At 42.4% G+C, this 144,179-nt stretch overlaps 4 protein-coding genes across 7 annotated transcripts in view; all 4 read left to right on the forward strand.

Moving 5' to 3' along the window:
• The first annotated feature begins 4,022 nt into the window (after positions 1–4,022).
• Positions 4,023–51,282, forward strand: LOC132890794 (matrin-3-like). Of its 3 annotated transcripts, none has more exons than XM_060928032.1 (22): positions 4,023–4,104; positions 20,112–20,242; positions 20,331–21,207; positions 23,399–23,460; positions 24,427–24,465; positions 31,517–31,539; positions 32,445–32,551; positions 32,840–32,901; positions 33,545–33,583; positions 33,681–33,709; positions 33,792–33,850; positions 33,927–34,046; positions 34,400–34,524; positions 34,648–35,263; positions 42,092–42,173; positions 42,268–42,305; positions 42,604–42,738; positions 43,137–43,264; positions 48,851–49,133; positions 49,257–49,428; positions 50,226–50,341; positions 50,434–51,282. In XM_060928032.1, exons 3-22 carry the CDS (start codon positions 20,335–20,337, stop codon positions 50,470–50,472), a joined length of 3,147 nt encoding a protein of 1,048 aa, XP_060784015.1. In that variant the 5' UTR covers positions 4,023–4,104; positions 20,112–20,242; positions 20,331–20,334; the 3' UTR covers positions 50,473–51,282. The 3 variants fall into 3 exon arrangements, with proteins under 3 accessions (XP_060784015.1, XP_060784017.1, XP_060784018.1); XM_060928034.1 differs by having other exon boundaries at positions 33,795–33,850; XM_060928035.1 differs by lacking the exons at positions 48,851–49,133; positions 49,257–49,428; positions 50,226–50,341; positions 50,434–51,282 and adding an exon at positions 45,860–46,598.
• Positions 51,283–59,093: 7,811 nt separating this feature from the next.
• LOC132890795 (matrin-3-like) lies at positions 59,094–107,029 on the forward strand. Its single transcript, XM_060928036.1, has 22 exons — positions 59,094–59,215; positions 75,415–76,296; positions 77,196–77,257; positions 77,404–77,442; positions 77,751–77,767; positions 83,557–83,663; positions 84,824–84,885; positions 85,267–85,305; positions 85,397–85,428; positions 85,514–85,569; positions 85,646–85,765; positions 87,188–87,312; positions 87,432–88,140; positions 89,944–90,022; positions 90,129–90,166; positions 90,345–90,536; positions 90,629–90,760; positions 97,931–98,064; positions 99,650–99,707; positions 106,136–106,220; positions 106,324–106,445; positions 106,581–107,029. The coding sequence occupies exons 2-22, from the start codon at positions 75,529–75,531 to the stop codon at positions 106,620–106,622; spliced, it is 3,018 nt and encodes a 1,005-aa protein (XP_060784019.1). The 5' UTR covers positions 59,094–59,215; positions 75,415–75,528; the 3' UTR covers positions 106,623–107,029.
• Positions 107,030–109,684: 2,655 nt separating this feature from the next.
• Positions 109,685–115,830, forward strand: tmem216 (transmembrane protein 216). 2 transcript variants are annotated; one of them, XM_060928037.1, is made up of 6 exons: positions 109,685–110,703; positions 111,167–111,180; positions 111,306–111,399; positions 112,785–112,877; positions 113,001–113,202; positions 113,429–115,830. In XM_060928037.1, the coding sequence occupies exons 1-6, from the start codon at positions 110,574–110,576 to the stop codon at positions 113,442–113,444; spliced, it is 549 nt and encodes a 182-aa protein (XP_060784020.1). In that variant the 5' UTR covers positions 109,685–110,573; the 3' UTR covers positions 113,445–115,830. The 2 variants fall into 2 exon arrangements, with proteins under 2 accessions (XP_060784020.1, XP_060784021.1); XM_060928038.1 differs by lacking the exon at positions 112,785–112,877.
• A 6,111-nt stretch (positions 115,831–121,941) lies between these two features.
• Positions 121,942–144,179, forward strand: part of shtn3 (shootin 3) — a 62,245-nt gene continuing 40,007 nt past the window's right edge. Inside the window, exons 1-4 of the mRNA XM_060926996.1 lie at positions 121,942–121,969; positions 122,112–122,170; positions 129,128–129,188; positions 143,951–144,045. Coding sequence (XP_060782979.1) covers positions 121,942–121,969; positions 122,112–122,170; positions 129,128–129,188; positions 143,951–144,045 — 243 coding nt within the window. The remainder of the gene's footprint in view (positions 121,970–122,111; positions 122,171–129,127; positions 129,189–143,950; positions 144,046–144,179) is intronic.

Below are 144,179 nucleotides of genomic sequence, written 5' to 3' on the forward strand. Positions count from 1 at the left end.
CAAAACCGTTATTCCGAGACCTCGAGAAAACAAAACAATTATTTCATGATCTCAGCTGGATCACTGTATCTCCGTCAGTAGAGACGAAGCCGGGCCAGTCTTCTGCGGAGGTGCCGCGGACTAATTTTTGAAATTATCCCTTATTAAAAGACTTAATGCAATCTCTCCCTGTGTCAACCCCTCATCAAAATATTGCCTTATTAGGTGATCGATTATTCCAGACATTCTAATGACCAAAGTTGCGTCTATACAGAATGAGAAATAGAACCAAAGTCAGCATATCACAAGTCTCTTGGCGCACCTGAATGAACCATTTCTCAGCTGTTTACTCGAGATCATGAAATAATTGTTTTGTTTTCTCGAGATCTCGAAATAACGGTTTTGTTTTCTCGAGATCTCGAATTAGTTGTGTTGTTTTCTCGAGATCCTGAATTAATTATGTCGTTATCTCGGGATAACAAGGTGAATAAAAAAAAGGATTATATGAAGGGCCTCTCTCGGCTTCCGTAGTATATATTCTCAAATCACTTGTCTCTTTTTTGTTTCTGTTTAACATACCATTCTGACAGTTTGGCCGTATTGCTGTGTTGAACAGCTTGTTGCACCTTCCATTAAAGTGTTCACTTTTGTACACATCTTCTTGCTTTATTCATTCAGTTGTGGGGAATGGTTAGTAAGGTTGATTCTGACCTAGGCTATGTTGAGGTCACATATCTACTTTTTAAGTTCATGCTATAGTGCATACAATTTTAGAGATATAGCCTACATGTGCATATGCATTCTTCTTGGTGTTCTCACAAACAGGTGGAATAAATCAGTTTAAGTTTGGCCTATGGACATAGCCTGGCCTATTCTCAGCCATTACAAAATCTGTTGTCTGACCATAATTTAACTGATCTGTATACCACTGTGCTACTAGATAACAAAATGCCTGTTTGTTTTATTTCATGTGAGATGTTGATAAATGTGAGCTTCAACAAAATGATAAGAGCACCTCTCTGAGTGTCACGTTTACGTAAAAAAAAGGTGTGCGTGCATGAGCATGGTCTCGCGCAAAAGTGTCCCGGTTTCAGACTAGGGAAATCTGGTCAGTGGATGTTGAACTGCCAGAGGTGGAATACCCAGACGTGTATAATTACCTCATCAACTTTCCCTCGCTGTTCAGTGGTGAAGCACTGCGTGCTTATAAATCTCTGGACAGTTATCTTTACAGAAATTCAGGATTTGTCAGCCCCCCTAAGATGTGGCATCTTGTAAACAAGAAAATAATCCTCATTGGATGGGTAAGTCACTTAAGTATTACTAGTACTGCAGTGACCAGCCGATTATAGAATAGAATAGAATAGAATAGAATAGAATAGAATAGAATAGAATAGAATAAGGTAATTCCAGCTGTAATTCCAAATCGTCCGTCTTGTTTACCATGGATCTGGCGATGGAGAGGTAGAGGCTTAGCAGTGGAGATTTGAGTGGCTGTTTTCTGAGCTTAGTCAACAGGCCGGCTCTGCCTGCAGCCTCGCTTTTGCTTCCACTCCCGGCGCCGCCTCCTTCGCTTTGCTTCCGATAACAATCCATGGAGACCCCGCTGGTCTCGCTATCTCGTCCGGAATGTTTTTTTTTTTCTCGTCCGGAATGTTGTGCATGCGATGGAAATCGCTACAAACTGTCATTTTCTGCTGGAAACCAATGTCCAGTAAGTCCATACGGTTGTAGTGGATATTGAAGTTCGGTACAGACGAACAACACGCAAAAATACACACAAAAAACATAAAAAACGTGCACAGGTAGGGAGAGCTTGTAGCCGCAGCTGTTGTAGTAGAATTGTATATAGTAGGGTTTTCCAGAAGAAAAGGTAGAAGCAGAAGTCTCATCTCATCTCATTATCTCTAGCCGCTTTATCCTTCTACAGGGTCGCAGGCAAGCTGGAGCCTATCCCAGCTGACTACAGGCGAAAGGTAGGGCACACCCTGGACAAGTCGCCAGGTCATCACAGGGCTGACACATATGGCCCTTTTCCACTACCCTTTTTCAGCTCACTTCAGCTCGCTTCAGCTCACTTCAGCCCGACACGGCTCGCGTTTCGACTACCAAAAACCAGCACGACTCAGCTCGTTTCAGCCCCGCTTAGCCCCTAAAACTCGCACCGTTTTGGAGTGGGGCTGAAGCGAGCCAAACCGTGCCGAGTGAGGCTAGGGGCGTGAGCAGACACTCCCCTGTGCACTGATTGGTGAGGAGGAGTGTCCTCACATGCCCACACACGCCCCGCGAGCGCGCTGGGATCTGTAAACACCGCAAACCCGGAAGAAGAAGAATTACGAATTACGAGAATTTCTGAAGCCTTATGCGCCTCGCCTCATCTATACGCTCTTGCCAGTATCTGTTCGCGTTGTCGGTGACAACAAGCCACAGCACCAAGACCAGCAACACTAACGACTCCATGTCCTCCATGTTTATTGTTTACTATTCGGGTCGTGAGACTACCGCTTAAAAGATCACTGAATCAGTGACATACAGAGCATCGTGGACGAGTTCGCGGAGCGCAAGGCTCGTCGTATGCCCTTCAAATAATGCGCGCAGTAGGCTATTGATGTTTTATTATGAGCCATGTACAGTATGTCACCTAATGTTTTTTTGTTTCTGAGTTACATGTTCGTTTGAAGGACTTAATGTACAAAATAACATAGTTGCGCCCCGTAGTGTTGAAATTGGTAAACACAGTGCATTCAGTGAGGTTTGCACCGCCCTCCTTTTATTTCTGACTCTTCCTGTCACCGTTGCAACCTCTGAGCGCTCATTCGTATGCCCTTCAAATAATGTGCGCAGTATAGGCTATTGATGTTTTATTATGAGCCATGTACAGTATCCTAATGTTTTTTGTTTCTGAGTTACATGTTCGTTTGAAGGACTTGATGTACTAAATAATATAGTTGCACCCGGTAGTGTTGAAATTAGTAAACACCGCAGTTGCGGACATTTTGTAGCCTAAAATGATGTTATGATAAGCTTTAATAAAGGGCCCGGTCATTTGCCCCGCCCCGGCTCTGACTTGTTCCGCCACTGTCACTGATGTCACTGTTTGCGCTGCTTAACGACACCACGTGACGTCCACCCACTTTCGCTAACTCCACCCAATGTGTCCACCCACTTCCAGCCAGCACGGTTCAGCGCGGTTGTAGTCGAAATGCAACTCCAACAGCCCCGCTCAGCTCGACACAGCACGGCTCAGCCGCGTTTGTAGTGGAAAAGCGGCAATAGACACAGACAACCATTCACATTCACACCTACGGTCAATTTAGAGTCACCAGTTAACCTAACCTGCATGTCTTTGGACTGTGGGGGAAACCGGAGCACCCAGAGGAAACCCACGGGGAGAACATGCAAACTCCGCACAGAAAGGCCCTCGCTGGCCACGGGGCTTGAACCCAGGACCTTCTTGCTGTGAGGCAACAGTGCTAACCACTACACCACCGTGCCGCCCCTAGAAGCAGAAGTAGAAGGCGGAAATATGGCGTTTGACCGACAAGATGGCGTCTGTCACAATCTGGATTGGCTGTGACGTCACATGCAAGTGCTCCATAGGACCACACTGGAAATAAGCAGGGGGGTGTCGTGGCTCGGATGGCTGGGGCGCCTTGCCGTGGATCCAGGGACCCGGGTTCGGTTCCGGCCCGGGGTCGTTTCCCGGTCCCTCCCCTTCTCTCTCTCCCGCTTGTTTCCTGTCTCTCTACACTGTCCTATCCAAAAAAAAAAAACAGAAAAAAACAAAACAGTGGAAATAAGCAATTTTTGCTTTCATGTGTTATCCTGGTTTTTAATTGTCATATTTACATGTATAGTGTTTGCATGATTATTATTTACTGAATAAACAAATCAAATTAAAAAAAGATGGTTTGACACATAAGCCAAATATATGCGATGAGAGTGGTAAGATGGCGGCCCTATGAGAGTGGTAAGATGGCGGCCCTATGAGCACTTCAGATTTTATATAAAGCTCAGTGAACGGATGTTGAAAGAGTCCACCCAAGACTGGTTTCCGGTTTACTCCTGCGGGCTGAGTTTCTGTTAGCTGTGCTGCTATGTTACAGTCACTAAATTCAACAAGAGGTATGTTATATATATGTTTTTATTTTGCTCATCTTGATCTCTGTTCAGTTTTGGGGTTTAATCGTGAGGTACAGAGCTGCAGATTAAAACCAGTGGCTTTCAGTCAGAAGTGTAAAGTGGAGCTGGTTGTGTAGCTGACTTGCTCTGGAGTTCCCTGTGTGGCTGAAGGATACACCTCTTATAGTCTCAGAGAAAATGTCCAGACGTTTCCCTTTGATTAATGGCTTCCACACGTCTGTCTGCTTGTAGGCAAATATAAGATATGAAACATCTAAATCAGGCCAGTGCTGTAATTTTAATATAAACCATAATGATTCATTTTCCTGGTTTCTGTTGCTCTTTCTGATTGTTTACCTGTTAGAGCAACGTATCTCTGACATCTGTGCAAACTTTTCACTAAAGCCTAAATCCTTGTGTCAAATAAGCACTTATGAACGCTGCTGCCTTTTAAAATTGAATATTTTTATTTATAATCTCCAGCATCCATTGTGTCATGCAGCACCAATCATAAAATCCATAAATGTAAAGAATGACTGACTATATTTTGTCATTCTGGTAATATACTGTATAAGACAGGTAAAAAGAAAATACTTTCACTCTTTCCAATAATGTTTTTGACACGTTTTATTCCTACACATTGACGGTTCATCTTTTTTTTTTTTTTTTTGTTGGGAACAAGGTCCAAATTTTATATGATGTGATTTTGAGTCATAAAAACCATCTAAGCAAGTCTTGCCAGGCAAAACAAACCTCACCCGGTAGCACTTATGATGAATACGAAGGAAGATATCACACCAAAAAAAAAAAAAGGTACCCTATGGGTACATGTGGCTACTGCTTATAAATAAAATTGTTTTCTGATACCATGTTTATACAGGGCGGCACGGTGGTGTAGTGGTTAGCACTGTCGCCTCACAGCAAGAAGGTCCTGGGTTCGAGGGCCTTTCTGTGTGGAGTTTGCATGTTCTCCCCGTGTCTGCATGGGTTTCCTCCGGTTTGACATGCAGGTTAGGTTAACTGGTGACTCTAAATTGACCGTAGGTGTGAATGTGAGTGTGAATGGTTGTTTGTCTCTGTATCAGCCCTGTGATGACCTGGCGACTTGTCCAGGGTGTACCCCGCCTCTCGCCCGTAGTCCGCTGGGATAGGCTCCAGCTTGCCTGCGACCCTGTAGAACAGGATGGGTGGATGGATGTCCATACAGTAAATATAACACGCACCTGTATATTTACTCTATGGGGCAGTAGCTACAAAAATGAAGCGTAATCCAAAAATGAGCATTTTAAAAATCACAAAGTAAAATATACCAAGTGTCTGTACTTTATATTATTCTACTCTTACCTCTTACAGTTTTCGAAACTGAAACCTCCGAACCGAAGCTGACATACACACTCTGTCGCCATGATCCAAACTCTTATTTCCCAGAAATGGCCTGGCGCTAGAGCTCAGTGGAACGCACTTTCTGTCTGTAATAAGCATAAACATGTCTGAAAGCGATTTCTTTAGTCTAGTCCATTTATTTCGAATGGTGAACCGAATTGTATACACTCACCGGCCATTTTAATCGGAACACATGTATGCACATGTGTGATTGTTACATTCTTACAGCACGATGACATAGTGGCTATGAACTGAATTCTCTATATGAGGCAGTAGCCACAACAAAAACGATTTTGACCTTTTTGCTGCCCTTGAGGGCGGCACGGTGGTGTAGTGGTTAGCGCTGTCGCCTCACAGCAAGAAGGTCCTGGGTTCGAGCCACGGGGCTGGCGAGGGCCTTTCTGTGTGGAGTTTGCATGTTCTCCCCGTGTCCGCGTGGGTTTCCCCCACAGTCCAAAGACATGCAGGTTAGGTTAACTGGTGACTCTAAATTGACCGTAGGTGTGAATGTGAGTGTGAATGGTTGTCTGTGTCTATGTGTCAGCCCTGTGATGACCTGGCGACTTGTCCAGGGTGTACCCCGCCTTTCGCCCGTAGTCAGCTGGGATAGGCTCCAGCTTGCCTGCGACCCTGTAGAAGGATAAAGCGGCTAGAGATAATGAGATGAGATGAGAATGGTGCCCTTGACCAGATGGGCCTCAAAATGTTGGAGGTTCTATTTGAGACCAATGCCCATCTATCCTGAAAGTTTCATGAAGATTGATCCAGCCGTTTTCCCGTAACATCATTAACAAAAAAACAAAGAAACCCAACCGAAAACAGTACCTCACCCCACTTACTCCGTAGCGGGCGAGGTAATAATCTCAGTCTGTATTTTAATAATTTACATATGAAAGGGTTATATCCATATTTAAGCCACTTTATTTTTGATTAATGAAATCCTGCAAAGGGGCGGCACGGTGGTGTAGTGGTTAGCGCTGTCGCCTCACAGCAAGAAGGTCCGGGTTCGAGCCCCGTGGCCGGCGAGGGCCTTTCTGTGTGGAGTTTGCATGTTCTCCCCGTGTCCGCGTGGGTTTCCTCCGGGTGCTCCGGTTTCCCCCACAGTCCAAAGACATGCAGGTTAGGTTAACTGGCGACTCTAAATTGAGCGTAGGTGTGAATGTGAGTGTGAATGGTTGTCTGTGTCTATGTGTCAGCCCTGTGATGACCTGGCGACTTGTCCAGGGTGTACCCCGCCTTTCACCCGTAGTCAGCTGGGATAGGCTCCAGCTTGCCTGCGACCCTGTAGAACAGGATAAAGCGGCTAGAGATAATGAGATGAGATGAGAAATCCTGCAAAAGTCTCACCATTTTGTGTCATGTTTGAAAACGAGCAAATGTTGGCTTTGTTACCATCCGTCATTGCTGATGATGGCCTTCGGTAAGACTCTAAAATGTGAACAAAATAAGATTGGAATTGATTACATGAGACTGATTAGATACTTTGGTTCAAAGCAAACTGAGATACATCAACCACTTAAGATATACACTTAGTGGCCATTCAGTGCACTGATACTGGACCAACACACTCGCACACCTGCAGTATCGGCCACTTTATAGGCATATAATGACTGACTGGAGCCCAGCTGTTATGCAGCTGTGTCATCCCTCTCTATTTCGTTCATCAGTGAACAAGGACTACCAAAGGAGCACCAAAGAACTGAGTGGTGGACCACTCCAAGAACAGCTGTGTATGGATTACTAGGCACCTAAGTGCAAGGGTGTGCAGTAGTAGTAAAGATAGTAATAACACACAGCTGTTAAAGTGTTAGTCTAATGAAAATTACATCATAAAATCCCAGGTTTTCTGTGTGTGATGTGCCCAAATAGGTTGTAAAGTTATTATTCTTTAAATTCATTTCTTAAGACAAGGATTTTTTCAGATGTTACCTTGACAGTTTCGGCGATAAACTTCCGCCTTCTTCAAAACAGTCACCAGATGTCGAGTGGTGACGTGCCTTATCAGCTGATGTTTCTCTAAAATGTCAGTAATCAGAACACTATACGACCGAACACAGAACATCACGGAGGAGAAAGACAGACAGGAGGAGGAACAACACATTCAACAGGAATTAAAAAACTGCCAATATCCACCGTGGGCAATTCGAAAAGGGAAATTACAGACACAAACAAAGGAAAAAAAAACAAACAAACCGAGGCTTTGTCACACTAGCATACATAAAAGGAGTTACAGAACGCATCCAACGATCCATGAAGAAATACCACATCAACACCCCGGTCAAACCATACAAAAACCTCCGACAGCTGCTAGTTCACCCCAAAGATAAAATACAACTGGGCAATAAATGCAACGTCATATATGAAATCCCTTGCCGTTCATGTAATAAAGTTTATATTGGCGAAACGGGCAGATGCTTCCATACTCGCAAAAAAGAACACCAAATAGAATGTGAAAAAGAAACAGCAAAAAGACTCTCAAGATCCGAAAAGGAAAAAGCACACCAAGAAAACTTAAAATCAGCCATTTCAGACCACTGTAAACGGCAAAATCATATAATGAATTGGGAAGAGGCCAGAGTCATTCGCGCTGAAGAAAATAGATTCCAGCGTTGGATTTTAGAGGCAGTGGAGATACGAAAGCGTGCGCAGAGAACGATGAACCGGGATGAGGGAACGTACGCGCTGTCACACACCTGGAGCGCCGTCCTGGAGGAGCGACCTGACAGCAGGAGGCGTGAACTACCTGTCAAATTGGGCGGGACGTTCACGCCTCCTTAGAGTAACATCAGCTGATAAGGCACTCGACATCTGGTGACTGTTTTGAAGAAGGCGGAAGTTTATCGCCGAAACTGTCAAGGTAACATCTTAAAAAATCCGTGTCTTAAGAAACGAATTTAAAGAATAGTTTCAATAGGTAGACATAATGAACTTTCACTACATAGGTTGTAAAGTTCATCAATAAATAAAAAAAAAAAAAATTGGTTTGAATTTTTTTTTTTTTTTTGCATCTGAATTCTGTTCCAAAAATCACTAAAAGCTTGTCTGCCATTATTAGATCGCAGCGATTTACAGGTCTGCGGCGCTGACCTGTCCACACAGATGCTGTACTATTCTCTGCAATGGCGTGCGTTCTTGATACTAATTCTTTTGAAAAAGACGACAAAAGCTCTTTAAATTCGTCCTCAGTCTCTGGTTGGTTGTCTGAGGACGATTTAGAACCTATTGACCCCTTCGCATGTTTGTAAACAAACCGACCGTTGCCAGGATGCCCGCGCAGCCTGGACTCAGAAACAATGGCGCTGCCCATAGACCGGCATTATGAGCTGTCAGATTGCGCAAAACAATTGTTGTTACAAGATCGAGAATGCTACATAAATAAGTTAACTCTAACAAGTGGACATCGCCTACCGGATCCGCATTTAATTAAAGAGTGGACGGACGATGTTAGTAAGTTTTCCTCTGATACCTGGGCCCTGTACTACGAAGCGGGCTTTCTGGCTTACCAGGGTAACTTCGAGAGTAACTTGATCACGTGCAGCGTAACTTCCCGATTAACCCATACTACGAAAGTTGGCTATGTTCAAACCGAAGTATGCTGCCATGGCAACTTGCGCTGCATCTCAAACCTGCTCGTCTCAGGTTATGTTCTTGGTTAACCCGAGGTTTCCGATTAACCACACCCTTTTTAAACACCACCCCTCCACCGACATTTCCTCTAGAGACAATGCCAGCGTACCCGGATGACCCGTGCGATATCGGAGCGCAGATTAGAGATGGGATTTATGGCTCTTTGATGGGATCCGCATCTTTGTGATCCGTTCTTTGAAAAGAGCCGTTCAAAAGACTGGCTCATTTGGCTCTTTTTAAATATTTATTCAGTTTTAAGAAGACAGCGTCTAAAGAAGCCAGATCCCTCTGCTTAGACAGTGACATCAATATTTCTGGACATACCTTTTATATAAAGCAACCTAGACTTAAATTATTGTAACCCCTAAACGCTCATAAATAACCATTAAAAACAATGAGGGCTTCAATGAATGTCCATGCAGAACGGCTTTTCTGGAAAAAAAAAAAAAACACTCAAGAACATAGTTACCAAGAACGCAAGAATATTTTATAGAAAAACACTTGTTTTACAAAAATATTTAAGTCTGAGATACAAAATAGATACAACTACAATAAATATAACACAAGAACTAGTTATCACACAAGAACATTTTAATAGAAAAAAACAAACTTTCTATATTAAAAATATTGAAATTGTAACAAAAATAGATACAACTAAACAGTCAGATAAATAGATAGTTATAACAAGAACACAAGATTATTTTAATAGGAAAAAACAAACTATTAATGCAAAAAATATATTATTATTAGAAATATAGATACAACTAGACAGATAAATAAATAAAATACCCAAAAATAGAACAAACAAAATGACGATAGAATAAATTAAATGAACGTCCGTGCAAAGTAGTTTTCCCACAATATTATCATTAATATCACACAACAACATTATAAACTATATACAAAACAATTTGAACTATTAGGCAAACAGATAAAACTTGAATAAATAAAAGGCAAATGAATGCTTGCTTGCATGCGCGCGCACACACCCAGGGTTAGAGCTTAACGCTAGCCCGTGGCTAGTGCAAAATCTCTGCTACTAGCCCGTGTTGGCTAGTGCAATAATTTGACATGGGTGTGGCCATCTTGAATCACGCAAAATCTGATACAAAATCTTTTAGCTCATTCTATTTATTGTACATGGTGTAATGCATTGTTGCTGAACATTACTGTCACAGTTCATTGACACAGGTTGTAACTGTGTACCATGATGAGTGCCTTACGAGGACAGTGAGTCCGACTCCAGCCAGTCTGAGGATGAGCCATCAAGTGTTCTGCAGCTTGATTATGAGGCTACGTTTACATTACGTCGAATCAGCGGATCATCAGATTAACGTTCTTAAAACGATTCGCGTTTACACTAAAACCGTTAGCCGTGCACACAGCAACGCCAATACACGGATACGCTCGGCTCCGCAGGCATCCTGCGCTCCAAATCACTCCGCCCTGAACAGCGAGTGCCCTCTGGAGGGTGCGCACTCCGGCCCTGCGCAGCTCACAGAGCGCGCGACTGAAGTGCACAAGCCACGATTCGGGACTGAGCCGCTGTGTGTGAGATCCCAGCGCATATCACTTACTACTTGCAAGTGGAAGGATGGCAAGCCTAAAGACAATCATAACTACACAATGGGCAGTATTTGCATCAGTATTTGCAGTATTTTCATACTTTCATACTCTTTAATGAAAGGTGATACAAGCCGGAAGTCCGCGCCGTTTTTCAGCAGTCGCGTCACATGACCAACGCCAGCGAATCAGGAAGGTGGATGTCACAGTGACGTTGTCCAATGATGACGCCAGCTAGAGCTCAGCACAGCGTATTCGCGTATCTCAATGTTTACACAGCACCGGACCAGATACGATCTAGATTGAATACGTGGACGCTGGCGGATTCCCGTTTCCCGGCTTTTCCAGGTGGTTTAATGTAAACGGACAGTGCATCCACGAAGAAAACGAGACAGATACGGTCTAATGTAAACGTAGCCCGAGTCTGCAGATACCATTGTTCACATAGACTCTGTTAGTGTGACTGAAACAACCAGGGAATGAACTGGTGACTTACTTTCACTTAGTGAATAATCCCACCCTTAAAGGGAAAATAATTGTGATATTTCTTCAAGTGTTGTGGTTTGTACTTAACAAACAGAAATTAATTTTACTTGTAACTTTCAGTTGACTGCCAACATGTACTTGTATCTTCCTATGTTGCCATTAGATCTCATTTATGTTTGTTACCCTGACAGTATTGCTACATGCATGTGCACAATTAATGGATATTTTTTGTATGGAATGTTTACTTGTACAAGAATTAGTCATGTTCTTTTCTAGTCCAAGATAAGTTTATGATTTCAGTTCTAGTCCATTTCTATAAGAATTTGCTATGTTTTTTTCCAGTCTAAGGCAACTGAATGATTTCAGTTCTAGTCCATTTTGCGAGATTACTACATGTACTAGTCTACTTAACTGTAAGCAATGACTACCTCTTTTATACTTCAAAGTGACAATTATGGTTTGAAACACAAACGCTACGTTCACACTGCAAGGCTTAATGCTCAATTCCGATTTTTTTGTGAAATCCGATTTTTTTGTGAGGTCGTTCACATTAACAAATATATGCGACTTGTATGTGATCCTCAGTATGAACGAAAAGCGACCTAATGCCGCTTTTCCACTACAAACGCGGCTGAGCCGTGCCGTGCTGAGTCGAGCTGAGCGGGGCTATTGAAGTTGCATTTCGACTACAACCGCGCTGAACCGTGCTGGCTGGAAGTGGGTGGACACATTGGGTGGAGTTAGCGAAAGTGGGTGGACGTCACGTGATGTCGTTAAGCAGCGCAAACAGTGACATCAGTGACAGTGGCGGAACAAGTCAGAGCCGGGCCGGGGGCGGGGCAAATGACCGGGCCCTTTATTAAAGCTTATCATAACATCATTTTAGGCTACAAAATGTCCGCAACTGCGGTGTTTACCAATTTCAACACTACCGGGTGCAACTATGTTATTTAGTACATCAAGTCCTTCAAACGAACATGTAACTCAGAAACAAAAAACATTAGGATACTGTACATGGCTCATAATAAAACATCAATAGCCTATACTGCGCACATTATTTGAAGGGCATACGAATGAGCGCTCAGAGGTTGCAACGCTGACAGGAAGAGTCAGAAATAAAAGGAGGGCGGTGCAAACCTCACTGAATGCACTGTGTTTACCAATTTCAACACTACGGGGCGCAACTATGTTATTTTGTACATTAAGTCCTTCAAACGAACATGTAACTCAAACAAAAAACATTCGGCGACATACTGTACATGGCTCATAATAAAACATCAATAGCCTACTGCGCGCATTATTTGAAGGGCATACGACGAGCCTTGCGCTCCGCGAACTCGTCCACGATGCTCTGTATGTCACTGATTCAGTGAGCTTTTAAGCGGTAGTAAACAATAAACATGGAGGACATGGTGTCGTTAGTGTTGCTGGTCTTGGTGCTGTGGCTTGTTGTCACCGACAACGCGGACAGATACTGGCAAGAGCGTATAGATGAGGCGAGGCGCATAAGGCTTCAGAAATTCTCGTAATTCGTAATTATTCTTCTTCCGGGTTTGCGGTGTTTACAGATCCCAGCGTGCTCGCGGGGCGTGTGTGGGCATGTGAGGACACGCCTCCTCACCAATCAGTGCACAGGGGAGTGTCTGCTCACGCCCCCAACCTCAGTCGGCACGGTTTGGCTCGCTTCAGCCCCACTCCAAAACGGTGCGAGTTTTAGGGGCTAAGCAGGGCTGAAACGAGCTGAGTCGTGCTGGTTTTTGGTAGTCGAAACGCGAGCCGTGTCGGGCTGAAGCGAGCTGAAGTGAGCTGAAAAAGGGTAGTGGAAAAGGGCCATAAAAGTGTTCCGCATGCGCATTGCAGGATACGACGACGTCACACGCAGTGAGCATGGCCAGTGTTTACGGAAGTAAAACTGCCCGGTTGCGGTATGACCCATCCAATCTAGCTTGAATAGCTGTATCCCCCCAAATGGAAATCAGCTCCCTAACCTCTGCGTCCTTCCATTGAGAAGATTCAGAACCTTCACAGCCCGAAGCGTCCCTCGCATTGATGTCATGCGCAGGGGCCCAGATATGTTTTTTGAACTGGGGGGGACAAAAAACTGGGGGGGGACAAAGCTGCCAGCAAACCAACCCCAACCCCGATATGCCTGTCAAACTTGTTAGTAACCATAGCAACCAAGCTCGAGCTCGCAACCTGTGCAGTCTGCGCAGCTCAACCAACCGAATATCAGTCTTTGTTTTATGTGAGTTGTTGCAACTATGTATACACTGCTGTGCACCTCAATAAACCGAATGGTAATTAGTCTTTTGATTTTTCCATGAGGTTTGCCTTATACAAAGAAAGACAGCATAGACGTTTTTTCCTCCCTATAAGTGGGGGGGACCGAACGAGGTGAATTTAAATCTGGGTGGGACGACTCCCACCCTCTATCTGCGCCCGTGATTATGCGCCATGTTGTTGTAACTTTTTTTGAGAGACCCGCCGCCTACTTCAGCGCAGAATAGTGACGTTTGTGGCTTGTTGATGACGTGTAAGTCGGATGAATGCGACCTGGCGGTTCAGACTGAAGTCGCATATGAAAAGAGCGGCTAGGAATCGGAATTAGGACCACATATCCAAACGGCCTGGGTCGGATTTGAAAAAATCGGATCTGTGTCGTTCATATTGTCAATAAAAGATCGGATACAGGTCACATATGGGCGAAAAGATCGGATTTGAGTCACTTCAGCCTGCAGTGTGAACGTAGCCAAAGTCACATATGAGAACCATAATGGATTGAATAAAGTACTGGTTTTGTTACACTGAATTGGGAGCTTCTGTTGTTTCAACTTGTTCATTGTTTAGTATTTAAAATTCTTTCAATTGTCACAGGAATTGGGCTTAAAATAGCGGGCTAGTGCAACACTCTGCAGGCTAGTGCAATTTGCAAGCCACTAGCCCGGCTGGCTAGTGCAGAAAAACCTTAAGATCTAACCCTGCACACCATTATGAATGATGTTTTTATATTTCATTTTCACCTGTTGCCAGGTGCGTTTGGCACTGCTGTTGCCTCTGAAATGTTCACAGGACATACACCAACTTAGTCAAAGGGACTGAACAGTCAGTCATCCTAATTCATGTGACTCTGTGCACATATCAGCTTAAGTAGGCTACTCCATGAATTTACCATACCAAATTTTATTCAGGATTTTTCGGACATTAAACAAGCTACATATGACTGGGGCCACGTCGAAGGACCATTTTCTGTGACTTGTGATTGATCATGAAGCTTTCTCTCATCCTATACTTCTGTTCTGGAACCTGTAGAAGGGAGAATGTACTTACGCATTTACCCGATCGGCAATTCGTTGCCAACATGCTTGCCGCTCCTTATTGGCAGCCGCTGTGTTAGATTTTGCTCTTAATGTTGTTTTGAACTCCTCGTAGCTTTGCATTATGACAGCGCATTCTTCCTCCGTGAAGTACGGCAACCGTGCCATTGTGAACAATGGTGATTTGCGCTGATAACTTCCCCTTTAACGTGAACGCGCATTAACCCTGATTAGGTTAAACCAGGTTCAACAAATCAACTTCATAACTGGCGTCGTAGTACCGTTTAACCCCAAACAAGATAACCAGGTTTTGTCAACCCCGGTTTAGCGGGGGAACCCTGGGTTACTTCTGGGTAGGTTGACCTCCGTTCGTAGTACAGGGCCCTGAAGGCAGTCATACTATTTACAAAAAATGTCACTCAAAAAAAAACCCACCCTATTTACAAAAGTAGCCTGCCATCAACATTCTGGTTACAGCGAGACTACAACTTAACAGTGGGACATTCATATTCATTTTGTTTTAATCAAATTATGCCAGTGATGTGATGGCAATGTGGCTTTAGCTACAACAGCAAATACCAACACTAAACAGCAATTTGCAGGAGGGAATGGCATGAAAGGAATGACAGTGTAAAGAGTGCAGCTAAGAGAAATCAGAGCTGCGTAAAAAGCGAGAGGCAGAGAGCAGAAATGAAACTGAACGGGGCGGGAGCTAGGTTAGAGCAGTCAACGTAAGTTGGCATTTAGAGTGAGGGCACACAATTTTACCTTTCCATCCTTGCTTTAAAATTGTGATTTTCGGCATGCACAAATAATGATGGCACAAAATCTGGACTGCTTGAGTCAAGCGAGACCTCTCCTACAAACAAAATTGCATGCAAAGCTAAGTTAACATGCTAACAATATTCATTACATTGCGTAACTATGACCCAGCTAATCAGACAAACGTTACCAAAGTATTTTGCTACATCAATAAATGAAGCCGAGAAAGAATAAAAAAGAAAGATTTAATAAATAGCCTGATCTTACCTGTGATGAAGTGGGCGCTGCAAACTCGCGCATTTTTGATAGTGCTTTCATCCCAGTCTACACGTTTGATGGCTTGTAGCCATAGACGTCGGCGATTTTTTTGGAATGGGTGAGATCCTGCTGGAATTCTGTACATTTTAACCCCATCACTGCTACGATTCTGACACCCGACAACACAACAACTAGGCATTTCTTCCAAATATTTCTTCTCGTCTCTACCGTCGCTGAGTCTTTTTTGGGTCCAGGCTGCGCGCGCAATTTCCTCTTACGTATGAATGACGTTTAGTGCGAAGGGGTCTATAGCCACGGAGAAAGAGGCGGATGAATATGCAAGCCAAGTCGCTCGTGAGGAAGAAGAGCAACAACTGCTTGAGTGGTTTTCTGGAACCCAGGAAGTTAAGACATTGTACAAATCATAGTTTGCTTATTCACTTTTTTTTTTTTTTTTAATTGATTTGTTCAACTTTCACAGATGTGATAAAGCAGTGTCTCTTTGTAACTGTCATCTTTGTAACCTCACTTGGTAGGCACGAGGTGAAATAATGGCAGTAATTAGTCACTTTCGGTGCAGGAGTGGGTGGCGTGTTGTGCCATATGCATTGTGCGCAGCAGCCAGGAAATTGTTAGGGTTCACCTCCAAAACTACGTTGCTCATAAAAGTACAACCTTTTCTGGTTCTAACAGTACCAATTAGGACCGTGTATACCCTTTCTATTTTGTGCTACCTCTGCAACCATAATTTTTTCAAAATTCCAAAAACTACAGTATAACCTTCTTAAGGTGTGCCTTTACAGAGAGCTGATTTTAAGGTGAATTGAACTTGTTTGAAATTTTATGGTAAAGTCCCTACAATAATCACGGAATTGACGTGAAGGAAAGGCCGTTGCAAGATTAATTAATCACTCTGCGATAAACTTCCCTATGTATTTCTGAATCTTGTCATTGCCTTTTTGTCCACTGAAACGCATGGGACGTGTTATTGCATCTAAAAACATGATTTCGATATCAAATGAATGGACACGCCATCCTGTTATCTCTCTCAACTCGCTCATCGTCGCCCCCCGTATTTATAGGCTCTGAAAGAGATTCTCACAACATGAGCAAAATGCATGCTGTTTAGTTAATACTGTATCTTTAGGTACTAGCAGGGCTTTGAACCAGAATTTTTTTCCTATTGGTTCGTTCCGAACAGAAACGGAATTTTAACGTTTCCGGTTTTGGGTTCCACCATTAAATAGACGTTCCCGAACCGGTTAGAACAAAAAAAATTTCGTTCCCGGAACGGTTAATTACGTTCCCTGTCAGCTGTTTAACAAATGGCTATAAAATTATGCCTCTGTCTCATCCAGCTTAAGCCAAATGTAGGCTAATTCTATTACAACCTTCATTAAATAAGACAAGAAATAATTCAAAACAATTATTATTTCAAATGTTGTCGATTTGGATTCTCAGTATGTCTTCCCATCTACACAAACAGAAAAAGTGCCAAAAATGAAAGATAATTCGTTTAGCGTGTTACCAAAGGCTAGTCAGGCCCTATGCATTGATAGGCTAACAGAGGTTAACGTCATTTAATGTTCGCGAGCCTCTCATTAACGTGGACAAATATATTGATATCGTGTTTGAAATTGACGTTTTTGAATAACGATAGACTGCAATATTTACCTCTTATTTAAGATGTGGAGACGTGATAGTAGTCCACCCTCCCGCTCTCTCCATTCAGTCAGCAAACGTCACACAGGAAGTGAACCCCAGCGGGTCATAGAAACTTGCGCAGGAGAAGAATGACTTTTTTATTTGTAGGCTACGGAAACTTTGAGGAACGAAATAAAAACCGATATTAACCGGTTACCATTATTTTTAATAAGCGTTTCTGTTCCGGAACATAAAAAATAATAAAGTTTCTGGTTTTGTTTCTGTTCCATGTGAAATAGAAAAAGTTCCCGGTTTTCGTTTTCGTTCCTTGAACCGGTTCAAAGCCCTGCTGAAATGATAACAGGAGCTCTTCTTGCGGACGTTCCATAACGATAAATGTAAATATACAGTTGTGGTCAGAAGTTTACATACAGTGACATGAATGTCATCTTGGATATGAATGTCATGGCAATATTTGAGCTTTCAGTAATTTCTTTGAACTGTTCATTTTCTGTGGCAGAATGATTGTGCAGCATACAACTTTAAAAAACAAACACTAGAATTTGGTGCACAAGTTTTAATTTTCTTTGGGTTTTCTGAAATCAACACAGGGTCAAAATTATACATACAAGGTCAAAAATTTACATATGCTCACATAGTTTATTAATTCAGAGGTGCTGAAACTTCCAAAATGTCTCTTATCTTGCCAAGGCCGAGGTCTCTTAACTTCCTGTTAGTGATCACGATTGACTGCATCTGGTAGCTTCTCTGTGCCTTCATAAAAAGGGTTTGTTTACAGCACTCATTGGATTGACTAACACACAATACAATGAGAAAGTCCAAGGAGCTCAGTGCAGATCCAAGAAAGAGGATCGCAGATATACACAACTCTGGAATATCTCTCGGAGCCATTTCTAAATGACTGCAAATTCCAAGATCAGTTCAAACTGCAAGTTATTGTGAGGTGTAGTCACTTTGCCAAGCCACTTTGCTTGAAGAAAACCCAAACTGTCACCCTCAGCTGAAAGGAAATTGGTTTGGATGGTCAGGAACAACCTGGGAACCACCGTGGCACAGCCCTGCCATGAACTGGAAGCTGATGGATCACCGTCTACAGTTCAGATCACCATGGAATAAGAGGCTGCTATCCAAGAAGTAACCTCTTGCTCCAAAATTGACACCTTCAAGCTTAACTAAAGTTTGAAGCTGACCACATGGACAGAGAGAGAGCCTTTGGGAGGAAAGCTGTATGGTCAGATGAGACAAAGATTGAGTTGTTTGGCCACAATGACCACCATGTACAGAGGGACACTGTACCAGCTGCAGCTGGTGGTGGTGGTAGGATCATCATGCTCTGGGGCTGTTTTGCTGCCAGTGGAACTGGTTCATTGCACAAAGTACTTGTTTTGTTTGTTATTAATTATTTATATTTTTTGTGGGCTTTTTTAAGTTTCTTTTTATTAATGTTTTAGCTGTATTTTATTGTCTTACCTGTTATGTCTTTGTGTTTTAAATCGTACTCCTCATGTACAGCACTTTTTCAACTGTGGTTGTGTGAAAGCGCTTATAAGTAAAGATGGTCTGGTAAAGTGGGTGGAATAATGAAGAAGGAGGATTACCTCAGGGTTCTTCAGCATAAACCATCAGAAACTTGAACAGGACTTGGGAGTTACAACAGGACAATGAACCCAAACACGCATCAGAGCTGGTTGTGGAGGATAAAGCAGCTTAAAACAAGTCCTGACTTCAACCCTATTGGAAAATATATGAACTGTGCTTATAAGTCAAGTCCATGCCAAGAAAAAAAAAACAAATGTAATTGAACTCTACCAATTCTACCATGAATAGTTGTGAAATATCCAACCAGAACTCTGCCAGAAGCTTGTTCATGGTAAACAAAAATGTTTGGTCAAGGTGAATCTTGCGAAGAGACATTGTGCGGAGTTTGCACGTTCTCCCCGTGTCCGCGTGGGTTTCCTCCGGGTGCTCCGGTTTCCCCCACAGTCCAAAGACATGCAGGTTAGGTTAACTGGTGACTCTAAATTGACCGTAGGTGTGAATGTGAGTGTGAAAGGTTGTCTGTGTCTGTGTCAGCCCTGTGATGACCTGGCGACTTGTCCAGGGTGTACCCCGCCTTTCACCCGTAGCCAGCTGGGATAGGCTCCAGCTTGCCTGCGACCCTGTAGAAGGATAAAGCGGCTAGAGATAATGAGATGAGATTAGGTGTGTTGTATGTATAATTTTGACCTTGTGTTGATTTCAGAAAGCCCAAAGAAAATTAAAACTTGTGCACCAAATTCTAGGTTTTTTTTAAATAATAAAGATGTATACTGTACATTCTGCTACAGAAAAAGAACTGTTCAAAGAAATTACTGAAAGCCCAAATATTGCCATGACATGTCACTGTATGTAAGCGTCTGACCACAACTGTAACTGGTTAAAAAGTAAGAACTGAAGTCAAAATTGTAATTGTTGACAAATTGTGGTGGTATAACAGGAATAACACTTCGGAATGTAATTTAAGAAAATGATCAACTTCAGGGTGATTACACACTACCACTTTATTTGCTAGAACAGCACGCCTGTTGTTTTATTCCCGATTTAGTAATCACTACAGTGTCATTTAAGGTGTTTTGTCCCAGCAGTGGTGTGATTTGTGACCGTCTTATCACTGTGCGTAGAAACGGCATGACCTGTAGATTTATCAAGTGAATTAGCCAGGCAGTGAGGGTCTCTCAGATGTTTGCATGGCCTTGTAATGGCCTTTATTCTGATTCTAGCCACTATTTCTTTTTTTCAAGAAGAGAATGTGTTCCAGTTTGGTGGACTTCTTTGGGTGAGAGCAAGCGTCTAGTCTGCAACACATCACTTTATTGTGTGAACTCCATTAATCTTTAGACCAGACCAGTGAAGAGAAGACCTTGGTTTGCAGATCTTTACTAAATACATGCCTGCCTTGAAAATTTCTTCCAGAACGGGAAATGGCATCTAGCTAGCCTCGCAATTATCAACACGCCCATTTCAGAATCCCCATGTGATGGTGTGTCCGACATGATTGCATTTGCACCAGCATCTCAACGATTATGTCTCAGTGATGCCTGGAGGTAAGTCCGAGTTTGTTGACTCGTTACTTGGCTACGAGAAGGGCCTTGAGTACATGATTTTCTTCTTATCTACAACCTTTATCAACAGGTGAATGATAGTCTGCAACTCAACCAGTATCAACACCTCTTCCTTGAAAACTGCTCTTGCTGATCATCTGCTTCCTGTCCTGTTTTGTCCTCTGGAAATCTGCAGCATGTCTCAGAAATACCCCTATACTAACATGGGGGATGACTTTCGATCGCATCAAGACATGTATGCAGATTCGTATCAGAGACAGTCCAGTATGTACCGGCCCAGCGTTAGAGCCTCGTATCAGGATCAAAAATGCTCTACAACATCTTCCAACAGAACGGTAGACTCTCCTGTCCTCAGTTCTGGGACGGCTTTGACATTTCTTCACAGCTGTGGCCTGGATTCAAGCGACATTGCCCACCTTGCAGAACTTCCTGAGCATCTCTTCACGGTTGAAACACTTTCCAAACATCTATTACAAATCAAAGAACGTAAATTGTCTGTGGCTTCATCGACTAGGCCCAGCACAAGTCAGCCTCTTGACGATACTGTGACTCGTGCCTGGGAGGGTCGCAGCCACACCAAACCTGTTGAGTATCTGGTTGATCAACCTGCTCTTCCAGAGCAAGGTCAAACCTGGCAAGACCGCTGGGGAAACCCTCCACGAACGAGCTCTTTACCCACCAGTACCAGCGGTTCCAACAGTAGAAGAAGCAGTGTCCCAGGCTACAGCATCTCCAAGACCACTGACCCATATTGTGGTACCAGAAAATCACCAGAGACCTCGTCACGATCTTTTGTTGACCCCAGACCGAGGCCTTTGCTTTCTCTGAGATTAGAGCCACCTATTGTCATGCCTTCTAGGAAGGAGGCTGCAGACTTCAATTGCAAAATTCCCCCGACTTTTCCTTACACGTGTGGTCTCTGTGGCATTTCTGTCCATTCTACAAAGGTAAGTAGCTTCTTGAGTTTGCATACAGCTATCATTACCACCTCGTCACCAAACCAACAAAAGATGTAAATTAATATCAGCTTTGGACATTCCGGTAAGTTTATTGAGAAACACTGTTGCTCTAATATCTGTACTGCAGCTCATGAGTGTTTTTATACTTTTATTTAATATATAATTTCCATTTGCAATTTAAATTGGTTTAACTTTTTAGTATGGATGTATTCATTTCTTGTAGTTTTTTATTTATTTATTTTATTTCTCTTCCATTTTATGGATTTTGGTTCATAATTTTACTTCTATTGGCACAGTTCATTTTTGCCGGATCTATAGAGAATATAAATATTATTATTTTTTAAAAACATGACGCTAATGTTGCCTTTTAACATTTTTAACAGTTGTCAATTCATTTATTCTGGCAGTATGGGGTAGTCTGTTAAACCTGTGGTTAAGTTTTGGAAAACTGGTAACTTCTGTTGACGGTTTCTGCTGAAGTTATAAATCCAGCTAGAGTTCAAGCTTTTTTCAGTAGACTTTTTTTTTTTTTTATCGAGTAGGTGTGGCAAAAAGTGTTGCTAATAGGTGGGTTGCATCCGACATCACATCCGCCTCATTAGATATGCAAGACATGAAGTGGTGGTCAGCTAAGTTCACTGTTCACAGAGCATTACTATCACTGGTACGCCTTGCTAGTTGTTAAAATGCCCTACGCTTACGTTGTTTGAATCAATCAAACTGGTACAAACTGCTGTGAAACTGCTAAAAGTTTCTTCCGGGTTCCTCATGAAGTGATGCTAAAGGGTGAAAGAGCAAAGGATTTTACCAAAAGACAACAAGGAAGGTGGCTCTTGAACCTTTTGCTGCGATGGAAGGGAGCCGAATCGAACAACGTTCGAGTTTGCATTGATCACTTTGTGAAAGGTTTTTAAATTCCTCTGATTTATTTTGTTTGGATTCACAAATCACTTTTTTCTCGCCATTTTTCATTATTTCATGATGTTTTGAAGTTCAGCAGACACTTCAGTCCTCAGATGTGTTTTTGTTTGTTCGTGGTCACCATATTGTAAACTAATGCATATGTTTTCACTTTATTTATCAAGAGCAATCTTTACAAGGACGATGATGTAGATTGGGCTCCTGCATTGAACTAGATAGATAAGATAATCGAGACAGTCCATGTAAACACACAAGCAGAGTTCACGAGTTAATAGCATGAAATTGCTTCCATGGCCATGCAGTTACAGTGAGCTGTGATAACTTCTCCGTCCTGTTTCACCAATACCCAAGTCTTTAATGATTTACCTGGAAGAGAAGAGCAGGGAGGATTGAGAATCGAGCGGCTGTGGTTTGTTTACACCTGATAGTAAAACTTGTGTCCTAGCAGTCATCACAAAGGTGCATACAAAAAGCCCAAAAATGCCTACTTACCCAGGCATAAACGATACAGGATTTATCTTGTAGTGTCCTGATCCCCAGATCTTTAACCCAGCCACATATAGAAAGTTGTTCGCCTCCATGCTCGTCCAGGTTTTCATCTGTTTGTCCGTGTAGAATGATGTCTGCAACACCAGATAGTTTGAGATGTCCGGGAACTCAATGGATGGATAATTTTCTAACTTGTTGGAAAAATCCTTCTTTGTTAACGTGGAAGGATCTATCCCATTGCAAAAAGCAACCTTCTGAAGGTATCTTGACTGTGCATTGGCCTCTAAACTGCAAAAATAGTCGGAGACGGTTTCACTAGCTCTTCGCATAATGGCAGCCAAATTGGTTTGCCTGACCACCACTTCATTCATCGCAAGTAAACTCGCAAGCAAGAGTCACGTTACTGAACACAACCTATGTCACTATACTTCTGCATTTATTGCATAAAAATTCACAATCCTTTAAAGAACTAAAAAACAAAATCAAATGTATTTTATTTTCTTGATCTTCAGGAGCATTTCTAGTTTTGTTCCATTAACATTTTTCAGTTTAGTTTTTGCTCATTTTAGTTTACGAAATGGTTTGGCATTGTTTAACAAAAATAACCTTTGTGTATGACACAAGTGGGAAAAATCCTGCCAGTGTTGAGACTAATTATCTGGAACTTGATACGAGACGTAGTTATTGTACTGTATTTGTCAGAGCGTCATCTAATTCCATGCAATGTGGATGTATTTTTGTTTTTCTCCCTGTTTTTTTTTTTTTGTAGGACTGGTTTGTGCATGCTCGAGGTAGTGAGCATGCTAAAGGTCAGCATGAACTTGTGAAAAAGTAAGTGCGAGACTCAGCCATGAAAGCTGTGTGGATTATATAATATTATATGTAAATAATATTGAGTGGTATATCAGATATATTCCATTCAGCTAGCATGATACTGAACAAGTCGAAGATGAGTTCAGTCTCATGCTAGCTGAATAGAATATATTTGATATAGCATGAAAAAAGCCAGTGAATATTTATTATTATTATTATTATTATTATTATTATTATACATATTCAGTGGAACAAACCTGGCAGCCATGTTTGTTTACAAATTGTCAGTCGCTTGCTAGCGCTGAAGTTTTATGTGGAGTATGTATTTTATGGCGTGTTCAGTTCACTGTGACCGTTTACTGCGGGTGCCGCTGGCGAACAAAAACGCTTCTGCGCATGCACAGCAGAAAACTGTCCTTGAATATTCGCATCAGCTCCGACGTATGATGTCTTGACAACCATGCAATATCGTAAACCATATTCAACGTTCATTCTCCATTGGGTAGAGTGACATGATACACGTAGGATAAGCGATATGATAACAATATTGCATGCTATCCAACCAAATGAATGAAACCCCCTACAAAGAAACAGAACACACGTTTTTATTCCATCGAAAAGTGTCCTGTATGTATAATAATATATTATAATATATGTAAGGGATCCTTTCAGCAAGCCGATCGTTATCGTGAAATAAACAGAGGGATCATTACTCTGCCACAAAGCGAAAGGGTCTTGCATGACCCTGAAGGAATTTAGTTCATGATGACCGGCTCACTGTACATTATCCCGCTTGTTACATGCCTACTTACTAAAGAATTTAATAATTTGATTTTAAAAATTATTTTCTTGCTTATGGTAATGTGGTCCACAGCAACAGTCTGTTGTAAAGAAATAACAAACTGCTGAATGCTGAAATTGACTAGTCAGAATTGAGTATTCAAATTGGTGAATTTCTTTTTTTCTTTTTCTTTTCCTCTGTAGGTACCCAAAGTGGGCACAGACTGTTGAATCTGCAAGAAGGTAAATAAATCTTGTAAAAAGAAATTTAATCACAGTTCAGTTGTTGGCGAAGGTTATATTTTTGCCTCTTGTTTGTTTTTGTTCCCAACGAAACTCAAGAAGTAGTGAACAGAGTTTTTAATTAAATTTTGAGGAAAGGTGGGCCATGGGCTGAAGAATTTATTTAGATTTTGATGCAAACCTGAATTTGTCTGTAAACATCTGGATATTCTAATATATGGCTTGCCGGAGGTGTGCACTCGACAGAGTGCCCTTCTAGTTTTTTACTGATTCGAACAAAATCAGAACGTTTCACTATTTACAATAAAATCACACGAATTTAAAGTGCATATCAGGAGCAAGATCAATGCAATTCTCCTATTTTATATTAAACTTTGGTCAAATATCTGTAACGTTCTGCATTCTCTGCAATTTTTTTTTTTTTTTTACCTTGCATAATACCAGAAAAATTCAGTTGAAATCGAGCCATTTGAGGCGAATTGGTCCACCTCTGAAAAAACTTGGCATTTGGATTTCCCGGGAAACATTGATTTTCATGATGTCACATGCGGGATGCCTCCTTCTGAATCCTACATCAGCGCTGGTTTGTTTATGAGAAAACGACCTGGTGGTTTTCTGCAAATTTCTTCAACGTTATCGCGTAATTATTAAAATGGTTAACAGATGTATCGTAGGAGGGTGTAGCAACACCAATCTTGATGGGATTAGTACTCGGCTTTTTCCAAAAGACCGGACAATGAGAGAGAAATGGGAGCGCTTGGTCTACACAGGCTGTGCACTGAAACCATGCAAAGCTTGTGCAGCCTGCTGGCGCTTCCACAGGTAACATCACGATTCTGGCTCCAGACTCCCTTGGGATTTTTCCAGATGGGTTTTGTTATTTTATTTTTTTTCTGCTGTAGACAGATGGCCTTGTGCAAAATTACCCTTCTATTTCCTTCACTCCAGACCGCCAGGGCGGTGGTGAAAGCACTAGTGGAAGGATCTTTGCATCCGCGTGTTTCGAGAATCGCATACAAAAGTTGTCATCATATGACGTGCCTGCCTATATAAGGCAACATCCCACGTCATTTGGCCTCTTCTTTTTTTTTTTTTTTTTTTTTCTCGCGTTGGAATCGCATCTCTTCTATTGGAATTGTGTGTATCAGTTAACTGTGGGAATACCTGCGACAATCTACAGTGCAGCTCGTGACTGAAGAGGACTTCAGTGGGACTCGACTCCACGCGAGCTGTTTGGTCGCTAAGGTAACTTGGTTAACATTATTTTGAGGTTGTTTATGCATCGATAGTCATTGAATCTTGGCTGACAAGTTTTCAGGGATGGCTATTATATCGGTCTTGTCACAAACTGTTCGGTTGCCGGCAGGTTTGTCAGTGTTGAGTGAGTTAGCGAATTGGTTGCCAATAACGTTAACGTGTACTTACAACTTTACGTGAGCATCGGTTTTCTGGTTGCTAGTAAATCGTTGTCTGTAGCAGTAAAGTTGCGCTTGCGAACTCGCTAGCCTTGGTTGCCAGGCTAGCAAGCAGCGCTACACCTTGCTTCTTTTCTTAAAAAAAAAATCGTGGGTGAGTAGACACTGAGATGGATTCAGTGAGGTGTTCCACTTGCCCCAACCTAATGGAGGTGCTGGATGCATATGATCGCTGCGCGGAGTGCCTTGGCTCATGTTCTCAGCCACCTGACCAAGAGGAAGTGATGTCTGTGGCTGCCTCAGACATCTTTTTCAGTCAGCCACCAAGCGAAGTCCTGCCAGGTGTTGAGCCCCGTGATTCGGGCAGTGATGTTACCTCTGGGCAATCTGGGGAGTCTGCCTCAGTGGTGGGTTCGGTGGAGGCCACACTGAAGGCTTTGTTTGCACGTTTGCAATTGGACACCCTGGCGCCTCCTACCGGATCTGAGAACATGTTCCTGCGCCGTGTTCAGCGCGCCTCTCCGGTAATTCCACAGTGTCGTGACTTTACTTCTGTGGTGGCCTCTGCCCTGGAGGCTGCTACGAAAGCTGCCTGTCCAGACCAGATGTCTCGCATGCTTGCGGTGATGCAGGACCCCGGTGCTGTTGGCTTGGGTAGCATGCCAGTATTCTTTAAATTCGTTTCTTAAGACAAGGATTTTTTTAAGATGTTACCTTGACAGTTTCGGCGATAAACTTCCACCTTCTTCAAAACAGTCACCAGATGTCGAGTGGTGACGTGCCTTATCAGCTGATGTTACTCTAAGGAGGCGTGAACGTCCCGTCCAATTTGACAGGTAGTTCACGCCTCCTGCTGTCAGGTCGCTCCTCCAGGACGGCGCTCCAGGTGTGTGACAGCGCGTACGCTCCCTCATCCCGGTTCATCGTTTTCTGCGCACGCTTTTGTATCTCCACTGCCTCTAAAATCCAACGCTGGAATTCTGTTTTCTAGGAAAGCGTGCGCAGAGAACGATGAACCGGGATGAGGGAGCGTACGCGCTGTCTCACACCTGGAGCGCCGTCCTGGAGGAGCGACCTGACAGCAGGAGGCGTGAACTACCTGTCAAATTGGGCGGGATGTTCACGCCTCCTTAGAGTAACATCAGCTGATAAGGCACGTCACCACTCGACATCTGGTGACTGTTTTGAAGAAGGTGGAAGTTTATCGCCGAAACTGTCAAGGTAACATCTTAAAAAAATCCTTGTCTTAAGAAACGAATTTAAAGAATAGTTTCAATAGGTAGACATAATGAACTTTCACTACATAGCATGCCAGTAGTCGAATCAAGCATTGCTTCGCTCATTGTGTCTCCCGATGAAGCACTTCGGGAGCAGGTGCGTTGCCCTAACGCTGAGTGCCACCGCACAGATGAGCTACTTTCTCGTGCTTACAACTCTACTGCCTTTCTTGGCAGGGTGTCTAACTCACTGGCACACATGCTTGTTATGCTGCACTCGACACTCAACACATCATTGGCAGACCCACTGGTGGCTGAGGTACTGGAACTTGCATTGCAGGCTATGGGTGTCATTGCCAACCAGTGTGGCACTACCTTGGGCACCTTGCTGCAAGCCCATTGACAAGTGTGGCTGGCTCAATCACCTCTGCCAGAAGTATGCAGGAACAACCTGAGGCACCTCCCACTGGCACCTGGACAGGTCTTTGGGGCAGCAGCACAAGAGGCCCTTGACAGACGTGTCTGTTACAGAGTCTCGCTCCCGTCATGTGGGCATAGCACCTGCCTTCAGAGCTCCACCAAACCCTTCTGCCTCATGCTTTAGGCATGTGGCCCCTAGAGCTGCACAAAGGTCTCCCCATCGACTCCAGCAGCAGGCCCCCAATCCCCCACCTCCCTCATCTCCCTCGGCCAGGCAGGGTGGCGCTCAGCCACATGTGAGTTTTCACCCTTTTTGACAGACGGGTCCTCCCTGCTGTCGTCGTCCCCCCCCCCCCCCCCCCCCCCCCCAATCTCTTCCGAAAAACGTAGACGGGACCACTGACAGGTCAGGGCCAGTGGCAGGAGTTTTTACAGGCAGCCAGCTAGCACGTTGGTGCGAAATAACAACCAACCAATGGCTACTCGCCACCCTTTCAGAAGGGTACCGCCTGCAATTCTGCCGCCAGCCACCAATGCATTCGGGTGTGAGGCAGACAGTTATAACCAATCCAAGACAGGCAGAAGCCTTGTCAAGAGAAGTTCAGTTGTTACTACAAAAAGGAGCCATAGAGATGCTTGACCCCATTGTTCATCCAGGGGGTTTCTTTTCAGTTTATTTTCTTGTTCCAAAGAAAGACAGCGGGTTCAGGCTGATTTTAGATTTAAGAAGGTTAAACCGTTTCTTGAAGGTGCTTCCTTTTCGAATGCTACGAACAACAGATGTACTGCAAGCGGCCACAAACCAGGACTGGTTTGTGACCGTAGATCTCGAGGACGCCTATTTTCACATACCCGTTGCCATGGACCACAGGCGCTTCCTTCGTTTTTCGTTCATGGGAAAGATTTTTCAGTTCATAGTTCTCCCCTTTGGACTTTCTCTGGCACCAAGGGTGTTCTCGAAATGCGTCCAAGTAGCACTAGAACCCCTTCAGAAGGAGGGCATAAGAGTGCTCCCTTACTTGGATGACTGGCTTCTTTGTGTGGCATTGCCCGAACAGGCCAGGGAACATGCTCACCGGTTGCTACTACACATTATGGCTCTGGGGTTCAGGGTGAACCAGAGGAAGTGCAAACTGGTCCCAGTCCAGGCAACACATTTCATCGGCCTTGCCCTGGATTCGAACACTATGCTGGCCAGTCCCACGCCAGACAGAATAAGTTCAATTCTCACTGGAGTGAACCACCTTCGTGTCAGGGGAACTCAGCGTTACGTTTCTCTCCTTCAGCTGTTGGGGAAACTCATAGCGGCCTCAGTAGTCATTCCTCTGGGCCTTCTGTGGCTAAGGGCTTTTCAGAGATGGCTTCTTCAGCTGCGTCTGTGTCCAGTGCAAGACCGACACATGAGGGTGAGAATAACACGCTGTTGCATGCTCATGCTAAGACCTTGGTCCCAGGCACACTTTCTCACTCGTGGAGTTCCACTTGGTCCCCCACCGGGACGGTGGGAGGTTATCCAGACAGATGCTTCCCTCATGCGTTGGGGTGGAGTCTGGTGTCGGCAAGGTGTGAACAGCACCTGGCCTGCTCCGTGGCGCACGTCCCACATCAACACACTGGAGTTGATGGCGGTGTTTCTGACGTTGCGCCACTTTCAGGAAGTGCTACGGGGCAAACATGTATTGGTACGTACAGACAATATGGCAATTGTTTTCTATATCAATCATCAGGGGGGCACAAGGTCTGTAGCTGCACTTCAGGTGGCTCAGAGTCTCTTAGTATGGGCTCAGGACAACCTCCTTTCCATAAGAGCATCTTATCTACCTGGACGCCTAAACAGTGTGGCAGATGCTCCGTCACGCGGCAAGGTGTCTCAAGGGGATTGGAAACTGCATCCAGACACGGTGGAACAGATCTGGAAAACCTATGGGAGAGCAACTGTGGACCTATTTGCGAGCAGACAACTCATTGTCCGACATGGTTTTCCCTGGGAGAAGAAACAGCAGCGTTGGGCCAGGATGCTCTGGCCCATGACTGGCCGAGGGCCATCCTTTAAGCCTTTCCCCCTCTACCACTGTTGTGGAGGACTCTCTGCCATGTGCACGATCACAGTCACCATGTGCTATTGATAGCTCCTCATTGGCCATCCAGGCCATGGTTCCAGCTCCTGCTGTCACTACTAGTGGGACCCCCTTGTCAGCTGCCCAGCAGGCCCGACTTGCTGATGCAGATGGAGGGCAGGATTCAACACCCATGTCCCGAATGCCTGAAGCTCTGGGTGTGGCCCTTGGGGCCCCGGGGCTACTACTGGAGTGTTCAGAAGGGACCAGGAACACTGTGGTGAACGCACGTGCAAAATCTACCCGACGCTTGTATGCAGGCAAGTGGAAGGTGTTCTGTGATTTGGTGTGCGGAACGCAACATCGACCCCCTAAGCTGCTCTGTTCCACAGACTTTAGATTTCCCGCAGCACCTTTTAGAGCTTGGCAGGGCTGCATCTACACTTAAGGTGTATGTTGCAGCACTAACAGCCCACCGTTCAGAGGTTGGAGGTGTTTCACTTGGGTCCCACCGGCTGGTGGTAGCCTTTTTGAGAGGGGCAGTTCATCTTAATCCTCCTCATTTTGTGCGGAGTCCGTCATGGGATCTGAACACTGTGCTCGAATCCCTTTGCTTGCCTCCTTATGAGCCCCTGTCAGCAGCTGACATTAAGTGGCTATCTGTTAAAACGGCTTTTCTCCTTGCCATCACAACAGCCCGGCGTGTGGGTGAGCTACATGCCTTCTCAGTGAGTACTGTTTGTCTTCGTTGGGGCCCTATGTTTGACAGTGTTTCATTGTGGCCTAACCCAGCTTTCCTCCCGAAAGTCTTATCTCCCCAGTTTAGCAACCAGCCGATTTTGCTGACTGCTATACCAGCGGACAGGACGGACTTGCGTGCAGAGTTGTGCCCTGTCAGGGCTCTGAGGTTTTATTTTGATAGGACGGCAGCCTTTCGTACGACAGACCAATTGTTTTTGTTTTGGTGGTGCTCCGAGAGGAAGGCCTCTGTCCAAGCAGCGGCTCTCCCGTTGGGTTGTGGAGGCAATCACCCATGCCTATGAATCTATGGGATGTACTGTGCCCTCTCCTGTCCACTGCCATTCGATGTGTGCTCAGGCAACATCATGGGCAGCTCTCCAGGGTGTACCACTCTCTGACATTTGTGCTGCTGCAACTTGGTCCAATACATGTATATTTGCCCGGTACTACAGGCTAAATGTTGCGTCCATGCCATTGCTGTGTGCAGCTGTTCTTCCAGAAGGTGGTGATGCTCTTCTGAATTCCTCATGACTGGGTTGGTATTCGTCTTCCACTAGTGTTTTCAGCACTGCCCTGGCGGTCTGGAGTGAAGGAAATAGAACGCTGGTTACGAATGTAACCGTGGTTCTATGACCAAGTGGAAGACCGCCAGGGTCTTTGGTCACTCGGATTGCGCAAGAATGATCTTGAGGCCAAATGACGTGGGATGTTGCCTTATATAGGCAGGCACGTCATGCGTCATGAGATGACAACTTTTGTATGCGATTCTCGAAACGCGCGGATGCAAAGATCCTTCCACTAGTGCTTTCAGCACCGCCCTGGCGGTCTTCCACTTAGTCATAGAACCACGGTTACATTCATAACCAGCGTTCTGGATGAGTGTGTAAAGGGACATACTTTCATATAAAAAAGAAATTGGTCCAGAATATGCACTTTAAAATGGTATATATTGGATGAAACCTAGAACATGATTGTGAATTAATACAGGCATCTGCTTCATTGGCCCAGTTCTTTTTATTACTGTTCTACTGTTAAACATTTAACAAATGAAATTCCTTTGGCACTGTGTCTCCCCCCCCCCCCCCCCCCCCACACACACACACACACTTCTTTTGTGTCGTCCTATTTTGAACTTGTTTTTTATACCTATTAAAATGGTTCAGAAGGACAGATGCACAACTTTAATTTTATCTTCTTGTAGTTTCAGGAATGAAAGAACCGAAGGTAAAACTTCTCTCTTCTTGAACTTGTTAAACATCTCATGCTGTGATGGTGCTGTATCACTTAAAGTGCCATTCCACCACTGGATGTATTCTTTGGCATAAAATACAATATATTTTATGACAACATGACTAGACAGAGAAATATTTTAGCTTCAAAATGATATATCAAACATAATTTTTTGACAACGCCAAGTATATTAATTTTGCGACCGAAGTCACCTACCCTTTTAATTTCCGCGCGGTAGTGAAACGTGATGTCATCGGCAGGTTCCCCTTCTTGTGTACCACGTCACGTGTGACGTGGCACAGATTATCAGCAATGGCAGATAGAACGCGATTTCCACTTGTCGATTGCTGTGCCGATATTCACCATCGACCGTCTCCTTTGGGCATCACTTGCTATTTTCCTTCGCTTCTTTTCCGAAGCTGACAATCGCGTTCTATCCACCATTGCTGATAATCTGTGCCACGTCACACGTGACGTGGTATACAAGAAGGGGAACCTGCCGATGACATCACGTTTCACTACCGCGCGGAAATTAAAAGGGTAGGTGACTTTGGTTGCAAAATTAATATACTTGTCGTTGTCAAAAAATTATGTTTGATATATCATTTTGAAGCTAAAATATTTCTCTGTCTAGTCATGTTGTCATAAAATATATTGTATTTTATGCCAAAAAAATACATCCAATGGTGGAATGGCACTTTAAGCTGGGGTTGTACTTGCTTTTAACTATGCGCACACAAGATGACTCCACAGATCTTCTCCACAGATTATGAACCAGTTTCTTACCATGGTTTATGTAATAAGTTTAAAATAAATGCCATTTTGTCTTCGTACCCATCAAAGGCCATTATTATTATACCAATCACTGGGTTTCTTAATGTATTAATTTGTCCTGTAAGTTTACAAGGTGCCAACCAGGAGGGAGGCCTCGGATTTCAGTGGCATCGTTCCCCCAGTTTTTCCTTACTTGTGTGTTCTCTGCAACATCACTGTCTTTTCTGAAAAGGTAAGTAATCGTCAGAGAGGCAAAATTCCTACATTTTCATGTAATTATATACCTAGAGTGCCAGTGAAGACGTTCAGATTAACACAGAAAAAGCAGGTAAGCTTTAAAAAAGCTATTTTGCAGTCTATGATAGAATCTGAACACTTCAGTCCAAGGCTGAATAACGAGACCATGTTGCTCGATACATACATAGCACTATGCATTTATTTGAGTTTCATGTGATTGATATGATTGCACAGAATTACGCTAGTGCTTATCTGATGTACGCAACGTCTTTCTTTTTCCTAGGACTGGTCTGTACATGTTACAAGTGGTCAGCATGCTCAGAGCCAGCTGGATCTTATGGGAAAGTAAGTCAGTCAGTTCAGTTCTATTACTGAGTACACCAATGCTTTTTTTTTTGCTTGTCAGCTCAAAAATGGATTTTACACTAGAAAATTTTACTAGTCATTTGGAAGCTGTAAACGTGGTGTGTAATTTACATTGCAATTTACCTGATTGTTACAACTAGGCTGTAGGGAATTCAGTTGTCATGGCATGTAGAAATCACCAGACTGTACTTTTGTACTGTATTAATCGAGATGTTCACATGCAGCTGTTAAATGCAGAGAAAAAAGTCTGCCCCAGTGTGTTTATTAAAATATTTGATACTTTTATAAACTATATAAAAGTGACTACATGGTGGTGTAGTGGTCAGCACGGTCGCCTCACAGCAAGAAGGTTCCGGGTTCGAACCCGGCGAGGGCCTTTCTGTGTGGAGTTTGCATGTTCTCCCTGTCTCTGCATGGGTTTCCTCCGGGTGCTCCGGCTTCCCCCACAGTCCAAAGACATGTAGTTAGGTTGACGTGAGGTGCCCTTGAACGAAGTACCTAACCCCTGACTGTTCCCTGGGCGCTCTGGTGTGGCTGCCCACTGCTTCAGATGGGTTAAATGCAGAGGATAAATTTCACTGTGCTTGAAGTGTGCATGTGACAAAGGTTTCTTCTTCTGTAGGTACCCCGAGTGGGATGGGACTGTTCAGTCTTCTAGAAGGTAAACACACCTGGTCAAGAATTGGAAATGCAATTATTAAACAAAGTTTAAAAAAAAAAAAACCTACGCTTGGACTAATTCTTTGTAATTTTATTAGAAATGATGGTCACGCCTCCACTGACAGAGGTAAAAGTCCTCATCTTTTTCTGAGCATGTTAAAAAAATCTTAGTTCTCATAATATCATAGTAATTGTGCTGTATAATTTAGAAGATGAAACCTCGAGGGAAAATACTTCAAACAAGAGGATGCCACAAGCAAAAGATGAAGTAGGTTGTATGTTAACATTCGCTACTGTAGATTTTAATTCTGCTGTTGACGAGTCATTTTTGGTTCTGTTTTCAGCGGAGTTCTCGAGTTGTGAGCTTCACACCATTACCTGCTGGAGATGGCATCACTTCAGAGTTGACTGCCATTGCTAAACGTTTTGGATCTGTCAAGAAATCCTTGTTTCTGCCAAACCGGGTACCAAGTTCATTGCATTTGTGGATGTTGAATATTCATTTGTGTGGAAATTGGGATTTTAAGTTTCGGTACAAGTATGAACAAAATAACCATAGCTTTAGTGTTCACTGTTAAAATTGTCATTAGATTGGAAGATAATGTTTGTTTATTTGAATGTGATGTGATTTCATTTAAAATTGCATACGAATCATCTAAACCCTCAAGAAGGAAATGGCAAAATGGGATTATTATTATTATTATTAATTTTATTTTATTTGGCAGTCAATTAATAACCGTATTCCTGAAGCAAACTTTCAGGTGTTCTTTATTTTCCAAATTCCCTTGTTTTTTCTAATACTTCATCTCTTCCACAGGGTTATGTGGAAATGACTTCTTTAGCTGAAGCTAAGAAACTGGTTGAACACTATTCAGCCAGTCAGCTGAAATTAAAAGGCAAATTAATTCAAGTCACCTTCTCTTCTGAATATAACACACTAAAGTATGTAGTTTTCATGCATTTGATATGAATATGGGTGGCATTTTGTAGCCTTTAGCATGATGTGCTTATTTAGTTGTCTTCACTGTTTTATAATTTGGTATCCTTTTCTTGCTTATGGCCCAGAGAGGCAGAAGTTGGTGGCAAAACACAATCCTGGAGCTCTCACACATACAGGAGATCTAGCCCAGGTAGGCACAGCATTCAGAGGGACTCTCCTAGTCCCAGGAGAAGACGCTCTTCAGAAAGGACTCGATCTAGCCCCAAAAGAAAACACTCCTCAGAGAGGACTCCTTCTAGCCCTAAGAGAAAGCGCTCATCTGAGAGGACACACTCTTCTGGGAATCGGCAAGAAGATTCTCAAAAATCCAAGGAGAGCTCTCGTACGTCCTCAAATTCACACCACTCCTCAAGCTCTGCTGCTCCAAAATCAGGTGCAGATACAGAAGAAAAGAGACGTGTGAGCAAGAACTATCTTGAAAGCACGGATTCAGATGGTGACCTTGAAGGGCTAGAAGTGATGGCAGACGATGGAGAAGAATTGGTGCATGACATTTATGATTCTGAGCCCATGAGAAGTGACCAGCAAAATTTACTATCCAAGCCAATGGATATAACAAACGTTCACATAGAGGAGCAAGTCAAGACTGAAGATTTTCCAAATGCCAACGTATCAGAAGCATCAGACAGTCTGGAGGAGGGCCAAAATTTTGAAGAACATGACAACCAGGAAATAAAAGAGGTAATTTTACGGAAACTGTGGTGTAAACCATACAGTGACTGGCCGTGTTGTTATGAACATCAGTACACCTGTTCATTCATGCAGTTATCTAATCAGACAGCCATGTGGCATTTACTTTTGTCACTTGGCAGACTCCCTTATCCAGAGAGACTTTCAGAAATACTTTGAGGTCTCCATTAATAAAGACTTCCTGATTATTGGTTCACGGTCACAAACTAGGAACACCATCAGTCTAAGAGAATTGTTGAATAGGTAATATGGTAAGAAAAGTACACAGACAATTTTTTTTAAAATTTGTGTTAATTTAAGTACTTCAGGAAAAGGTAGGTCTTTAAATATCTTTTGAAGACTGCCAGTGACCCAGGTGTTTTGACATCTGCAGGAAGTTCATGCAGGACAGAGAAGGGTCTTGATGCATGTCTGCCTTGTACCACGAAAGGTAGTGGGACCAGTTGAGCAGTGTTCAAATGGGAGGGAGTGTACAGGGTGCGATAATTGAACAGCAGTTGAGTTTTGCTGGAATAAATTTGTCCCCTAAGGGCAACTTAAAGGCACGCAGAGAAGTAAACACACAATTAAACATAAAAATTGACAGTGTGCAAGGTGGCAGTATGTGGATAAATAACTGTACAGTGGTACAACGTGTATAAATATGATGAACACCAGTATATTCAAAAATATCAATTTGTTTAAGGTAGAAGGATCCATAGCAGCAGAGTCTGTTTAAAGTGGTATATGTACAGAGGGGATGGTTAGTGCACCAGACAGGTTAGAGTGCATGTGAAGAAGGGGGAAGGGGCTGGAGGGGTGAGTAGAGGGACAAGGATGGCAGAGACTTGAGGAGCTGAACCACTCTGGGGACAAAGGTCGCTCTTTTCCTCTGTGTTCGGCAGCTCGGACAACGGAGCCGGCGTCCTGAGGGGAGCCACTCAAATGCAGGGGACAGGACATGTGAAGGGTCCTGAAGAATCCTGCCTGCTGAGTTTACTGTCTGCTGCTCACAGAGTTGAGAGTGACCTGAGGGGGAGGCCAATAATTTTAGAGCACACCTTGATTGTGCGCTGCAGGCAGTTTTTGTTCTGAAGGCTAAGGGAGGACTTTAAGTTTCAGCTGGTGAGCTGTCGTCCATGATGAGATCTCTGCCAGGCAGGCTGAAATCTGAGCAGAAACATGAGTGTCTGTGGGAGGGAAGGAGAGGATGAGTGTCCTCTGCATAGCAGTGGTATGAAAACCCATGTGAGGATTTGCCCTCACCAGGAGATTGAGTGAGTATAGAAGGAGAAGAGGACCAGTACTGAGGATCTTGTCCGACACCATTGTAGAGTCGGAGTGGAGCAGATGTGGATCACCTGATATGACTGACCCTCCAGGTAGAAAGTAAACCATTGTTATGCTGTGCCACAAATTCCAAGACTCATGGGGATGGGCCAGGTTAATTAGTTATTGTTGCTTACATGTGTTGTGCTTTTTGCCATGGGTTGCTTTTTCATCTAGTTTAATGGCTCCATCAGGCCCTTAAATCACTTGTATTTAAAAAAAAAAAAAAAGAGAGAGAGAGAATCTTTTTGTTGACTATCAAACACTTCTGAAAGATGGATGAGTAATGACAGTTTGTCTGATCTCGCAGCATTTAGCTTCTCTGTGACCACCAGAAGGGCAGTTTCTGTGGCATGTGCTGCTTTGAAGTCAGACTGATTAGGATCTTGGAGATCATTGATGGTGAGTTTTAGGATTTTAGAAAGGAGGAGTTCACATAGAGGAACGTTTTAATAGTTGCTGATGTGTGAAGGATCCAGAGTGGGTTTCTTCAGGATGGTAAGAACTCTTGCTTTCTTGAATGCTTTTGGTACATGACCAGATGTTATAGCGCCACTCAGTGCGTTTACATGCACATAGAGAAAATCGAATTTCTGCCGTAGCTCGACTGAAATTGAAGTTCTAAATGCCATGGAAACACCTTAGCTCAGCTGAAATCGAACCGAACTGGATTTCTCGTAATCGAGCTACACGACCTAGATTATGCGATTGTAGCCAAGCTACTTAGGCTACGTTCACACTGCAGGCTGAAGTGACTCAAATCCGATCTTTTCGCCCATATGTGACCTGTATCCGATCTTTTATTGACGATATGAACGACACAGATCCGATTTTTTCAAATCCGACCCAGGCCGTTTGGATATGTGGTCCTAATTCCGATTCCTATCCGCTCTTTTCATATGCGACTTCAGTCTGAACCGCCAGGTCGCATTCATCCGACTTACACGTCATCAACAAGCCACAAACGTCACTATTCTGCGCTGAAGTAGGCGGCGGGTCTCTCAAAAAAAGTTACAACAACATGGCGCATAATCACGGGTGCAGATAGAGGGGGGGACTCGTCCCACCCAGATTTAAATTCACCTCGTTCGGTCCCCCCCCCCACTTATAGGGAGGAAAAAACGTCTATGCTGTCTTTCTTTGCATAAGGCAAACCTCACGGAAAAATCAAAAGACTAATTACCATTCGGTTTATTGAGGTGCACAGCAGTGTATACATAGTTGCAACAACTCACATAAAACAAAACAAAGACTGATATTCGGTTGGTTGAGCTGCACAGACTGCACAGGTTGCGAGCTCGAGCTTGGTTGCTATGGTAACCCACAACAAGTTTGACAGGCATATCGGGGTTGGGGTTGGTTTGCTGGCAGCTTTGTCCCCCCCAGTTTTTTGTCCCCCCCAGTTCAAAAAACGTATCTGCGCCCCTGCGCATGACATCAATGCGAGGGACGCTTCGGGCTGTGAAGGTTCTGAATCTTCTCAATGGAAGGACGCAGAGGTTAGGGAGCTGATTTCCATTTGGGGGGATGCAGCTATTCAAGCTAGATTGGATGGGTCATACCGCAACCGGGCGGTTTTACTTCCGTAAACACTGGCCATGCTCACTGCGTGTGACGTCGTCGTATCCTGCAATGCGCATGCGGAACACTTTTAGGTCGCTTTTCGTTCATACTGAGGATCACATACAAGTCGCATATATTTGTTAATGTGAACGACCTCAAAAAAATCGGATTTCACAAAAAAATCGGAATTGAGCATTAAGCCTTGCAGTGTGAACGTAGCGTTAGTGCATGTAAACCCTGTCGAGCTACTTACTTCAGCACTGCCCCTTCCGGAAGTGACGAGTGACGAGACCACAAGCGGGAAACACAACAGCCTCGGTCGGCATGACAACAGTAGTAGAAACGTGCACTTCTGGAGCAATGAGGAGATAGAGTTCATGCTCATTCAGCTTAAGGAGTGGAAAAAATATATATATATATATATATATATATATATATATATATATATATATATATATATATCTCGATCGATGTTGCTGTCCTCGTCGTCGTTCTTCTTGTGAACACGGAACTGATAACTTTGTTGCTGTCCTCGTCGTCGTTCTTCTTGTGAACACGGAACTGATAACTTTGTTTAATTCCGGACTATAAGCCGCTACTTTTTCGCTACACTTTAAACACTGCGGCTTATACTATGGTGCGGCTTTTTTTTTTTTTTTTGGCGGGAAAAACATTTTCCCCAGCAACAGTCATTTGTATCAGTCATTTGTACTGACCCTCATCAACATGGAAAATGCTAGAAGAAAAGCTTATGATGCAGCTTTTAAGCTAAAAGCGATATCTCTGGCAGTTAAAGAAGGAAATCGAGCTGCCGCCCGTAATCTTGGCATAAATGAATCGATGGTGAGAAGGTGGAGGCGCCAGCAAGAAGAACTGAGCCAATGCAAAAAGACGACCAAAGCTTTCAGAGGTAACCATAGCAGATGGCCTGAGCTTGAAAACTTTATGGAGGACTGGGTTAACACACAGAGAGCAGGCGGCCGCGGTGTTTCCACTGTACAAATCAGACTGAAGGCTAAATCAATCGCGACCGAGATGAAAATAGAAGATTTTAAAGGTGGGCCATCGTGGTGTTTTAGATTTATGAGAAGGAAAAGCCTGTCAGTTAGGGCACGCACGACTTTGTGCCAGCAGCTCCCTCCCGACTATGAGGAGAAACTTGCTGCATTCCGCACATTCACTCAAACAAAGATAGCGGAGAATACCATCGGGCCAGATGAAATCATAAATATGGATGAAGTACCTCTGACATTCGACCTGCCTCTCACTCGGACTGTAAATAAAAAAGGTGACTCCTCCGTCACACTAAAAACAAGCGGCCACGAGAGGACACATTTTACCTGTGTTCTGAGCTGCGCAGCATCAGGACTAAAGCTTCCACCCATGGTCATTTTTAAGCGGCTGACAATGCCAAAAGAAAAATTCCCAAAGGGAATTGTGGTGAAAGTCAATGAGAAAGGTTGGATGACGGAGAGCCTAATGAAGGAGTGGCTCAGAGAGTGCTACTCAAAGCGACCGGGAGGCTTTTTTCGCAGAAAAAAAGCATTGCTAGTTATGGACAGCATGAGAGCCCATGTAACAGATCCTGTGAAAGCTGCCATCAAGAGCACAAATTCAACTCCAGCTGTGATTCCTGGGGGTACCACTAAGTATCTACAGCCACTGGACATCAGCGTTAACCGGGCATTTAAAGTGGCACTGCGCGAAGAGTGGGAGACTTGGATGACAAGTGGCGAGAAATCTTTTACAAAAACAGGACGCATGCGAAGAGCATCTTTCACTCAAGTCTGCCAGTGGATCCTAAATGCGTGGAGCCGTGTCAAAATATCAACCATCACCAACGGGTTTAGAAAGGCTGGGCTGCTGCGCGATGAAGATGGCATACACTCAAGTGACATCGAAAGCGAGGAGACTGTGAGTGATGAGATCCTGGAGCTGTTTAATTCGGACAAAGAGGACTTTGATGGTTTTAGTGCGGAGGAGAAAGAGAGCGATGAGACTGTGAGTGATGAGATCCTGGGGCTGTTTAATTCGGACACTGAATTAGAGGACTTTGATGGTTTTAGTGCGGAGGAGAAAGAGAGCGATGAGTGACTTTTTCTGGTAGGCCTAGGATGCGGTATGTGGTATATGTTATAAATTATAAGTTTGTTAAGTATGTTATAAGTTAAGTTCTCATCTCATTATCTCTAGCCACAGGGTCGCAGGCAAGCTGGAGCCTATCCCAGCTGACTACGGGCGAAAGGCGGGGTACACCCTGGACAAGTCGCCAGGTCATCACAGGGCTGACACATAGACACAGACAACCATTCACACTCACATTCACACCTACAGTCAATTTAGAGTCACCAGTTAACCTAACCTGCATGTCTTTGGACTGTGGGGGAAACCGGAGCACCCGGAGGAAACCCACGCGGACACGGGGAGAACATGCAAACTCTGCACAGAAAGGCCCTCGCCGGCCCCAGGGCTCGAACCCAGGACCTTCTTGCTGTGAGGCGACAGCACTAACCACTACACCACCGTGCCGCCCTTATAAGTTAAGTTATTAAGTTAAAAGTTATTAGAAGAATCAGGAATACTGTTTATGCACTGTTGAGTAAAAAAACAGCAGCAACCTATAGCGTACAACGTAGTTATGTGTTTCGATACAAACGTATGCTATATTTCGGAGTAGCCACGTTACAGGCACCGTTATAAAAAACACGTACAATATGTAGGCATGTAATTCATTTGTTTATGTTGCTAAGCGGATTAAATAAAGTTTTTAAAAATCTCACCTGTAATATCTTTCTGGGTAAATATCTCAACAATGCTTAAGAAGAATAACAGTGTTTTTTTTAAATCTAAGAAATGAACGTGAATTTGAAGGAGCCTGCGGCTTAAAATCCGGTGCGGCTTGTACAATTACAAAATTGATTTTCTTTCTTAAATTTGAGCATGCGGCTTTTAATCAGGTGCGCCCTGTAGTCCGGAATTTACGGGTAGCTCTTCTTCATGACGACAACCGGAAGTGTACCAACACGATGGGGCGTGTAGCGCCACCTGTGGCTCGGGTGCACAATGTACCTCACACAATAGCTCGATTTCCTTGTGTGCATGTAGGATTGGATTTCTCTGGCACCCTTAGCTCGATTACCGACAGTAGCTCGATTTGGATGTGCATGTAAACGCACTGAGTGATGATCTAGTGTAGGAGTTGAGGTAGGAATCTGGTGAAGGTCTGGATTCCCCCCCCCCCCCCCCCCCCCCCATCATAAAAGGTGGCAAAGTCTTCAACAGTCAGGGAGGATGTGATGCTTGCAAGGATCTTGTGCAGAAATGTCCAGCTTTTCTTCGTAGAAGGCAGTCTTATCAAAAGTCACTTCAGATGAGAAATTGGACAGGAGAGCACAGTAAGAGATGAGAACTGTGTTAGTTGTGATCTTTTACTTTTCTCTCTACTGTTCTTAATTCTCTCTTATTGCTGCAAAACAGAGTTATTATAGTGTTTAATCTGTCGTTATTTTATTTTTTTTCATTTTAGTCAGTTTTATAATTTTCAGGAATTGATAAGTTTTAGTTTTGTTTTTATTTAGGTTTAGTGTTGTTCATTTCTTTTTTCAGGTATTGCACTGCCAGAGATATTCTAGAATAACGAGACAGGATACAAGCTCTTTTTCGTATATATGAATAAAAGTGTATAATATATATAATAACCTCTGGCATCAACAATCATGCCATGGTTAAAGTCAGTAAGATCACTTTTTTTTTTTTTCTCTATTTTGATGTGAACAGTAAATGAATCTCCTGACTTGTATCTTCTTGAGTTTATGTATTGCGCTGCGATCATAGATAATTCCATAAATAAACAGGTGGACAGCTGTTCCTAATAAATAAGTCTGTGTGTATGTATATATGACTTTTTAATACAAGTTTTTAACTTGTGTTTGTTTTGCTTTTTCACAGGAAGACCATGACTTCCCCAGAATTCTTGAAAATTATGTGACCTTAGATGAAATCATGGAAGAAAATTCTTCAGATTGTCACGGTCTGAAAAAACTGCATACTTTTGTTGCTTGTTTAGCTCTTGTAAGGCAGGTCTATAGACTTGTAAATATTAACTGTACTTGCATGCATTTCAGAATCCAGTGAACCAAAGGCCTCAATCCCAAAACCTGAGGTTAGTCTCTCTCAATCCCCCATGCATATATATATATATATATATATATATATATATATATATATATATATATATATATAAAAAAATTTTTTTTTTTTTTAATTAGTGTTTTATATTCAGTGATCACCTGAAGGGGATTAGGGTAAATTAGGTCTTCCCTCAAACAGATTCATACACACACAGATTTTTAATAGTCTGTGACTAAATTTAACTGTTGGTTGTTTTATCTATTTTTAAATATTTTAAGGAATTGTCAAATAACGTAACCACATCCCCAAATCCTCTCTCCAATACAAAGCAAAGTGATCTCTCTGAATCGCCTGAAGAAGAAAGTGCCAGCACAAGTGCAGAACACAATGCCTCGGAGAACCTAGATGTTGTTGATCAGCCTAAAGAGGAACAGGACACGGAGAGCGTGACCGACAACCTCAAGGTAAACCACCCTGTTACACTCTTATGAATGTAATTCCATTAAGAATCCAGAATAGGACGACTTTTGTTGTTGTTGTTGTCCAACATGTGCTGTTTTACAGTTATTTTCACTTCTTCACGTGTTGGGTAATACATTTATAATGTATTATTTATAACAACTGTAGAACTTGGAATTGTGTAAAAAGGATAATGCTGAAACTACTGTAGATTGCACCACATGCATATTTCAACATCAAGGGTCAGCGTGAATAAGGAATAAAGCACGACAGGAAGGGCTGCTCCCGATTAGGGGTCGCCACAGTGGCTGTACTTAATTATTTGCCTAGTTGAATTTTATTCAGTATTTCCAGGACTGTAAATTGGTTGTTAAACACCCCCCCCTTTTTTTTTTCTTCCAAGGAGTATGTTGAGGTGGCACTCGCATCTGATGCTGAGAAACTTGCAGCTGATTATAAAAATCAAGATAATGTACCACATGGTAACATCTTGAAGATTGAAGAGAAATGCTGCCATCTCCCAAAAGAGGGGTAATTATTAAGTATATGAATCATGTATGTGTATTTTATATAATTTCTATAGTGGTATGCAAAAGTTTGGGCACCCCTGGTCAAAATTGCTGTTACTGTGAACAGTTAAGCAAGTTGAAGATGAAATGATCTCCAAAAGGCATGAAGTTAAAGATGACTCATTCCCTTTATATTTTAAGCAAAAACAATTTTTATTTTCATCTTTCACATTTTCAAAATGACAAAGAAAAAGGGCCTGAAGCAAAGTTTGGGCACCCTGCATGGTTAGTACCTAGTAACACCCCCTTTGGCAAGCATCACAGCTTGTGAACACTTTTTGTAGCCAGCTAATAATCTTTCAGTTCTTACCTGGGGGATTTTCACACATTCGTCCTTGCAAAAGGCTTCCAGTTCTACAAGTTTCTTGGGCTGTCTTGCATGCACTGCTCTTTTGAGATCTATCCACAGATTTTCAATGATGTTTAGGTCAGGGGACTGTGAGGGCCAGGGCAAAACCTTCAGCTTGGGCCTCTTGAGGTATTCCATTGTAGATTTTGAGGTGTGTTTTGGATTATTTGTCTTGCTGTAGGGCCCATCCTCTTTTTAACTTCAACTTTTTTACAGGTGGTGTGATGTTTGCTTCCAGAATTTGCTGGTATTTATTCGAATCCGTGCTTCCCTCGACCAATGAAATGTGCCCTGTGCCACTGGCTGCAACACAACCCCAAAGCATGATTGATCCACACCCATGCTTCAGAGTTGGAGAGGTGTTCTTTTCCTGGAATTTGGCACCCTTTTTTCTCCAAACATACCTTTGCACATTGTGGCCAAAAAGTTCTATTTTGAGTTCATCAGTCCACAGGACTTGTTTCCAAAATGCATCAGGCTTATTTAGATGTTCATTTGCAAACTTCAGACGCTGAATTTTTTGACTCGGACGCAGGAATGGTTTTCTTCTGATGACTCTTCCATGAAGGTCATATTTGTTCAGGTGTCGCTGCATAGTAGAACAGTGCACCACCACTCCAGGGTCTGCTAAATCTTTCTGAAGGTCTTTTGCAGTCAAACAGAGGTTTTTATTTGCCTTTCTAGCAATCCAATGAGCAGTTCTTTCAGAAAGTTTTCTTCATCTTCCAGACCTCACCTTGATCTCCACCGTTTCTGTTAACTGCCATTTCTTAATAACATTACAATCTGAGGAAACAGCGACCTGAAAACACTTTGCTACGTTCTTGTAGCCTTCTCCTGCTTTGTGAGCATCAATTATTTTATTATTCAGAATGCTAGGGAATTGCTTAGAGGAGCCCATGGCTGTTGATTTTAGGGACAAGTTTGAGGAGTCAGAGAATTTATACAGCTTTGAAATCTGCATCATCTGACCTTTCCTAATGAAGAATTTGAACAAGCCACAGCTCAATAAGCTAATTTAGGTCTGGAACCTTGGTAAAAGTTACCTGAGAACTCAAATGTATTGGGGTGCCCAAACTTTCGCATGGTGTTCCTTTTCTTTTTTCACTTTCCAATTGTACAAAACAAAAATAATACACAAACCTTGCAGAAAACGCTGCAAAGAAATGTCGTCTTTACCTTTATGCCTTTTGGTGATCAGTTCATCTTCTGCTCACTTAACTATTCACAGTAACAGACATTTTCAGTTAGAGTGCCCAAACTTTTGTGTGTGTGTGTGATGATTTGTTTTATTTTTTTATAATTTTTTTTTTCTATCTCACACGCACGCAATAAAACTTTCTAATGCATGCACTACCAGTCACCATCTAATTCAATGGGTTTATTTTTATTATTTTCTACATTGTAGAACGATGCTGAAGGCATCCAAATTATGAAATAACACACAGGGAATTATGTATTAAGCAAAAGAAAAGTGTAAACAAAGCAAAATGGATTATATTTTAAATTCTTCAAAGTAAACACTTTGTTTTGATGATATCTTTCTTTGCAAACTCTTGGCATTCTCTCAACCAGCTTCATGATTTAGTTAATATGAGTGGTTTTCCAACAGTCTTGAAATTCCAATCTATAGATTGAGGCACTGCCTAAAAGCAGAGCTCCCATCTGTTTCTGGGTTGTAGAATGTTCTTACATCATAGCCAGCCTCTTTTGTTTTATTTCTTTACTGTTATATCAACTTTTATCCAAAAAGTAGAATGAAGAAGAATGAGTCAGATGTTTTTTTGTTTTTTTTTTAAATCGAGAATCGCCAAAAAAAAAAATTCAGGCATGACGTTGTGCATAGGGATTTTCCCACCATGATTGGGTTGCTTGTGATGGTAGGCATGTGAGCACGCAACACACGGCGATGTCGGGCGACAACAGCGACAAGTTACTCACTACTATACTGTCCCAACTACTACTGTACTTCACACTTCACTAGTTGTTGGGTTTCCTGTAGTGGCAGGCACATATGCACAGGACCGAAACCATCCGAAAACAACTTGATAGGTTTCTTTATGTATCCACACTCTATGCCTATGGGGCTCCACTCACGCAGGCCTTTGGCCCGTGCAGGAGCTCTGCTAATATATGTACAGCACTTGTTAGCTGCATTTATTTTACTCTGCAGTTCAATTCATTCCAAACCATTTCATTTGGGTTTAGGTCATGTGATGCACCACTTCTACACGCTCCTTCTTGGTTAAATAGCCCTTACATAACCTGGAGGTGTGTTTTGAGTCATTGTCCTGTTGACAGACAAATGATGGTCCCCATTGAGCATAAAACAGATGGGATGGCATGTTGGTGCAGAATGCTATGCTAATGATGCTGGTTAAGTGTGCCTTCAAGTATGAATAAATCACCAGTGGTGTCACCAGCAAAGCACCCTGGTACCATCACACCACCTTCATGCTGAGAACCACACATGCAGGTACCATCAGTTCCCCTTTTCTGCATGTCACAAAGAGACGGTGGTTGGAACCAAAATTTTTGAATTTGGGTTCATCAGACCTCCAGTTCATCAGATTTCCACTGATGTAACGTCCATTCCTCGTGTTTCTTGGCCCAAGCCAAGAAGGAAGAAGCTCGTTTTATTGGCCTCCCTCAGTAGTGGAACTCTGGACAGAAATAAATGGTGCAACATTGTATAAGGTTGTTGAAACAGTGCCATGACGAGTGTGTGCTGTAATCAAAGCTAAAGATAGTCCAACGAAATATTATGTATACTAGTCAAAAGTTTGGACACACCTTCTCATTCTTATTAATGACTGTGTGTGTGTGTGTGTGTGTGTGTGTGTGGCTCCTGGTGAAAGATTTTTGCCTTTTTTGCCCAAATGAGTGTCTTGTACATTTACATCCTGGACACTTTTTGTAAACAGTCTCAATTTACAAACCCCATTTCCAGAAAAGCTGGGATATTGTTCCAAAATGCAATAAAAACAAAAATCTGTGATTTTCTTAATTCATGTGAGACTTTATTTAACTGACAAAAGTACAAAGGAAAGATTTTCAATAGTTTTACTGACCAACTTTATTGTATTTTGTAAATATAAAGTTAGAATTTGATGCTAACAACAGTCAAAAAAAAAAGTTGGAACAGAGGCAATAAATAAATCTCATCTCATTATCTGTAGCCGCTTTATCCTGTTCTACAGGGTCGCAGGCAAGCTGGAGGCTATCCCAGCTGACTACGGGCGAAAGGCGGGGTACACCCTGGACAAGTCGCCAGGTCATCACAGGGCTGACACATAGACACAGACAACCATTCACACTCTCATTCACACCTACGCTCAATTTAGAGTCACCAGTTAACCTAACCTGCATGTCTTTGGACTGTGGGGGAAACCGGAGCACCCGGAGGAAACCCACGCGGACACGGGGACAACATGCAAACTCCGCACAGAAAGGCCCTCGCCGGCCACGGGGCTCGAACCCGGACCTTCTTGCTGTGAGGTGACAGTGCGAACCACTACACCACCGTGCCGCCTGGAATAAATAAATGACCAAGTATAATATTTTTGTCTCATTTGTTTAACTGGGTTCTCTTTATCTACTTTTAGGACTTGTGTGAAAATCTGATGATGTTTTAGGTCATATTTATGCAGAAATATAGAAAATTCTAAAGGGTTCACAAACTTTCAAGCACCACTGTATAATATATTCAAGTAACACCATTTTGGAAGATTCCACCATAAGCAGGTAAATTGGTAACAGATGAGGGTGTCGTAATTGGGTATAAAAGGCTCAGTCTTTGCAAGCAAGGATGGGTCATGGCTCACCCCCTTAGTGCCGAAATTTATGAGAGAATTGTTAGTTCTCTCAAATTGGAGATTAAATTAGCTTATGTTCCAAGTCTTTAATTTTCTGTAAAGCTGTTTTGCAACAATGTCTGTTGTTAAAAGCGCTATGTAAATAAACAGTTAATTCAAAAAGAACATTTATCAACACAAGATTGGAGAGAATTTAGGCCTTCCAAAATTTACAGTAATTGTGAAAAGATTCATCGAACTCGAACATCTCAGGATGTAAAGGGTAAGGTCGAAAGCTACTGTTGAATGTGCTCAGGCAGTGCCTTCAAGCCCTCAGATGGCGCTGCCTGAGAAACTGTCATGCTAATGTGACAAGTATAGCCACATGGGTTCAGGAGTACTTCAAAAAAAACATTTTCAGTTAACACAGTCTGCTGCTGCATCCAGAAATGTAACCTGACTCTGTATTACACAAGGAGGACGCCATCCATCAATTCTGTGCAGAAATTCTGCCGATTTCTTTGGGCCTGAACTCGTCTCTGATGGACCAAAAGACAGTGGAAACGTGCGCTGTGGTCAGATGAGTCCACATTTCTGCTTGTTCTCAGGAAAACCAGATGTCGAGTTCTCCATGCCAAAGGTGAACATGACCATCCAGTTTATCAAAGAAAGGTGCAGAAGCGAGCATCTGTGATGGTATGGGGGTGTATCCGTGCCCACGGCATGGGTGAGTTGCATGCGTGTGTGAAGGTACCACTGACACTGAGACACACGTATTAGAATTTTAGAGAGACATGTGTTGCCATTAAGGGGACATCTGCTCCCAGGAAGTCCATGCTTAGGCCTCATTCTGTATGGGCTACAACAGCATGGCTTCGTAGACCCAGAGTGCGTGTGCTTGACTGGCCTGCTGCCAGTCCAGTTCTGTCTCCTATTGAGAATGTAGGGTGCATCATGAAGAGGAGAATCAGACAGTGACCACAAACTCTTGAGCAACTGAAGTCTTGTATCAAATAAGAATGAAAAAATTCGAAATGCTAAACTTCAACAATTTGTATCCTCAGATCCCATACGAATAAAAAGTTAATAGGAAAGGTGATGCAATACAGTGGTAATAATGCCTCTGTCCCAACTTTTTTTGTGTGTTTTTTGTAGGCATCAAATTCTAACTTTGTTTATATTTACAAAATGCAATTAATTTGGTCAGTAAAACAATTGAAAATCTTTTCCTTGTACTTTTGTCAGTTAAATAAAGGTTTGTATGAATTAACAAATCAGAGGGTTTTTTTTTTTTTTTCTCTCTTTCAACTTTTCTGGAAATGGAGTTTGTATATGCACCTTGTATTTTAAATCCATTGCATGTAAATGTGGCTACTTTATAATGATTGACTTTTTCACATGGTAGATACAGACCCACAACCTCAGAAGAGAAACGGCTGGGTAAGAGGGAGCACTCGGAGAGAGCGGAAAGCCAGAGCAGGTCCTCAGCACAAACTTCCTCAGTGAAGGACGAGGAGCCCCCATCCAAAAAAGCTAAAGAGGAGAAAGCTTTGAGTATACTACAGAAGAAGAAAGAGGAGGAGGTCAAAACTGAGCCTTGTGAGAGGACAGCTGAAGTGAGCAAGGAGCAGACAGAGGAACACAATACTGATACGACAGCAACTCAGAATGTGGAGCTCAAACCACTGGTCAGTTTTCAGTGTTGGTGGTGGGGGGGGGTGTTTTGCTTTGTCATTTTTGTATGTGTTGGAAACGGTACATGTTCCTGTTACCTTTTGATTTTATCATCTTCATCTCTCTGCATTAAGTAGAAGGTTGAGAGTGACCTTGATCCTCCTACCGAGTCTTCATCTGTTGCATCTGCTGGTGTGTCTGAGAAGAGCCAAGAGCCGACTGAAGACCCCACGCCTCCCACGGAGTCTGTCAAAAAGCCTGAAACCACTATAGAGGCTCTCGGTCCATATGAGCCAAACGTCCCAGTGGGTAAGTCATCGTTTTAGAGGCAGAGGCAAAATCTAAACGAGGCCCTGATCCTGATAATGGATTACCGTATTTTCCAGACTATACGTCGCTCCGGAGTTTAAGTCGCATCAGCCAAAAAATGCATTATGAAGATGAAAAAAAACATATATATACGTCGCACCGGACTACAAGTCGCACTTTTTTGAAGGGTTATTCTATCCATAGAATCTGTGATTCTATCTGATAAGCGGCGCGTGGTTACTGTGCGACTGCATTGTTTATTTAATAAACAAACAGCTGAGCAGTGATAACGCGCCCTTTGCCCTGTAAGTAGCCTAGTCTGATTATTTTAAATATCTACTACTATCTTTAATACTATCACTATCGTTATTACCAATAGCCTATATTATTATTATTATTATTATTATTATAACTAATATTAGTAGCCTATTACTTATCGTTATTACTCGCGGTGAAAAAAAAAATGTATACATCGCACCGGAGTATAAGTCGCATGGCCAGCCGAACCATGAAAAAAAGTGCAACTTATAGTCCGAAAAATACGGTAATTACAGTGCTTTGGACAAGTATTCATTCCTTTGAACTTTGCCACAAGTTTGTAGTCTTATAACCTGGAATTGAAATGGACTGACCAATATACAAAAATTGAAAATTACGAAATAGGCCAGAAGTATCAGTTTTACTCCGATTTAGAATGTGGAAACGTTATTCGGTAAAAATGTTCCTGAACTAAAGTTTTCCCCACTGTTTCGTGCATAGAAAAATGGTGCTGATTAATCACTAACATTTTATTTCAGGTGTGGAGTTTGTGAAGACGGGCTACTACTGTAAAGTGTGCTTCCTTTTTTACTCCAATGAAGACACTGCTAAAAAGGTTCACTGCAGTAGCCAGGCACACTACAAGAAACTCAAGGTGATTTCATACGGCTTACACGTTTTAATACGTGATAAACCTGTCTTATACAAATGCAGGTTTTATTCATTCAACTTTTTTCTGCTTTCTAGAAACACTTGGAAAAGAAGGCCAAAGCACAGTCATCATGAGAGGAACTGAAAATGGAGGAGGCAGGAGTGTAATTGGTACTGTGCAGTATTCGGCTGTGCACGAGCTTTAGTTTGCGTCTCCTTTTGGATGATTTTGATTTTAGGTTGATTCCATCATTTACTGTTTTCTTTCATGTGTATTAGAAAAGTTGCCCTATTCTCAATCGAAGAACAGACCCGTTTTTTATGGCTGTTGGCTTGTGACTTTTTTTTTTTTTTAATATTAAAAACATTCCTCATGCTTAACTGTCTCTTGGTTGTGATGAATGAATTAATCTCTCCTATCATAAATATTTTTGCATTGTTTTATTCATTTCAATGGTTTTTTTTTTTTTTTTGGTCCCCCAGGAAAAGTTAGTGCAGAGCAGATGACTGGTAATTCACTTTCCTATTAAGCGTTAACTGAAGTATGCGAAAGTTTGGTTTTCAGGTCAGATTAAATGTTTCCTAAGGCTTTTACAAATTTGTCTCATTTTCTTGCAAGTATTTGTTTTTCTTTGAATTACTGGTCTGGAATTTGTTTTTTCCATGATTGTGTTAATAAATACATGATTTAATAATTTAAGATCAGTTAACTTTAATGCAATTTCTGTAATTGTCTGTTCACTCATGATTTACATGTGTCTGTTCCTTGTCTCGTGATGATGTTTTTCTCTTATCTTGGGTATTATCTGTCTGGTCTAGTGTGTGTCGTTTGCATATTGACATTACTATAACATCAGTATATAAACTGGCTGTGTCCAGCATTTGTTTATACTAAGAACCCCCAGGTTGTCTTTATTGCATGCATTAAACCATCTCTTTTTATTAGATCCTGTCTCCTGAGTCTTCAGTCATCTTACTTCTGATGAAACTGCGGCATTTTGATCGTCGTCCAGAAAGATTTACAACACTTGTTTATATATGATTGGTTAGAAGGCTAATTTTCCTACTGCAATCATATACTTTGTGCTGCAACTACCCTTAAAATAGGAAAAAGATTACAGAAACTCATCTCATCATCTCTAGCCGCTTTATCCTTCCACAGGGTCACAGGCAAGCTGGAGCCTATCCCAGCTGACTACGGGCGAAAGGCGGGGTACACCCTGGACAAGTCGCCAGGTCATCACAGGGCTGACACATAGACACAGACAACCATTCACATTCACACCTACGGTCAATTTAGAGTCACCAGTTAACCTAACCTGCATGTCTTTGGACTGTGGGGGAAACCAGAGCACCCGGAGGAAACCCACGCGGACACGGGGAGAACATGCAAACTCCGCACAGAAAGGCCCTCGCCGGCCACGGGGCTCGAACCCGGACCTTCTTGCTGTGAGGCGACAGCGCTAACCACTACACCACCGTGCCGTCCATTACAAAAACTAATTCTAATTAAGATTTATTCACTCAATTATGCCAGGAAAGCCTGTTGAATGTTGCTACAGCTGAATTTCGGATAACAAAAATGACACTGACAAAAAGTTAGGTATTGGCCAAAATTGAGTGTTTCTGCCTATAATATACACCGATCAACCATAACCTTAAACCGGCTGCCTAATGTTATGTAGGTCCCCCTTTTGCCAGCGAAACAGCTCTGACTCGTCAAGGCATGGACTCCACAGGACCTCGGAAGGTGTGCTGTGGTATCCGGCACCAAGATGTTGGCAGCAGATCCTTTAAGTTCTGTAAGTTGCAAGGCGGTCCCCCAATAGAACAGACTTGTCTGTCCAGCATATCCCACAGATGTTTGATCAGATTGAGGTCTGAGGAATTTGGAAGCAAAGTCAACACCTTGAACACTTTTTAATCTTCCTCAAACCATTTCTGAACTTTGTGAAGATAGCTCTGGACACTTACATCTGGGGATAAACTAGGGATAAAATTGGCTCATGTTTAAAGCCTTTAATTTTCTGTAAAGCTGCTTTGTGACAATGTCTATTGTTAAGCACTATACAAATAAACTTGACTTGAACTTGACACAGTCTTGCCATGATGGCTGAGGACTACAGTTGACATGATAATTCTAGGACTGCAGTTCTCATGAACAGTTTTGCACTCAAGTCTCCATCAGTGACCGTTTATAACTTCAACAAAATGTATACTGTTCTTACTCATTAGGTGACACTGGGCATACCTAACAAACACACACACCCATCTTTTCCCTCTGTCGGTCTCTCTCTGCCAAGCTACCAGTGGTGCTGACCTCTTCTGGTCCTTGGACCCACCTGATCCATCCTGATGCCCTACTTCTGGCTGGAGTCTCATCACATCGCTAAAACTATAATAAATTTCCTGGTCACGCAATTGTACTTTTTTACTATATTGGACATACTTATAGAAATAAGTTATTTATAATCATGCTATCTGTTATCACCCAAACAAGGATGGGTTCCCTTTTGAGTCTGGTTCCTCTCAAGGTTTCTTCCTCATGTTGTCTGAGGGTCCTTGCCACCGTCGCCACAGCCTTGTTCATTAGGGATAAATTAAGGATAAAATTAGCTCATGCTTAAAGTCTTTAATTTTCTCTAAAGCTGCTTTGTGACAATGTCTGTTTTTAAAAGCGCTATACAAATAAACGTGACTATTTGGGAACAAAAAAAACCAGTAATCCTTGAACATTTTTGTTCACTGGGTTTCCAAATCAGCTTCAGATCCACTGCAACCCTGAGCAGGATAAAAGCAGTTACTGAAGATGAATGAATGAAAGAAAAGTTTGGTTAATACGAGAAAACATTATTTAAAACTCATTGTGTGGTTTTAGTGATTCAGTTTTAGTATTTACGCCGTGTGTCTAAAAATTTAATCCCTGTTCTGAAGGGATAATGTCAATGCTCCATATAGTGAACTTGTTATGCAATAAAATGTGCAACTTATATATATATATATATATATATATATAAGGCGGCATGGTGGTGTAGTGGTTAGCGCTGTCAACTCACAGCAAGAAAGTCCGGGTTCGAGCTCGGTGGCCAGCGAGGGCCTTTCTGTGCGGAGTTTGCATGTTCTCCCCGTGTCCGCGTGGGTTTCCTCTGGGTGCTCCGGTTTCCCCCACAGTCCAAAGACATGCAGGTTAGGTTAACTGGTGGCTCTAAATTGACCGTAGGTGTGAATGTGAGTGTGAATGGTTGTCTGTGTCTATGTGTCAGCCCTGTGATGACCTGGCGACTTGTCCAGGGTGTACCCCACCTTTCGCCCGTAGTCAGCTGGGATAGGCTCCAGCTTGCCTGCGACCCTGTAGAACAGGATAAAGCGGCTAGAGATAATGAGATGAGATAAGATTTTTGTTCACTGGGTTTCCAAATCAGCTTCAGATCCACTGCAACCCTGAGCAGGATTAAAGCAGTTACTGAAGATGAATGAATGAAAGAAAAGTTTGGTTCATATGAGACAACATTATTTAAAACTCATTGTGTGGTTTTAGTGATTCAGTTTTAGTATTTACGCCGTGTGTCTAAAAATGTAATCCCTGTTCTGAAGGGATAATGTCAATGCTCCATATAGTGAACTTGTTATGCAATAAAATGTGCAACTTATATATATATATATATATATATATATATATATATAAAAGGCGGCACGGTGGTGTAGTGGTTAGCGCTGTCAACTCACAGCAAGAAGGTCCGGGTTCGAGCCCCGTGGCCGGCGAGGGCCTTTCTGTGCGGAGTTTGTATGTTCTCCCCGTGTCCGCGTGGGTTTCCTCCGGGTGCTCCGGTTTCCGCCACAGTCCAAAGACATGCAGGTTAGGTTAACTGGTGACTCTAAATTGACCGTAGGTGTGAATGGTTGTCTGTGTCTATGTGTCAGTCCTGTGATGACCTGGCGACTTGTCCAGGGTGTACCCTGCCCCTCCCCGTAGTCAGTTGGGATAGGCTCCAGCTTGCCTGCGACCCTGTAGAACAGGATAAAGCGGCTAGAGATAATGAGATGAGATTTATTTTTAATTTTTCTGAGCCTCTCAATAAGGCAATTTTTCTATACTTTTTCACGGTAGATAATGCAAATAGCCCTCTGTATTTAATCCTTCGTTTGTCTAATTTTTATTTCAGTTTTATTTGTTAACTGTTTGACATTTTCTTGCTACTGTAACACGTGAATTTCCCCGATGTGGGATGAATAAAGTGAATCTAATCTAATTTGTATCGTATGGAGACTTTTACTTTGCCTCATAGTCCCTCCAGTGGTGCCGACTGTTTAACCTTCCCTAGCGACTAAAAATCTGATTTAGAGAATTGCGAAAAATTTTGGCATTCTCCATTCTCGTTGTCAAGAAGCAGCAAAAATAAATAAATATTTTAAAATCCTTTTACCGATTTGTTAATAACGTAATCTAACGACTTTTGGCGGTGTTTCATAGCACGACTTCCGGTGAGAATTGTATGCAAATTAGACGTGTTTACGTAAGGTGGGTGCGTCATCACGTAATCTAACGACTTTTAGCGACGTAGGGAGTCAGTCCGAAATCCCAAATCACTCACTACTCAGTGGACTATATAGTGAGTTCGCCATTTTGTAGTGCTGTCCGAATGTAAAGCCCGCGACCCTGCACGGCATAAGCGGTTACGGATAATGGATGGATAGATGGACATACAGTGGTGCTTGAAAGTTTGTGAACCCTTTAGAATTTTCTATATTTCTGCATAAATATGACCCAAAACAAAATCAGATTTTCACACAAGTCCTAAAAGTAGATAAAGAGAACCCAGTTAAACAAATTAGATAAAAATATTATACTTGGTCATTTATTTGTTGAGGAAAATGATCCAATATTACATATCTGTAAGTGGCAAAAGTATGTGAACCTTTGCTTTCAGTATCTGGTGTGACCCCCTTGTGCAGCAATAACTGCAACTAAACGTTTCCGGTAACTGTTGATCAGTCCTGCACACCGGCTTGGAGGAATTTTAGCCCATTCCTCCGTACAGAACAGCTTCAACTCTGGGATGTTGGTGGGTTTCCTCACATGAACTGCTCACTTCAGGTCCTTCCACAACATTTCCATTGGATTAAGGTCAGGACTTTGACTTGGCCATTCCAAAACATTAACTTTATTCTTCTTTAACCATTCTTTGGTAGAACGACTTGTGTGCTTAGGGTCGTTGTCTTGCTGCATGACCCACCTTCTCTTGAGATTCAGTTCATGGACAGATGTCCTGACATTTTCCTTTAGAATTCACTGGTATAATTCAGAATTCATTGTTCCATCAATGATGGCAAGCTGTCCTGGCCCAGATGCAGCAAAACAGGCCCAAACCATGATACTACCACCACCATGTTTCACAGATGGGATAAGGTTCTTATGCTGGAATGCAGTGTTTTCCTTTCTCCAAACATAACGCTTTTCATTTCAACCAAAAAGGTCTATTTTGGTCTCATCAGTCCACAAAACATTTTTCCAATAGCCTTCTGGCTTGTCCATGTGATCTTTAGCAAACTGCAGATGAGCAGCAATGTTCTTTTTGGAGAGCAGTGGCTTTCTCCTTGCAACCCTGCCATGCACACCATTGTTGTTCAGTGTTCTCCTGATGGTGGACTCATGAATATTAACATTAGCCAATGTCAGAGAGGCCTTCAGTTGCTAAAAGTTACCCTGGGGTCCTTTGTGACCTCGCTGACTATTACACGCCTTGCTCTTGGAGTGATCTTTGTTGGTCGACCACTCCTGGGGAGGGTAACAATGGTCTTGAATTTCCTCCATTTGTACACAATCTGTCTGACTGTGGATTGGTGGAGTCCAAACTCTTTAGAGATGGTTTTGTAACCTTTTCCAGCCTGATGAGCATCAACAACGCTTTTTCTGAGGTCCTCAGAAATCTCCTTTGTTCGTGCCATGATACACTTCCACAAACATGTGTTGTGAAAATCAGACTTTGATAGATCCCTGTTCTTTAAATAAAACAGGGCGCCCACTCACACCTGATTGTCATCCCATTGATTGAAAACACCTGACTCTAATTCCACCTTCAAATTAACTGCTAATCCTAGAGGTTCACATACTTTTGCCACTCACAGATATGTAATATTTAATAATTTCCCTCAATAAATAAATGACCAAGTATAATATTTTTGTCTCATTTGTTTAACTGGGTTCTCTTTATCTACTTGTGTGAAAATCTGATGATGTTTTAGGCCATATTTATGCAGGAATATAGAAAATTCTAAAGGGTTCACAAACTTTCAAGCATTGAACCAGGATTGAAAAAATAAGGAGGAAGAAACACATTATAAACAGACATTCCAGTAGAATTAAAAATAGTCAGAGAATAGAAAAAAAAGCTAAACCAGAGTAAGACAGATAAAATACAAGAATAAAAGTGACAGTGCAGAGCGAGGAATTTAATCAAAAGCCTCAAATTTGATTTAATAAAAGGCAGCAGCAAAGAAGAACTTAAAGGAACAGTCCACCGTACTTCCATAATGAAATATGCTCTTATCTGAATTGAGACGAGCTGCTCCGTACCTCTCCGAGCTTTGCGTGACCTCCCAGTCAGTCAGACGCAGTCAGACATGCTGTCACTCCTGTTAGCAATGTAGCTAGGCTCACTATGGCCAATGGTATTTTTTGGGGCTGTAGTTAGATGCAACTAAACTCTTCCGCATTTTTCCTGTTTACATAGGTTTATATGACCAGTGATATGAAACAAGTTCAGTTACACAAATTGAAACGTAGCGATTTTCTATGCTACGGAAAGTCCGCACTATAATGACAGGCGTACTAACACCTTCTGCGCGCTTCGACAGCGCATTGATACGGAGCTCAGATTTCAATGCGCTGCCGAAGCGCGCAGAAGGTGTTAGTACGCCTGTCATTATAGTGCGGACTTTCCATAGCATAGAAAATCACTACGTTTCAATTTGTGTAACTGAACTTGTTTCATATCACTGGTCATATAAACCTATGTAAACAGGAAAAACGCGGAAGAGTTTGGTCGCATCTAACTACAGCCCCAAAAAATACCATTGGCCATACTGAGCCTAGCTACATTGCTAACAGGAGTGACAGCGCGTCTGACTGCGTCTGACTGACTGGGAGGTCACGCAAAGCTCGGAGAGGTACGGAGCAGCTCGTCTCAATTCAGATAAGAGCATATTTCATTATGGAAGTACGGTGGACTGTTCCTTTAAATATTCAGCCTTGATTTAAAAGAAGTGAAAGATGCAGCAGACATGAAGTACTTTGTTTTTGAATGTGAGAAATACACTCAGTGTAATATCTCATCTTATCTCATTATCTCTAGCCGCTTTATCCTGTTCTACAGGGTCGCAGGCAAGCTGGAGCCTATCCCAGCTGACTACGGGCGAAAGGCGGGGTACACCCTGGACAAGTCGCCAGGTCATCACAGGGCTGACACATAGACACAGACAACCATTCACACTCACATTCACACCTACGGTCAATTTAGAGTCACCAGTTAACCTAACCTGCATGTCTTTGGACTGTGGGGGAAACCGGAGCACCCGGAGGAAACCCACGCGGACACGGGGAGAACATGCAAACTCCACACAGAAAGGCCCTCGCCGGCCATGGGGCTCGAACCCGGACCTTCTTCCTGTGAGGCAACAGCGCTAACCACTACACCACCGTGCCACCAATCGTGGTCATATTTCCTTCTTTTTTTGCTTGGCCCAGACTCTGTCTCCTCACTCACTGTAGCTTTAGGTACTAAAAATCGATCCATTTTGTCTCTGGCAAAGGCTAGCTGAAGTTCGCTAAATGTCCGCAATAGTAACTTATTCTGGTTTATTTTTCCTCACGTTGTGCCCCCCCTGAAGAACTCTGGCGCCCCCTAGGGGAGGCGCGCCCCACACTTTGAAAAGCCCTGCTATGAAGTCCCTCGATAGTGAGTAGGGAGTAGTTTGGTTTTTTTTAAATTTAATCCAATATCTACCTGTTCCGGCGGCACGGTGGTGTAGTGGTTAGCGCTGTCGCCTCACAGCAAGAAGGTCTGGGTTCGAGCCCCGTGGCCGGCGAGGGCCTTTCTGTGTGGAGTTTGCATGTTCTCCCCATGTCCGCGTGGGTTTCCTCCGGGTGCTCCGGTTTCCCCCACAGTCCAAAGACATGCAGGTTAGGTTAACTGGTGACTCCAAATTGACCGTAGGTGTGAATGTGAGTGTGAATGGTTGTCTGTGTCTATGTGTCAGCCCTGTGATGACCTGGCGACTTGTCCAGGGTGTACCCCGCCTTTCGCCCGTAGTCAGCTGGGATAGGCTCCAGCTTGCTTGCGACCCTGTAGAACAGGGGTGTCAAACCTGATCCATAAAGGGCCTTGTGGCTGCAGGTTTTCATTCCAGCCATGCAGCAGCACACCTGACTTGGCTCATTCAATCAACTGAACTGTCTTCACACAGTCAAATACTTGCAGCCACACCCACCCTTGATTAAAGGGTGGGTGTGTCAGTTGATTGAATAAGCCAAATCAGGGTGCTGCTGCATGGCTGGAATGAAAACCTGCAGCCACATGGCCCTTTATGGATCAGGTTTGACACCCCTGCTGTAGAAGGATAAAGCGGCTAGAGATAATGAGAATGAGATGAGAGCTACCTGTTCCACACTCCAGCCCAGTTGGTGGCGGTAATGCTCCTTTAAGTTGGTTGCCAACCGCCATAAAACCCTAAAGAAGAAGAAGAGTAGGGAGTAGGGAATGAGTGAGTGATTTCGGACACAGGGAGTGACTGGTGAGATTTTTTTTGGCGACACTGGTTTCCGGTTTCCTGCTGTGGGTGGATTATTCTGCTGCGCGACATTTACTCGGTTCAGTAAAAGGTATGTTATATTTGTTTGTCTGTATCGCAGTTTAATCGTGAGGTACCGAGCTGCGGATCAGACCCAGTGGGTTCCAGTCAGAAGTGTAAAGTGGAGCTGGTTCTGTCGCTGGATCGGGTCGTGCACAGCTCAGACAGAGAACTCGGACAGTCTCATAGAAAATGTCGCCATTTATGGATGATTTCCACATGTATGTTTACGTGGAGGAAAAAAAATAGGACATGAAGCGTTTCTAAATCATTTGAGACCACTGCTGTAATTTTAATATAAACCATTATTAATCATTATCCTGGTTTGTGTTGCTCTTTATGACTATTTGCCTGTTCTCCCAGAGCAGCATGGCTCTGACATCTGTGCAATCTCTTCACTAAAGCACATGGACACACACTAATATGTACGCAGGGTGCCCAAACTTTTGCAAACTAACTGAAAATGTCTGTTACTGTGAATAGTTAAGTGAGCAGAAGATGAACTGATCACCAAAAGGCATAAAGGTAAAGACGACATTTCTTTGCAGCGTTTTCTGCAAGGCTTGTGTATTATTTTTGTTTTGTACAATTGGAAAGTGAAAAAAGAAAAGGAACACGATGTGAAAGTTTGGGCACCCCAATACATTTGAGTTCTCAGGTAACTTTTACCAAGGTTCCAGACCTTAAAGTGCCATTCCACCATTGGATGTATTTTTTTGGCATAAAATACAATATATTTTATGACAACATGACTAGACAGAGAAATCTTTTAGCTTCAAAATGATATCTCAAACATAATTTTTTGACAACGACAAGTATATTAATTTTGCGACCAAAGTCACCTACCCTTTTAATTTCCGCGCGGTAGTGAAACGTGATGTCATCGGCAGGTTCCCCTTCTTGTGTACGACGTCACGTGTGACGTGTCACAGATTATCAGCAATGGCGGATAGAACGCGATTGTCAGCTTCGGAAAAGAAGCGAAGGAAAATAGCAAGTGATGCCCAAAGGAGACGGTCGATGGTGAATATCGGCACAGCAATCGACAAGTGGAAATCGCGTTCTATCCGCCATTGCTCATAATCTGTGCCACGTCACACGTGACGTGGTACACAAGAAGGGGAACCTGCCGATGACATCACGTTTCACTACCGTGCGGAAATTAAAAGGGTAGGTGACTTTGGTCGCAAAATTAATATACTTGTCGTTGTAAAAAAATTGTTTAATATATATTTTTTTAAGATATTTTTTTGGGCTTTCTGCACCCCTATTGGATAGGACAGTGTAGAGACAGGAAATGAGCAGGAGAGAGAGACGGGGAGGGATCGGGAAATGACCCCGGGTCGGAATCGAACCCGGGTCCCCGGACCCACGGCACGGCGCCCTATCCACCTGAGCCACGACGCCCCCTTAATATATCATTTTGAAGCTAAAAGATTTCCCTGTCTAGTCATGTTGTCAAAATATATTGTATTTTATGCCAAAGAATACATCCAATGGTGGAATGGCACTTTAATTAGCTTATTGAGCTGTGGCTTCTTCAAATTCTTCATTAAGAAAGGTCAGATGATGCAGATTTCAAAGCTGTATAAATTCTCTGACTCCTCAAACTTGTCTCTAAAATCAACAGCCATGGGCTCCTCTAAGCAACTCCCTCGCATTCTGAATAATAAAATAACTGATGCTCACAAAGCAGGAGAAGGCTACAAGAACGTAGCAAAGTGTTTTCAGGTAGCTGTTTCCTCAGACTGTAATGTTATTAAGAAATGGCAGTTAACAGAAACGGTGGAGATCAAGGTGAGGTCTGGAAGATGAAGAAAACTTTCTGAAAGAACTGCTCATTGGATTGCTAGAAAGGCAAATAAAAACCCCTGTTTGACTGCAAAAGACCTTCAGAAAGATTTAGCAGACCCTGGAGTGGTGGTGCACTGTTCTGCTATGCAGCAACACCTGAACAAATATGACCTTCATGGAAGAGTCATCAGAAGAAAACCGTTCCTGCGTCCGAGCCAAAAAATTCAGCGTCTGAAGTTTGCAAATGAACATCTAAATAAGCCTGATGCATTTTGGAAACAAGTCCTGTGGACTGATGAACTCAAAATAGAACCTTTTGGCCACAATGTGCAAAGGTATGTTTGGAGAAAAAAGGGTGCCAAATTCCAGGAAAAGAACACCTCTCCAACTCTGAAGCATGGGTGTGGATCGATCATGCTTTGGGGTTGTGTTGCAGCCAGTGGCACAGGGTACATTTCATTGGTCGAGGGAAGCATGGATTCGAATAAATACCAGCAAATTCTGGAAGCAAACATCACACCATCTGTAAAAAAGTTGAAGTTAAAAAGAGGACGGGTCCTACAATAAGACGATGATCCAAAACACACCTCAAAATCTACAATGGAATACCTCAAGAGGCCCAAGCTGAAGGTTTTGCCCTGGCCCTCACAGTTAGTCCCCTGACCTAAACATCATTGAAAATCTGTGGATAGATCTCAAAAGAGCAGTGCATGCAAGACAGCCCAAGATACTTGTAGAACTGGAAGCCTTTTGCAAGGACGAATGTGTGAAAATCCCCCAGGCAAGAACTGAAAGATTATTAGCTGGCTACAAAAAGTGTTTACAAGCTGTGATACTTGCCAAAGGGGGTGTTACTAGGTACTAACCATGCAGGGTGCCCAAACTTTTGCTTCAGGCCCTTTTCCTTTTTTGTCATTTTGAAAATGTAGAAGATGAAGAAAAATTGTTTTTGCTTAAAATATAAAGGGAATGAGTCATCTTTAACTTCATGCCTTTTGGAGATCATTTCATCTTCAACTTGCTTAACTGTTCACAGTAACAGCAATTTTGACCAGGGGTGCCCAAACTTTTGCATATCACTGTGTGTGTACGTGTTTTATTTATTTATATATAATATAGTGTGTGTAATGCCCTTTAAAATGGAATATTTGAAAGTAATAATCTCCAGTGTCCATTGTGTAATACAGTAACAGTCATAAAATGCATAAATGTAAAGAATACTACTATATTTTGTAATTCTGGTAATCAAAATATATAATAGAGGTAAAAATATTTTCACTTTTTTTTTTTACTGATGATTTTGATGCATTTTATTCCTACATGTTGACAATCCAATTATATTACAAATCATATTTTGTGGGGAACAAAGTCCAAATTTGTATGATGTGCAATTTTTAAATAACAAACCATCTAAATAATCTAAGTTTGTATTTTAATCATTTATGCATGAAAGGGTTATATCGATATTAAAGACATACACTTCACACACACACCTAGAATATAGATCACTTTGTCGGTACATCATGACTGACTGGAGCCCAGCTGTTATGCAGCTGTGCCATCCCCCTCTACTTTGTTCGTCAGTGAACAAGGACTACCAAAGGAGTACCAAAGAATTGGGTGGTGAACCACTCCAAGAACAGCCGTGTATGGATTACAAGGCACCTGGGTGCAAGGGTATGCAGTAGTGGTAAAGATAGTAATAACATATCGCTGTTACATACTCCTCTGATTCCAGTTGTTGTCCAAATCATGGATTTATATTAATGTACTCCTTAACAGCTCATTCACAGTATACCACATACACCGATAAGCCATACCATTGAAACTGCTGAAAGGTGAAGTGATTGTTTCGTTATAGTAGCACCTGTCAAGTGGTGGGATATACTAGGTAGCAAGAGAACAGTCAGTTCTCAAAGTCGATGCATTGAAAATTGTCAAATGTAAGGATCTGAGCGATTTTTGACAAGGGCCAAATTGTGATGTTAGCTGTTTGGGTCAGAGCATCTCCAAACCAGCAGATCTTGTGGGGTGTTCCTGGTATGCAGTGGTTAGTACCTACCAAGAGTGACCAGAGGAAGGACAAGCGGTGACGTGGTCATGGGCACCCAAGGCTCGTTAATATAGTTAATGAGCTCTAGCCCATCTCTTCCAATCCCACAGAAGAGCTGTTGTTGCACAGTTTGCTGAAAAATGTAATGCTGGTCAGAGTTAGCCTGGGCCCGCCCATCCTAAGTGTGACGCAACACGGGGGGCTGTTGCGAACTTAGTCTGGCAAGGCAAGCTATCTCCAGCTCTTCCAAGCTCCCGAAAAATTGGGAGCCAATCAACTTTGAGCATCTCCAACGGCCCTGGGTAGAGGCGTGTTCAAGGCAGTGACGTAGTAGAACTGCGACTGGAAGCCATAGATTGTTTATACAATCTATGCCGGAAGCGCTTCAATCACTAGAAACATTACGAACATGGAGCAGCGGCAAGCCTTTGACACAGCGGTAGATGCTGTATTGAAAGCATTCAACGGGAAGTTCTCATTGAAAATGGAGCAAAGAGCAGCCCTGGAGGTATTTATTGAAAGGAAGGACGTTTTCGCCTTGCTCCCGACCGGCTTCGGTAAGAGTTTAATCTACCACTTAGCCCCGCTGGTAGCCAAATCAATGGGGCTCAGCAAGAATCCTATCGTTGTGGTCGTCTCGCCTTTGATCGCGCTATTATTGTCCTCTTCCTCTTCAGCTCCTCCTTCTTCTTCCTGTTACTCAAGCAGTTTCCGTCGTGTCACATACGTCAGAGGAAAGAGTGATGTGATTGGTTTAAGCTTCGTCACAGCCTTTTCTGGCTTCGACCAGTAGCAAACTGAGGCATTTCAGGGAGGCGGGTCAACCACGCGCTTTGGGAAACGGTTGGGCTTAATATCTTTGCCAGACCAATGCTCGCAGAGCTTTGAAGTTGCGTTAGCCAGACTAGGTCAGAGTATCCAAGCTGACTCCTATCCACTGCTGAAAGTGCATATAATGGGCATGTGAGCATCAGAACTGGATGATGGAGCGATGGAAGAAGGTGACCTGGTCTGATGAAATTTTATTTTTTTTCTTTTACATCATGTGTATGGCCAGGTGTGTGCGTGTCACTTACCTGGGGAGAAGGCACCATAATGCGTGATGGGAAGGCAAGCTGGTGGAGGCATTGTGATTTTCTGGGCAGTGTTCTGCTGGGAAACCTTGGGTCTTGTCATTTATGTGGATGTTACTTTGACACATCACCTATCTAAACATTTTTGCACATCAAGTACACCCCTTCATGGGAACGATATTCTTTACTGGCAGTGGCCTCTTTCAGCAGGATAATGTGCCCTGCCACACTGCAAATATTGTTCAGGAATGATTTGAGGCACATGAGGGTTGTCTTGGCATCCAAATTCCCCAGATCTCAGTCTGATCGAGTGTCTGTGGGATGTGCTGGACAAACAAATCCTGATTCATGGAGGCTCCATCTCACAACTTGCAGGGCATAAAGGATCTGCTGCTAACGGCTTGGTGCAGATACCACAGCATGTTTTTTCAGAATTCTGTGGAGTCTGTGCCTTGAAGGGACAGGGATTAGTCTGTGTTGGGTTGCAGCACCTGCTGTGGGTCCCCCCATCTGCATAACGTTAGCAAACTCAGATCTATGGTGTCTTACTCAGAACTGGAGATGCTTTTATGTCCTCACGCATTGATTACTGTAAAACACCTTTTTTTTTCTTCTCCCTTAACAAGCCTGTCTTGTCTTGCTTACAGTCAATCCAGAATGCTGCTTCTAGGTTACTTTTGGCCCTTTTCCACTACCCTTTTTCAGCTCGCTTCAGCTCACTTCAGCCCGACACGGCTCGCATTTCGACTACCTTAGAGCAGCACGACTCGGCTCGCTTCAGCCCTGCTTAGCACCCAAAACTCGCACGGTTTTGGAGTAGGGCTGAAGCGAGCCGAAGCGAGCCAAACCGAGCCGAGTGGGGCTAGGGGCGTGAGGAGACAGTCCCCTGTGCACTGATTGGTGAGGAGGAGTGTCCTCACATGCCCACACACGCCCCGCGAGCACGCTGGGATCTGTAAACCCGGAAGAAGAAGAATTACGAGAATTTCTGAAGCCTTATGCGCCTCGCCTCATCTATACGCTCTTGCCAGTATCTGTTGGCGTTGTCGGTGACAACAAGCCACAGCACCAAGACCAGCAACACTAACGACTCCATGTTTATTGTTTACTCTCCGGGTCGTGAGACTACCGCTTAAAAGATCACTGATGTCACTGTTTGCGCCGCCTAACGACATCACGTGACATCCACCCACTTTCGCTAACTCCACCCAATGTGTCCACCCACTTCCAGCCAGCACGGTTCAGCGCGGTTGTAGTCGAAATGCAACTCCAACAGCCCCACTCAGCTCAGCACGGCACGGCTCAGCCCAACTCAGCCGCGTTGGTAGTGGAAAAGCGGCATTACAAGGTCTAGCAGACACTCGCATCACACCTCTGCTCAGCTCCTTTCACTGGCATCCCGCGTGCTACAGGATACAGTTTAAGATTCTTATTATTACATATAGGGCACTGCATGGCCAAGCCCCCGCTTATTTCGCAGCCCTAATTCACCTCCATATGCCTGCACATTCCCTCGGAGCCAACAACTAAACCTGCTGTCAGTCCCACACACTTGTTTCAAGACCTGTGGTGAATGAGCTTTTGAGGTTGTCGCCCCCAAACTTTGGAATGCCTTGCCCACCCTTCTCAGGTTTGCTGTCTCTGTGGACTGTTTTAAAAGGCAACTGAAGACTCACTTGTTCAAACAAGCATTTGGGTGAACTCCTGGATATTCTCTCTTTATTCCTTATGCACTTTCTTCTTCTTTTTGTATACTATGTATCTTACTGTGTTTGTTTACATCCATGTGTTACCTGTATTTTTACCTGCCCTTGTAAAGCTCTTTGTGACTTTCATCTGTGAAAAGCACTACATACATGCGGTGGTGCTTGAAAGTTTGTGAACCCTTTAGAATTTCCTATATTTTTGCATAAATATGACCTAAAACATCAGATTTTCACAAGTCATAAGTAGATAAAGAGAACCCAGTTAAACAAATGAGACAATATTATACTTGGTCATTTATTTACTGAGGAAAATGATCCAATATTACATATCTGAGTGGCAAAAGTATGTGAACCTCTAGGATTAGCAGTTAATTTGAAGGTGAAATTAGTCAGGTGTTTGTCATCCCATTGATTGAAATCAGGTGTGAGTGGGCACCCTGTTTTATTTAAAGAACAGGGATCCATCAACGTCTGATCTTCACAACACACGTTTGTGGAAGTGTATCGTGGCACGAACAAAGGAGATTTCTGAGGACCTCAGAAAAAGTGTTGTTGATGCTCATCAGGCTGGAAAAGATTACAAAACGATCTCTAACGAGTTTGGACTCCACCAATTCACAGTCAGACAGATTGTGTACAAATGGAGGAAATTCAAGACCATTGTTGCCCTCCCCAGGAGTGGTCGACCAACAAAGATCACTCCAAGAGCAAGGCGTGTAATAGTCGGCGAGGTCACAAAGGACCCCAGGGTAACTTCTAAGCAAGCAACTGAAGGCCTCTCTCACATTGGCTAATGTTCATGAGTCCACCATCAGGAGAACACTGAACAACAATGGTTTGCATGGCAGGGTTGCAAGGAGAAAGCCACTACTCTCCAAAAAGAACATTTGCTGCTCATCTGCAGTTCACTAAAGATCACATGGACAAGCCAGAAGGCTATTGGCAAAATGTTTTGTGGACTGATGAGACCAAAATAGACCTTTTTGGTTGAAATGAGAAACGTTATGTTTGGAGAAAGGAAAACACTGCATTCCAGCATAAGAACCTTATCCCATCTGTGAAACATCGTGGTGGTGGTATCATGGTTTGGGCCTGTTTTGCTGCATCTGGGCCAGGACGGCTTGCCATCATTGATGGAACAATGAATTCTGAATTATACCAGCGAATTCTAAAGGAAAATGTCAGGACATCTGTCCCATGAACTGATTCTCAAGAGAAAGTGGGTCATGCAACAAGACAATGACCCTAAGCACACAAGTCATTCTACCAAAGAATGGTTAAAGAAGAATAAAGTGAATGTTTTGGAATGGCCAAGTCAAAGTCTTGAACTTAATCCATTCGAAATGTTGTGGAAGGACCTGAAGCGAGCAGTTCATGTGAGGAAATCCACCAACATCCCAGAGTTTAAGCTGTTCTGTATGGAGGAATGGGCTAAAATTCCTCCAAGCCGGTGTGCAGGACTGATCAACAGTTACCAGAAACGTTTAGTTGCAGTTATTGCTGCACAAGGGGGTCACACCAGATAGTGAAAGCAAAGGTCCACATACTTTTGCCACTCACAGATATGTAATATTGGATCATTTTCCTCAATAAATAAATGACCAAGTATAATATTTTTGTCTCATTTGTTTAACTGGGTTTTCTTTATCGACTTTTAGGACTTGTGTGAAAATCTGATGATGTTTTAGGTCATATTGATGCAGAAATATAGAAAATTCTAATGGGTTTACAAACTTTCAAGCACCACTGTACATTTTACTTACTTACTTGCTGTGGCTGTACAGCCCGATCTTGGAATAGCAGGCTCTGTTGCAGTTGCTGCAGATGTAGTCCATGCCTGGCTCTGTGGGTGCTGATGCTGCCCTCGGTTGTCTGTGCTCTCTTCTCTTCCCACTGCCCCTCTCTCTTCTGCTCACTCATCTGAATGCCTGCCTTGATGGCAAGCCTCCAACTCCTGCGGTCTGCAGCTGCATCTTCCCAACCCACTGGGTTGATGTTGCCTGCCTTCAGGTCATATTTACAAATGTCTTTATAGTGAAAAACAGGCCTTCCTGCAGGTCTGGAGCCAGTGGCAAGCTCAGCATACAGCATGTCCTTGGGGATTCAGCCATCCTGCATGCGACTGACATGACCAAGCCAGCACAAGTGTCTCTGGGTGACCAAGTCAAACATGCTTGGTATTCCAACCTGTGCCAGGACACACTTGTTTGGGGTGCTGTCTTGCCAGGTGATGCCCAAAATCCTTCTTAGGCAGCTCAGGTGGAAGGCATCGAGTCTGCACTCTTGAGAGTACAAGGTTCATGCTTTACTGCCATAGAGCAGAGTGCTAAGAATGCAGGCTTGGGACACCTTAATCTTGGTGTTGGTCAGCATGCCACCAAACTGTCTTTGCAAGGCGAGCCACTGCTGTTGCTGCTTTGCTGATACGTGTGTTCAGTTCAGCATCCAGGGAGAGGTTACTGGATATGGTAGAGCCAAGATGGGTGTAGTTGCTGATGGAGATGCTTGGAATGCTGCCGATGTCTTGGCCTAAGATGTTGGGCTTCTTGAGGCTGATGGTGAAGCTCGACACTCTCTACATGTGCATGTGAAGCAGCTGATGAGATGCTGTAGAGCTTCCTCAGTGTGCAGTCAGGACATCATCATCTGCAAGCATCATCTCCCTGATCAGGACAATCCGCACCTTGGTCTTTGCACGGAGGTGAGCGAGGTTAGAGGTTCCCATCACTTCTGGTGTGGAGGTATACGCTATCCTCTGATGGGCTGAAAGCGAAGAACAGCAGCAGGGAGAAGAATATGCTGAAGAGTGTCAGGGTAAGTACGCACCCCTATTTCATTGCTGCTCCTGATTGGAAATGGGTCTGAGGATGAGTCATACTGAATGATACCTTGCATGTCTTTATGAAAAGGCGTGATCATCCTCAGGAGCTTGAGGAGGGGGGCATCTAAGGCGAACAGGCCTTTCCTGCTGACGAGGTCAAAGGCCTTCGTCAGGTCAGCGAAGGCAATGTACAAGGGTCGTCTCTGCTCTCGTCACTTCTCTTGCAGCTGTCTCTGTGAAAAGATCATGTCAACTGTTGATGATCTTGCTCTGAATCCACATTGTGCCTTAGGGTGCACACGTTCTGCACGTGCCTGCAACCTGTTCAGTACTACATGGGTGAAGGCCTTCCCAATGATGCTGAGGAGGGATATTCTACGGTAGTTGTTGCTGTTTTTGTATCGCGTGATGTTGGCGTCATGCAGATCCTGGGGCACTGTACTTTCCTCCCAGCACAATAGCAGGAGCTCATGCAAATTGTGCAGAAGAATGGACTTCTTGCCAGCCTTGATGACCTCAGGGGGAATGTCATCCTTTCCTGGAGCTTTGTCACAGGCTAGGGAGTCAGCCTTGCTGAATTCCTTTACAGAGGGTGAAACATCATGCTCTTCCATGACTGGCAGGGCATCGATGCGCTCAACTGCTGTGTTGGTGACCAATGTTCTCCCTGGAGTACAGCTCTTGGTAATGCTCTGCCCATCTCTCCATCTTCTTGCTTTGGTCTGTTATGACCTCACCAGAAGCAGACTTCAGGGGTGCAATCTTGGTGGCACTTGGACTGAAGGCTTTCTTCATGCCATCGTACATGACCTGGATGTTGCCGTAGTCATTAGAGTGTTTGATGCTCTGGCAGAGGTTCAGCCAGTACTTGTTGGCACACTGTCTAGCGATCTGTTGGGCATTGTTCCTGGCTTTCCTGAGTGCAGTGAGTGTCCTCTCTGAAGGCTGTCTATTGTAGTTGAGCAGTGCTGCATGCTTGGCTGCAATTATTGGCTCAAGTTCAGTAATTCCTGCTTTGAACCAGTCTGGGTTCTGCCTCTGTCTTGCTGAAGGTGTCCATGGTGGAGTTGTAAATGGCATCATGGATGTGGTTCCATTTCTTTTCAGCGTTGCCTGTGGGGCAGTCCTTCAGGGCTTCTTCAAAGGAGTTGGCGAAGTATTCACACAGGTCTGGGATTGTTGTCCTGGCTGTGTTGATACGTGAGTGTCCTTTCTGCTTAGAGTGGTGGATTCATTTGGGCTGAAGATGCATCTTGCTGCCGACCATGGAGCGGTCGGTGTCCCAGTCAGTGCTGTGATATCTGCGAGTAACAAGGATACAGTTCAGCGAGGATCTTTGAGTGGCGATAAGATCCAGTTAGTGCCAGGGATGAGATCTGGGGTGCAGGTACAGATGTTCTGTGGGAGGAATCCCTCTGATGGTGGACTCGATCTCCTTGTAAAATTTCATCCTTGACCTCAGCTGATGAGCAGAGTGTAGGAGGATAAATTCTCAGGATGTTCACTGTGTCAGAGGAGGTTGAGAGACAGAGCGAGAGGATTTGGGCTGTGCCTTCGGATGACGGTTCCACTGATGACAGGAGAGAGTTTCTCACAGTGATTCCAACACCGTACAAGTGTGGTTCCTCTGGTTCCTTTCCCTGACAAAAGAATGTGTAGTCCTGTTCTCTGAGGCTGCCATTTGAATGGAGTCTGGTCTCCTGTAGTGTGGCAATGTCAGCGTTGAGCCTTTTGAGCTCTCGATTGATGATAGCTGCATTCCTGGAGTCATCAACCTGATGTAATCATTGGAGAGGCCAGGACACATTGTCCTGACATTTCCAGCTTGCTAGTCACAAGAGTGATGGTTTTCTCTTTCTTTGCCTGGTGTGAGGTTTACAGTCTGCTGGTCAGTTGTTACACTTAGCTCCAAGCACCCAGTGAAGCAGGCAGACTGTGGCGGGTCAGCACCTTACCGGCTGGGGGCTGCCCAGCTTGAAGCAGGTAATAGCTGACCAGTGAGACTACGATGATCCCTCCCACTGTCTGAGACAGCCTGTAGTGCCCAAACCTACACCAGTCGGTCTGGACTTATAACTCGTAACTGCTACCTCCCGTGTTTCTGACGCTGAGAACAGTGGCACCGGAGTGACTTTTCCAGGGCGCATACCTGGGCAAATTGCATGGAGATCCTGTGGTGCCCAGTCAACAGAATCCCCCTCTTAGCCTCACCGATGTGGTCCAGAGGAGAGCAGAGCAATATGTTTTGATATCCGCTTGGCTGCAGGAGCTGCCGGAAAGAGGTCAGTGTCGATGATCCAACTGCCTTAGGGGCCCCACTCCGGATTTTTCCTCTAGGTTTATTCTTGAAGCTATCCATGACTGGATATGGCCACGACGCAGCGGAGGTTTGAGATCAGAGTTTTCTTTTTCCTAGTTTGACTGCCTTCCCAGGCTTACAAGCTTCACCTCCCCGAAGCAACTGGTTTTAAGGCTCCAGAGACCCACCCTTGCCTCTTCTCCTGTCAGTAGAAGTAGTTCCGCCGGGCTTAGAGACTAAGTCGCACAAGCAGGCCAGGAGTTGGACTTGCTTGTCCGAGAGTTGTCAGGCAGGCATTTTTAATGTTATGGCTGATTAGTGTATAATTATTAATATAATGAAGGTTGCTTGAAGGAGAAACTTATTTACCATTTGTGGAAGGAAAACTTGGTGTCAGAACTATATAATGATAATTTTTCAGCCATGAGAGTCCCCTCAGGAAAGAGGAGTTTATGCTTTGTGATTTCTCTGTAAAATAACAAGCTACATTTTTGTCTTGAGAGTGAGGGAGTGACTTTTTATAGCTGTTGTAACTTGCATGACAACAGGAGCTTATTTTGTGGACATTCCATAACAGTAAATGTAACTAAACAGTTAAAAACTGTCAATCAATAAATGTCAAGATTGTAATTCCTGACAAATTGCTGTGGTATAAGGAGAATAACACTTTGGAATGTGGGTCAATGATGTGATGCTAAGTTTTGTGTCTCCATATGGTTTAGTGTAATTTTAAAAGGGTTAAAATTTGAAAATAAACTTGCACATTATTTGCATATATTCTTTTTCTGAAGACCTAGTCAAAAATGTCTGGTTTTCATCAATTTTGAGAGAATATTTGGGGGATGATGGCAGAAATGTCATTGTGGTGTAGCTAAAAATTTTGTAGCAAATAAACTTTTTTAAAAGGTGAAATTCTCAGTAAAATATCCCATCTACTAGTTTGCCATAATCTTGCATCAGAATTATTAAGTTGGAAACAAACGCTTTTGTTTTCAATATTTATAATTAATTTGGGGAATCATGTCAGTCAAGTCAACTTCCTGAAGTGTCAAAATGATGTAACTACCATTCAAGGTGGCATTTTCTTAATATTGTTCAAGAAGACCATGTAACACAAACTTGTATCACAGAGAAAGACCCTGATGATCTGAACTGATGTATAGCAAGGTTAATAACTATTTAGAATGATAATTTGACATTTTTAGGGTACGGCAAGGTATGCTGAGGTATGCTTTTTAGGGTACAGTTAGATATGCCTGGGATCATATCATTTGACATACATGTCAAATGGTATGACCCCAGGAAAACAATTATTCATCATAATTATAAAACCTGAGTATTTACTTAAATTATTTGAAATATTCATACTAAGCTCATGTCCTTGCATGGATGTCCATGATAACGCCTGCCAAATTTGCTTTTAAATTGAAATGTCAAATGGTGTAACCAGTTACACCATTTGGCCTCCCCTACATGCCTTTCTAATTGAAGCCAATGGTAACACTTCAACTCGGTACTCATAAAACATCTCATCTCATTATCTCTAGCCGCTTTATCCTGTTCTACAGGGTCACAGGCAAACTGGAGCCTATCCCAGCTGACTACGGGCGAAAGGTGGGGTACACCCTGGACAAGTCACCAGGTCATCACAGGGCTGACACATAGATACAGACAATCATTCACACCTACGGTCAATTTAGAGTCACCAGTTAACCTATCCTGCATGTCTTTGGACTGTGGGGGAAACCGGAGCACCCAGAGGAAACCCACGCGGACACGGGGAGAACATGCAAACTCTGCACAGAAAGGCCCTCGCCGGCCACAGGGCTCGAACCAGGACCTTCTTGCTGTGAGGTGACAGCGCTAACCATTACACCACCGTGCCGCCCCTCATAAAACATTATGTACACATTTTATAAAGGTTTTTAAAATTGTATTATAGCAACTGACATAGGGTTAACCCATTGACGCCTGAAACGCCTGCAAAAAAACGTCTGCAAATGCCTAGGCCAGTTTTTAGAAAAGGTCCCCATCTGCCTAGCCTGGGAAATCCCATGCTGCTTTGCACAATCGTTCCGATCTGAAAAGACAGCATGGAAACTATGGTCTAAAGGCTCGCCTGAGTTAGGGAGCCAATCAGAGAGTGGAGAGGGGTGGAACGACGGTGACGCGTACTACTCGACAAACGGAAGCTTGTAGTTTATTTGGGACTGTTTACGGATCACATTTAACATGGTGGCGAGCGATACGAACCAAACTTTCGATCAAGCTTTAGACACTGTTCTGAATAGTTTAGAGCGAAAGTTTGTTTTAAAAAAAGAACAGCGTTTGGCGTTAGAGTCTTTCTTCGTCGTCTTCGTCGCTCTAACTACGTCACCGGGTACAACTGCCATGATTGGCCATGGGCTACGTATACGCCAAATGATAGACATTCGCAACGTCCAATAAACGGCCGTTGACAATCGTAAACCACACCTCCCCTACGAGAAATTCAGTAGGTGGATTCCAGACCATATTTCACTTGTGATATGGTCTGGTGTTAACCAGACTACCATCTGCCTGAGGGTTTTCTGAAATAAAAATAATTAATTGAAAATGCCTATGAAAAATTCAATATCTCAGCGTCTGAAGCACATAAAAACATGAAATAAGTTGCATTTAAAAGATAAAATTCTCTGCTTTTATTGGATCATGCTCATTCAGCATTAACACTAACACATTTTTATAAAAAAAAACATCTGGCATGCGTCTTGAAAATAATGACAAATCAACAATGCTGCGTTATGCAGCAACCAGCATTTGGGGCAATGTTGCGTTATGCAACAACCGGCGCTAGGGGCAATGTTGCGTGACGCAGCATCCGGCATCAATGGGTTAATATAACCATTTATTTATAAATAGACATGACTGCACTCAAAGTGTTATGGCATTGCAGTGTAAGCCATACGTAACTTATTATGAAGGCTTATATGGAGTCTCATGGCTCCATGAAGATCATTTGGGGAATAAACAGCATTTATATGGCAAAGATGTCATCAGTGCCATTATCAAGAGATAAAAAAGCTTTATGCATTCTGACACGTCATGCTGAAAGGTCTTGTAGTATAACATTAACATTTTGAGTGCAGTCATTACTGTGTACACTGCCTGGCCAAAAAAGAAAAACCAAAAACCAAGTTGCTGTTTGGATTTAAATAAGCAAATACTGAAGAGCTTTTGATTGGATAATTACTGCAATGATGAGTTTCAGCTGACAGTTGTTTTAACTGTAACTGATGCAGTGACTGGCTTCTCATGTCTTAAATAGCTATGTCGGAAGATGTAGCTATCCTGTGGTCATGCAAAAGATGTTGCGTTGTTTCAGGAGGGTCAAATTATTGGCCTGCATCGAGCAATGAAATCAACTCTGGAGATTGCTGAAATTACTGGAATTGGGTTAAGAACTGTCCAACGCATTAAAACCTGGAAAGATAGTGGTGAACCATCAACTTTGCGGAAGAAATGTGGTTGGAAAAATCTCTTGACCGACCATGATGTCGAATCATAGCAGCGAGTTCTACTGTTGATTTTCTATGTTTTAATAGTGAAAGTAAGAGCATTTTCACATGCATAATGCAACAAGAACTCATGGGATTGGGAACCCATTCACTCTTCCCTTTTGTAAACACAAAACAAAAAAGTTGGAAACGTCATTTCAAATGAAACCAACATAAATGCAAAATGTACATTTTAACAAACCTGATGCATGCTTTAAAAACAGGTTTTTAAAAGATTTTGTATTGCTCATCTTACCAACTCTTATTTGTCACTGACCCACATACCATTAGAAAATGGGTGATTACACACCACCATGTTATTGACTGTTTGCTAGAAAAGCACACCCATTGTGTGATATTCCTGATTTTAGTAATCAGTACAGTGCCAGTCAGGTATTTGTGCAGTGATGTGACTTGTTACAGTCTTATCACTGTGGGTAGGAACCACTTGACCTGTAGAGCTACATCAAGTGAATTTGCCAGCCAGGTAGAGAGTCTCCTATGTTTGGATGGCCTTGTATGTAAAACGATCATCTCTATTCTTATTCTAGCTGCTATTTCTTTGTTTCAAGAGGAGACAGTCATCTTGTTTGGGTGAGAGCAGGGGTCTACTCTGCAACACACCTTTTTAATCTGAGAACTCCATTAACCCTTAAACAGACCAGTGAAGAGAAGGCCTTGGTTTCCAGATCTATACTAAGTATATGCCTACTTTTGAAAAATTTTCTAGAACAGGAAATGGCCTCTAGCTAGCCTCGCAATTATCAAGATGGCCCTTTCAGAATCCCCATGTGATGGTGTGTCAAACATGATTGCATAATGTACCAGCATGTGAATGATTGTCTCACTGAGACAAGGAGGTAAGTCTGAGTTTGTTGACTCGTTACTTGGCTACGAGAAGGGCCTTGAGTACATGATTTTCTTCTTATCTACAACCTTTATCAACAGGTGAATGATAGTCTGCAACTCGACCAGCATCAGCACCTCTTCCTTGAAAACTGCTCTTGCTGATCATCTGCTTCCTGTCCTGTTTTGTCCTCTGGAAATCTGCAACCCTGCAGCATGTCTCAGAAATACTCCTACACTAACACAGGGGATGACCTTTCACGTCAAGACATGTATGCGGATTCGTATCAGAGACAGTCCAATATGTACCGGCCCAGCGTTAGATCCTCGTCTCAGACTACATCATCTTCCAACAAAACGGTAGACTCTCCTGTCCACTTAACAGGGATGGCTTTGTCATTTCTTCACAGCTGTGGCCTGGATTCGAGCGACCTTGCCCACCTTGCAGAACTTCCCGAGCATCTCATCACAGTCGAGACGCTTCCCAAACTGCTTTTACAGGTCAAAGAACGCAAACTGTCCAGCGCTTCAACATCTAGGCCCAGCACAAGTCAGCCATTGGACGATACCTCAACTTGGGAGAGTAGCAGCCACACCAAACCGGTCAAGTATCCGCTCGATCGACCTACATATCCAGTGTACCCTCTTCCTCCAGAGCAAGTTCAAACCTGGCAAGACCGCTGGGGGAATCCTCGACGAACAAGCACTTTACCCACTGGTACCAGCGGTTCCAACAGTCAAAGCAGCAGTGTTCCAGACTACAGTATCTCCAAGGACACTGACCCATATTGTGGTACCACAAAATCACCAGAGGCCTCGTCACGACCTTTGGTTGATTTCGGACCAAGGCCTCTGCTTTCTCTGAGATTAGAGCCACCTGTTACCGTGCCTAATAGGAAGGAGGCTGCAGACTTCAACTGCAAAATTCCCCCGGCTTTTCCTTATATGTGTGGTCTCTGTGGCATTTCTGTCCATTCTACAAAGGTAAGTAGCTTCTTGAGTTTGCATACAGCTATCATTACCACCTCGTCACCAAACCAACAAAAGATGTAAATTAATATCAGCTTTGGACATTCCGGTAAGTTTATTGAGAAACACTGTTGCTATAATATCTGTACTGCAGCCCATTAATGGTGGGTTGTTGTTTTTTAAGTAAATTTAATATATATTTCCATTTGCTATTTAAATTGGTTTTATTTTTAGTATGGATTTATTCATATCCTTTAGTTTTAAGTTCATATTGATTATTTCTCCTCAATTTTTATATGTATTTTCATTCTATAGGCAGAGTTCATTTTTCCAGCTTTGTAGAAAGTAAAAATGTACTGATTTGTAACATTATTTACTGTTGCATTTTAACAGTAATCAATTCATTTATTCTGCCAGTATGCGGTAGTCTGTCAAACTCAGTTAGGTTTTGGAAAGCTGGTAACTTCTGCTGGCAATTTTTGCTCAAGTTCTAAATCCAGCCAGAACTTGAGCTTTTTTTTTTTTCAGTAGGCAGTTTATATATCAAGTGGGTGTGGCACGAAATGTTACACTTGGCTAATTTTGCTCTGCATATATTGCATAAAATTCTCCATAATTTAAAGAATTAAAAAAAAGTTATGTCTACAGTGTATTTTATTTCATTTGTCTTTAGGAGCATTTCTAGTTTTGTTCCGTTGTCATTTACAGTTTAGTTTTTACTCATTTTACTTTTCGGAACGGTTTGACATCATCGTTTAACGAAAATAACCTTGGTGTATGACCAGGGTGGAAGTCCTGCCAGTGGTGAGACTAATTATCTGGAACATGTTGAGACATATGTATTGTACCGTATTTGTTGGAGCTTCACCTAATTTTCTGCAATGTACATGTATTCCACCCCCCACTTTTTGTAGGACTGGTTTTTTCATGTTCGGAATAGTGGGCATGCTAAAGGTCAGCTTCAACTTGTACAAAAGTAAGTGTGTGCCTCAGACGTGAAAGCTGTGTGGATTATATATTATAGATTATTGTTAAAATAAGTTGTATATCCATAGTTAACAGATGGTTACCCAGAATTTAGATTGTTGGTGAATTTATCTTTTTTTTTTTTTTTTTCTGTAGGTACCCAAAGTGGGATCAAACTGTTGAATCTGCGAGAAGGTAAATCTTGTCAAAAGAACTTTGATCACAGTTCAGTTGTTTTTCACTGATTTGAACAGAACAGGTTTCACTATTTAAAATAAAATCGCACTGATTTAAAATAGTGTGTATTAGACAAAACTTGGGCCATGATCGTGAGTTGATACAAGCATCTGCTTCATTGGTCCATTTATTTTTATTACTATTATATTGTTAAACTTAACAAATGAATTTCCTTTGGCACTGTCCTATTCTGCACTTTTTTTTTTTTTAAACCTATTAAAATGTCATACAAGAACATCTCTAATTTTATGTTCTTGTAATTTCAGGAATGCATGCCCTGAAGGTAAAACTCCTCACCTCTTCTTGAACTTGTTGAAACATCATAGAATCTCATGCTGTGATGGTCCTGTGTTACTCAAGCTGGGGTTGTACTTGCTTTTAACTATGTGCACGCAAGCTATCTTGTGTATTCATTCAGCGTGTTAACGGTGCACATGTGAAAGTATTAAAACGACTAATGCGAGTGGTGTAATCCTATTGTAAATAGTAAGGCTGGTCTAATGCAATGTTCTGAACAGACTGGTAAATTAGACTGTTAGAATAGTTTTTGTATATTAACATGAACCAATTTTCTACTATGGTTTGTGTGTAAAAAAAAAAAAAAAAAGTAAAGTACTATTTAGTCTTCATACCCATCAAAGTCTATTATTGTACCAAGGTGTTTGTGACACCTCAACAGTTTGTAGAACTGTCACACAGTGCGTGAGGGTGTGGAGGAAAACTCCATCCATTATCCGTAACCGCTTATCCTGTGCAGGGTCACGGGCAAGCTGGAGTCTATCCCAGCTGACTATGGGCGAGAGGCGGGGTACACCCTGGACAAGTTGCCAGGTTATCGCAGAGCTGACACATAGAGACGAACAACCATTCACACTCACTCACATTCACACCTACGGTCAATTTAGAGCCACCAATTAGCCTAACCTGCATGCCTTTGGACTGTGGGGGAAACCAGAGCACCTGGAGAAAACCCACGCAGGCATGGGGGAGAACATGCAAACTCCACGCAGAAAGGCCCTCGCCAGCCACGGGGCTCGAGACCGATCATATTCACATTTCCTAACTTCTAAGATGCTGCCATACTGCCCCCAGTTGAAGGCAACATCTCTGTATCCTTGATGCTGCCTATTACCCATAAATCTGTGAAGCAGGTCTCTCAAGCAGTGGGGATGGTGGACCAAACTTCAGAAAAGTGATTTTTATGTACAAATAAGTATTTGGGCTTTTTTTTTCACTTAGCTTTTTGAAAAGTTGCCAGAAAATAAACATAGTACTATCTTATAACCCTGAGACTGAAAACAAATACATTTGTTTGATATGATTTGTGAGGCATCTGTTTGTTAGCTAACTCTTTGGTTTAGTTACATGGCATATGGACTTCACGTTACTGTAAATGCTATCCTAAAAGGTTGTTCCAAACAAACGCCCTTAGAAGTTGCCTTCATTCGAAAGTCTTGCCCTATGAGACACCTGTCTATTATGGCAGCAAGGCAACAAGTAGCAAACTTCTGTTTTGAACATTTGGTCTCCCTTACCGAGAGTTTCAGGCTGATGTAAAGCACAGGGCCCCTCTCCCCCTCCATCGCCTGGGACAACGTGGCCCCCAGCCTTCTGTCTTGATGCATCAATCCGCAGAACGAATGGGAGAGAAAAGTCAGGAGAACGCAACAGTACACCACCACCACCCCACACACATACTTTTACCTGACAAAATGCTCACTCACATGGCTCTGTCCACTGGACCAGATCTGGCGCTCCCTTTTTGGTGAGGTCAGTCAGCAGGCTGTTGATGTCTAATAATCACCAGCCCCAGGAAATGCTTAACCCCCTTTTTTTGGTGTTGGGTCTTGGGCAAGTAATCACTGCTGTTTTATCAATTTGAGCTGCCCATGGCCAAAGTGGAAGCTTGGATACCATACTTCCACACATCCAGTTGCACACTTCTTTGGGTTTGCTGCAAGTTCTGCCCATCTCAAAACAGTCCTCAAATGTTATAAATGCCACTGCTAATCATGACTATAAATGTCCTCTAAATAAGTGGCATATGCATTGTGCACATGGAGGATGCTCTCAATGAGACATTGCAATGTCGCTGACGCTCCATACAAGCCAGACGGAAGGTAACCCAAACAGAGTGGAAAAGGCAGTTGTGGGTTTTTATTTTTCTTTTTTCTCCTGCTCAAAATATTGGAGCCAAGGGAATCTTCCAGTACTCTTCTTGGTTAAGTCCAATATTGAATAAAAGTCAGCCTAACTGATCACACAGCTCATCAGTGTGAGATCCAGAAGCTTGTTGTGCAGTTTGAGGTGTGCTTACTGCTGGGTTTGGTGGAGGATAACGTGGGCCATGGTGATCTCGCCAAGTGGGCAGGCTTCCATGGCAGCATCATGGTGTCAGAGTCTTCCTCACATCCCAGGTTTTGGCACCACTGTAGAGAACCTGTTGTGTGAAGGTATGGAAGAAGACTCAGGGGGGTGTTGGGCAGAATTTTAGCTGAGGTCTGGGCTCACGCCTATGGAAGTTCATGCTTTTTAAAAACTCATTGAAACCAAAACAAGTCAACTGAAACAGGTCCATCCTAGACTTCCAGCTTGTGCGCCATCAAGTTCATGCTCCGTGTGTGCGTATGCACATGTTTGTGCGTGTTCTGCAAGCTCCGCCAGCTGCATTGCTCCATCCATTCATCTGTCTGGTTAAGGGAGTTAATGAAAGCACAAACACAAATAAGTAGACCAGAGATTATAACACAGTGGTGAGAACACGTTACCTGCCCGCACAACCTGCCTTCTGTCCTCCACAGATGATGCTCAACCATGCCTCCACTGCCACACAGTTTTAAAGGGACCCAAACTTTATTGTATCGTGCACAGAATAGTACAGATTTGTAACCAAGGTTGGATAGTACATATTTGTTGGATGGTACATATTTGTAACCAAAGTTCAGTGTAGACTGGTGGAGAGCAATAAGTATGTCTCATAATACAATGGTGCTTGAAAGTTTGTGAACCCTTTAGACTTTTCTATATTTCTGCATAAATATGACCTAAAACATCAGATTTTCACACAAGTCCTAAAAGTAGATAAAGAGAACCCAGTTAAACAAATGAGACAAAAATATTATACTTGGTCATTTATTTATTGAGGAAAATGATCCAATATTACATATCTGTGAGTGGCAAAAGTGATGTGAACCTTTGCTTTCAATATTTGGAGTGATCCCCTTGTGCAGCAATAACTGTAACTAAACATTTCCAGTAACTGTTGATCAGTCCTGCACACTGGCTTGGAGGAATTTTAGCCCATTCCTCCGTACAGAACAGCTTCAACTCTGGGATGTTGGTGGGTTTCCTCACATGAACTGCTCGCTTCAGGTCCTTCCATAACATTTTTGATTGGATTAAGGTCAGGACTTTGACTTGGCCATTCCAAAACATTAACGTTATACTTTAACCATTTTTTGGTAGAACGACTTGTGTGCTTAGGGTCGTTGTCTTGCTGCATGACCCACCTTCTCTTGAGAATCAGTTCATGGACAGGTGTCCTGACATTTTCCTTTAGAATTCGCTGGTATAATTCAGAATTCATTTTCCGTCAATGGTGGCAAGCCGTCCTGGCCCAGATGCAGCAAAACAGGCCCAAACCATGATACCACCACCACCATGTTTCACAGATGGGATAAGGTTCTTATGCTGGAATGCAGTGTTTTCCTTTCTCATTTTGACCAAAAAGTTCTATTTTGGTCTCATGCATCCACAAAACATTTTTCCAATAGCCTTCTGGCTTGTCCATGTGATCTTTAGCAAACTGGGGATGAGCAGCCATGTTCTTTTTGGAGAGCAGTGGCTTTCTCCTTGCAACCCTGCCATGCAAACCATTGTTGTTCAGTGTTCTCCTGATGGTGGACTCTTGAACATTAACATTAGCCAATGTAAGAGAGGCCTTCAGTTGCTTAGAAGTTACCCTGGGGTCCTTTGTGGCCTCGCCAACTATTACACGCCTTGCTCTTGGAGTGATCTTTCTTTGTTGGTCGACCACTCTTTGGGAGGGTAACAATGGTCTTGAATTTCCTCCATTTGTACACAATCTGTCTGACTGTGGATTGGTGGAGTCCAAACTCTTTAGAGATGGTTTTGTAACCTTTTCCAGCCTGATGAGAGTCAATTTTTCTGAGGTCCTCAGCAATCTCCTTTGTTCGTGCCATGATACACTTCCACAAACATGTGTTGTGAAGATCAGACTTTGATAGATCCCTGTTCTTTAAATAAAACAGGGTGCCCACTCACACCTGATTGTCATCCCATTGATTGAAAACAGCTGACTCTAATTTCACCTTCAAATTAACTGCTAATCCTAGAGGTTCACATACTTTTGCCACCCACAGAGATGTAATATTGGATCATTTTCCTCAGTAAATAAATGAGCAAGTATAATATTTTTGTCTCATTTGTTTAACTGGGTTCTCTTTACTTTTAGGACTTGTGTGAAATCTGATGATGTTTTAGGTCATATTTATGCAGAAATATAGAAAATTCTAAAGGGTTCACAAACTTTCAAGCACCTCTGTATTTGGCATGAACTTGCTAAAGAATTTACAGGTCAACAGGGAAACTGGTGGACAGGATTGTTTTGGCTCTGATGTGCCATTTAGTGCATGCTGCATTTATTACTCCAGGTGTATAAAAGGTACACCGGCAAGTATGTGTATGATTCTGCTAGGCAACACCACCAAATGTGCAGTGAGAGGTTTTAAATTCTTTTAATCACTATTGTTTAAACCATTATTTCAGGGGGAAAAAAATCAAAGCAATGTAAAATGTGTGTTTCTAAGGTTGTATTTATTAAGACCTGATCATATTTTCTGAGCCATTCTTGCAGGAAAGTAGATAATTCCAAAGGCCTCATAGTCTTTACTGTCGTTGTCCGCTATTGATTACTTTCACGTATTACCATAATGCTCTGCACCTTGGGGGGTAACCAAAATATAAACAAACTAAAACAGCATGGCGTCGCACACTGACCATAATCTTTCGATTTAAATCCCGCTTAAACTTTCAAAGAAGTGTCAAAACTAACAAAACCAAAGCTTAAAGAAATCTGCAAAGCCTTTTCTGTGGACTTCGAGAAATCAATCAGTAAAAAAAGCGCTTGTAAATATTGTATTGAATGCTTTGAACATCTCCGCTTTGGGTGACAGTCAGCAGCCTTCTTCATCTGTCAGCATGGGCGTTCCAACAGTTACTGACCCGCAGAAGTTAAAAGATTGGCAGAAGAGCTGAGAAAGATCGGCACTGATCATAGAAGAATCCACAGTGAAATCGTTTTTGCTGGGTGCTGGTTATGATGAGAGAGCTGTAAGAAAATACAAAACGCTTTGTGCATGGGAACACAAGCAAGGGATTCACTCAGTCAAGTAAGTACTGTAAACACAGCAGAGTTGTCAAATTTCTTTTCTTTTTTTTTTTTAAGTTGATGTTGATTTCCTTCATTCTGATTTTCCTCGAGCTCATATGCTACCAGATTACAACAAGCTGTTCGGACTACAGGGTCAAATACTACAGTCGACCTACCTACATAAACACTAAAAAGTGAAGTACATGTAAACTTACTTAAAGTACACTGAGGAAAATGATCCAATATTACATATCTGTGAGTGGCAAAAGTACATGCAAACTGCATCATTTGCGCTTTATTTTGGGAGTTGATCCTTCAATAAAGTTGTCCTTTTCAGTTCTTTGACTTGTCCTTGTTTTTCGGTTTTCACACTTTTTATGACTAAACACAAAGACAGAGGGGTTGTAGGCTTCGTGACTTGGATCGTCAGACTTTTATTTCATTATTGAAGTGTACAGAACACAGTCGCGTGTTGTCCGTCGGTGTAAAATCTTGACGGCAAAGGAAAAGTTGTTTTTCCCCATGTGAATTCGAAGAAATGACTGAGGTTCTCTGACTTGGTAAACAAATATAGCACCTGGTTTACCCCCAAGGCACAAGGATATGTGAAAGTAGTCAATATGTTGATCACTGGGTTTCTTTTAATTTTTATTTATTTATTTATTTCCATGTCCTGTAAGTTCACAAGGTGCCAACCAGGAAGGAGGCCTCAGACTTCAATGGCACCGTTCCCCCAGTTTTTCCTTATTTGTGTGTTCTCTGCAACTTCACTGTCTTTTCTGAAAAGGTAAGCAGTCTTCATAGAGGCAGCGTTACTCCATTTTCTCATATAAATATGCCTAAAGTGCCAGCTAAGATGTTCAAATTAACACAGCTATAACAGAGAAAAAGCAGATAAGCTTTTTTAAAGAAGCGATTTTGCAGTCTGTGGTGGAATCTGAGCATTCCAGTCCTAGACTGATGAAGTACATCCCCAATTCCAAAAAAAAGTTGGAACACTGTGTAAAATGTAAATAAAAACAGAATCCAGTGATTTACAAATTGTGGAAACCCTGTATTTAATTGAAAATAGTACAAAGACAAAATATCCAATGTTGAACCGGAAAGTTTATTATTTTTGAAATTGTATGCATTTAATTTTTTTCGTGGTCCAAATCCTGCGCTGATTGGCTGGCGAGCGGGTTCGTATCCTACGGTACGGACCCTGGTTATGGACCTCTGGCGACTCGCTCGTTCACAACAAACAACAACAACATTTATCTCTTTTTTAATGAGATTTATTTATAAGATTATCAAAAATCTTATAAATTTTTGCCAACATTTCTCAGGAGAATAGCATTAATTTTACATCATGGATAGCAATAACGACAGTCTGCACAGCGAAAGCGAGTTTTACTACAGGTACATTGAGGAAGACAAAATTAAAAGAGAACATTTCAGGAGAAAGCTAAAAACCTCTAACTTGCTCATGCCAAGCAAAAACATGGCTGAATCCTGAATGACTGCTATTTGTATAAATAGGGGACTACATAAGTGGCAAAATGTAGTTGTTTTTTTTTCCTGCCATGGAAGTGCACTTGTATACCGAGGAGGAAGCAATTTGCATTACAGCCATGAATGAGGATTCAAAATGGCGGCTCGGCTCGGTGTTCCCTTTCGGGCGCTCTCGTTTTCTGTTAGAATTTGGTAAAGAAAAAAATAAGCATATTATTTACCAGCTTAAGGTCGGTCCGTATGGTGAAATACCGTGACCTTGGCCTTGAATACTGACCTCGGCCCAGAGGGCCTCGCTCAGTACTTTCAAGACCTCGGTCACGGTATTTCACCATACGGACCTCCCAGCTGGTAAATAACATATTTGATATTATGATATGATAAACACTACTGTAATTCTGTGCTCGCTGATGTATCCAATGTCTGTCTGTCTTCTATCCCCCCACCCCCCAGGACTGGTCTGGACATGTTGCTAGTGGCCTGCATGCTAAGGGCCAGCTTGACCTTATGGAAAAGTAAGTCGATTCAGTCAATCAGTTCAACAGCTCTAATACTGAATGTACTGATGTTGAAATTTTTTTTTTCCTCAGCTCTCAAGTGGATTTTACATTTTTACATTAGAAAATTTTACTAATCATTTGGCAGCTGTATTGTTGGCTCTACTTATTTCCCTGACTAATAAGATGACTAGAGATGACTGAGCTCAAGTTAATAACAGGGTTATTGGGAATTCCGTTGTCACGGCATGTAGAAATCACCAAACTGTACTCAATCGAGATATATATAACTTTCACACACAGCTGTTAAAAATAAGAGAAACAAGAATAATAATCTGCAGTTTGTGTATTTTATTAAAATGCTTTATTTAGTTTATAAAAGTGATTACGTTCTTGTAGGTACCCAAAGTGGGATGGGACTGTTCGATCTTCTAGAAGGTAAACAAATCTGGTTAAGAATCTGAAATGCACTTATTACACCAAGTTTTAAATACACATTTTGGAGACTAATTCTTTGTAATTTTATTAGAAATGATGGTCACCCCTCCACTGACATAAGAGGTAAAAGTCCTCATCTTTTTCTGAGCATGTTTTAAAAAAAAAAGCTACTTCTCATAATATAATATTGTGCTGTATCTTGTACAAGATGGAACCTCGAGGGAAAATACTTCAAACAAGAGAATGCCACAAGCAAAAGATGAAGTAGGTTGTATGTTAACATTCGCTACTGTAGATTTTAATTCTGCTTTTGACGAGTCATTTTTGGTTCTGTTTTTAGCGGAGTTCTCGAGTTGTGAGCTTCACACCATTACCTGCTGGAGATGGCATCACTTCAGAGTTGACTGCCATTGCTAAACGTTTTGGATCTGTCAAGAAATCCTTGTTTCTGCCAAACTGGGTACCAAGTTCATTGCATTTGTGGAAATTGGGATTTTAAGTTTCAGTACAAGTATGAACAAAATTACCATAGCTTTAGTTAGGGCTGGGCGATTTTACGATTACGATGTTATTCACGATATAAAATCTCTACGATTAGAAATTAGACACGTACGATATGCCTACGATAAGCCTATGCCTTCAATAAAATTACTTCATCCGAAGTTTTGACAGACACGCGAATAGCCAATCATAACTAAACAGTACCGCACGTAACCAATCAGTTGGAAGAGAGCCACGTCAAGTTAGGTTGCGTGCACACACAAACACACACGTGTAGCAGCAACGCACAGCATGGCTGTGGTGAAGTTTGCAGGAGCGCGGCATTTCTCCAACAAAGCGTGAAACAAAGCGATTATAAAAATGAGCGAGAAGCCGACTGACCGGAGTTCTGAACAGGAAAGTCGGAGCACTGCCCTGGAGGACATCGTTGAAAAGAAGGGCCAGAGATCTTCGGTTGTGTGGAGGTATTTTGGATATTTAAAATCGGACATACAACAAAGTGTTACACAAAACCTTAAACACACTGACGTACAGGATTGCACTTTTTTTCTCCTTGCAGCATAAGGTTTACACGTCAATATGTCTTTTATGTTTATTTGAAAGCTGCTAGAATTTGCACAAATGATTAACAATGGTATATAGTTTTTATTTTTCAGTTTCAGTTTATTCATTTGAACAAAAAGAACAAAAGAATGTGCATCCAGTTTGTTTTGGTTCTGTGAAACTTGAAGGCTTGTTAAGCTATTTTTGTTAATTAGGAAGGAACTACTAATTTGTAATGTTCATATTTTGAGCAGAAAATTAAAAAAAAATACAAAAATGATTTGATTTATATCATGATATATATATCGTTATCGAAAATTTTGAAAAAATATATCGTGATATAATTTTTTTCTCATATCGCCCAGCCCTAGCTTTAGTGTTCACTGTTAAAATTGTCATTAGATTGTAAGATAACACATTTCTGCTCATTTAAAATCGCATATGACCTGTAAAATCATCTTGTGACACTATTAAAGCTCGGGAGACTGAAGAGACACGGATAAGCGGGCTAACGCAAGTGGCGTTTATTTTCACTTGCAAGCATGACTTCTCTTTATTACAGGTCTCGCACCAAGACACTTGCTAGGCCCCCCCCACACACACACGTACACAGAGCTCTGTGCTGTACTTTGGTCTTCCTCTCCCTTGGCTTCACTCTCCATTCACAGCCCAGCGCTCAACCCCACCTCCACATATCTAAACCCTGAATAAGGAAATGTCAAAATGGGACTTTTTCAGCAGTTAATTCACAAGTGCAGTCCTAAAGCAAACTCTCAGGTGTTCCTTATTTTCCATCTTCACTTGTGCTTTCTAATGCTTGACTTCATCTCTTCTACAGGGTTATGTGGAAATGGCTTCTTTAGCAGAAGCCAAGAAACTGGTTGAACACTACTCAGCCAGTCAGCTGAAATTAAAAGGCAAATTAATTAAAGTCACCTTCTCTTCTGAATATAACACACTAAGGTATGTAGTTTTCATGAATATAAGCGATATTCATTTTGTAGTCTCTAGCAAGATGATATGCTTATTTAGTTGTCTTCAATGTTTTATAATTTGGTATCCTTTCTTTGCTTATGGCCCAGAGAGGGCGAAGTTGATGACAAAACACAATCCCGGAGCTCTCACACATACAGGAGATCTAGCCCAGGCATTCAGAGGGACTCCCCTAGCCCCAGGAGAAGACGCTCTTCAGAAAGGACCCGATCTAGCCCCAAAAGAAAACACTCCTCAGAGAGGACTCATTCTAGCCCCAAAAGAAGACGCTCGTCAGAGAGGACCCGTACTAGCCCTAAAGGAAGATGTTCATCAGAGAAGAACCATTCTAGCACCAAAAGAGGACGTTCATCAGAGAGGACGCACTCTTCTCGGAGTTGCCATGTAAAAGAGCATGAAGAGTCTCAAAAATCCAAGGAGGGCTCTAGTACTTCCTCAAAATCACACCACACCTCAAGCTCTGCTGCTAAAGATGAAGCTACAAAATCCAGTGCAGATACAGAAGAAAAGGGAAGTGTGAGCAACAGCTACGTTGAAAGCATGGATTTAGGCAGTGACCTTGAAGGCCTAGAAGTGATAGCAGATGATGGTGAAGAATTGGTGCATGACATTTATGATTCGGAGCCCACAAGTGATCAGGAGAATTTATCATCCGAGCTAATGGATATGACCGACGTTGACACAGAGGAACAAGAAAAGATTGAAGAAGATTCTCCAAATGCTGAGGCATCAGAAGCATCAGACGGTTTGAAGGAGGGGCAAACGTTTGAAGAACATGATGACCAAGAAATAAAGGAGGTACTTTTACTGAAACAGTGACCTAAACCGTACCGTATAAACTGACTGGCCACATTATTAGGAACATCAATACACCTGCACATTCATGCAGTTATCTAATCAGACAGTCATGTGGCAGCAGTGCAGTGCATTTAAATCATGCAGATACAGGACAGTCGTTTCAGTCAGTGTTGACATCAAACATCAGAATTGGGTGATCTCAAAAATGTGATTTTGAATGGGGCATGGTTGTTGGTACCAGATAGGCTAGTTTGAGTTTTTCAGGGGGGTGTCACCACCATCCAGTGGTGGTTCTGTGGTCAGAATCACCTTGATGCTCAGAGAGGTCGGAGAAGAATGGCCAGACTAGACTGCTGTAATCCATCTGCTTCAAGGTGTGAGGTATTGTATGTTTTTTGAGATGCTTTTCTGCTCATCACAGTTGTAAAAAGTGGAGTGTTGGGTTGTTGTTTTTTTTTGGGGGGGTTTACTATAGCCTTTCTGTCAGCTCAAACCAGTGTACTGATTCTCCTCTGACCTCTCTCATTATGTTTTTCCCACCACTGAGTTTAAATTCTCGAGACCGTTGTGTGTAAATATCCTAGCTAGGGTTGCAAAGGGGCGGAAAATTTCCAGAAAGTTTCCATGGAAACTTTGGTTTGGGAATTTTCCCCCCCAAAAAAAAGCACTGGAATTACGGTAATTTAGGTGAATTATTTATATATATATATATATATATATATATATATATATATATATATATATATATATATATATATGACAAAACATTTACACAGTTAACATTTTAGCACATCTGATGCCCCATTAAACTAGCACTAACACATTTTGCTGTAGCTAGCTAGCATGAGAATTTATTCAAAGAAATGTTCTAATTATTAATTATCTTACATTTATCTTTACCAGTAAGCTAGCATTAAATTTAGTTTTCTTACATGAAATGTTCATAGGAAGCTTTCATTTAGCTTATCTGGTTTCCCATTAAGCTAGCACAATTTGCTCTAACTAGCATCACAAGCTAACTACTTCAATGAAATGGCACAATTCTAATTTACAAGTAAATTAGCACTAGATTTATTCTACTATACCTTTTTCATTTTTACTTAAATACCATAATAGATAAAAAAAATCATCCTCAAACATCCTTAAAACTTACTTGATGGCATGTAGTCCTTTGTCTGTAATGTGTGATCTCGGCAGTTTGTATTTAAAACAGTTCTAGCTCTTCAGAATTCTAGAAGTTATTGTGCATGTGATAGAGGGATGCAAAATGCATGTAAGGGGTGTGGCTTCAATGGCTCCTGAGAAAATAACATGTTTTGTCCATGTGAGTGAGTAACAGCGTGCTATGCACAACTTTATTCCCATAAATCTGCCTCTTTTAACCAAGATTATGCTACAATATTTTTTTCTACTTACTTAATTGATGTCCACTTTCAAAATTCCCAGTCTTTTCCTGAAAATTCCCGTTAATTCCTGAAAATTCCCGTGGAAAGTTTCCACCTTTGAAAATTCCTGGAATTTTGCAACTCTAATCCTAGCAGATCAACAGTTTCTGAAGTAATGTCTGGTACCAACAACCATGACGTGGTTCAAGTCGCTAAGACCACATTTCTCTCTCTCTCTCCTGTTTGATGTGAACATTTAATTGAATCTCTTAACCTGTATCTGCATGATTTTATCAATTGTTCTGCTGCCAGATGAATGGATATTTGCATGAATGTACAGGTGTCCCTAATAAAGTGGCCAGTGCATGTATATGAATTTGAATGCAAGTTTTAAACTTGATTTATTTATCTATCACAGGCAGACCATGACTTCCCCAGGATCCTTCAAAATTGTGTGACTTTGGATGAATTCACAGAAGATTTTTCAGATTGTCAAGGTCTTCTTTTCCCAGCTGTCAGAACACAGCAGATTTTTCTTGCTTGTTTAGTTCTTGTAAGGCAGGTCTATAGACTTGTAAATAACTGTACTTGTATGCATTTCAGAATCCGATGAGCCAAAGGCCTCAATCCCAAACACTGAGGTTAGTATTTATTTCCCTCCAGATTTTGGAAACTGGTGATTTATTTTCAGTGATTAACTAAAGGGGGATGAGGAGAGATTGTCTTTCCCCATACAGATTCATAAAGATTTTTAATAGTTTGTAATGAAATTTAATCTATTGGGGTGTGTGTGTGATTTATATAATTTATTTATTTAAGGAATTATCAGACGAAGTCTACAAATCTACAAATCCTGTCTCCTCTACGAAGCAAAGTGAAAAATCTGAATTGCCTAAAGAAGAAAGTACCAGCATAACAACTGCAGAATTTGATGCCTCCGAGACCCTCGAAGATGCTGTTGAACAGCCTAAAGAGGAACAGGTCACTGAGAGAATGACTGACAATATCCAGGTAAACAAACCTGTGTATGTAATTCAGAATATTTGTGTTTGTTGTTGTTGTTATTACAACATATAGAAATGCCTTTCTCTGAAATATTTCAGGAAATCTTCGGCAAAGTCCTTGAGGTCCGAAATCTACCAAACACTGAAAAATATACAGACTTGGACTTTATGAACATCATAAAGCGATATGGAGACATAACGCATCATGTGTTATTTCGCAGTTGCAAAAAGGTAAATAAGTCCTCTCCGCATTTTAAATAAGCCACCTTGATACTGATGTATTTATAACAGCTGTAGAATTTGGAAATGTGTACATTTAGAATGATTCAGATGATTCAAAAATGATTGTAGGATACTCTGGGGCACATCAGTGGTGTTTCCAGAGTCGTATGGGCCTACCCAGTGACTAAGGCTCTGTCAAGCCCCACTCGCACGGTTACTCAGTGCCACTGATTTTGTATGGATTTGCTGCACAACTGATGCGAAAATGTATCCTAGGATGTGCACATCATCAGTAATGTTTCCTGAGGTCCTCTGGTGTTTCGGATCTCTCAATTTTCATACACCCTTGCTCAGGTGACCCAGACTGGGTTGTTCAGACCCTGGCTTGTATCCCAGCAGCATTGACCCACAGATCACTCCTCCTGATCTAAAGCCATCTGGATGCTCCCTCTACAGCCTTCAAGGGGGATTTGATGGGGGTCCCCCCCCCTCCCCCCCCAATTAACAGTCCTAGTTATGCCATGTCGAATGTAGACCTGGCACAGTGAGTGGCCAGCAAAGCCTCTACACCTCACTTCCAGCCTCTCTGCCAGCACTGATCCACCAGCTCCTGGTACTTGGACAGCATCTGGTCATTTGCCTCTTCTATACGGTCTTTCAAAGGAACTGTCAGCTCTATAAGGAGCACCTGCTTTGACGGGGCTGCTGATAGCACCGTGTCTCACCTCAATGAAGTTGTCATAATGTGATCTGGGAACTTGAGCTGCCTCTCCAAGTGAACTTGCAGCTCCCAGTCTGATGCAGAGGTGAGCAGACTGGCTGCTGATCTGGTCTGTGCCTGAGGTTGCTCACCAACCCTGACACCAGTGGTGATCTCCTGGCAGCAGATCTGATTGTTGTTGGCCATGGTTTTGGAGGTGGCCTCTGCAGCTATCTACAGCACCTGGTTGTGGTGAAAATATTGATGGAAAAATGCTATGTTGATAAAGCCAAGCCTTGTGCAGTTGTGCCTGCTAGGTAGGGTAAATGTGTGTACTGTAATTAGCCAAATCTCAAGCTACTTGATTGTTTGGATTGCCTCTGCATCCCTGAGGCTACAGTTGAAGAATAGGCTCTTTGGTTTCTCATTGATGGAAGGGATTGCAGTGCCGTACAAAGAGAAGTGAAACTTGTCCACCACTTTTCCCCTCTTTGACATGTAGATTTAGCAGGTTTGAAACCCACCCTTGCCCAGGAAATGAACGTTTTCAGTCCCTGGACGATCCATCTACCACTAGGCCCCGATGATGCGGTGATGGTGAGGTTGTCCATACAGGCTCTGATGGCAGGGTTGCCAAACACCAGACTCTGTTTCAGCTACCTTAACCGTCACATTCATAGCGAGGGTGAAGAAAATAACTGAGATGGTGCACCCCATTATAATCCCCTTTTCGAGCCAGTGCCAATTTGATTATGTATTCCCAGAAGTGACTTTAAAGGGACAGTCCACCGTACTTCCATAATGAAATATGCTCTTATCTGAATTGAGACGAGCTGCTCCGTACCTGTCCGAGCTTTGCGCGACCTCCCAGTCAGTCAGACGCAGTCAGACGCGCTGTCACTCCTGTTAGCAATGTAGCTAGGCTCAGCATGGCCAATGGTATTTTTTGGGGCTGTAGTTAGACGCGACCAAACTCTTCCGCGTTTTTCCTGTTTACATAGGTTTATATGACCAGTGATATGAAACAAGTTCAGTTACACAAATTGAAACGTAGCGATTTTCTATGCTATGGAAAGGCCGCACTATAATGACAGGCGTACTAACACCTTCTGCGCGCTTCGGCAGCGCATTGATATCTGAGCTCCGTATCAATGCGCTGCCGAAGCACGCAGAAGGTGTTAGTACGCCTGTCATTATAGTGCGGACTTTCCATAGCATAGAAAATCGCTACGTTTCAATTTGTGTAACTGAACTTGTTTCATGTCACTGGTCATATAAACCTATGTAAGCAGGAAAAATGCGGAAGAGTTTGGTCGTGTCTAACTACAGCCCCAAAAAATACCATTGGCCATGCTGAGCCTAGCTACATTGCTAACAGGAGTGACAGCGCGTCTGACTGCGTCTGACTAACTGGGAGGTCGCGCAAAGCTCGGACAGGTACGGAGCAGCTCGTCTCAATTCAGATAAGAGCATATTTCATTATGGAAGTACGGTGGACTGTTCCTTTAAGGTCCAAAGTATACTTCTGCTGATGTGGCTTCACACAACATGGACATGGAGAAGTGCATGGGTGTCTCTGAAGTATGCTCGATTTTCTGCTGATGTGGGCATGCACAAACTGAACGCATGCACACTATGACTTAATTGTAATACCATGCCTGTCCTACTGGAAATGGCAAAGAGCATGGTCTGAAAGAACGACAATCCCAGAAAGATGATTTTAAAAACAAGAACACAAAATGCATGCACAGCTGTTTTGAAACATGGTGACCTCAAGAGGAGAAGAGCTTTTTTTTTTAATGTTTAATGCAGATGTTGGAAGAAGGAGACAAGAGGAAGAACAAGGTTCCAAAAAATATTTTAAAACATTCTTCTGTATTTTGCACTTTGACTACCTGGTTACCATCTGCTGCTACTCCCACCTACTGAATCGGCATATTACTGCATGCTCTGTCTCCTCGGACACAAAATTTGGGTGCTGTGGGGACAGTCTGCACAGACTGTGTACATGAGACAATTTGCTTCATGCGCATGGTGCATGCACCATGCACAGACCACATCTGCAGAAGTATACTTCAACCTTAAGCCTGTAGTTCCTGTAATAGTTCAGGATGAGGTTCTTTTTAATCTTACTGGATACATGAGGTCAGTCCAGGGTGGTCTTGACCAGTTTGCGGGGTATTAAGCCGACTTTACTGGCAAGGTCAAGCCAAACCACATCTAGGTCTGCCTCCCTGATCAGCTGGGTGACAACTCCTAATGTGTTCTAGCCACCCTGGAACTCCAGGAATGCCACCTCTTTTGTTGCCAAAGATCTAGACATTCTTTACAAGGAAGTCTTTCATCCTTCTGGATAAGACACTGAAGATCTTCCCCTCCATGCTGAGAAGATGGATCTGAACTGCTTCAGCTTGGTTGAGTTCGCTTCCTTGGGTAACCAGATGCACTCTGCGTGCCTCCACTGATTTGCTACAATGCCCCTGTGCCAAATCACTTGCAGAACTTTCCAGAGGATTTTTAAGACCTCTGGACAACTCTTGTATGGAACTCCACTGTATCCTAGAGCAGAGCTGCAATAATCACCTCCTGGACTTCCTTCCAAGTGGACCTTCTAGTAGTGAACTCCACTGTGGGAAATGGTATGTCTAAAATGGCTCTGTGGGCCCTAGATTTTACTCTCGATCAGGTTGCTCAGAAATATTGTGCAGGAAGTGGTCCATCACCCTCCTTCGAGCAGGCAAGACTGCTACTGTGATTCTGCCCTAACTGCTGCTTTGCGAATCCAAATGGGCCCATCTATGAACACGGTTCCTGTCCTCCTTGACGCTCTCTCCCCTCTGTCTCTTGTGCCATTTGCAAGCTTTTTTCTCCAAGATGTTTCTCCTCAGTTGCTACCTTTTAACTGTGTTGCCAGAGTTCAAAGCTCTTCCCGCAGTTGGTGAATCTTGCCTGCCCTTCAGTTCATGGTGTAGTTGGGTCAGGTGGTCTTGCCCTCAACAATGAACCTCTCTGCCACATAACAGTGATGGTGGTCATAGTCTGAAGCTGTCTGTCTTGCATGTCCCTTTGGTTTTGATTGAAACAACCGTAGTTTGTGCCACGCGCATATTTCAGCATCAAGGGCCTATGGAAGTAAGGACTAAAGCAGTGGTTCTCAAACCTTTTTCACCAAGTACCACCTCAGAAAATACTTGGCTCTCCAAGTACCACCATAATGATCAACATTAAAATACAGTAGCGTAGTAGGCCTAAGTATTCATTAAAAACAAGTCGGAGGTTTTATTTAACAAGTATATTTAATATTGGTATGGTAAACACAGCAGTTCCCCGATTGTGTGCGGCTTACCGGCTCTGGCGATCAGGAGGCTGGCATGATATGAAGCTTCCTGTGCTTTGGCTACAGGTGTACCATAGGACAGAATGGTGGACTTGGACTGCTTCAGTTCATCACGTTTTCGTAAAAAAAAAAAATCCATTGGTTTGTCCTTTAGTGCTGTGTGTTTGGTTGTAAGATGCCGTTTGAGATGCGACGGTTTCATGGACTCATTGCTCAGAACGTTCCCGCATACAACACACTGCGGCCTGGGCAGCTCCTCTGTCCCGCTTCAAATGAATCCCAGTTTTATGTATTTTCCGTCATACTTCCTCCTTACTGGTTTCTGCCGTTTCCTAGCAGTTCTGGGGCTGGTTTTACCACTGTCGTTAGCATCTGCGCTCGGCTCACACACATCCTCTTCAGTTCTCTCTCTCCCCTGATCCACGCTCCCATTCGAGGATTTAAGCCACGACAGTAATTTTGTCCTACTCATCATAATTAGCAAAGCCACCTCCACCTTTTCCCATCACAGCCTAGTCTACCAATGGCGGATAACCGTCTGTCAGTGGAACCGGCGGGAATGCGTACGTACGCTACGTATGGCTACCCAGAAGCACTTGCAAACTTTTTTAAAAATTATTAACTTAATTTGTATCTCCTTTCATTTTCTTGTCATCGGTTGATAAGATATTTTCATCCATTCGGATATTATGGATAGTATTTCACGTTTTATTTTATTTTTTTTTATTTTATTTATATTTAATTAAGGGGCGGCACGGTGGTGTAGTGGTTAGCGCTGTCGCCTCACAGCAAGAAGGTCCTGGGTTCGAGCCCCGGGGCCGGCGAGGGCCTTTCTGTGTGGAGTTTGCATGTTCTCCCCGTATCCGCGTGGGTTTCCTCCGGGTGCTCCGGTTTCCCCCACAGTCCAAAGACATGCAGGTCAGGTTAACTCGTGACTCTAAATTGACCGTAGGTGTGAATGGTTGTCTGTGTCTATGTGTCAGCCCTGTGATGACCTAGCGACTTGTCCAGGGTGTACCCCGCCTTTCGCCCGTAGTCAGCTGGTATAGGCTCCAGCTTGCCTGCGACCCTGTAGAAGGATAAAGCAGCTACAGAGAATGAGATGAGATGAGATATTTAAGTGATTCTTTGGCATACCACTAGAATGGAGCCCGCGTACCACAGTTTGAGAATCACTGGACTTAGGGTATTAGGCAGAAAAAGAAATTTACCAGTCAAAAATAATATTTTATATAATCCTGATAAGCGCCGCAGGTGCGAAGACGAGCGCCGCAGGCGCGAAGTCCCTCTAGGGGGGTCTGGGGGCATGCCCCCCCAGAAAATTTTTGAAATTTAGACTTCATTTCCTGCATTCTAGGACATTTTCAGGGTGAAATGGCGTGTAATTTTTGATCAGAAATATTGCATATTTTTACTTTGTATTTTTTTCAGTTTCACTCCTGAATGTATCAGATGTATGTATGGTGTTTGATTTGGTAACAAAAGTGAAAAGAAAATAAACAACAATGAATTGTATATAATCTTTTGATCTAGTTACAGTATTTAATAAAAAAAAAACCCAACAGTATTCTATTTTACCATACCCCAATGAAACCCCCTTGTTAATCAATGTATCACACATACCTTTTCTGTCTTTTTGTGGAAAAACGAATCAGTTTTTGTCACATTCAATTTGGGGCGTTTGTTGGGATTCATCTTGATCCAGAAGAGTGAGTCAGCAAAAAAAAATGCGGTTCTCCCGCCAAGAAAGAGGAAACTACAACGCAGGGTGTTTGGCAATTTTCGACCAATCAGAATTCGCGATTTATTCAGTCCGCATGTTACAAGATTCAGTGCGGGCCAAAATGGCGGAAACGATGAAATATTCTGATTTTTCATTTCAAGTTTTCAGTATTTTTCGTATTAAACTGTGTTTCTTACGATTTGTAAATGATGGCGGAACCACACACGGACTGGCCATCGGGAGTAGCGGGAGTTTTCCCAGTGGGCCGGTGGTTCAGTGTGGGCCAGCGGAGAAAAAAAAAAAAAAACAAACAGTTGCGCGCTGGCCTTTAATATGATAAGCAATGTTAACAGTTTCTTTAACAAACTGTTAACATTGCTTATCATATTAAAGGCCAGCGCGCAACTGTAATAAGCAATGTTAACAGTTTGTTAAAGAAGCTGTTAACATTGCTTATCATATTAAAGGCCAGCGCGCAACTGTAATAAGCAATGTTAACAGTTTGTTAAAGAAACTGTTAACATTGCTTATCATATTAAAGGCCAGCGCGCAACTGTTTTTTTTTTTTTTTTTTCTCCGCCGGCCCACGCTGAACCACCAGCCCACCGGGAAAACTCCCGCTACTCCCGATGGCCAGTCCGTGTGTGGGCGGAACATAACTGGATTTATCGGATGACATGTGGGAGTATTCATGTGCGAAAATTTTCGGCATTATCGTCCGTTTCAGTATCCGTCTGTGTGTATACTTGCCCGTTGAAATCGGCAATCGCCCGTCAAATTTACGGGTGGACGGGTCTCTGCCTAATACCTTAACTGGACTAAAGCATGACGGGATGTGCTGTTATAGGAAAATAATCAACTCAATCTTATTTTCAAATAACAGCACATGCTGAAGTGTTTTGTATTTGTTTTATTCCACAGCAATTTGCCAGTGATTCTTCTATTAATTAAAGAATGTCATACTTTCAGTTTATGTTTAATGTTGTGGAACATCTCCAAAGCAGGTCACTTTCTATTATCACTTACATTGTATCAGTTATAAACAGTTTTTCCCTCACCAGTCCTCTTTTATCTGTTAATAAGACAAAAAAAAAGACCGCTTGTACTACTGAGAAATTGTCTCTTAACACGAAAACACTACTGTCAGAGAAAATAAAGCAGCACCTTCTGACCATCAGGTCCATGAATTCAGCTGTGCTTTGGTGTAAGATGTATTTAAATAACAGACTTTTTTTGGGCCTCTGGTACACAATCTTGAGTGGGTTTTTCTCTCTCTCTCTCTCCACCAGGAAATGGATCAAGAGATTTATTTTAACACTTTTTTTTTTTTAAAGTAATTGAATTAGTTGAAAAGTCTCCTATAATTTTATTCACTATTTTCACGACTAAATTGGTTGTTTAAGCTAATTTTTCTTATAGGGGTTTGTTGAGATGCTGTTGGCATCTGATGCTGAGAGAGTTGCCTCTGATTCTAAAAATCAAGATATTGTACTCCGCGGTCACATCTTGAAGATTAAGGTGTCGGAGAAATACTGCCAACTACCAGAAGAAGGGTAATTATTTAAGTATATTAATCCTATATAACTGCAAGTAGGAGTATTCATGAGACATTTTTGACATGAACAAACATGCTTGAAGGAGAGGGCTAACAAGGGAATGTAATATCAATACCTTGCGACCCGTTAAAATATTTGACCCATGTTTATTAAATGACTTTTTTAAAGCAATAGTTCAGGATTTTTGACATGAATCTGTATGGCATCCCCGTCAATAGTGTCGTGCAAATACACTGACTTACCCCCGACAGCATCCTGTGAGTCCAGTTCTTGTCTAGTTTTGGTCCAGACGAAAGTAGTCCGGCAAGTTTGTTGGGGTCACGAAAGTAAAACGTTTTTCTTCTCAAAACAGTATGTGTTCAAAAGAGTGATATATTTGCATCACAAAACCGTTGCCAAATAAAAAGTCAGACCTCGCAATTATTTGGCGCTATATTTTCTCTCCCTCGGTATCACTGCGCGCTGTCATGTTGACATCTGCGCAGGAATCAACACCTTTCCCATTGTTTGGCAGTGATTAGGAGTTCAGATCAGCGGCGCTAACAAGCTAATTTGAGAGCAAGAACAGCGACAAATTTATCACCTTCTATAATAATATATTTGTGAAAATGGTGCGCACTGGCAACTATCCAGGCTGTAGCAACAAAGATGTGGCTGAATCTGAAGACAACTGACCATCGGGTCCAGCTGGCCTGGGACGCTTCTTCCAGTTAATTTTAGGAATGTGGAAAAACGTCTGCAAGACACCAACATTCAGGAGTGCAGGGAAGTCAGTGTGGTTTGTGATGCAGACAGCAGCTGGCACGCTGGCCTCCTCGTCAATTGAAAGGTCTTGCATCTGTGGCATGATGAGATCCCATTCGTGGCAGCAGTAGCACGCCACCTCTGTCTGCATTACTTCACATTTGGAACAAGTACACCACCATTTGTCGGTCACCCGGTGTCTCGCAGCTCCAGCTGCACCTTCTTCCACTTCTCTGTCCACCCTTTCTCTCTCTGCCCGTTCTAACTCCATCTGGCGAATTTCTTCATCTGTATATTCGGGTTCATAAAGATATCCCTTTGGCTGTGAGATGAAGCCAATGTTTTCAACGTCGCTGTCGTAGTCAGACATGTTGTCGCTAACTTTGCTAGCAGTAAACAATGAATGAAACAGCCGTGGCTGTCACCTGGCGGCAGCGCGCAGTGATAAGAAGGGAGAGAAAATAGCGCCAAGCGATTTCGAGGTCTGACTTGTTATTTGGCAACGGTTTTGTGATGCAAATATATCACTCTTTTGAACACGTACTGTTTTTTGAGACGAAAAACGTTTTACTTTCGTGACCCCAACAAACTTGCCGGACTACTTTCGTCTGGACCAAAACTGGACAAGAACTGGACTCACAGGATGCTGTCGGGGGTAAGTCAGTGTGTTTGCACGACACTATTGATGGGGATGCCATACAGATTCATGTCAAAAATCCCGAACTATCCCTTTAACCTCACGGTGCATAATGCAAAAGTTTAAGGGTCACATCTTGGCACAGCTGACCATTTCTCCTTAGGATAAAGTTTAATCTTGCTTGTTCTGGTCTTTGTCTAGGTTTAGTGTTGATTCTGATGATGAGGATGATGAGATCAGAGAAGGAGAAATATCGAAGGTGAGTTCAGCTCCCAGTCAAGGACACATGGTATGCCTTTAGATCAAAATGTAACTTTATACAGTGGATTTGGAACTTTTTTCTGTGTCATAGACTTCTTTTAAAATGGAATCAATACATTCTTTCCTGTTTGTCATAGAAAGATGGTACTTTCACATTCCCGGTGTTCCTCATGAACTTTCATGTTCACAAACAGTTTAGCTAGCTACAATTTTGGCCATCGCCAAATTGGGGGGGGGTGTCCATCTAAAATTCTTGTTCGTGTGATATCCATCCATTATCTGTAGCCACTTATCCTGTTCTACAGGGTCGCAGGCAAGCTGGCACCTGTTTGAGTGATTGAAATGTTTGTAGGATTTATTAGCTCATAAGGCCAATGGGCTATTGTCATGGAGTGGCGTCCATCATCCGTCTGTCGTCCACGATTCAGTTAAATCGTATCTCCTCCATCAATTCTCCACAGATTTCTATTCCGATTGTTTTTGTTTGAAAGAGCTAATTGCTCTGTACAAAACTTGGTCATTGTTTTCTCAATATTTTTTTTGCTAACGAGTTGGTAATAATTGGGCCAAATTAATGAATTTTCCAGGCCTCTCACTAGAATTTTATCTTCTCTCTCATTTCTCATCCAATTCCAGTTCTGATTGACTAAAAACAATCTTCCCTTGAGGAACAAAACTTGGTCATTTGTTTGTTGATGTTTTTTCTGTTGTAAACAATTTGTTTACAACTGTTTTTATTTTCAGTTCAATTGTATCTCCTCCCTTTATTCTCAATGAATTTTAGTTCTGACTGTTTCGTTTGAAAGACCTAGTCATTGGTCATTGTACGGTATTGTCAAATTTTTGCTAACGAACTGCTAATTGGTCAACTTCATGAATTTTGGGACTTCTCATTAGAATTCTATCTCCTCTCGCAGTTCTCACCTGATTTCTGATTGATGTTTTGGGTAGATCTTCCCTCGGGGAACAAGACTTGGTTGGTTGGTTGGTGATTTTCTTGTCGTAAACAATTTGTTTACAACTTTGTTTATTTTCCGTTAAATCGTGTGTCTTCCCTCAGTTCTCCATGGATTTCAGTTCTTATTGTTTTATTTGAAAGAATTAGACCTTCTGCACAGGGCGGCACGGTGGTGTAGTGGTTAGCGCTGTCGCCTCACAGCAAGAAGGTCCGGGTTCGAGCCCCGTGGCCGGCGAGGGCCTTTCTGTGCGGAGTTTGCATGTTCTCCCCGTGTCCGCGTGGGTTTCCTCCGGGTGCTCCGGTTTCCCCCACAGTCCAAAGACATGCAGGTTAGGTTAACTGGTGACTCTAAATTGACCGTAGGTGTGAATGTGAGTGTGAATGGTTGTCTGTGTCTATGTGTCAGCCCTGTGATGACCTGGCGACTTGTCCAGGGTGTACCCCGCCTTTCGCCCGTAGTCAGCTGGGATAGGCTCCAGCTTGCCTGCGACCCTGTAGAACAGGATAAAGCGGCTACGGATAATGAGATGAGACCTTCTGCGCAAAACTTGGTCATTGTATTGTCAATTTTTTTTTTTTTTTTTTTTGCTCACAAATTAGGTCAACTTAAATTTTCTCCTGACTAGAATTGAATCTCCTCTCTCATTTATCATGTGAATTCAGTTCTGATTGATGTTTTGACTAGATCTTCTCTTGGGGAACAAAATGTAGTCCTTTGTTGTTTTTCCTGTTGTAAACAATTTGTCGTGGAGGTTGGTCCGCTCTCGCATTGTCACATTTCAGTTCTGTTTAAGGTTTTGGTAGTCATGGTTGTTTTGAGCCAGATGAGAGCTGTTTTGGCCAGATGAGTGACTACGTCCTTAACATTCTGGTATGTAATTAATCATTGTAACCAGCAGAGGAACTGATTAGATTTTGGAATTTATCAGAATGGGGTGAACGTCGCAGCAAGATCTGAAATAGTTTTTCTTCCAGAGTTACCTTCCTGTTTGTCATACAGAAATATTATTTACTTTTTTTTTTGTCTATGATGTTTGCCATCAGTCTGTCAGTAGCTCTGTCCATCCATCCATCCATCCATCCATCCATCCATCCATCCATATGTCCAAGATTCTCATTAGTACAATATTCCAATATTAGATTTTGGAGTTGATCTAAACAGGGTCAAGATCAAGTTTCTGAAATATCTTTTCTTCAGTAGATTCCTTCCTGTTCCTAAAGTATAATTTAAGGGTATTTCTGGCATACAAATTGTTGAAGATTCTACTTGCTGGAAATTAAGCTACACACAATAATCCATAATGACAAAACAAATGTATGTTTTTAGAAATTCTTGCAAATGTAATAAAAATCAAAAATTGAAGTATCTCATATACCCTGTCCACACTAGGGATTTTGTACCGATATGCTGCTACTTTCGTACCGCAACGCCTGTCCACACTAGCAATTATACAGGTACTGTAGCGGTATAACTGTGTCGGTACGAAACCCACAAATGTATGGGTTTCGTACCGGTACAGTATCGGTACTGTAGCGCTTCACTGTAGTGTGGACAGATGAAGCGGTTCTGTATCGATACAAATATAATGCGCATGCACAAAGAACCATTCCTACTTCTTCCGGCAATACGGCCATGCTTTCCAGCTGTAAATAAAACGTCAAAATGGCTCAAAACGACCATGGAGCTACATGGAGCAAAGAAAGTGTGGGAGGGGAAAAGAGGGAGGAAGAAAGGAGGAAGAGGACAAAAGGGAGAGAAAGGGGGGAGAGGAAGAGGGAGAAAGTGAGGGGGGAGAAAGGGAGATTCGTTTTCTTTCTTTCTCAACTGCCTTGCGCGTTTTATACGATTCGACTGAATAAATGACCACCAGAAATACAGACTGTACATTGACAACAAAAAGCACGCGCGTTATTTCATCCGCCATATTACCACGGAAACATTTCGCGCACGCGCACTTCAACTACCGTGAAAGAAAACCGCAAACATTTCTTGCTAGTTTGGACAGATGCACTAAACTGTACCGGTATACTTTGTATCGATACAGTTATACCACTATCGTACCGGTATATATGTGAACACAGCTTTAGTTGGGTATTCAGACAAATATAATGCGCATGCGCAATGAACCATTCCTACTTCTTCCGGCAATACGCCCGTGCTTTCCAGCTGTAAATAAAACGTCAAAATGGCTCAAAACGACCGTGGAGCTACATGGAGCAAAGAAAGGGGGGGGGGGCATTCCAAGCATTCTAAAGCATTCCAAATTGAGCGAAGTTGCCTCCTGTTTGCTTTGATTTTCTTGATCTCTCTTGAACTTTCCTGGCGTCCACCTGTGGCAAATTCAGTTGATGATTTGACTGTTCACGGCTGGCATTAACATGCATCATGGATGATGAGGTCACAAATGGTCGGGTCCAAGTACAGGTGTGAACTGGGTCAAATGCGTCCCAAAGACACATTGTGATCCAATCACTAGGACCACATTCAGAGGTAGTCTGGACCATGTATATAAGGTTTTTTGTTTTTGTTTTTTTTTGCAGTGTGCACCTGAATGCGTCCAGGGCCTACTCAACTAATGTCTTCCGCATAAGCGGATGTATGTACTCCTTCACACACCAACAGTGTCCTATATTAAGTTTTGATTTTCTTTTAATGTCCAGCAGATTAGGCACAGGAAGTGTATTGCTGCCTCCTGCGGGTTAAAAAAAAAAAACAACAAACACAAATGGTCTTTGCAAATGGAAGTAATGTACATATTTATTTGCATATAGAGCGGGGAAGTGAGATCCGATCACAACTGGTCATTTGAGTTGCATATGGAGACGCAGTCTAATGCCAGGTGTGAACTGACATACGTTACTTAGAGCTGTCCGTTTGTCACCTGATCACCCAGGACACATGTTGCAGTGCAAGGTGTGAACAGGGCCTTAGAAAGGCACGCCTGTGTGTATAAGATCACACAATTCACAGTGCATGTCCGACCCAAAACCAAGCCTTGAAGTTCAAGGAACGAGGCTATAAAACCATTTCTAAAGGGTCTAAATACTTTCCAAGCCCACTGTATGTAAAGGTAGAAAGCATTTGATCAAAAGGGAAAAGAATTGAATGTTTTTCACATCTTCACTGCCGCATTGCAGAGTTGCTAGAAGATTGTTTTCTCCTTGGTTAGTCACAATACACACTTGGACTCAATGTTTCTTAGAAATTAACTGTTTTATGTATGGAATAAAACGCCTCAGATCCCTGAGCTTGGTGAATAAATTAAAGAATAAATACAGAAGTATGGTAGATGTGGTTAGAGCACATATATTGTCTTCAGTTGTATAATGACAGCAGCACTAGTATAATTCTCCAGTTACTGCCCAAATGCATCATGTTTATTTGTTGAAACTCCTGTAATTCCATTTTCTCTCCCAAAAATTAATTCTAAATAAATATATTGCTATTTATAATATATATACACACACACACACACACACACACACACATATATATACAGGCACATAGTGTGTGTCCACACAGTACTGTGCACAGTCTTCGACCCACTTTTTTCCATATAAACTTTTTTGTTATAGATTTCTATTTGATGATTTCTACATTGAGTCAGTACAAAAACATTTTAGAGTTCCAAACGTTCGTTTTCCAGCACAAAATTAAGTGTTACAGAAAAAAATGTTTGTATCTGAGCAGCATATTACATAAGAGATCACTTTTCAGATTAAAAAAGAAAACATAATGAAGGCTGCTGGGTTTTGGTGCAAAATTATGAAGCAAGTGTGACAAAGGCTACGTTCACACTGCAGGCTGAAGTGACTCAAATCCGATCTTTTCGCCCATATGTGACCTGTATCCGATCTTTTATTGACAATATGAACGACACAGATCTGATTTTTTCAAGTCCGACCCAGGCCGTTTGGATATGTGGTCCTAATTCCGATTCCTAGCCGCTCTTTTCATATGCGACTTCAGTCTTAACCGCCAGGTCGCATTCATCCGACTTACACGTCATCAACAAGCCACAAACGTCACTATTCTGCGCTGAAGTAGGCGGCGGGTCTCTCAAAAAAAGTTACAACAACATGGCGCATAATCACGGGCGCAGATAGAGGGTGGGACGGGTGGGATTCGTCCCACCCAGATTTAAATTCACCTCGCTCGGTCCCCCCCACTTATAGGGAGGAAAAAACGTCTATGCTGTCTTTCTTTGCATAAGGCAAACCTCACGGAAAAATCAAAAGACTAATTACCATTCGGTTTATTGAGGTGCACAGCAGTGTATACATAGTTGCAACAATTCACATAAAACAAAACAAAGACTGATATTCGGTTGGTTGAGCTGCGCAGACTGCACAGCTTGCGAGCTCGAGCTTGGTTGCTATGGTAACCCACAACAAGTTTGACAGGCATATCGGGGTTGGGGTTGGTTTGCTGGCAGCTTTGTCCCCCCCCCCCCCCCCCCCCTCCCAGTTTTTTGTCCCCCCCAGTTCAAAAAACGCATCTGCGCCCCTGCGCATGACATCAATGCGAGGGACGCTTTGGGCTGTGAAGGTTCTGAATCTTCTCAATGGAAGGACGCAGAGGTTAGGGAGCTGATTTCCATTTGGGGGGATGCAGCTATTCAAGCTAGATTGGATGGGTCATACTGCAACCGGGCGGTTTTACTTCCGTAAACACTGGCCATGCTCACTGCGTGTGACGTCGTCGTATCCTGCAATGCGCATGCGGAACACTTTTAGGTCGCTTTTCGTTCATACTGAGGATCACATACAAGTTGCATATATTTGTTAATGTGAACGACCTCACAAAAAAATCAGATTTCACAAAAAAATCGGAATTGAGCATTAAGCCTTGCAGTGTGAACGTAGCGAAAGTGTCCAGAAGAACTGTGGCTGGTTCTGTAAGATGCTCAGAAAAACCTACAGCTCATTTCCTTATAAAACTGCACTCACTGTACCTGAGACTACTGTTCTTAGGGGGTTTTTTTTAAACAAAAGATCGTCTCACACCAAATATTGAGTGTTTCATTTATTATGCCTTATTGCTGTTTATAGTTTTTTTTTTAAATATATATATATATATATATATATATATATATATATATATATATATAGAGCTATAGCCTAGGTCACAACCGGACGTACAATTTTTTTTGGCCGTGCGATTTTTGCCGTTTCCCAAATCGCTGCGTTTTTTTTTTTGTTCATGGAGAAAGACGCACGTTGGCCGTAAGTTTGTCTTGCAACCTGAAAAAATCGTAAGCGCCCGTAGAGTTTGTTTGACATGACAAAGAACCTCTGTGGCTGGTCTGCGGCCAGTCTCCAGCTCGAAAATCAGCACGTCACACGCGCGCCCTCCGTGCATTTCACGCGTGCGCTCCGTGCGTTTTTTGCACGTAGACCGGCCGTAGGAGCACGTACGGCCGGTTGTGACCAAGGCTTAACTATTGCACCTTATGTTCTTGTTGTAGGAGTCCAATAATGAGCAGCAGAGTGATGCAGTAAATGGTAACACAGTGTCTTCAAATGAATCTCTCAAAACAGATGAGCAAGTAGGTAAGTGATGCAGTATTCTTTTCTGCTGTTGCATTGTGCTGTATGGTCCGGGAAGTATTGGTGTACTACTTCATAGAATCAAATTCTGGTATTTTGTTCACAGGAACAGAGTTTGTCCGACCTGTAGTGGGCTACTTCTGTCACCTGTGCAATGTCATCTTTGCCACTGAAGAGGAAGCAAAAGATGAACACTGCAAAAGTCCATCACACCATGAGAAAGTGAAGGTAAACATTCAGGTGTTTTTGCTTGTTTTAACTAGTTTTCTCTAAATTATAACTTTCCTGTGACTTTTTTTTTCCTCTTCTTCCCAGAAATGTACTCCTTTTGTATTGATTCTTTTTATCTTTTCTTACTCTTAGGAACACAAGGAAAGAAGTGGCTCTGTGGAAAATAAAAAGTAATGTGTACATAACTGTATGGCTGTAACAGAAAGGGGACAGTTTCAAGGGGTGCAGAGGGATTCAGTCCCCCTCTGACCCTGAGCCAAATGATAAACACTCTGGGGCGGGGTACACAACCTGTCAGGGGGCCTGACTGGAAAGGCTTGTGGTTGTTCCAGTTGGTACAGAAAATATAAACAGATGTCTCTTTTTGTCGTCATATGCTGTCCTGTTAGCATAATTGTTTGATTTGTTTTAATAATAGAACAGTTTTTATAGGTTCATTTTATTCATTGTATGCCAAGGATGTATCAAGGTCAGCTGAATTTGTTGTTGAAATGCTTTAACAGCAATATCCAACTGAATAAAATGGCATATTGAAATTGATAGACTTTTAAATGTGTATTAAACCATGTTTGCCTGGTTTATGTATGTGCATGTCTTTCTGTTTGAGAACACAAATTAATTGCAGAAACTGTGTGAAAAATGTTATTAGTTACAATACTATAGGGGCAGCATGGTAATGTAGTAGGCTCACAGCCGGAGGGTCCTCGGTTTGATACTGTCTGTCTTGGGGCAGCCATGGCCTGAAGGCTAAAGTGTTGCCGGTTTGATTCTAGGGGCCGGCAGGAAAAATGTGAGGGTTGAATGAATGAACAACTCCCCTCCCTCTGTCTCATCTCATCTCATTATCTCTAGCCGCTTTATCCTTCTACAGGGTCGCAGGCAAGCTGGAGCCTATCCCAGCTGACTACGGGCGAAAGGCGGGGTACACCCTGGACAAGTCGCCAGGTCATCACAGGGCTGACACAAAGACACAGACAACCATTCACACTCACATTCACACCTACGGTCAATTTAGAGTCACCAGTTAACCTAACCTGCATGTCTTTGGACTGTGGGGGAAACCGGAGCACCCGGAGGAAACCCACGCGGACATGGGGAGAACATGCAAACTCCGCACAGAAAGGCCCTCGCCGGCCACGGGGCTCGAACCCAGGACCTTCTTGCTGTGAGGCGACAGCGCTAACCACTACACCACCGGGCCGCCCCCCTCCCTCTGAATCATGGCTTAATTGCCCTTGAGCAAGGCACCTATCCCCCAACTGCTCCTCAGGTGCTGTAGCATAGCTGCCCACTGTTCTGGGTATGTGTGTGCGCTCCTTGCATGCGTGTGTTCACTGCTTCAGATGGGTTAAACGCTGAGGAGGAATTTCACTGTGCTTGTGTTCATGTGACAAATAAAAGCAGCTGCTTCTTCTTCCCCCAGTGTCCATGTGGGATTCTACCTGGGTTCTCTGGTTTCCTACCAGTTTTCTAAAACATGCAGGTAGAAGGATTGGCTACACTAAATTACTAAATATATATATACACACACTAAATTATAAGTGTGCATGTAGTGAACTTTCTCGCAAAAACAAGAATGAGAGACCTACAGTTCTAAAACTGTATGCTACCATAAAATAACTCGGTTGTTAAGAAATAGTATGAGAATGAATACAATAATGCTTGAAAGTTTGTGAACCCTTTAGAATTTTCTGTATTTCTGCATAAATATGACCTAAAATATCAGATTTTCACACAAGTCCTAAAACTAGATAAAGAGAACCCAGTTAAACAAATGAGACAAAAATATTATACTTGGTCATTTATTTATTGAGGGAAATTATTAAATATTACATATCTGTGAGTGGCAAAAGTATGTGAACCTCTAGGATTAGCAGTTAATTTGAAGGTGAAATTAGTCAGGTGTTTTCAATCAATGGGATGACAATCAGGTGTGAGTGGGCACCCTGTTTTATTTAAAGAACAGGGATCTATCAAAGTCTGATCTTCACAACACGTTTGTGGAAGTGTATTATGGCACGAACAAAGGAGATTGCTGAGGACCTCAGAAAAAGCGTTGTTGATGCTCATCAGGCTGGAAAAGGTTACAAAACCATCTCTAAAGAGTTTGGGCTCCACCAATCCACAGTCAGACAAATTGTGTACAAATGGAGGAAATTCAAGACCATTGTTACCCTCCCCAGGAGTGGTCGACCAACAAAGATCACTCCAAGAGCAAGGCGTGTAATAGTTGGCAAGGTCACAAAGGACCCCAGGGTAACTTCTAAGCAACTGAAGGCCTCTCTCACATTGGCTAATGTTCATGAGTCCACCATCAGGAGAACACTGAACAATAATGGTGTGCATGGCAGGGTTGCAAGGAGAAAGCCACTGCTCTCCAAAAAGAACATTGCTGCTTGTCTGCAGTTTGCTAAAGATCACATGGACAAGCCAGAAGGCTATTGGAAAAATGTTTTGTGGATGGATGAGACCAAAATGGAACTTTTTGGTTTAAATGAGAAGTGTTATATTTGGAGAAAGGAAAATACTGCATTCCAGCATAAGAACCTTCTCCCATCTGTGAAACATGGTGGTGGTAGTATCATGGTTTGGGCCTGTTTTGCTGCATCTGGGCCAGGACAGCTTGCCATCATTAATGGAACAATGAATTCTGAATTATACCAGTGAATTCTAAAGGAAAATGTCAGGACATCTGTCCATGAACTGAATCTCGAGAGAAGGTGGGTCATGCAGCAAGAAAACGACCCTAAGCACACAAGTCGTTCTACCAAAGAATGGTTAAAGAATAATAAAGTTAATGTTTTGGAATGGCCAAGTCAAAGTCCTGACCTTAATCCAATGGAAATGTTGTGGAAGGACCTGAAGCAAGCAGTTGATGTGAGGAAACCCACCAACATCCCAGAGTTGAAGCTGTTCTGTACGGACGAATGGGCTAAAATTCCTCCAAGCCGGTGTGCAGGACTGATCAACAGTTACCGGAAACGTTTAGTTGCAGTTATTGCTGCACAAGGGGGTCACACCAGATACTGAAAGCAAAGGTTCACATACTTTTGCCACTCACAGATATGTAATATTGGATCATTTTCCTCAATAAATAAATGACCAAGTATAATATGTTTGTCTGATTTGTTTAACTGGGTTCTCTTTATCTACTTTTAAGACTTGTGTGAAAATCTGATGATGTTTTGGGTCATATTTATGCAGAAATATAGAAAATTCTAAGGGGTTCACAAACTTTCAAGCACCACTGTAGATAAGATGGATACATTTCTGGATAGAACTAGTGTTAAAAATGGGATGAATGGAGACTTGGGTGTTGCTTTACAATACCGTTCAAAAGTTTGGGGTCACCCAGAGAATTTTGTGTTTTCCATGAAAAGTCACACTTTTATTTACCACCATAAGTTGTAAAACGAATAGAAAATATAGTCAAGACATTTTTCTGGCCATTTTGAGCATTTAATCGACCCCACAAATGTGATGCTCCAGAAACTCAATCTGCTCACAGGAAGGTCAGTTTTATAGCTTCTCTAAAGAGCTCAACTGTTTTCAGTTGTGCTAACATGATTGTACAAGGGTTTTCTAATCATCCATTAGCCGTCTGAGGCAATGAGCAAACACATTGTACCATTAGAACACTGGAGTGATAGTTGCTGGAAATGGGCCTCTATACACCTATGGAGATATTGCACCAAAAACCAGACATTTGCAGCTAGAATAGTCATTTACCACATTAGCAATGTATAGAGTGGATTTCTGATTAGTTTAAAGTGATCTTCATTGAAAAGAACAGTGCTTTTCTTTCAAAAATAAGGACATTTCAAAGTGACCCCAAACTTTTGAACCGTAGTGTGTGTAAAAGTGTAAGAGATGATGCAGGGTGTTGGGGAGGTCAGGAACTGATGACAGTACCAAGAAGCACCATCTCTACTCTTTCATCCAGTGTTCATAGCAATTTCACCTGTCAGGGGAAAATATCTATAAAAATGAGTGTAAAAATAATTGATACAAAACCACATACATGTAGTTTAACTCTCATTTGGCTCCGTTTGAAACATAAGGAGCTCCATTCTACAAGAAAACTGCCTTGTCATCGCTTTGTACCTTGTGCTCATTTTACTGCGCATGCCCGTCCGCTGGCTTCTGATTGGACCTAAGTCACATGTATATTTCACGAATTTTGATTGGAGAAGAAGTAACAGTCGTTTCCATAATGCGACGCCGTCTCCATGGTATTCCAATATGGCGGCCCACGGTAAGACGCTTGTAAAGAATTAAATCATTACCTGTAACTGATGTGTTTTGCTAACAAAATTATACAAGGCTGTTGCTTGTATTTACTTTTATTGTGGATGTCAAGTAAAACACAGATGGTGGTGGTTTGTTTTTGTTAAGATATGGTGTTGTTCTTGATATTAAAATAACTTGGTTATCTGTGTAGTTATCGTTGTACTTAGTTTTGCTCAAGTAATTATAGAGCTTTTATCCTTTAAAAAAAAATAAAATAAAGGTATATGCTTTACCCCAGGCAACTGTTGTATGTGTGGATTGTGAAATTTGTTCAATGATTTTATCATCCCCAATTTAACAGGTTATGGGCTGCAAACTAACCATCTGCATAACCTCAGTTGTTTATTCATGTCTCTAATTTCAGCATATGCACCATTAGTTAATGTGAAGCAAGATTATAACCATCTTTTTTTTTTTTCCTTTTGTAGGACGGCACCCCATTGTATCCTTTCAATACAATATTAACTCCGGCTCCCCTTTCTGTACTTTAATCTTTCATTATGTTAACGTCTAGAGTGTTTTAGCAAAATCCCCATTTTGATATTAACCTTCTTAACAAAATGTCAGTTGTCCTCCATGCCCCTGCAGGTCCTGTTTTATTTGAATGTCTGGTATTTTGCTGCCTTCTTTATAGCTGAAATTCTAATGTTTATCTATAAAGGTAAATGATCATGATTTCACCTTTTGCACATTTCCTATTTCTGAATTTTGAATGTGAAATGAACTAGACACTCAGTTTGGCAGTTTATTAGGTACACTTATCTTGTATGCTCACTTATTTGCTCTTATTATACTCACCACCAACCCCACCCACCCCCACGGCACGGTGGTGTAGTGGTTAGCACTGTCGCCTCACAGCAAGAAGGTCCGGGTTCGAGCCCCGTGGCCAGCGAGGGCCTTTCTGTGTGGAGTTTGCATGTTCTCCCCGTGTCCGCGTGGGATTCCTCCGGGTGCTCCGGTTTCCCCCACAGATATGCCAGTGGCATATCTACAAGATAGTAATCCCTAATAAACTGGAAACTAAGTGTATGTACAGTACCAGTCAAAAATTTGGACACACCGATTCATTCATAGGTTTTTCTGTATTTTGACTACTTTCTACATTGTAGAACAATATTGAAGACATCAAACTATGAAATGGCATATGGAATTATGTGGTAAACAAAAAAAATGTCAAAAAACCCCAAAATGTTTCATATTTTAGATTCTTCAAAGTAGCCACCATTTACCTTGATGATGCTTTGTACACTATTGGCATTATCTTAACCAGCTTCATGAGGTAGTCACCTGGAATGCTTTTCAATTAACAGTTGTGCCTCGTCAAAAGTTAATTAGTCTAATTTCTTGCCTTCTTAATGCGTTTGAGATCAAACAGTAAATAACAATAAAAATATAGTTAATAGCCCTATTCCACAACCCTAGTAATCCATATTATGTCAAGAACTGCTCAACTCAGTAAAGAGAAATGACAGACCATCATTACTTTCAGACATGAAGTGACTTTTCTGTCTGTCTGTCACCATCCTCACAGTTGAGGATTGGTGATCCAGGAAGTTATCAACCAGCTTCCCTGAATTTTCTTGGGTGATTATAGCACACCAGACGGACCCAAACCCTCATCTGGTGGTGGATACGCATTCACACCTATGGGCAATTTACAGTAGCCAATTGACCTAATCCACATATCTTTAGACTGTGGGAGGAAACCCACGCAGACAACATGCAAACACGACACACTAAAAGGCCCTGTCGGCTACTGGGCTTGAACCTAAAACCTTCTTGCTGAGAGGCAACAGTGCTAACCACTACACCACCATGCCGCTGAAGTGACTTTTAATTAATAAAAATAAAGAAAACGCATTGAATTAGAAGGTGTGTTCAAACTTTTTACTGGTATTGTATGTGAAGCAGGTTTTACATTATGGACCTTGTACTTATTTTATTGTGTGAATGGACTCAATTTTATGTACATTTGCACCATTGAAATTGACCAAGTGATGAATATTAATGTTAAATATTGATGTTTATGATTAATTACCTCTTCAGGAATCTTGCTTCCGTACTCTCAGGCCAATCTTATACTGGATATTGTTCTGTTGTTTCTCTATCTCGGTCTTGAAGCCCTGCGACTATTTTATGGTCAGTGTAAAATAATGCTGAGATTTATTAAATCACGGATAAGCATTTCACATGCTTTGTAGCAATTTTGACTTTAGTTGATATGGATATTGAAATTCTGATTTGGAACGCCTCCTTTTTCAGGCTGGAAGGGGAACCTGTGTGAGAGCACGCTGATCCTCATCGTTAGTGTCGGTGTCTTGGTGCCATGCACAGTAATAAGCGTCTACTATCTGCTCCTGCAGACTTTTATACTGCGTCTTGAATTTATCCTCAATGCTATCTTACTCTGCTTCTACACTTTAGAGCTGGTTCTGGCTCTAATAACCATTGCAGCTTTTTCCAGGTAAATTTTATATTGTTTGTGAGTTTAGCATCTATTTTCTTTGACAAATAAAAGCATTTTTGCACATTAGTGAATCTTGACTAGGTGAATTACCATGTAATTTAAATAATTTGTTCATTTGGAGGGGTGTTAGATTCATATGCATCCAGTATCTGGACCATTTTTTTAAAGTTATTCTGACGTTTTAATCTTTGCTGTTTGATTATCTTCCTTTTCATTCTTTCAGGGCCAGTGTTTATTGAAGATGTTTATGAAGACAAGGAAATATTTGTTAGAACAAGAATATCCCGTATTCTTGTGTGGTATCCAGTTTTCAACATGGCAATGTTTCTCAATATTGTGTGGATCTGCACGACTTACTGCACTTCTCATCCTCTTTTAACACCAACTGAGATCACAATCAGACAAGTCCAACTTTAAATGCATAGAGATGAAGTACTTCAATATTTCATCTTGTTCAATATTGCCACAAACCTTTTTTTATTGCAGTCATTTCTGCCATTGTGTCTTTGTTTTGTATTTGATTAGAGTTTTTTTGTATTTTGATAGTACGAAACGCATTTTTTTTAAATAAATGGAAAATATTTTTACTAAACATAATTTCCTTCTACATTGCTTTGATTGTGTTAATTGATGGAGTTCAAGTTCACTTGTTGGGTTATTTTTGTTTTATTGTTTACTGAGGGGGCAGCACGGTGGTGTAGTGGTTAGCACTGTCGCCTCACAGCAAGAAGTTCCTGGGTTCGAGCCCCGTGGCCGGCGAGGGCCTTTCTGTGCGGAGTTTGCATGTTCTCCCCGTGTCTGCGTGGGTTTCCTCCGGGTGCTCCGGTTTCCCCCACAGTCCAAAGACATGCAGGCTAGGTTAACTGGTGACTCTAAATTGACCGTAGGTGTGAATGTGAGTGTGAATGGTTGTTTGTCTCTGTGTCAGCCCTGTGATGACCTGGCGACTTGTCCAGGGTGTACCCCGCCTTTCACCCGTAGTCAGCTGGGATAGGCTCCAGCTTGCCTGTGACCCTGTAGAACAGGATAAAGCGGCTACAGATAATGGATGGATGTTTACTGAAGCATGTCTTAGCTTTACATGATTTACACATGTATACCCTATAGAACCAAGTTCTTGTTCCAGTCTTGTTTTTCCTCCACTGCCCTTTTCTGATCTTTAGTTACTGTATAAAGAGACAGCGTCTGGTTGGCTACTGATTCAATTGCAGAATAGTCAGCGGTTAACAATTCAAGAAGCAAGAAACCTTTATTTCACATACGTACAATTAAGCACAGACTTAAGCACAATGAAATGCCTTCTCTGCATTTAACCCATCTGAAGCAGTCAACACACACAGAGCAATGGGCAGCTCTGCTACAGCACCTGGGGAGCAGTTGGGGGTTAGGTGCCTTGCTCAAGGGCACTTCAGCCATGATACAGAGGGAGGGGAGAGTCTTGTTCATTCACTCAACACCCCTTACATTTTTTTCTTGCCAGTCCCGGGACTCAAACTGGCGACCCCTTGGGCCCAATTCCTAGTCAAAGCACTCAGACAGGACTGTTGGTTGGTCAGGGCTAAGGATTCTTGGAACATAGTGATCTGAAAACGGGTTGATTAAGGATAGGAGTACTGGTTTGGATTTACTGGATGAGTGGATGTCTGAGAAAAAAAGAGAATAACTCTGATGCAGTAGGGGGTGGAACTTTGTCCTGAACTTCTGTTTGTAGCTTAGGAATGTGACCTAGGCATTTCCTTATAAAGAAAATATCTCCGATCCGAGATTAGGAGATGTTTTCCACAATAGGAGGAAGAACCCAGTCCGCCTTTTTATCTGTGACTGTCAGTGAATCCCTTTGTTTCACTCCAACTTCGACAGCCCACAACAATGAGGCTATGTGAGAACAGCTCTCTCCAAGGCTTGTAATACAGTCACAGTGTGCGGCCACAATCTTGCCATTTTCTTCACTGATAATCCATGGAGTGAAAGGTTTTCAGTTATTTTTTGTGAGTAGTGAACCTGGAATAGAATATTTAGAAAAATTTAGACCTGGGGACAAGATAAACTTGAGACAAAGCCAACAACAATTGACAATCAGTAACGCAATTGACAAGCTTACCTTTCCAATTACTAGTCGATTTTCATCAAATGTTTTAACAAGCACTTCCCTGACCCAGCCATTCATGAAGTTTTGGTAGCAAGCTAAGCTTTTGTAGTTTTTTTTTTTTAACTCTTCTTCTATGTAGGGACTCTTAGAAAAGAGAAGGTACAATCCAACATCTATGTAGGTAACGCAAGGCCACAAATCTAAATCATCACTCCAATCTTTTCGAGGAATTTTGTATTGCTCATAACCACCAATAAACTCTAATTTCCACCTGTATCTATCCTTTGCTTCTTTCTGACTTAGATTATCCAAGTAATCTGGTAGTAGAGCTTTTTTAGCTGTAATTTTCTTTGGATGATGGATGCCAGACATCTTCACTTCTCTTCAGTATGTGAGCAGGATGTAAACAAAGTTTGCGTGTCCCCCAGGACAAAGGTAGCCATGGTTGCTGACATAAATATGATGTCACTGAAATTGGGTCTATAGGAAAAGTTTCCTGTTTTAGGTTTGCAAAACTTTTTTTTAGTAACACTTTATTGACAAACTACAAATATACAAAACCAATATGGCAACATCATCATGTTATCATCATATTAAATATTAGGAAGAACAGAGAAATTATCAAAGGGAACAATCTGATAAAAATTAGTATAAACAACTTATAATACAAAATTGAAAATAAATTAATCTCATCTCATTATCTCTAGCCGCTTTATCCTGTCCTACAGGGTCGCAGGCAAGCTGGAGCCTATCCCAACTGACTACGGGTGAAAGGTGGGGTACACCCTGGACAAGTCGCCAGGTCATCACAGGGCTGACACATAGACACAGACAACCATTCACACTCACGGTCAATTTAGAGTCACCAGTTAACCTAACCTGCATGTCTTTGGACTGTGGGGGAAACCGGAGCACCCGGAGGAAACCCACGCGGACACGGGAAGAACATGCAAACCCCGCACAGAAAGGCCCTCGCCGGCCACGGGGCTCGAACCCGGACCTTCTTGCTGTGACGCGACAGCGCTAACCACTACACCACCGTGCTGCTCAGATTTGATATAATTATACAAATAATAATTTGTGAATGTAAAGCAGCAGTATGGTGATGCAGTGCTTAGCACTGTCGCCTCACAAGAAGAAGGTTCTGGGTTTAAACCTCATGTCCAACTGGAGCCTTTCTGTGCAGAGTTTGCATGTTCTCACCGTGCCTGTGTGGGTTTCCTCTGGGTGCTCCGGTTTCTCTCACAGTCCAAACACAAGCAGATTAGGTCAACTGGCTACTCTAAATTGCCCATAGGTGTGAAGGGTTGTTTGTCTCTGTGTTAGCCCTGCGATAGATTGGAGACCTGCCCAGGGTGAACCCCACGTTTTGCCCAACGTCAGCTAGGATTGGCTCCAGCTTCCCTCAGAACCTTGGCAGATAAGCGGTATAGATAATGGATGGATGGATATAAAGTGAGGTGAACAGGGAAATTTTTTAAACAATACTAATCTCTGCCAGTTGATCATTAATATTGTTTTTAAAAAATTCCTGAAATTTTTCTCAATTTGACATTTGTTTCTGTAAATTAGTTTTTTTTCTATTTGGCATACTTAATAAATGCAAAAAAAAGTCTTTCAAGAGTAAGACTCTCAAGAGAATTGGATGCAGTTTGTTAAAATTGTCTGCTATACCTGAAGTGTCTTGCCTTAATGACTGAGTCCTTAAAAATTAAACACTTTAAAAAAAAAACTTGTTGGTTCAAACATATTTATTGAGAAACATCTCATTCATCAGGTGATTTTGCATGACATTTCTTTAAGTATAAACATACAGAGTTTATACAAGCCAGCACACAATGACATGCACAAGACAATTTACAGAACTGTTAGCCAAACAGCAAACACACGAGTAAGAACCCCAAGAAGCCCCTATCCCCCTGAAGTGCATTCTTGATTGCGTCTCAATTGGTTTCTCCTTCAAGATGAGAGATCAAAGGTTGCCAGACTTTTTCAAACTCCCGAAACCTGTCTTTCAACATAACATTACAACAGAGAAAATTACTCTCGGTGAAGAGTATCTGTTAATTCTGTCAGCCAATGCTTCAGTGAGGGAACCTCTTTCTTTTTCCAAAATAGTAAGTTTTTTTCTTTTTTTTCGGTAATAACACCATAAGGGTGGCACGGTGGTGTAGTGGTTAGCACTGTCACCTCACAGCAAGAAGGTTTTGGGTTTGAGCCCAGTGGTCGATGAGGGCCTTTCTGTGTGGAGTTTGCATGTTCTCCCCGTGTCTGCATGGGTTTCCTCCGGGTGCTCCGGTTTCCCCCAAAGACATGCAGGTTAGGCTAATTGGTAGCTCTAAATTGACCGTAGAGTCTATGTGTCAGCCCAGCAATGATCTGGCGACTTGTCCAGGGTGTACCCCACCTCTCGCCCATAGTCAGCTGGGATAGGCTCCAGCTTGCCTGCGACCCTGCACAGGATAAGCGGTTACAGATAATGGATGGATGGATGGATTCTTGTAATTTGGGACATACAGCATGACGTAAGGTAGCTTCTATGGAGCCACATTTCTTACATAGGGGTGATATCTCTGAAAATATCTTATGTAATTTCACCTTAGGTTATGTAATCTATGTAGAATTTTAAATTGCTTTAAACAATGACGGGCCTTAAGCGGCGCAGTGGTTAGCACTGTTGCCTCACAGCAAGAAGGTTCTGGGTTTGAGCCCAGTGGCTGACTGGGGCCTTTTTGTGTGGAGTTTGCATGTTCTCCCCGTGCCTGCATGGGTTTCCTCTGGGTGCTCCGGTTATCCAGGTTAGGTTAATTGGTGGGTCTAAATTGACTGTAGAGTCTATGTGTCAGGCCGGCAATGATCTGGTGACTTGTCCAAGGTGTACCCTGCCTCTCACCCATAGTCAGCTGGGATAGGCTCCAGCTTGCCTGCAACCCTGTAGAATGGATTTTTCCTTTTATCCATCCATCCATTATCTGTAGCCGCTTATCCTGTTCTACAGGGTCACGGGGAAGCTGGAGCCTATCCCAGCTGACTATGGGCGAGAGGTGGGGTACACCCTGGGCAAGTCGCCAGATCATTGCAGGGCTGACACATAGACTCTACGGTCAATTTAGAGTCACCAGTTAACCTAACCTGCATGTCTTTGGACTGTGGGGGAAACCGGAGCACCCGGAGGAAACCCACACGGACACGGAGAGAACATGCAAACTCCACACAGAAATGGCCCTCGTCAGCCACTGGGCTTGAACCCAGGACCTTCTTACTGTGAGGCGACAGTGCTAACCGCCACACGCTGCCTTTTTCCTTCTATTTCATTCAAAACAGAAACGACTGGCTTGTTTTCAGAATGTCGCCAAGTCTAACTGTAGGCTATAATTTGTATTAATAATAATAACAACAACAACAACACGATGTTGATGGAAAATGCATGTGTTTTAATCCTGTGGGCGGAGCCACGTCTGTCTGTGCTTCAGGCATGTGCTCGTCTAAATGCTAACATACCATATAAGGAGATGCAATTCAGTACACTCTGCAGGACCACAATAAATGAAGTTTTTATTTTTCCGTATGCTTGACTGAGGGGCGGCATGATGGTGTAGTGGTTAGCGCTGTCGCCTCACAGCAAGAAGGTCCGGGTTCGAGCCCTGTGGCCGGCGAGGGCCTTTCTGTGCGAAGTTTGCACGGTGTCCGCGTGGGGGTGCTCCGGTTTCCCCCACAGTCCAAAGACATGCAGGTTAGGTTAACTGGTGACTCTAAATTGACCGTAGGTGTGAATGCGAGTGTGAATGGTTGTCTATGTGTCAGCCCTGTGATGACCTGGCGACTTGTCCAGGGTGTACCCCGCCTTTCGCCCGTAGTCAGCTGGGATAGGCTCCAGCTTGCCTGCGACCCTGTAGAACAGGATAAAGCGGCTAGAGATAATGAGATGAGATATATATTTTTCCCCGGAGGCACAGTGGTGTAGTGGTTAGCGCTGTTGCCTCACAGCAAGAAGGTCCGGGTTCGAGCCCTGTGGCCGGTGAGGGCCTTTCTGTGCGGAGTTTGCATGTTCTCCCCGTGTCCGCGTGGGTTTCCTCTGGGTGCTCCGGTTTCCCCCACAGTCCAAAGACATGCAGGTTAGGTTAACTGGTGACTCTAAATTGATCGTAGGTGTGAATGTGAGTGTGAATGGTTGTCTGTGTCTATGTGTCAGCCCTGTGATGACCTGGCGACTTGTCCAGGGTGTACCCCGCCTTTCGCCCGTAGTCAGCTGGGATAGGCTCCAGCTTGCCTGTGACCCTGTAGGACAGGATAAAGCGGCTAGAGATAATGAGATGAGATGAGATATATTTTTCCCCGGAGGCACGGTGGTGTAGTGGTTAGCAGGGCCGTAACCAGGATTTTTCAAATACCGAGTTCAAACATTGCGATACATCTTATTTGCCAAAAGAAAAATGTCCTAATATGGTGACTTTTCATACATTTTGGAAACGAGTCAAAATCACAAGCCCAACAAGATGAACATGTAGGTGAACATGTTTATTTTAACAATTTCAAAACTGCACAATCACAAAAGTATTTTGTGTGTGTGTGAGTGAGTGAGAGAGAGAGTGTGTGAGAAAGAATGAGTGAGTGAGTGACAACGCAATCTAGCCGAGCCTGAATGGACTTCAATTGCTTTTTAAAAAATATCTGCCCTTTTCAATAGCAAAATACTAGACGGCTATTGGACAAAACCGACTAAAACGCTACATTTGGAGGCTGAGCCTCACTGGAGATGGGAGTCAATAAGAGGGGCGGGACAAGACTTCCCGAGAGGAGGCTCATCTCCAGCTGGTGATTGGAGGAGGAGCTGTGAACGCGGCTGGGCTGCTCATGATTGACAGAAAGCAGTCAGAGGTGGTGCATCATGTTGTAAATAAAATGTGAACATAATAAGTTTGCTACCCGTTTTCATTTCCGTTCGAAAATACAACCAATGATCAAAACAATAGTGTCTTGTGTTCACGTTAGCCTATAGTCTGGTAAGTTAGCAAAATAGCTCAAGTCTCGTCAGCACCCAATAACTTCATAAACAACAGGTCACGACTGTCCAGCCTTTTCTGATCTGAAACGCACCAAATCAAATCGAGAGAGAGAATAAAAAAGAGTTTGTGCCACCTGGAAAACGAAAGTCCTATCTCGCTAAGTGGCTTCGACTGTTGTTGCTTGAAATGCTAATTAAAATTGCACTGTTAATGATCATAAGCATTCCGGCACATAACTGTCAGTGACTGGCAAAATTAACTCCCCTTCTTCCCTCTTTCTTTTTCTCTCACTTGCTGACTTTCCAAAGCTGAGTTTGGTTTGTTTTAGTGTAGTAGACTTCTTCATCTTATGCCAATTTTCAGATTCCACGACTAACTGACAAACTGCCTGGCTGCGGAGTCGGACCTTGATGAGAACACTTCTCAGCTCTTGTATATCCCGTGGTGTTTAGCTGACTATCGCGAGGCTGCCTAATATGAAATGTTTCCAATGTCGGATATTTCAGCTTCGTTTAAAAATGATTATGTGGACTTTATTTTTAGACAAACAAATGAGAACAGGGGGATGCAAGCTGAATTTAGAATTTTCCACCGATCAAAGTCAGAACGATTTTCATCATATATTCTCATCTCATCTCATTATCTCTAGCCGCTTTATCCTGTTCTACAGGGTCGCAGGCAAGCTGGAGGCTATCCCAGCTGACTATGGGCGAAAGGCGGGGTACACCCTGGACAAGTCGCCAGGTCATCACAGGGCTGACACATAGACACAGACAACCATTCACACTCACATTCACACCTACGGTCAATTTAGAGTCACCAGTTAACCTAACCTGCATGTCTTTGGACTGTGGGGGAAACCGGAGCACCCGGAGGAAACCCACGCGGACACGGGGAGAACATGCAAACTCCACACAGAAAGGCCCTCGCCGGCCCCGGGGCTCAAACCTGGACCTTCTTGCTGTGAGGCGACAGCGCTAACCACTACACCACCGTGCCGCCCCTCATCATATATTAATTTCACATTTCTGAGAGAAAAAAAAAATACCGTGGGAAAAAAATGCAGAGGACATGACCTCGGTGTCCTCAATGGTAGTTACGGCCCTGGTGGTTAGCGCTGTTGCCTCACAGCAAGAAGGTCTGGGTTCGAGCCCTGTGGCCGGTGAGGACCTTTCTGTGTGGAGTTTGCATGTTCTCCCCGTGTCCGCGTGGGTTTCCTCCGGGTGCTCCGGTTTCCCCCACAGTCCAAAGACATGCAGGTTAGGTTAACTGGTGACTCTAAATTGACCGTAGGTGTGAATGTGAGTGTGAATGGTTGTCTGTGTCTATGTGTCAGCCCTGTGATGACCTGGTGACTTGTCCAGGGTGTACCCCGCCTTTCGCCCGTAGTCAGCTGGGATAGGCTCCAGCTTGTCCGTGACCCTGTAGGACAGGATAAAGCGGCTAGAGATCTGGGAGGGCGGCGCCCCAGCGCCCCCTATGGGCCAGCCGACACTGGTATAATCGTTGTTTGAGAACCGGCACGCGCTCCCGTGTCGAGGCTGAATGCGCGCGCACGCAGTGAGGGTAGAGGGTCTCTCTCTCTCTCTCTCTCTCTCTCATCCTGGCGGGTGGGACCCGCGCACCGTCTGCAGAAGGGCTATGGATGCGAGACGGCTGTCTGGTAATGGTAATAACATTCGGACATCTTTAATTTCTGCTTATTGAATAGTTTTTTAATCCGGTTCCGAGTTTTTAAACGATATAAAACAGACCCCGTGTCCGTTTCTAACCGTCTATTGTGCGCGCGCTTCCCTTGTTCCTGTTTTGAGCAGCGATGGAGGCCGGTGGCGGAGCGGCGCAGGGAGGCGCGCACAGAGCCAGCACCGAGGTAAGGGCTGCTCTGCAGGAGCACTCCATGAACCACAGCAGGAATTACACTTTTCAGGTGATTATAAGTCGTGTATTAATCGCAATATCGAGTTTCTTCAGGTCGCTGAGCCAGCACACCGGCGGTTTGATTTATTCAGGCCACAGGAGCACACACCCAAGTGCAGATGAATTGTTTGTGCTTCATTTCATTTCATGCACAAATGATGACATTTCACTGAACATAATAACAATACAGGCTACATGTGTACACTCAGACATGTTAAGGTACATAACTGGACCTTGAGGACCACTGAAAAGGTTTAAAAAGGTGTTAAGCAAAGCCATGTGCACCTTCAGGTAAGTGAACAGCTACAATAGGATGGTCCCACATCCATCCATCCATCCATCCATTATCCGTAGCTGCTTATCCTGATCATGATACATAGAGCTACACACACAGAAATGTTCACGGAGCTACAGCTGTGACTCGAGTCGGCCGTCTAGCTTGAAATTGTGACATCAGTTCATGGTATATCCAGGATCAGGGCCGTAGCCTGCATTTTAAAATCACCGAGGTCTCATCTCATCTCATTATCTGTAGCCGCTTTATCCTGTTCTACAGGGTCGCAGGCAAGCTGGAGCCTATCCCAGCTGACTACGGGCGAAAGGCGGGGTACACCCTGGACAAGTCGCCAGGTCATCACAGGGCCGACACACAGACACAGACAACCATTCACATTCACACCTACGCTCAATTTAGAGTCACCAGTTAACCTAACCTAGATGTCTCTGGACTGTGAGGGAAACCGGAGGAAACCCATGCAGACATGGGGAGAACATGCAAACTCCGCACAGAAAGACCCTCGCCGGCCACGGGGCTCGAACCCGGACCTTCTTGCTGTGAGGCGACAGGGCTAACCACTACACCAGACCTGGGCATTTTACGGCCCGCGGGCCGCATCCGGCCCTTTGGTTCATTCTGACCGGCCCGCGTAAGGTTAATTAGAAATTACAAAATAAACATTTTCTAATTTTACCTCATGCATGGACTGAATGTGCATTGCTTTTATTTTGAAGTTGTGTTCAACAAAAACGCAATGCGCGCGACATGAACAGGACATGAAATCCCACGAAACCTAATCCCGCGATAACTACTTCCGTAATTTGTCCAGACCAACCGCAAACTTGTACGTCATCCTTCAGATGGTCCAGCCAATCACATAGTGTGACGTCACCAGCAGGCACCGGAGCCCGAGCCGATCTGTAGATCTGATACCTACACCGAATCGACGTTGTTGGGAGCAGGTCACAAGAAGACTTTAGCCCCCAAAATGTCCGCAAAAAGAAGAAAGGTAGATGCCGAATGCAGGGCTTTCAACAAAACACGGACTGCTAAGTATTTATTTACTGAAGTCAGAGATAAAGCCGTGTGTTTAGTTTGTGGAGAGCAGATCCGAAAAACACCAAATGAGGTGATTAGACTACAAATGTGGGCATCATTATTATAATATGATGTATCTTGCTTGATATTTGGAGTAGAAAGACAATATTGTGATGTCTTTATTGTGTTTTGGGGTGAATGTGACTGAAAAAAAAAAGGTACAAACATTCATATTTTGTTAACCATTGCTTTGGGAAATTTGATTGAATAAATGACATTTTTTGTAAGGCAACCTCGTTTTTTCCATACTCTTACCAGTCTTAGCAGCTTGTAAAAACAATGATATTTACTGCTTTATATAAAGAAATACAATTAATATTATGCAGAATTTAGTTCAGCCTTTTGGTCCGGCCCTCCACAAAATTTTCTGTTTCTCATGTGGCCCCATGGAAAAAATAATTGCCCACCCCTGCACTACACCACCGTGCCGCCCTGAATATCATCGGTTTTGAAAAAAATCATGTATGTGGCAAGAGTAAGAATAATTTAAGCTTGTTTAATGGTTTGATCTGGCCCAAGCAATGAGGACAAAAGACACCCTCACCATGTAGCCTATGTAACTAAGACACATTAACAATGTGGCATCCGTTACACCTACACACAAAAAAAAATTCTGGGAAAAAAAAAAAAACAGTATACACCACCATGTTTTAGACAAAGTTACCCAAGGCAAACATAAGTTGAAATTTCCACTCTCTTGCTTTGGCTTGTCGAATGATTTATTTTTAAAATCACAAACAAGGTAGGCTAAACAGACACAGAAGACAGAGTCAACGTTTAACATATCTAACAATACACTTTTTACGGAGACGTTTTAATATTATTCTTTTTTTTTTTTTTTTATCCAGTTGAATATTTAGCGTACAAATCTATTTTCAGCTCTTAAAATTGGCCGAGGTCCGGACCTCGGTGGCCTCATAGCTGGCTACGGCCATGTCCAGGATATATCATGACTGACTCATACTATATCCATTTTTTTTTTACATTTCTGACATTATGCAGTGTTCTCCCCGTGTCCGTGTGGGTTTCCTCCGGGTGCTCCAGTTTCCCCCACAATCTAAAGGCATGCGGGTTGGGCTCTAAATTGACCGTAGGTGTAAATGGTTGTCTGTGTCTGTGTTAGCCCTGCGATGACCTGGTGACTTGTCCAAAGTGTACCCGGCTCTCGCACATAGTTAGCTGGGATAGGCTCCAGCTTGCCCGCGACCCTGTAGGACAGGATAAGCGGCTACAGATGATGGATGGATGGACATCATGCAATATATTGCTTAATCACTGGTGGAACTATTTTATGTCATGTGAGCCATCCTTGGCCAATCCATCCATCATTTGTAGCCGCTTATCCTGTTCTACAGGGTCACGGACAAGCTGGAGCCTATCCCAGCTGACTACGGGCGAAAGGCGGGGTACACCCTGGACAAGTCACCAGGTCATCACAGGGCTGACACATAGACACAGACAACCATTCACACTCACATTCACACCTACGGTCAATTTAGAGTCACCAGTTAACCTAACCTGCATGTCTTTGGACTGTGGGGGAAACCGGAGCACCCGGAGGAAACCCACGGGGAGAACATGCAAACTCCGCACAGAAAGGCCCTCGTCAGCCTCGAACCCAGGACCTTCTTGCTGTGAGGCGACAGCGCTAACCAATACACCACCGTGCTGCCATGGTCCCACATAGATGCGTTAAAGATTGCACTTCCCAAAAAACACTTTGTGCCCTGTGTCACCCTTTCGTGAGTGGATAATCTCATTGGGATATCAGGGGCATAGCTAGGATTTTTCAAATGGAGGGGTCATACACTGACTGGCAGCCTGAGTACATACCCGCAGGTTTGTAAATGAAAAAATACATTGAATACATTTGAGAAAATAAGTCTTTGCATCATTCTTTCATCTCATGTTGCGAGCTGTTTCATCTTGTTTTGACTTTGTTTTATCATAAACTGATTTAGTACTAGAATAGAACTATGAAAAATATGTCACAAAAAATAATTACCATTGCTAGTTTTAGGTAGCTTAGAAATCGGCTCTTCCATTATTGCTGTTTCTTCCACGTTTTCTTGGTGTTGTGTTCTAGAAACAGCACACTAAAACTTGGCTTTGAAGCCACAAAATGCAACTTTGATGGAAAAAAATATATAATAAATTGCTTACCTCTCTTCACGTCGAAAGAAGGAGGAAAGTTTCGCTTGTTTTGACATGGCGAATTATTAACACGAGGAAATACTCGTAATTCGTAACTGAAAAGACTGCAGCTACACTGGCAGTGCGATCGTGTTGCGCTTGCGCAGAACTGGGTTTTCGTGCCCAAACCACAGGAAGCCCATACAAGGTTATAGAAACCCTAATGAGGCTGAGGTGACAATCTAGTTTAAAAAAAATGTTAGAAAAATCACAGTGGGCACTTTTCTAATATTCTTATGCAGCTATTGAAAAAATGTATGGTCCGACAAAGTGGGGGTCACGGGCACCCCAGGACCCCCCCCAGCTACGCCCCTGGATATTGTAGACTTGGACCTACGAATTGCTGCTGTAATCATAAACACTATTGTGAAATATGTGGGCGGCAAGGTGGTCTGTCGCCACACAGCAAGAAGGTTCCTTGTTTCAATCTCACAGCTGATGAGGGGCTTTTCTGTGTGGAGTTTGCATGTTCTGCCTGTGTCTGTATGGACCCTTTTCATGTGATGTCACGACAAACGCGGCCGCCATTTTGGACATGTACTACCAGTAGTTTACCACAGCCAACATTGAGGAACGGCAGCAAAGAAAGTGTTTATTTTCAGCAAGACTTCCATCATGCCACTATATTGTTGTGTACCTGGATGTAGTAACCATCAACAAACAAGGCAAGGGTTATCGTTTTATCGGATCCCGGTAGATGCTGACCGACGGAGAAGATGGATAGCGGCATACCAACGCTTGTGTAGTGACCACTTTGTTGGAGGTAAGACGAATAAAATTAGCCAGAAAAGGCATTACATTGCTGTTAACATTCCATTCTAGTTTACTGTAATTATGATCTGGCAGCTATTTACACTGGATCCAGTGTAAATAGCTGCCGGAGCCAACGTCCGAGCCAGCGCTGGCTCGCGGCCGGCCGGAGCAGCTCGCTAGCTCGGACGTTGGCTCCGGCAGCTATTTACACTGGATCCGGTGTAAATAGCTGCCAGATCATAATTACAGTAAACTAGTAAATACAGTTTTCTGCATCTCGCTCCTTTTTCTTTTATGTTTGTCGCCTTCCTCGCATTCAAACCGATTCGAGCTGAAGTCCACTACATGTCCAAAATGGCGGTCGCTGTTACGAAGGTCACGTGACTGAAAAGGGTCTATAGGTTTCCTCTGGGTACTCCGGTTTCCCTCACAGTCCAAAGACATGCAGTTAGGTTAACTGGCTCCTCTAAATTGTCCACTGATCAAGCTCCTCCAAGTTTAAAATGCCCAAGACACACTAATGATGGACTGTTAAAATGTCATCAGCGGTGCCCTTACAGCCCTTGCTGGCTATAGGGAAAAGAAGAACATATGTACATATTGTTTTGACCTTTTAAGTGTACGATTGCGGAAGAGTAATGATTTATAACCCTACTATCCGGTCTCAGCAAAGGTTGTTTCAAGAAGATTTTCCTTCCCATTGTTGCTTCAGGCTTGCTCATTAGGGATCTAAATCTACACTTAAATTTCTGTAAAAATGCTTTGTGACAATATCTGTTGTTAAAAATGCGATACAAATAAATTGAATTGAATTCAGTCAATGGTACCATTCCTGTACAGATTGGTACCTTCATTTCCAAAAGAATGGACACTGACACAGATTAGAGCTCTCTGATTTCAAATATCATGTTTGAAGCACAGCAGGGTAAATGCAGCACTTCATTCACACAGTTCATTCTCAGAGCTAAAGGCAGCTTGGTAAATCCCATCACTTTTATTTGAAACTTTTTGCTTAATCCATCCATCCATCATCATCTGTAGCCGGTTATCCTGTGCAGGGTCGCAGGCAAGCTGGAGCCTATCCCAGCTGACTACGGGCGAGAGGCGGGGTACACCCTGGACAAGTCGCCAGGTCATCACAGGGCTGACACATAGACACAACCAACCACTCACATTCACACCTACGGTCAATTTAGAGTCACCAGTTAACCTAACCTGCATGTCTTTGGACTGTGGGGGAAACCGGAGCACCCGGAGGAAACCCATGCGGACACGGGGAGAACACGCAAACTCCACACAGAAAGGCCCTCGTCGGCTGCTGGGCTCGAACCCGGACCTTCTTGCTGTGAGGCGACAGCGCTAACCACTACACCACCGTGCCGCCCTGCTTAACATAACCTTGATTGTATATCATGATCAGGGGCATCACTAGGAATTAAGCTTTACTGGGGCACTGCCCCACCCCCCCGACACACACACACAAAATGCCCCCCCCCCCCCCCCCCCCCCCCCCCCCGCACAATGCACCTTAACGTTCCTGATATACATCTACTGGTAAAGTTAAAAAGGGAGAGTCTGTTCAAGAATGCATTAAGATGTTTATTTAAACATACTCTATTGTCTTTCATATGCAGTAAACCTGCCAAACATTTCATGGAACAGCTAAACAGCTGAATAACCTAACTAATTTTATGTATTTGATTCAAGTTTTCTATTATGCATTTGTATTACATTCCACAAGAGTAAAGAAGCAATTTTGGGGAAAAAGTTAACCAAGGAACATTTCAACTTGTCACTTCATTTCTTAAACAGTATAGTGTAGGCTAATGCCTGGTTTTTTTCAATCATTATGCAGCTGGTTAGTTATGACGGACTAGCACATAGCCTACAACCTTAATCTTGCCTCTCTCACCCTCCTCCTCATCTGTCACTGTTTCCCTGCCCTGTCTCTGCTTCGCGAGAAGAATTGTCTGATATCCATCTGGAAAAGTAATTTAATATTGTTTAATTCGATGTAGTTTAATGGGTTTGTTAGAATATGGTTTGCTTAGTTTTGTTGCAAAAACTTCGCGCTACCTTAACTCATCCAGAGCCCGTTCTCTGACTCATCCAAAGAGTAGACTCATCTCTCCAGCAGGCTAAATGGACTCATGGCATGCCGCACGCACGCTATGTTTACAGTGAGAATCTCCCAGACCAATCAGAAAATTAATTAGAAAGAAGAGGCGATAGAAGTTTGAAACACACTGTCCTACAACTTACAGTAGATAAACGATCTGCCAAAGGAACTAGTTATGAAAATCTTTCAACATTTTCTTACTGGGGCACAGCTGATTTTTACTGGGCCTAGTGACGCCCCTGATCATGACAGAGTTTCTTGTGGACAAAGTTCAGATGAAGCATTCTGGACAAAATAACAAAAGAACTTCTGTTGCCTTGCACTTTATCAGGGCACGTATTTTAAGATTTGTATAGAAAGGCAGCTTGTTTCCATTTGTCTTAAAATGCTTTTCATTGTGACACATCTACACAAAGTGACTGAGTCTGTTATGGTAAATGATTGACATCCCCCTTTTATAAATTCTTCAGTGCTTAAGACTGACTGAAGAGAGAGACGAAGCCGAAAGACAGCTTAAGCACATTAAGAGGGGTAAGTTCACCTGAAAGCTGTTTGAGGTGAGTTAGTGCTATAATGCTAGTAATATTTTAATATCTGAATGACTTTCATTGCTAAATCAGCTGGTGAAATTCTCAGTTATGTGGTACAGAAATATATTTATTTGGCTGAAATTTATATCCAAATTGCCACTGAGGCAGACTCCAATTCAGGCATAGATACAGGTGAGTAGTTAAGGAATAAGATTGATTAGATTCACTTTATTCATCCCACATCGGGGAAATTCACGTGTTACAGTAGCAAGAAAATGTCAAACAGATAAATAAAACTGAAATAAAAATTAAACAAATGAAGGATTAAATACAGAGGGCTATTTGCATTATCTACCGTGAAAAAGTATAGAAAAATTACCTTATTGAGAGGCTCGGAAAAAGGGCTTTTCAAAAGGTTATTTATTTATTTATTTTATTGATATGCTGCTGTGATTTTGAGCCCTCAAACAGTGTTTCATTGCATAGAAATGTGCAATGACAAAGTTATCTATCTATCTATCTATCTATCTATCTATCTATCTATCTATCTATCTATCTATCTATCTATCTATCTATCTATCTATCTATCTATCTATCTATCTATCTATCTATCTATCTATCTATCCTCAAGAACAAACAGCAACTCCTGGGGTCTGAACTTCAGTCATATTTCAGTCACTAATGTACGTTTAAATGCTGTGTTAATACTTCCCTAAACAATCCTGAATAAAATATATTCAAAACATCAGCGTTTGATCATCCTATACTTTGATATACCACTGTAAAAGGTTCAAATTCATATGTTCTATGTAGAACCTCAGAACAGATGGGTTCCCTTTGTTACAAGTAAACCACATTTAGAAACCTAGAAACACTGACCATCCAAAGAACCTTTGAGGAACCTTTTTTTTTTCTTGAGTGCACTCTAGAACATACTCTTTACCTTCCTAATTTCCTGGGTTTTCCAGTCTGTGTGATTTTCCCTAAATGGGTCATGGAAACTGAATACTACTTCTAGAAGTAATTCATCATCAGCATTCAGTCTTATTCAGCTTCATTGGAAAGATTCTGGGTGAGACTTGAATTGTGCAGAGTCAGCATCCTCCACTTGTGCTCATTTACATTTCCAGGATATATATGTGTGGGGCTGGGACAATCTTTCATTTTTGAAATTTTGACATTTTTTACTGTTTGTAGTACAGGCTTTCCTGAAATGAAATATAATACAGGGTGTTTCAAAAAACTGGATATTATTTGAGATGTAAATATCCCAGAAACTACATAGTCTAGGCAAATGAAACTGAACAGGCTTAATGTTGAGCAATATAACATTTATTCCTCAAAATTTGAATGAGAAATTCAAAGGTATGTGGATTCCATGAACGATTTCACAACTTTTCAATATTGGCGAACCCACTCGACTGTCTCTTCCGATGCTGGTGGTCGTCCAGATCCTTTTGCCCTGCACACACAGCCTTCCTCTTTGAACTTTTTGTGCCATGTCCAAATCTGCATTACAGTTGGTGTGTTTTTAGAGAATTCTGTCATAAATGCACACTGAACAGTCTTGTTCGACTGTGTTCGAGCGTATTCTAACACACAAAACGCCTTTTCTTTTCCAGTGAATGGCATTTCTATACCTAAAAAGATCTCATCTCATTATCTCTAGCCACTTTATCCTGTTCTACAGGGTCGTAGGCAAGCTGGAGCCTATCCCAGCTGACTATGGGCGAAAGGCGGGGTACACCCTGGACAAGTTGCCAGGTCATCACAGGGCTGACACATAGACACAGACAACCATTCACACTCTCATTCACACCTACGGTCAATTTAGAGTCACCAGTTAACCTAACCTGCATGTCTTTGGACTGTGGGGGAAACCGGAGCACCCGGAGGAAACCCACGCGGACACGGGGAGAACATGCAAACTCCACACAGAAAGGCCCTCGCCGGCCACGGGGCTCGAACCCGGACCTTCTTGCTGTGAGGCGACAGCGCTAACCACTACACCACCTAAAAAGATAAAAACAAAAAACATTAAACATAAAATTTTGACACCCTGTATTATATGCACACGAGTGTTTTACTAGGAAATATACCACTCATATTTTTCATACGAGCTACATCCGGGACATGGAGAACCAAAACCGTGACATAAATAGAGGATATTACACGGTTGCGCAAAGACACGAAGTTTATCTTTGAGTGGTGAACATATCCACGAGTGAGCGAAGTGAACGGGCGAAAATATTTTTTCAGCACGAGAAGATGATCTTCATACTTCTGCATCACCATGTAATGTTCTTTATATTATATAGACACATTCACACAAAATACGCAAGTTAATCAAAAGAATTTTACTTTTGAACCGGTTCGCCATTTTGACAACGCGAAATTTATCAAAACAATTCATCGATTTCCTCACAAGTGACATATGGAGATTTGTCACGGTTTTGGTTCTTCATGTCCTGGATGTAGCACGTATGAAAAACACGTGTGGCGTATTTCCCAGTAAAACACTCGTTTCCATATAGTAAATCTGTGTGTCACTCATGAGGAAATCGATAAATTGTTTTGATAAATTTGGGTACTTTTTTGTAAATGCATCTGTATAATAAAAAGAAAATCACACATTGGCTTGAAGATATGAAGTCACTCCCAGTGTTTTTCCGCTGACTAGATGCGCGTTGTCAAAATGGTGAACCCGTTCAGAATTAAAATTCTTTTGATTAACTCGCTTTGTTTAGTGGATGTGTCTATATAATATATAAAAAAAACATTCCACGGTGGTGCGAATATATGAAGTTTCTTTTCTTGTGTTAAAATATTTTCACTTGTTTGCTTCGCTCACTCGTGAATATGTTCACCACCAAACTTCATATCTTCACACAACCGTGTAATATCCTCAATGTATCTGTCTCTTTTGCATGTATCTCCAATTTACAAGTTACTGTATTGGATATAATTTTCAAATCCACTTGCCTCCAAAAGTGAAAAGGAAGCAAATTTAATTTTGAAGGAACGCTCTGGGATTTTTTTTTTTTAACCTGGGCCCCGTTTTCCCATCTCTTTGAGTCGAGATGTTTACTAGGGACAAAAATGATTGAAATCGGTCCAGTATTGAGTTAGAACGCTATATCCGGCAACCACAAAAGAAAGGACATGAAAAGGGGTCCTTTCCATGTTGTTAGACACTCATTCACATTGTCATAATTGGCTAAATATTCAAGCATTACTTTGGAAATAGACTTTCCAATTTCTGCATGACTTCTCCTTTTGTAAACATTAAGCAGCCTCTGTGCAGAAATCAACTCCAGGTACTGAATGGGGCATACTGTGCTGCATCAGAGACCAGAAGAAAAGAAAGGTAAAACAAACGAGTGTTTCTACTCTCATTTCTACATTTTCTTTACAGTTATTGAGGTTAAAAAGTCCCAGGTACATCTCCTTTCCTTGTTGTCAGACACTTCCATAGATTAAAGTTTTCCGTCGTCTGACGGATTTCCGTCAACTGAACTCTCCCAAGGCCAAATGTGAGGTCGGTGCTGATCCGAGGAGAATTAAAATGACGGGTGGTTGGGTAGAGATTGGGTTATAACACTGATGTGTTGCAACACCAACTATCAGCAGGGTTTATTTAACTTTTTTGTTTTTGAGCCATGCTTTGTGTCGTTCATTTCCTAGGTTTGATCATGTTTAAACGTTCGCTGTCTACGGTGCGGCATTAAAAAAACATGCGCTGTCAAAATTGGCAAAATACATTCCCATGTGGTTGGCGTGCTTGTGTCTGACCATTTCTGTTTTGTATTAAATTAAATCTTGCCAAAATGACTTAGTTCAAACTTGGACATATAGAAATAGAGCATGTTAAAAAAAAAAATAAAGAAAAAATAAACCCTGGAAAGCCCGCTCCTCTGCTTCAGCCAGACTTGAAGACCCGACAGTGCAATGCTTGCAGACTGTCAGAAGTAATTAGACCTAAATTTATAGCTAACAAATCAGCAGACGCCCCAACAATTATTATTTTCGTTAGGCCAGTGTGTAAGGTATGTTAGAACCGTGCCTTATAGCCTACGTTATATCACAATTTAAAGGACATTTGAGGAGTTGGAGGCTGCGAGCGCAATGATGTTCTGACATTCGCTAAACTTTATTCCCTGAAAATCATACACCAGCGTTCAATGCCCCAAACAGTCAAAATGTCTAGAAGACTACGGTTAAATAATAATCATAGCCTACTAAGTTAAATTACATCAAAACATCTGTTTCTGGCCTATGAAATGATGGAGGAAAATGAGAACGAACGCAAAGTAGATAGCAGCCAACTTCACACGATCTTTTAGGTAACTTAACACTCGTGTTGGCCACAACATTTCTCTTAATAAAATCTTGAATTGTTTTTGAAGTCGTATTCAACACAAAATAAGGTCAAACCCCAATTTTAATTTAAGCGAAGATCCAAACTTTTTTTCTATATTAACGTCGAGCATAGAGGAGCATGTCATTCTGCTTTCGGTTTCGGCAGCATGGATGCGCTTTACATGAAAGAAGGCACTGATGTGTCTGCCATCTATAAAGGTGTAAAAAACAAGTGGAGGTGGGCTTGGCTGTACGAAATAGGTGAAAACGGAAAGCCATGGTTCATGGTGCAAAAAACTAAACATTCCAGGCGCTTGCATTTGTGTGGTTTGCCACAAAAAAATAATATACGGAAGCAATGGAAAGAAAGTGCAGTAAATTGAATATATTAATCCATTAATTAATTGATGATAAAGTTAACCATTCTCAGAATTTCATCGAAATCCCCCCCCCCCCCCCCCCCCCCCCCCTGTAAATTTTCAGTCAAATAAATTTTTTTTTTTTTGCTTTAATCCATGCACTTCTGTCAATGGCAAAAACAAGCAGTTTACTTTGATGTGGATATTTTGCCCGGTAGGATTACATTGTATAGCCATTTTGTAGTTTCCGGTTATAGTGTTCTAACTCAATACCGGACCAATTTCAAACATTTTTGTTTCTCGTAAATATTTGGACCCAAAGAGATGGGAAAATAGGGTCCGGGTTAAAAAATCCTGGAGCTTTCCTTTAAGATTCAATTACAATGGCAGAGTAGATGCATCATGGACATTTTGACAGCCAGTATCTGATTACATACTGATCTGATTAGGCTTATGTTGTTTTCACCCCTGCTATGCAGCAACTTGATCAAACCCTGACATTCTGTGTGAGGTACTCACCCTTCGCTAGCAAGGTTTTAAACATCATTAGGCAGACTGATTGTTTTTACTTCACAGTGTGTTGGATGACATGGCCAAAGTCTTGTATCATGATATGTATAATTTCATATCTTGAAAAGATGCATATCATGCGATATTACGTTTTTTTTTTTTTCTTTTCTAAAAGTTGCGATTGGAAAATGTTGGCTTGTATTGGTCATGTTTTCCATGTCCGTACATTTTATGCATGTCATCTTCACTGAGAATCTTTTATATTATTGTTATTACATTCAAAATGGAAAAGTGGGAATAGTAAGTTCAAGCTTTTAACCTGCTTTAAATTTAACAGAAACTCCCTTCTGTTTCTTTATTACACGTATATACTACATGGCTCATCAGCACATGCTTTATGGATCAATAGAGCTCGTTTGAATGAAGCCCCAGACTCTTTCTGAAACAATCAACGCTTCCTCCTGGAGTTACCATCATCCCCAGTGGAGGGTTAATAGTCTCTGACAAATACTGTACATATCTCTGCCAGGCTCTTTCCTTTGAATCATTTAAGACTACAATTATGAATTATTTACTAATTGAAAGTGCCTCTGTTATCACTGTATTTTCCTGCAGTCCATGTTGAAAATAAATTCTAATTGTTTTACACGTAAAAATGTACGAAATGTGTTGTGTATGAGACAGTGTCTTGGAGCCAGTGCACAGTAGGTCAGTTTATTAAGCCACGTCCTCCCGCTAACAGTTAGCATAGTTTTCTGCAGTTCCCAGCATGACTCTCCAAATGTCAGTGTAATTTGGTTTAGTTGCTGACATGCAGTGGGTCTGTGCTGATTGAATGTGATTGGTCCGAATGCTACTTAAGCATTGGTTGTACTGGAGCAAATACTCAAATATATAAAAGGCAGCATCTGGCAAAATAACTGCTTCACTTCACATTAGTGTTCCTTCACTATCTATTGTATAAAAAGGAGTCACTGTGTGCAGTAACATGATATAAGCTCTCAACAGTTGTAAAGCTAGAGTGCGTAGAATTTTTTTTTTTTTCATTAAAATATGATAATTGAGCCAGATGAGTACGAATACTTTTTAATAAGATGTTTCTGAGTAGCTGTGGGTTGTGTTGACAATCCTTTTATGGTAATTCATAGTCACTGTTGTATCAGGGGTATTGGACTGGAATTAATGGGATATTGGTACGGTGACTACACTATAATTGGCAGGAGCTGCATCCGGTCAGGAGAGGTATGTACTGTATGATGTGCGCTGTTTATGATACTATAGAAAGAGTACAGTTAAACTGAATCAGGTATGTGCTGCATGCAGGGCTTTGAACCGGTTCAAGGAACGAAAACGAAAACCGGGAACTTTTTCTATTTCACATGGAACAGAAACGAAACCAGAAACTTTATTATTTTTTATGTTCCGGAACAGAAACGCTTATTAAAAATAATGGTAACCGGTTAATACCGGTTTTTATTTCGTTCCTCAAAGTTTCCGTAGCCTACAAATAAAAAAGTCATTCTTCTCCTGCGCAAGTTTCTATGACCCGCTGGGGTTCACTTCCTGTGTGACGTTCGCTGACTGAATGGAGAGAGCGGGAGGGTGGACTACTATCACGTCTCCACATCTTAAATAAGAGGTAAATATTGCAGTCTATCGTCATTCAAAAACGTCAATTTCAAACACGATATCAATATATTTGTCCATGTTAATGAGAGGCTCGCGAACATTAAATGACGTTAACCTCTGTTAGCCTATCAATGCATAGGGCCTGACTAGCCTTTGGTAACACGCTAAACGAATTATCTTTCATTTTTGGCACTTTTTCTGTTTGTGTAGATGGGAAGACATACTGAGAATCCAAATCGCCAACATTTGAAATAATAATTGTTTTGAATTATTTCTTGTCTTATTTAATGAAGGTTGTAATAGAATTAGCCTACATTTGGCTTAAGCTGGATGAGACAGAGACATAATTTTATAGCCATTTGTTAAACAGCTGACAGGGAACATAATTAACCGTTCCAGGAACGAAATTTTTTTGTTCTAACCGGTTCGGGAACGTCTATTTAATGGTGGAACCCAAAACCGGAAATGTTAAAATTCCGTTTCTGTTCGGAACGAACCAATAGGAAAAAAATTCTGGTTCAAAGCCCTGGCTGCATGGGCACTGCTGTTTAATCAAGCAATCACTAGCTAAAAGACAAGTTCATGGTAAGAGGTACTCAGTAACTGTGAAAGTCATGTTGATCTGCACAATAAAGCTATTTTATCCTCATAGTATCATCTGTAATACTGATGAAAAAAGCAATGATATCAATGTATCGCTAATCCATTGATATCATTGCTTATTGTGCATTGTACAGTTTGGAACACACCCTTGCATTATATCTAAATGTGCACGTGCAGCCATGCGATTAATGCACACAGTGGAGGTAGAGGCCACACAACCCACGGTACAACATGCTATTATGCCATTATCTTGCAACAGCATTTTTCTACCAGAGAGGGTGAAATTCTAAAATCTTGTAGCTTTAAAATAAAATACATTTAGAAAGGAACTGTTTTCTGCATTTGAGTCTCTCTGATCGGAGAGGAGAGCTGGCTTAGAATAGATGCAAGGCTGTAATCTTTGTGTGTAATTAGCACTCAAGTTGCAAGCAAAATTGCACCCTTTTAAACGGGAGACTGTTCGGATTTATCAGCACAGCTTAATCACTGTCATCAGAAGGGTTACTCAATGTAATTTTCAACTAATATTAGCTTAACCCAAGCAGACTGTGTCAATATGACTGATAGAGTGAATCATGAGCCGTATTGTCCTCGCACAGCACTACACAGTTGCTGACCTAGAATCTGAACAGCCGAGTTCAGTCAGTCATTAGGAAGCTAAAAGAGCAGACCTAATGTCCAAAGGGCTTTGTTAGAACTGAAAGCCTTGACCTTTTTTTAGAGAGGGAAACCATCGTCTAGCTGAATGTTCATTACCACCAGCCTGTACATCCTATCCCATTCCGATGAATAAATTAGAAGGTATGAATGAACCATGCTCAGGTCAAGGTTTTTGCACAATATTGAAGCACATTATACAACCCCAATTCCAAAAAAAGTTGGGACACTGTGTAAAACACAAATAAAAACAATGTGAAGATTTGCAAATCATGGAAACCCTATATTTCATTGAAAATAGTACAAAAACAATATAACAAATGCCAAATCTGAGATTGTATTGTTTTTTGAAAAATATATGCGCATTTTGAATTTGATGTCAGCAACACGTTTCAGAAAAGTTGGGACAGGGGCAACAAAAGACTGAAAAAGCTGTGTAATGCTAAAAAAAAAACCTAATTTGGTTAATTGGCAACAGGTCAGTTACATGATTGGGTATAAAAAGAGCATCCCAGAGAGGCTGCTGACTTTTTCAGAAGAAAAGATGAGGAGGGGTTCATCGCTCTGTGAAAGACTGTTGGCAAACAGTGCAACAATTTTAAGAATGTAAAATTGCAAATAATTTGGGGATCACAACATCAATGGTACAGAATATCATTAAAAGATTCAGAGAATCTGGAGACACCTTTGTATGCAAGAGACAAGACTGAAAACTGACACTGGATGCCTGTGATCTTCAGGCCCTCAGGAGACACTGCATTAAAAGCAGACATGTGTCTGTAGTGGAAATCACTGTATGGGCTCAGGAACACTTCAGAGAACCATCATCTGTGAAAACAGTTCATTACTGCATCCACAAATGCAAGTTAAAACCAGATATAAACAATATCCAGAGACACCGCCACCTTTCGTGAAAACACCATCAGCGTTTTCACAATGGACTGAGGTGAAGTGGAAAATTGTCCCGAGGTCTGACAAATGAAAAGTAGAAATTCTTTTTAGAAATCATGGACACCACGTCCTCCAGGCTAAAGAGGAGAGCGACCATCCGGCTTGTTATCAGTGCACAGTTTAAAAGCCACCATCTGTGATGGTATGAGGGTGCATTAGTGCACATGACATTGGGTAGCTTGTACATCTGGGAAGGCATCATTAATGCTGACTGATATATGCACGTTTCAGAGCAATATGCTGCCATCCAGACAATTTTTTTCAGGGAAGGCCTTCCTTCTTTCAGCAAGACAATGCCAAACCGCTTTCTGCACATATTAAAACTGCATGGCTCCATAGAAGAAGAGTCTGGGTGCTAAACTGGCCTGCTTGCAGTCCAGACTTGTCTCGTCTCATCTCATTATCTCTAGCCGCTTTATCCTGTTCTACAGGGTCGCAGGCAAGCTGGAGCCTATCCCAGCTGACTACGGGCGAAAGGCGGGGTACACCCTGGACAAGTCGCCAGGTCATCACAGGGCTGACACAGACACAGACAACCATTCACACTCACATTCACACCTACGGTCAATTTAGAGTCACCAGTTAACCTAACCTGCATGTCTTTGGACTGTGGGGGAAACCGGAGCACCCGGAGGAAACCCACGTGGACACGGGGAGAACATGCAAACTCCACACAGAAAGGCCCTCGCCGGCCACGGGGCTCGAACCCAGACCTTCTTGCTGTGAGGCGACAGCGCTAACCACTACACCACCGTGCCGCCCCAGTCCAGACCTGTCTCCCATTTAAAACATTTGGCCCATTATGAAGCGCAAAATATGACAAAGGAGACCTCGAACTGTTGGGCAGCTGAAATTGTATATCAAGCAAGAATGGGACAACATTTCTCTTTCAAAACTACAGCAATGGGTCTCTTCAGTTCCCAAACATTTACAGAGTGTTGTTAAAAGTAGAGGTGATGCAATACAGTGGTAAATATGCCCCTGTTGCAACTTCTTTGAAATGTGGTGCTGACATCAAATTCAAAATGAGCATATATTTTTCAAAAAACAATACAATTTCTCAGTTTTAACATTTATGTTGTCTTTGTACTATTTTCGATGAAATATAGGGTTTCCATGATTTGCAAATTATTGCATTCTATTTTTTTTTTTTACAGTTTACACAGCATCCCAACTTTTTTGGAATTGGGGTTGTTTTATATTACAGAAGATTTTGCACTGAAACCACTAAATCATATCATAAACTATTGACTGCATTAAATGTCGCTTTTAATAACACTGACCATTGTTAATATCTTGATGAATCATCATCCATGAAAAAGCAAAAATGGATAAACAGCAAAAAGCTTATCACTTTGCTCCCTGATTTATTAATGGGTTTCTGGAAGGCTCTGCTTAGATATCAAGCACAATTTATCACCAAAGTGGTGCAGAGGTAATGTCCTAACAGGGAAAAGTGCAAAATATTAAACACTGCCAAGATGCGGTTGAGGTAATGTTGCTTCCATTATAATATTTTAGTGAAATCTTATACCTTTAGTAGTGCAATACTATTTGGCACAAATGGCTATAGCTGTTGTTACCTATACCCAGGGTGCGATTTGTCAAAAAAACCAGAAGGGGGGATGCGTGGGTTTTTTTTTTATATCATGAAACGTCACAAAATTAAGGTAACAATAGGCTAATAGCTCAATAACATCCGATGATATCAAATGAATAACACTAAATGAAAACGAACACTAAACCAGAGATGGTAAATTCATCTTCCTATCTCTCTGACTAAATACACGAACACTAACACACAACAAAGTTCGCATTGCTTGTCGCGTTGCTGTGATGTTTCTCTCCCTCCGGATTAAATGGACAGTGACTCGAAAATCACTAAAATACATGAATACTAAATGAACAGTTTGCTCTGATGGCGCAGTTCATGTGGCCTTTTCTGCTTTCCCGTCGATGCGCTATCCGCCGCGTTTCGCCCTTCTTTAATCCACATTTCTGCGAATTTCTCAGCAGGGAAGGAACGCACGTCTGGCCCATTGACAGCGAGGAAAAGAAGGCTGTCAGTGTGGATCCATTCATTCTGTTGCGCTCATCAGTAAGGATGTGATTCATGGCGCTAAATCCACGTTCACACAATGATTATCTACAATGTATCTATTTGCTGGGGATGTTCGTAGGGTTGCCAACTTTTCTCATAAATGAGGGACACTTTGTTCCGGGTGCGGACAAGTACCGGTACAGGCCCTGTACACGCGCCCCCAAAATAGTTACAGTACCGAATCGCCTTTAGGTGAGTGTTTCAAATGTAGGCCACTACAAATTCATTTCTAAAATAGAGCTTTTAAAAATTAATAGACCAATTAATGGATATTTTTAAGTAACTTAATGCAAAATAACAAACAATTCTAATATTATTGTCTCATTTTTCTCTTTTAAACTTTGGCCAAATAATTCATCAGGCCATATTTATGAAGGCAATGTCATAAACTGAAAAAATGATTTGCTGTAGCTGTAAAACCCTGATATTTGCTTAATTGTCCATTTGAAAACCCTAAGAACCTTCTGCAATGCTTCATAGCAGAAGAACAAGAGAGAAAGACATCACAAAGGCAGGAGTGAGGCAGAAAAGCTCCCCTACTATAGACTGAGGTCTATCCTGTTTCGGAAGGTTTTTTTTTAAGCTATCTGCTATCCTTATCGAACAGTTAGGCTGTATCCACTGGCTGCACCATCTGCTCTAGTTTAATTTGATGCCTATTTTGTCAGTATAGCTTAAAAATTCAGGATATGGCAACAGTGAATGGTTTTAAATCGCAGATGACCGCGACTCGCTGTAATAGCGCTTCTCACGGCAATTACGCGATTTACACCACATTGGAGTGAGGGGCAGGATCTGTCCCTGACGGGACAAATTAAAATTACCCAAAAAACGGGATGTCCCGCCCAATACGGGACGGTTGGCAACCCTAGACGTTCGTGAACATCAAAGCTGCCACTTCGGGTCATTTTGAAAGTGAGTGCAATGTAGACCATAGAAAACTGTGTCACAACATGCCTGTCATGTCAACTTTTTTTTTTTTTTTGGTTTGTTTGTTTTATTGATGGAGTTGTCCCCGAGGATTTTTTTTTTTCAGCAGAGATAAAAACCAGAGGGGGGGATGATCCCCACCATCCCCCCCCCCAGCAAATCGCACCCAGCCTATACCTGTGTCAACATGCTACATGCATCACTTAATATACGCTCACCATCCACTTTAACAGGAACACCTGTCCACTTGCTCGTTTTTGCAGTTATCTAATCAGCCAATCATGTTGTAGCAGCACAATACATAAAATCATGCTGATAAAAGTCAGGCACTTCAGTTAATGTTCACATCATACTTCAGAATGGGGGGGAAAAAGTATGATCTCTGTGACTAACCGTGGCATGGTTGTTGGTGCCAGATTGGCTGGTTTGAGTATTTCAGAAACTGCTGATCTCCTGGGAATTTCATGCACAACAGTCTCTAGAGTTTACGCAGAATGGTGCGAGAAACAAAAAACATCCTGTGTGCGGAGGGTCGGCAAGCTGAAACACCTTGTTGATGAGAGAGATGAGAGGAGAATGACCAGACTGGTCTGAGCTGACAGGAAGTCTATATTAACTCAGTCACTCTTTACAACCGTGGTGAGCAAAAAAGCATCTCCGAAACCTCAAAGCTTGAGGTAGATGGGGTACAGCAGCAGAAGACCACATCAGGTTCCACTCATGTCAGCCAAGAACAGGAATCTGAGGCTATCATGGGAACACTGTGTGTTACAATGTCAATGAAGTTGGCTTCAGTGATGAAATAATAACATGTATTCAGTAGCCTTTAAGCAGGCTGATGATACAACGCAGTCTGACTGCATCCTGAGAAGAGCATCATTCATGAATTATTCACTTGCTGATTTGTAAAAGAATTGATGATTTAAAGCTCATCATCTTTCATCCCCATAGAGTCACAAATGAATCATGCGTAGAATCTGGTTCACTGATTTACATTACATAATTATTCGCGGCAGGTGAAGTGAATATCGGCGAATAATAACCGAGACAAAGTCGAGGTTATTATTCACTGTTGTTCACTGAGCCCGAGGCGAATAATTGTTTTAGTATAAATAGTCTGATTTTTATTTAAAAAAAAATTAAATCATTTATTTCAATCTTCATAAGTGGCATGCAAATGTAATGCGCGTAGGCTTGTGTCACTTATCTACACTGTACACACACAATCTTGCCTATAAATACCCGGGGGAAATGATGGGAAAATTGTCATTATTGAAGATGCCACGCCTAAGCCAAAATCAACGTGAACAGGCCATCGGGATGTTGCGTGCCGGAAGTACACAGACAGAGGTCGCCCGGCACTTTGGTGTTCATCATTCGACCATTTCCCGTTTGAGTCCGCGTTACAGACAGACAGGGAGCACCAGGGATCGTCCACGCCCTGGTCAGCCTCGAGTCACGACGCCAGTTCAGGATCAGCACATCAGGCTAGCTCACCTCCGTGACAGATTCCTGACACCCTCAGTCACTGCTGCTGAGACCCCTGGACGACACAGACCCAGAATCTCCAGCATGACGGTCCGAACATGGACCAACTGTCACTTTGAATTTTTTTATTGTGAATTAATTCTTGAGTTTGACAATAAATGTCCTTTATCGATGTTTCAAGATGTGTGTGCATTACATACAATATCATAAATTTCAAATATATGCATGGATCTAAAGTGACATCGTGTTGAATTCCATTGTGCGTTTTTAAAGTTACTTAGTATAGATAAAATAAATAGCTTTAGACCAAAACTATTAGATAAAATAGTTTTAGACCAAACTTCATAGCATCTTTAGTGCTTTTATAAACAGAATTTTCTTTCATAATTTAATTCTTCCTCACTCACGGTGATGAAGCGCATGGCTGCCATTTTGCCGAGTCGCTGGAGGAGATTATCGAGAAATAATCTGAATCTCTTGACCAATTAGCTTGCACAATTTACTACAATCACCTCTGTATTTATACTGAAGGCATTTAGCAGACACTCTTATCTAGAAGGACGTACTGTACAACAGCAGCAGGCAGCCCAGGGAGCAGTTGGGGGTTAGGTGCCTTGCTCAAGGGCACTTCAGCCATTCCTGCTGGTCCAGGGAATCAAACCGGCGACCTTTTGGTCCCAAAGCTGCTTCTCTAACCTTTAGGCCATGGCTTCCCCCATGTGATGTAATGGTTTCCATGTAATACTCACACATAGTTACATTTTCTACTGTTTCTTCATGCACTGTGATGGAGAAGAAAAAGCAATCAAAGACATGAAAGGCAGCCTCTGTGCTCTCTTGAATGTGAACTTACTTGACTCTGCTATGAAGCTATGACATCTGATCTGGCGCTGTAAGGCTTCCGCAGGGTGTTGAGTTACTCTAGTAGGGTTCTGTAACAGTCAGCCTATTAGTGTTGTCAAAACTGTGGAGAGGCTCTCCATTGTAGACGTAACAGATAACCATCTCGATGGTTCCTCTTACATGCTAGATAAAAATAAAGGTATGCTTGGTTTTGTTATAATTCTTACAATACAATGTTAAATAACAAATCTGTTTAACTCTGAAAGTGTGGAATAATGATTTTTGTATTTTTTAAGCCTTTTTATTTAAAAAAAATGTTTTTGATTCATGTAGTTTCCCAAATGGTAATTGAAGAAGTGAACGTGCTGCAGACTCAGCTTGAAATCGAGAAGTCCTGTCGAGAAAATGCTGAAGCACTGGCCACCAAGGTAAAGCAACCACCCTTTACTCCATCTTCAGCCTAAATACATGTTTATTACAGACTCTGTCCACACTTGCATGTTCTTAAAGGAATACGTCACCCCCAAGTGAAATTGAGTCAGTCCCTGCAGTCCCTAGAGTT

This window comes from Neoarius graeffei, chromosome 8 (genome assembly GCF_027579695.1).
Source record: "Neoarius graeffei isolate fNeoGra1 chromosome 8, fNeoGra1.pri, whole genome shotgun sequence".
NCBI classification, from domain to species: Eukaryota; Metazoa; Chordata; class Actinopteri; order Siluriformes; family Ariidae; genus Neoarius; species Neoarius graeffei.

Bases quoted from the DNA above. Each gene is read 5' to 3' on its own strand.
- LOC132890794 (XM_060928032.1), top strand. From the start codon at position 20,335: ATGATAGTCTGCAACTCAACCAGTATCAACACCTCTTCCTTGAAAACT. The intron at 21,208-23,398 runs GTAAGTAGCTTC...TTTTTTTTGTAG, and splicing joins TTTCTGTCCATTCTACAAAG to GACTGGTTTGTGCATGCTCG. The intron at 42,739-43,136 runs GTAAACCACCCT...TTTTCTTCCAAG, and splicing joins GCGTGACCGACAACCTCAAG to GAGTATGTTGAGGTGGCACT.
- LOC132890795 (XM_060928036.1), top strand. From the start codon at position 75,529: ATGTCTCAGAAATACTCCTACACTAACACAGGGGATGACCTTTCACGT. The intron at 85,570-85,645 runs GTAGGTTGTATG...TTCTGTTTTTAG, and splicing joins TGCCACAAGCAAAAGATGAA to CGGAGTTCTCGAGTTGTGAG. The intron at 99,708-106,135 runs GTGAGTTCAGCT...TTCTTGTTGTAG, and splicing joins GAGAAGGAGAAATATCGAAG to GAGTCCAATAATGAGCAGCA.
- tmem216 (XM_060928037.1), top strand. From the start codon at position 110,574: ATGCCCGTCCGCTGGCTTCTGATTGGACCTAAGTCACATGTATATTTC. The intron at 111,400-112,784 runs GTAAATGATCAT...TTACCTCTTCAG, and splicing joins TCTAATGTTTATCTATAAAG to GAATCTTGCTTCCGTACTCT. The intron at 112,878-113,000 runs GTCAGTGTAAAA...CTCCTTTTTCAG, and splicing joins AGCCCTGCGACTATTTTATG to GCTGGAAGGGGAACCTGTGT.